The sequence below is a fragment of the Pyxicephalus adspersus genome, chromosome 9 (genome assembly GCF_032062135.1).
Source record: "Pyxicephalus adspersus chromosome 9, UCB_Pads_2.0, whole genome shotgun sequence".
Classification (NCBI taxonomy): Eukaryota; Metazoa; Chordata; class Amphibia; order Anura; family Pyxicephalidae; genus Pyxicephalus; species Pyxicephalus adspersus.
Window position 1 is genome coordinate 40,574,337 of NC_092866.1, and position 113,608 is coordinate 40,687,944.

General features: G+C 36.8%; 1 protein-coding gene across 3 annotated transcripts; it reads left to right on the forward strand.

Annotated features, from left to right (window-relative positions):
- Positions 1-25,917: 25,917 nt before the first annotated feature.
- EPS8L2 (EPS8 signaling adaptor L2) lies at positions 25,918-110,743 on the forward strand. Of its 3 annotated transcripts, XM_072421666.1 has the most exons (22): positions 25,918-26,076; positions 65,087-65,141; positions 66,049-66,086; positions 71,397-71,461; positions 82,631-82,792; positions 84,208-84,354; positions 88,834-88,913; positions 91,247-91,365; positions 92,272-92,351; positions 95,534-95,660; positions 97,454-97,542; positions 98,249-98,323; positions 98,779-98,927; positions 100,916-101,066; positions 101,742-101,777; positions 102,752-102,861; positions 104,005-104,113; positions 104,239-104,361; positions 105,052-105,184; positions 106,578-106,755; positions 108,279-108,411; positions 109,286-110,743. In XM_072421666.1, exons 2-22 carry the CDS (start codon positions 65,098-65,100, stop codon positions 109,355-109,357), a joined length of 2,220 nt encoding a protein of 739 aa, XP_072277767.1. In that variant the 5' UTR covers positions 25,918-26,076; positions 65,087-65,097; the 3' UTR covers positions 109,358-110,743. The 3 variants fall into 3 exon arrangements, with proteins under 3 accessions (XP_072277767.1, XP_072277769.1, XP_072277768.1); XM_072421668.1 differs by lacking the exon at positions 101,742-101,777 and having other exon boundaries at positions 25,919-26,076; XM_072421667.1 differs by lacking the exons at positions 25,918-26,076; positions 65,087-65,141; positions 66,049-66,086 and adding an exon at positions 71,151-71,282.
- Positions 110,744-113,608: the final 2,865 nt, after the last annotated feature.

Sequence of the window (113,608 nt, forward strand, 5' to 3'; positions counted from 1 at the left end):
GTAGTTTTCTTCTTTTTCAGGTATAAGTATGTAACTCGGTTTATATTCTGATCTTTTTAATTGGAATAAATATATATATATATATATATATATATATATATATATATATATAGCTTTTACCTACATTGTTGATTTTAAATTAAAACACATATATTTGTGCTGTATTGATGTTGTGCTAATGGTTTTTGTGTACATGCACATTAATGGAACACCAATGCCACCTTAACATTTGCTGAATTCTGTGTGCAAGTGTTAGGAAATGCTTTGTCCGGCGACTCCCTGCTGTGCACCATCGCAGTATAAAACCCTGTTTGTTCTGTCCAGCAATGTCATTTGCAGCAGCCAGTAGAACTAAGATAGCAGCATTCTCTGCTTGCCTTTAGTTGTGCAACCTGATGTATTTTTGGCATCCCCAGCATTGTTAGGCTGTGCACAGCTGAAGGGGATTCAAGAGTCTGGTCGGCTCCTGACTCGGTCCTGCGGTGCTATTGGCTGCTGGGACTTTAAAGCCTCTCTGCTCCCAGTCACCAGTGCCTGATATAGTGTCTGCTGGGCTTACCTGTGCTAGAGTGATTTTGTTCCTGACCTTTGCCTGTTACTGACATCCTGTTTGAACTCAGCCTGGACCGACCTTTGCTTTTGACCCCGACTCTGCTTGTGCCTTTTCCTTTGTACCTTGGTGGACTGATTTCCTGTGTTTTGACTTCGGCTTGTTTCTGGATTTCCTGATAATTCTCTACTCTGTGGGCTCCTGGTCAGCTGCCGGCCTATCCCCAGACACCATCCCTTGAACACGTGGGGGCAACCAAGTGCTGGGAGACCTAACCAGTCACCCGAGGCTGAGTGGGGGCTGCTATAGGTGGAGGACTGCGGCAATAGATTGGGGGACTGGTATCTGGAGAATACTGGTACTGACCAGGCCTTACAGCAAGGTATAACATGGAGTATGTCTTGCTGAATTGCAATGGCTTATCTTGGATGCACAGCAGCTGAGTACACAGCAGCAAAGCTGTTCTTAGGTTCACTGAATCTTCCTAGCAATGTCTGTTCAGCTCCATTTGCCATGTACTGTAGCAAACAGTCTGATGCAAACAAGACCCAGGTGCTGTACTTTCCCAGATGTATTTGTGCATTGGTTATGTGAGTAGTGCTTTCTGGTTATTCCTCTTATCAATAAAAGATCCCTCAAAAGGACAGCATGCAAAATGCATCCCATAAACTGTGAACAATGGGAGTAAGTATGAGGAGAGAGCAGTCAAATGACAAGTTTTTCTCTAGAATTTGATGGTATTTTGCTCATCTATTTTTTCCTTCTGTCCTGACAAGTTCCCCAGTCCCCACAACAGGACATTTCCACCTCCATGCTTTACTGTAGGTATGGTGTTATTAGTATAGTGAGCTATATTGGCCAATCGATTTGATTTTAATATAATCTAACCATAACACATTTTATCCTTTGGCCTCACAATCTTCAAGCTAATTTAAAACTTGATTTGGCCTTTTTTGATGGGTGCCCTTTTTTTCTTGCAACCCCCTTCCCCATACACACCGCATTTGTCACATGCACACAATGTCCACTCATTGCCAAAAATTCCTGTAATTGCTTCAAAGTTGTCATATGCCTGTTGGTAGCCTCCCTGACCAATTTCCTCCTCGCTCTTCCATTCAGTTTGAGTAGATTTCAGTTAGGGTCCTAATCAAACACTTTCAAGTTAGCTGGGGATTCATATAGTTTGATAAAACCTTTGAAATATTTTGTATCTGTCTACGGATGTGTCTACCCAAACCTTAATCCCTGGGATCTTTTAACAATGCCTTACAACCCATATTTGATTATTTGCTTTCAGTTGCACTACCAAGCACTGGGATGCTCCATGAATAGCTTTTTATGATGAATTAATCAAAATGAGTTTATTTGATCACAGGTTGAAGCCAATTATGTAGCTTGGAAACAAATAAAACAAACCATGTAGCTTGGTGTGCAATGGAGAGGACTTACACCTTATTGGGTATTTTCTAATGTAATTAATTCTATTATGTTGGATGCTATAAGTTGTACACAGGCAGAAAAATGATTTATTGTTTGTACCTCCATAAAAAGGCTAAAAAAAAAAACAATGTTGAGGTATGCTTATGCACTGACACTCCAACTTTCTTTTGACAGATCTCAATAAATCTTTCTACTTGTCAGAAGCTTTGTGACTGCAACAGATGTTTGGACAGCCATCACTTTCATTGATAAGGGCCACCCATTATACCCTTAATATATTGTCCCACCTTGTGTTCTACTCATAGTTCAGCAGCTTACTGTTTCCATGAACTTCTGGGAAATATTTAGAGGACAAATGCTGTTTAGGTTTGACCCGGTTGGGTTTACATCTGATATTTACCTTGTCAAAAGATAAAATTAAAATGGGTAGATTTACCCATTGGTATTGGTTTGTTGTAAAATATCTAAAAACTACTCACATGTAATAACAGTACTCCAATTACAATAACATAAGTCCAACTAGAAACATTTAGTAACAGTCCCATTACCTTTAATAATTTTTTTCCAAAGACCCAGATCTTTATTTTTAGTTTTGTATAGATCAGTGGAGGGTACAACCCCTTCAGGTTTTGACTACTATTAGGGAGAGTTATTATTTGTTTATATTGGGGCCACTGGCAAGTACACTGTAAGGGAAGGTAAAAGCCAACATTTTAAATTGGCAGAGTAGAAATTTTCCAATGATGACAAATGTCTTTTGGGGCATTTACCTTTATTTCGAGATATTTCCTCCCACTCACACTCTTAATTATTTGATACTTCCTCTGATAATTATTGAAGAACATCCTTGCTGTCAGCTTTTAGGACTTGACCAAAAATGTGAACACCCAGAACATTAGCTATTATTTAGCAATTTCAATTGCTAAAAATGTCAGATCCTGTTGAGTGCCAATATTATCCAAATTTATAGATAGTGTAGAGTGGTATTACCTTCCCAGTTATATGTATGCTCTGCATTAGCGTAATGTAATGAAGTATTTCTTTAGGAATTTTATACATGTACATTATATAGAAAAGAACCTGTGCAAACTACACATTTTTTTAAAAAAAATCTTTAATCACTGAGAAAACTTATAAAACCATGTATTGCACCCTTTAGTTCTTCTACCATGATAAATAAAAATGTTTAATGCCAATGATACAGGACATTGACTTGTACATGGTATGCTTCACACCCAACTAGGGAGTGAACAGCAAGCAGCAGAAAAATGAGTGTTGTCAGCCAAATGTCTATCAAAACAAGAACATGCAGTATGTGGCCCGAAACTGACTCACTGCCTGAACACTCCACCAGATTTAAAGAGCAAGCTATAAAATAAAAGCAAATTTGTGTTCTACTTCAAACATTCTGTTGTATAATATTTAATAATAACCAACAACATGGTGAGCAAGCACAATGCAGTTCTTAAAGTGCAGCAGACATACAATATCTATGTTTAAATGTAATTATGTATTGTACTAAAACCAGTCCAGGAAAACTAAATACAGAGATGTAGTACATACAAGGCAGCTGTTTTATCTTCTAAAGGATTTTTATTCTTGTCCATTTCATTCTAAGTATTACACAATTCTACCACACTCCCTGGCAGAGGAGGGACCAGATCTTTCTCTGCTAAAGTTTCTCTTTCCCTTACAGGTCTCCTCCCTTCCTTCACCCTGTGACTCGACAGCTAACGTAGAAACAGAAAATGAATGACCTTCTTTGTCTGTCACCCTGCTTTCTTCTGCTATTTGCATTCTCTGTGCTCTACAGCAGTGGTCCCCAACCTGTGTCCGAGAGAAAATTTTGGTGGTCCATGGCTCTGGCTGGTGCACCCCCCTGCGGGGTCAGAAGGACCCGGCTTGGGTGGGCGCATCGGCCAGAACTGAGGACCTTGTCTCCCGTACGCATCGCAGGCTCAGGGAGGTGGGTGGGTTGTGCCTCTTGACACAACCCGGTCTAAGCCTGCGATGGGAGAGTGGGCAGGTTTCTTCCTCTTTGAGTGTCACCCCGCTCATGTGCAGTCCGGGGTCTGTAAATTTAGTGGTCCATGGCGTCTAAAAGGTTGGGGACCACTCATCTACAGCACAGTTTATATGCTGCTTCTCCATACAGGCCATACAGGACCTTTAAGGCTAATATCAAGTCAAAATTAGGTACTTACACTTCATACATTAGTGATGAATTTATAAATATGGGGCTGCATTATTCTGTCTTTTATATATGCTAAGAGTTGGCTTTTATTGTGCTTTTAAGTAGTCCCCTGGTGCTTTTATTACTGTTTTGCAGTCCCCTTTGTAGGATGGAGCAGCACTGTAAACCAATCAGGCATTACTACAGTGTACAGTACACAAGGATCTGAATTCTAAAAGAAGAGAGCACAAGGCTGACGTTATCGGTGTCTTGCTGCTTCTTTGCTATCCTGTTACATGCTTAGACAGCCTTGGTTCAAGCTTTTTTACTATAACTGCAGTATAGAAATAGAACTTCTATATCCATATTTCTATATCCATATTATCCATATTGTCTCAAGAGGTAGCAGTGTATTGTCTGTTTGTGGTAGCTGTAAGGGTTTAGTGAGTGTTTGGTTTTTCTTTTCTTTATTCATTTAAAATGAATGTTGGAGTACAAACACATGTCATAAACTGTTCCCAACACATGTCATAGATTTTGTTCTTTGCTTCATCAGGGAAATATATAAAAGTCTTAGCAAAATATAGAAATATCAAGTTAAGATCAAAGATGAAGGTCCAGTAGTTGTGTTCACCATTAGGGATGAACAACCGATGGACACAGTAGGAGGGATCCAACCACTACTGTTGTTTTGATGGGTGCACTTCATGTATTATGAGTATATACCCTGGAGGTAATATACTAATGATATTCACTAATCAAAATTATTGCTTTAAGAATTCACATTTTCCAGTGCACAAACAGTATAAACATTAGTAAATGGATCTGGGCTTTTACATTTATTTGATATAGGTTCCGTTCTTTCATAGTAATATTTTCTTTCTTCTGGTATTATTTTCTGATACAAAATCCCTCGACTTTTACAAACATGAGCAGCCCGGAAATGAAAAAAGAGAAAATAATACAAAAAAATCCTTTTGATAGTTTATTCTGTATGGAACAATACTCATGTTGCTGTGTAACCTTCTGTGTGATGACAGACTAAATATAACAGGCATTCAGGAACAAAGTAAGACTGCTGTTCTAAGCTACACAACACGTCTTACCACTTATTAAGTCGTCTGGAAGCATTGTCAGTGCTCAGGCAGAAAATAAATTTGTACTGTTATGTATTTACGTAAGCAAGTCTTGTCACCTTTTGATAGGTATGGATGCTGATCTTTAGGTATCTGTTGTTTCTGTGTTGGTACTCTTATATTTGTTCGCCATGACATGTAGGCCCATAAACACTATAGGAGACCTTTATCAGCTGCAGTCCAACACAACTTAGGCTGCCCCTCTCTTTGCAAAGTCTATGCAACAATGCATTTGCAACTGTGCATCTGAATTCCTGCAATAGATTTGCAAGGTCTGCAACAGATTTTTATTCTAACAGGGACATATTTAGTACGAAGAAGCGAGTTTAAGTTGTTGCAATGCAACTTTAAAGCAGCCAAAAATAGAATGTGTAACCTTATAATAAGTAGTATGATCTGCATCACTGCTTCCATTAACATTGCTTTCCAGTGCAGCAGAAATGATTAATCTCATCCTTATATTTGCAAAATAATGTTACACATCCATTTAATATTTTTTTTTTCTAAAGTTAGAAACAGGTTTAGTGGGACATCTTTTCAGAGCAATATGTCTGAATACTGGGGGAACATTTGTGCATTGTGTACTCCTCCCATTGTTCAAGTACCTAACACTTTCTAAAAAGTTTTGATCAGTTGGCCATGTTCTCCTTTTGCTGTACTTGGTGCATACATGAAAGGTGTGCTGCATTAAATGAGTTTTGGGTAGAGAGAGATAGTCCCTTATTGATATGTCCCAGTACTGGCACTCTCATATACCAGAGCCATGTACTAGAGGAGGACCACATAGCACGGTGGTACCTTATCCTGATGTGTCTATCACATACAAAAGCAGATAAAGATACACAGCTTTTCAGGTTGAAAAAAAGACACATAGGGCCTGATTTATTAAAGCTCTCAAAGACTGGAGAAGATAGGCTACTGTGGGAGAACCTGGGTGTTACAGCAAACCTGAGTGGATTTACTCAAACTCATTTGCTATTAGTTGGCAATTTTTTCAATCCTGAATCAGTCCCATTCCAGGTTTGCTGGATGACCTATATTGGTCTGTTTTCTTCAATCTTGGAGAGCTTTAATAAATCAGGCCCATTGAGTTCAACCAAAAAAGGAAAAATTATTATATTTAAAAATGTAGCTGATCCAGAGGAAAGAAAGTATACTTCCCCCTAACACATGGTCCGGTTTGCTCCAGCAGGGGAATCAGTTCCTTCCTGAACTGCCCCAAGGCAATGACATGCTTCCTGGATCAACAATCTGCACTGCTATTACTCATAAATGTTTATTCTGTACATTTAGAAACACATCCAGCCACTTGCTTCAATAATCTACAGTTGGTTTCAACTACATTCTGTGAGTTACTAGTCTAGATTTTTACAACTTCTACTGTAAAGAAGGCTTTGCATATGCCAATGTTAAACAACTTTTTTCTTCGGATGTAAAGCGTGCCCTCTCGCCATTTGCAATAAGCTTGTATATATATATCCCAGGAACGTCTGCACTCCCATTCAGTCAATAAAAAGAAGGGCAGGAGCTTTAACTTTTCTTTTTTTAAAAACAAAACATTTAGGGGACAAAAATGCAAACTCAATTTTGCTTAATTTAAATGGGTTTTCTACCCTTTTATATGAAATAAAAATTTTGTTGATAGGTCAGCTTCAATGGGAGATGTGAAGAATAAGATAAGCAGAACCTCCCATTCCTTACCCCTAGGCCAAGCAAGTGATTAACTTTACTGCTGGAGAAAATGAGAGGACACATTTTTTTGTGCCTGCTGGAGATCAACTTTAAAACATGTACTGGCTTACTATGTGGAGCTGGAGTGCCCCTCCACTTATCCTGTGTGTTTGGGTCCTTGGCATGCAGATGTATAATGTAGGACTGCTGATCTTGCATTATACAGAAAGCCATTGCATGCAAGAAGTGACCTTCCATATCAGTGAGGTCCCAGGGTCCAACCATTCCTGATACAAACATGGCTGGTCATACCTTGGAGGTTGTCTTTCCTGGGCAAGTGAGCATGTCAGATTCACATGTTGGAATGTGATAAAATCAGTTCTAGAATAGACCTGAAAATTCAGCACTAGAATGTCACTAGTTGTTACTGGTTAAACAGTAGGAACAAGTGACATTGTGGTTTTTGTTAGTAGTGAGCAGATAGCTTCAGGCAAAACTGAAATATATACCCTAATAATAGGTAGTTTGTGTATAAGACTTCTATGTAATACATGGGAAGAGGTCACTTCTTGTGTAATATAATATTGTAGAAGAACAGAAAAAGCATTCTTCTTACACAATTATATATCTGTATACAGTAGTCATATACCAACCATTATACACATTCATCATACTGTACACATTCTCTTGGTTGATATATTCAGACCAAATAAATCATCAAATGTTTACAAGAATTACAGCCATGCACCCATTGAGCATCTGATATTCTGTGAGGAGTGCTCCCTAAACATCCACAGCCAATAGGAGTGTTCCATTTACTATTACAACCCACAAAGTTTGCTGCGTTGGTTTGGTATTGCTATGCTGGTTATTAAGGAGTGTTCTTGGCTTTATTACTTTAGACTGAAGCAGAGAGGTAATGGCAAGGGGCCTCATTCAACAAAGAATGGGCTTTCCTTGTTAATTTTTTCTGCAGAACAAAGTTCCACTGTGTGGTCAATGTGGCAGCTTGGAAAACCAACTAGCAATCAGCAAGCCCCCCTTGTCACATTATCTGACTCCAGGCCAACCATTTCCCCTCTATGTTCTATATCAGTGATTTTCAACCACTGTGCCACTGTGAACATCTCTCACCGTGAGAGATGTTCAAGTGTGCCGTGGGAAATTATCCAAGTCGGAGGCAGATCGCCATGGCTAAGCGAGTCGATCGTGGAGCCCTGGCTCAATTCTGGCTCCGCCCACTCATGTCCATATAATTCATGAGGATAATTTATGCATATGTGGTTTGCCTGTTTTGTTGTGTTATCATTTGCTTTTAATTTTTAATATTAAAGTTGTATTAAATTGTCAATGTTATTGGTATTGTTTAATTTTACAACAGTTAGTTACTCTGTAACATAGTCATATGTGTGTATAATATATATATATATATATATATATATATATATATATACTGGATTTAAAGTCCCTCACCTTTTCTTTTTCTATTATTTGTTAATTTCAGGATGTGGCAGGTGTAATTTTTTCTTTAAAGCCCTGTGTTACTCGTATGCACAGCTAGTGGAGTGATTAAGCTAATAACATATTTGAGCCAGGAGTTTGCACATGTTCATTTGTTTCATTTGAGTGAGTATAAATAAATTGAGAAACTATATTGTCATTATATATACTTTATTAAGCTACAGTGTGTCATTTTGTAACATTTTTGGTTTGTGGTGTGCCACAGGAATTTCTGTTCTATGTGCCAGTGCATATCTGAAGATGACAGATGGACCTTTTAAACACTTGCCAGGCCCAAGACAGGTGCCTATGTCACTTTGCGGGTGATCTGGCTATAGGTATGACCTGGGCCAATGTGCAGATAATCAGCAGGGTAAATAAGGGGAAGTATCCTGCATTAGGGATTTTCCACTTAATAGGGTTTGTTGTATATTACTATGTTTATTATTATTATTATTATTATTATTATTAATATTAATAAAGGTAACATATTACACTGCACTGTACATTAAATAGGAGTGTATATATATTTATCAGATAGCATAACAGCTCATACAGACTTTACACCAGAAAACTAGTGAATATTGGATTTCTTTATTCAGGCTATTTTACTACCTGTGAACTTTGTATCATTTCATTATAATTTAATTTAATTAGGGGTCAGAATTGGTAAATTCTTACCAACTCCAGGTACTCAAGAATTACTTTTAAAGCCATGACTCCATTTTCAGCCATGCATTTTTCCAAGTTTTGTCTCTGCAAATACAGAAGAAAAAACTCAGAAACCTGTCTGACTTTTCCCTTTGCTGAACAACTTTCCTCCAATGTTATGGAACTGAGTAAAGAAGCATGTCAGTAGCGCTGACAACACCACTTGGGATTTCAGTGCAGCAGAGGCAGAGTTGTCAGCTCAATGCAAATGTATATCTGGAAGGAATAAAAGCTACTATTTACTATTTACTGTACCTCTAAAGAACAAAAAACATTAAAATGTGCATGCCCTTCCGATGTACATATTTTTTTACGTCTTGCTGAATTAATGTCATCCTAGCCACACACTATCAGACATGTAGACATGTAGTCTACCGTTTGTATAAAGACTAGATGACCATGGCAAGGGGGCTGGGGCGAGCTGGAATGTAATCTTCCGCAACTCAAGAAGCTGGACTGGCCAACATTGTATTAAAATATTTAAGAGAGACATATTTGAAGAGGCTTATGTCAAGGCTCAGGTGTTACCTGCTGGAGTTAATCAGCTTCCTCTCTGAAGGTGTCCTCTCTAGTCTGTCATCACAAGCTGATTACAAAAGGCGATACCTCACCCCGCAAGGAAGGAAGGAGCACAAGTGCAGCCAACCATATAACATTCTATCTAGGGTTGCCTTCTATCTGTTTGTATCCAATCAGGAAGGTCCTTGTACTACATAATTGGTGTAGATCTAAAAGAGAATGTATACTCAGAGTATAGCATGTGTACTGCATAATTTATAATATATAAAACACAATCTTAAATCATTTGGGATTCTAGAATTCAAATTGTATGTATTTAGCTAAATCCCCTAAACAGTAACAACTAATTTGAAATTATCTGCAGTGATAAGGTGCTTACAATAAACGTAAATTGTAATTCCACTTTTGGTGAAAGAAAGCAATTCCCTCTGGGTAATCTATATACATAGCAAGAATTTAAACAAACATTGTTGCGGATTCCTACCCTTCATTGTTTTACAGATTCAAGTCTTTTCCTGCTACATCACAACACTACCTAATAAATCATATGTGGGGTCTGTTCTTCGGCATCTTATTACAGCGGGTAACAATATCCCTACCTGATGAAAAAATCCTAATCCACTTTCTGTTGGTTTATGGCGTCACAAGATCATGCTCATGGAGGACCTTACAGCTAGTGTTTGTGGAACATCTGAATGATGTAACTCCACATAAGAGACACCACAGTGCCATTTGGATCCTACCTCTTGCCTGCCCTTTAATTTAAGTATATAAATTTATTTAAAGCTCTTTTTATGCATTGTGTTTACTATAGTACTATACAGTATCATACACAATTATTTCTAAAATTTTATCTGACTGCAGTGTAAGAAGTCATACGACTACTTTACAGGTAAACCTCGACGTTATACATGTGAGTAGTGAGTAGTCAGTAACACCTTCACATACATTACATTTTTTTTCTGAGGCAGCAACAAAATATGTATCTGCTAGACACACCTCTGGCACTGGTAATTAAAGATTGCACACCTCATCTTGTTCTTTTGATGAAACATTAATTCCACGTGTTTAAGGCAGAAGACGTATTAAGATTCCCATGACTAGGATAGCACTGGAATTTGTAAGCATTGCTGTGCAGATATTTACAATGGAAAACCAGAGAGATTCTGCTGAGAAGACATATTGTATACCAACATGTTCATTATATCAGTGGTGACATGCATTCCATGAGTACAGAGCATTATAGATTTATATCAGTGTACAGTATACAGGAAAAACCCCCTTTAGCTACTAGATAAACAGGTTTTAATACAACACATTCCAGAATTATTTTCATTACAGTATTTAATAGTAAAATCCCCATTCAGATTCTAGATTATCAGGTTTGAAACTTTTTTGTATTCATTCCTTAAGCCATGGTACAGTGCAATGCAAAAAATTGTTCCATAGGTACAAAACTTACAACACTTTTTTTCTCCATTCCACAACCAGATGAACAGGTTTCAGGCTTTTGTAATTGCAACGTAATGTGAAGAGCAATGATGATGTGCAATCTACAGTATTGCTTAGTGAAGAACTAGAAATTGTTTCCTGGATGATCTTATTACAATTATCTAGGGTCCACTTGTTTCTCTGGATAGCTGCCCATTAGGCATCATTTTATTGACCACAGATCTTCCAACACAGGACTTGGTGGACTGGGTGATGATCTTATGGGGCACTTGTAGACAACACAGACCCATGTCCAAACCGATAGAGATCAGAAAAATAAATACACTGATTTTGTTTTTCCCTTAAAAGGCAGCTCTTGGAGTATCATCATCTCTATCCTTCCACTCCTCCTTATTGCACCCATTTCCTAAACAGTCACCCTATGAAAACATTGATAACCTTAGGTCAATCAGAGCATACCTATGTACATATCTGACATTCTGCTGTTGTCTATGGCCAGCTATAGGGCTTGCATCAACGAACTTTGGGCCTATGTCAATGGCATCAGTTTGAGGTGCATTTAAGGTCATTTAGAATTTATTCGCAAATGCATATACCCTGCATGTGACTTTCTTTAAGACCTAATTTTGACCTGTTTCAAGTTTTTGCATTCCTATATCCATATAGCACTGGATACAAACAAAAGCCCATCTGCACCAACCCCCACACTGCCTTCTTTATAAAGAACATTAGAATTAGGTTATGTGTGTGTACATTGGAATGCATGGTATCATCAATATGCATATATTTATTGCATTCCTTTTCATGTTGTGTTTTACATTGATTACTTCATTGGAGGAAATAGCCGTGATCAGTTTAATATTCATTACTGGAGTACAAAATAATAGGCAACGTTTATTGTTTCAAGGTGGAAGCCATTTGATTATTTCCTGGTTGCATGAAGATTGAATGCAAGCGCTTACAAAACATGATCATATTATAAATAAGACAGAATTTTTTAAAACCAGGTATATACCTTAGGGTTGTCATCATCCTTCAACCAAAAAAATTCAAAAAGTTTGAATTTCCATCCTGCATGTTTCCTGCACAATATTCACTTAATACAGAACACAGAATGTTAGCCCTAGAGCTTGCACATTTAAAAGCATGCCAACAATGATTCCTCCAATGTTACTGTTTACGCAAGTTTACTTTATCAACCCAACAGGTTCATAACAGTCTGTGATTTTTATTTAAAGTGGCTTCATTGCTGATTTAAAAAAGGAATTTCTAAGCCATACTTTATAAACTTGTGGAAGAATCTTCAATGTATGTCACACTAATTATGTCAAACACCCTTTCCTTCTTAGCACACTGTGCTTCCACCAGCCACTAAAACCAGTAGAGACATAGCGGGACAGCAAAGGACTTTATTTGTTTTCATTTATCAGAATGGGACATTTTATTGGAATTCTGTTTTGTTTTCCTACCTCTATTTTTTTCTGTTCTATACATATCCAGCAATACTGAGTGATAATGGTCGAATTGTTCACTGCTGTATTCCATACATGATCAAATATTTGAAGAATTGTCTATCTTGTCAGTCTTATTCTTGATGTCAGATACCTAGAACTAAAGTCACCTGGAATCCTTGAGAGCTAAAAAATGCCCTCAAGTTAGGGGCCATTTAAGGTCTTTTACATACTTTATTTTAATATTCCTTAACTTAACTACAATTGACTTTCTCTTTGAAATAGGTCTTGCTGGCAGAGTTGAATATCAGCAATGCTTAGTTTAAGTGTCCTCATTCAGAATTGTATTTCAGAACCCAAGTAGAATTGTAGATTAGTGGTAGATTACCAAATGCAATGAGCAATTTGGCTATATTCTGCTGTCTACTGAAAGTTGTGACTAGGAGAGTTTCTAGATTGCCACCATATGCCTAGTATGCATATATAAATCCAATATTGTCTCATGTGGGATTTTTAAGGTGCTTACCAATAAACAATTACGATGTTATAAAAGCATTTCTGTTCTACTTTAATAGGTTACACTTTTTCTTAAAAACAAATAAAAAGCTAATCGATAACAATGATTTCGCTATACATTACATGTGCAGACATTTAACAATTTCTTATCTGGCATTTTCCATACTAGCGTCCTTTTACCCAAAGCCTTCCTCAGAAGGACACAATATGGTAGCTGCATCAGTCTCATCTATATAATTTACTAAAACAAGCAGAAACCAAAATGAATAAATTTAGCCTTATTATCATAGCAATTTGGTTGTTTGTAAACCACAGAAACACAATTTGCACCTACTTTTAAATTTCCATAAAGCACATATCTTTCAAATGTAATCAGATCTTCTCAAACGATATATCCAGTGTGCGTGAGTTTCATTAACTCAGTAAGTACAACTGTAAGCAAGGTGACCCCTTTATTCTCCTAAAGGATTAACACCACTCAATTATTGTTATTGTTTTTCACCATTGTGCACTGTGTTTAATTCACACAGTCAGACCTGAGCTGTGAAGTTTCCTTTCTTTGGAAGTCAATGTGGCACAGGGCAACAATGTTACCCACCTGTAAATAATATTGTTTAAACAATTTTAGTCTTTGTCAAAATGTTTAATACATATAAAAAACTTTATCCTAATTCTGCATGGGGATCCCTTTTGATTTATTAGATTTCCCATAATTATGCATTTTGTATTTGAGAAGCACAATAAGAGGTTACTGTATATCCCATGTAGAACTCTATTGCCACCAATGTAATAACAAAAACATCCACCTTGTCTGGTGAACATTATAATAAAAAGTTTATGAAACCTACCTTAAAATTCTTATGATGAAATATCCAGGGTCACAATCTCTCACATATATTTTATCTAGAAATGTATCTATATCTATAAATTATTACCATCAGTTGCCAAATAGGTGCCAATGTTGATAGCATAGTTGATAGCAAAATCTGTAAAGTTGATAGCTGGGGAGAAACATAGCTTCTTTATGGTGGTGTGCAGGGATTAGTGTACTGTATGTAAGGGTATAGGGTTAGTTGATCACCAATACAAATGTTTATTAGTTATTAGTATTTATTCTTGATGTCAAAGCTCTCCCTTCTAAAGAAGTGAGAAAATAGCTATCCTGCTGTATGTATCACTGAACAATCTCCCAAAATACCATGAGCGCAGAAGTTGATGTTTGGCATAAAAAATGCAATCAGACTTAGGATCAAACATACCCCAGCAAAATAATGCATTCATTCTGATTGTCTACTGTCAAAAGCTGTCTCAATGAATGCACAAGTGTTCAAAAATCAGGCATAGCTCTTTTTCAGAAAATTTTGCTAAGATCAATAACTTTGTCAGTCTTCTTTGTAACAAATACATATTTTAAATATATTTAGCAAAGAAAGTAAGGAATTTTTTTAAGTGAGTAAAAATGTAAATTCTTTCCAATTTGTGAAATAGGACATTCCAGCCATGAGAGAGATGGCCCAGATTTCTCTTCTCACGTTGCATACAAAGGACTTACTGTTTCTATGCTCAATGTGTTTCTTCTACTATATCGGTTATTTTCCTTTAGCTTTGTCATTAGTGTTGTGTTTCCTGCTTGTGATACAAAGCTGCATTTATTATACAGTGCAAAAATATTCCATGCAGGTCTTTGTGCCTTTCATTTTGTGTCTTTCTTTTGCCAGCAGAAAAAGAGCTCATAACTGTTTGGCCCCGTTCACCTCTATAATCCCTGAAAACATTCACTAATGTTGTTTTCATTTATTATACTTTACAACATCTCCCCTGGCCCTCCTTCATTCTAGTTCAGATCTTAGATCAGAGTTTTAAAGGGCTAGGCATCCAATATTGATATTTTAACTACAAGTGGACCCTAGTGGGATTTTTCTTTAATACTCCAACAGCAAGATCTGTAAGTCACAACCTCCTGTTTGTAGACAATTATGTGGCCAATGATCCCGTGCTGTAGTTTACCACAGGATAAAGTGCCCTGTTTATTCTCTTTGATGGCAGCATCGCTTGCAGCAGCAGGTAGGATCAGGCAAATAACTGCTCTGCAGTCTGGGGTATCAATGGTGTATTTGGCTATGAATTGTATCCCCTGCTCTAGGACTGTGTGCATCTATAGGGGATTTAGAGTTGTACTGAGGCTAATGAGCAGAGTAGTTCCTTATCTCAGTCCTGCGCGGCCATAGGCTTCTGGAGCTTTATAGCCTCTCTGCTCCCAGTAACCTGTGCTTGTCATAGCCTTAAGCTTGACTGACTTGCTGCTGGTGTATGTATTTACTTGATTTAATGTTGTCGACTTTGCCTGTTCCTGACCATTGGATAGTACGCTGCCTGGGCTGACCTTTTGCCTGTGACCTGACTCTGCTTTGAGTTTCCCCTTGGATACCTCATCTGGTGGACTAAATACTTGTGTATGACTTTTGGCTTAGTACTCTGGGGTTGCCTTTGTAAGCATTATCTGTGGGCTCCTTTTCCTGTGCCAGGCCTTGCCCAGATGCTACCCCTTCCACATTAAGTCCTGCAGGCAACAATGTGCTGGGAGTCACAACCAGTCTCCCGAGTTGCTATAGGCGAAGAGTGCGGCATTAGATTGGGGGGACGGGGGACTGGCTTCTGGCGTCTGGCGAGTACTGCTGCTAGACCTGGGCCTTACACACCCTCCTTTGTTTTGCTCCCAGTTTGGGAGTTTTGGGGATTCCCACTTACCCTTTTCAGAAATTCCTATTACTTTCTACATATTGTGTATTCAGTAAAACACAGCGAATGATACTCCTGATAAAAGGCCATGGCAGATGTATGAACCCAGTAAGTTCTTACTAATGGAATCCTCAAGAGTTATGAGCATGATGTCAGGTAAACTCTCCATCTAATAAATCAACTAAACACTAAAATGTCAGTTTGAATTGAAAAGTGACTAACCCATTCTATATGAACAATATTTCTAGATATTGTTGCATTGGGATCGTGTTTATAATGCCATATAACCTCATAAATATAATAATGCTATATAACGTCATAATGCTTCTTCTTCAGATACAGTCCTTATTAGATAACAGTGTTGTACAGTATATGTAAATTTCAGCTTTGTTGTTGTTAGCACCTGTTCCCATCTTTTTTATTGCCATAAACTTTTCCTACCTATCCCAATAAAATACTTCAATATAGCTTAGATTATGTGTAGGTTTTAGAATGTTGTATCTGAGTGGTTTACCACCAATGATCTCTTTGATTATGTGTAAGGGTGACTTTCTTCCCAATGGCTAAAAAATGTAAGGAGCATTCTTCCTACTGACCACCACACCAACCTAGTGTGAACTGTGGATATAGTAAATATAGCACCCCCCCCCCTCAAAAAAAAATGAAAGTTGTTTTAATCTTAAAGGGCAGAAACACTGCTACAGATCATGGCTACTTTGTCTGGAAGTTCATGGATGGTCAGATTTCTACAACTCATACAAAAGGCAAGATGGCAGCACTCAATGTACCGAGTCTTGGGATAGCCAATGAAGCAGCAATTCCTGAGCATCAACAGACTGAAGTGACATGAATTATGTTTAGGACACTGTTAGGACCCCTTTATGGTATCTCTCTACATCTGAATCATGTACAAAGTCAGTAAATGCTTGATGTGCAAGTGTCAACCGGTCAACAACTTGATCACAATGTAATCACAGCTGACAGGCTTCCTAGACACTGCAATGCTACCTTAAGTGCTTTTATGGAACTAGAGTTTATAATTGGATAAAGAAAGTGTATTGCACTTCATCCAGAGTTACCATACAACTTATCTTGGTGATGCTGTACCAAAGATCAGCCACCCACCATTTACAGTTTGGGCATTACAAGAATAGTGAAGAGAAAATCTCTCCCACTGTAGTCAGACAAATAAAGAAATTTGGCTCAACTCAAAAAAAAAACATCTACAAAGAGAAAAGGATTTACCCAGTATGCAACTGTATCTGAAGAATCAAATATGCCATGGCGTTAGCCTATATTGCTAAGCAACTTATAAGGAGTTTATCCAAACAGTCATTAAACAGAGGCAGTAACACTGATCAACTATTGTAATCTTCAATCATACAAATGAGCTATTCAAGAGTGGAAAAGCACTGTTGGTTTATTTCATCATATATGCCATACAGCTTTTTATTAACTCATTTGGCTCATATATTGTTAAACAGCATACGTCTTTGTTTTTTTTTAAGAAAGAGCTTTTCAGAATTATAATAGAAAACATTAAAGAAACATCCAACTCCCACAATGCTAAAAGAATTAAAATAGCTGAGGGCTAAGGAAGCTAGTCATAGTCATTCAAAAGGAAAAGACTGAGCGACTTCACAAAAAAAAAACAAGAAAAGGGACGTAAGAGACGTAATAATCATAAGGCCAGTATTTACATCACATTTTAACATTTATTAATGTATCTATAAATCAACACCATGAAACAAGGATGTACAGTAAGTACAGTGAACATGCATGACCGCCAGTGGTGGCAGTGACTGATTCACCACCAGAGAGTGATGGCCAGGTGTGTCAGCTGTACTTACATCTCCAGTCTAGATTTATTAAACAGATTCAATTTAAACATATCACCAATAGGATGGAATGTACTTATGTTGACCACTGGATGCTTTATTCAAGAAGTTTCCTTATATTGATATCCCTTTGGATCACATTCATGGTGTAAAGTGATCTTTAGATGGTTTATACTTTTACATTCAATGTGGTGGGGCACCTGACTTTCACTGGTATGTTCCACCTATTTGCTCTCTTGTTGAAGTGGTCGACAATAAACTTGTTGATATAATGGCAGTGATTTGTTTTCCCTGTAAAGTGTTAATTTTAAAAGTTTTCTTTTATAGAGACAATAATTATTCGATTTCATGCCAAGTCAGGTGGTAACTTAGGTTGTACCATGATTTTGTTATTTTTACGTTGTTTTATTGATACATCAATAAATGTTGGCTTTATTTACATTTGAAAAGTTAAAACGCCTATAAAGTCCCATCTCTTGTTTCTTTATAGTAAGGTATTTCATAGTAAGGTAGTTCTTTCCAGGATTTTACATAGGAGTGTCACCTGTAGATGTTGGAAAGGCACCCCTAATATAATTTACCAGAACCCCTGGGTATGTTCTGATGAGAAAATTGGCAAGCTTTCTAATGTCAGGAGTAGCTGAAGCTAACATATGCCATAGTTGGTCACATCAGCCTCTATAGGTGAGCTCAACATACAAATACATACAAAAACACTGCTAAGCTCATTTGGTTCGAGATCAAACTGTGTTTAACTCTATTACAAGATTGGTGTGAGCACTTTCTGCTAGTTAAAACTGGAATGCAGTGTTTTTTCTTCAATAAGAGCTTAATTATAACTACAGGTTTATCACAGTCTAAGCTTAAAATGGGTTCAGATTGACATCCATCAAGGTTTATCAGTCATAGTTATACTGTATTAGGACTTTTGTGGAGTCATGGTTGTTAACCTCCCCATTGTTAGTCATGACAACCAGAACTACTAGAGTGTAACATCATTAACGAACAACCATATAGAGAGGCCAGTAGCCGTAAGAAATTAGGCGCAGGGCCTACATGACAGGGTGTGAGGCCTGGCCCAGGTGTGTTAAGGGTTAATAAATGTAGTAATGCTGGAAGGGGCTGTACTAGTGTGGAGCGTGGGCTAAGAGGGGATTGGGTAAAGGACGAGTTAAAAGGGGAAAGTGGGAGGCCCTCATTTTGGAAGAAAAAGTTTCCCACCCACCCCTTTTATTATTGATATAATTTCAAAGTTTGGTAAGCTTTAGCAGTTGGGATCTTGAAAGGCAAGAATCCAGTGCATGTTAAAGTGGTGGATTTTGGCAAGGGGATCCTCTTTGGTGGGGTCCCCCCCCTTTATGGTGAATGGATGAATATGGCTGGCAAAGCTAGGGGCCAAGGTGGAGATGTTGGAAGAGTTAAATTCATGTTGGGTGCGGATTTTGCCTTCTGAGACATGCAGCCTGGTTGTTTGGGTGTATAACTGAGTTCGGAATTTGATAACATTATGGATATTGTTGTTATGGTTATGTATTATTAAAAGAAGGGAATTAGGTTGTTAGTTAATTAGGTTATATTCAATGGGGTGTTATGTTATGTTAATGTATGCTTGCATTTCAAAGTGTAAAATTGATGTATTTATTTTGCCAGTTATTTATTATTAGATATTTGTTTGTTATTTACTTCAATGGTTAATTTATTTAATTTTGGTTTATAAACGTCTGCTTGCCAGCCAATTTATGTCCAAGATTGGTGTTTGTGTATTTATTGGTGGGGGAGTGGTTGGAAAGCAGGTGGGGGTCTGGGGGAGGTGGTGGTTCTGACGGTGGTGGTAAGGGATGGGCTAGAAGGTCCGAGCTACCCTGGTCATGCACAAACACAAATCTTTTTCAGGTAGAGGAACAACAGCCTGTTTTTGCTGTTTGTCATCTGTTTCAGGGATGTGACCAATACAAAAGATATGGTACTGTGTATTATCCATACATAATATCATTTCTAAGAATATAGAACAAAATAAATAACATATTAAGGACAAATACTGAAAACCTACACTCATCATACAGAAGAAGAGAAGAAGTACTTTGCCATGTTTAAATACAAAGAACAAAAACAGTGAATAATATCAATTGTGTATTTATAGAGAAATACTATGCACTGTCCATATATTAATGTCAGCGTAGGAACAGTAACCAAAACAGCAAAATACACATTTACTGAATTTTGGATGTATGGACATGTCTAGGCTGTCATAAACAAGGCACGAGGCACATCTCTGATAAATGAGAAAAATAAAAATCTGTACATTGTGCAGGGTGACAGGTTTAAGGGAGGGGAGAACAGAGTGACTTTTTTTGGGTGAGTTGCTGCCATGTTCCTTATTAACTAAACACATGGCCTAATATAAAAATGTGAATATAACATACACTTGTATGAATTACACTTTTATGAGTTTTTGAAGTTTCTGGAGAATTATTGAGATTGTCATTATGAAAAGCATCTTGTAGATGTGGCTGCACCCTGCCTATACCATGTATTACCAGCAGTAATAAAACTCAGCACAGGCCAATTTAAACCACTGTATTGAAAAATCAGGACCTATCCTATCCCTGGTTAATTGCTTCTTTACAACATCTGGCAGCATGATAAAAACTACAGAACTACAGCCATTCCAGTGTTCTGCTAACATTGCCTTTCTCAACAGCTTTAGATGCAGCAGCACCAAAATCCAATACAGAAAATAGTGATGATTTATGTTGACTGTGGTATAGCCCCAACAAGTGATACTGATGAACCCATAAATTATGAAATCTGCAGACTTGTAGGTTTAACTGGGGCAAATACCAATTCAGGTTCCCATGTGTGTGTCACTCTTGTTTGCAAATTTTTTAATGTTGCAAATAGCATCAACACATACATATATGACACTTGTACACAACCATATCACAAATGCACAAGACAGAAAAATGAATAGGGAATGGCTAAGCCACACACAGGTAGCCCCCAGGTTACATATGAGCTAGGGACTGACTGGTTTGTTGAAGTTGAATTTGTATGTAAGTCGGAACAGGTACATTATTTTAATAAATGCAATTATAATAATTAGGACAGATGTTTTTCTAAACTTATTATTAGACAGCGTGATGTCAGTTAATGTATAAAATCCTCACTGTAAGTTAATCACAAAAAAAAAAAAACATTATGGAGCCTAGACAAAGAGTTACAAGAATTTGCAGAACAGCAAAAGACTTCTTTTGCAAGTCATGACCCTTTCCCCCCATCAAGCCTCTGTCCTGCACAGGGACAAGCAGGGAAGCCCTGTTCGTATCGAGGAGTCATGCGTTTGTCAGATGTCCTTAACTCGGGCACTACCTGTATGTCTGATATCAAGGGATAACTGCTATTAACATTTGCTGCCGCAGACATCACCATTATTGCTCCTCCAACAACCTAGTTGCCACTGTCTCAGTCTGCCACAAATTCCAAATATAATGTCTGTAGTTAATAAATAATGTATATGGTGTGTTTTGTGGCGCCCTGTGGGAAGAAAAAATGGTCATTTTTTTCAAGCGTTATGATACATCACTAGCAAAACCAAATAAATAGGCTTCAATTGCACTGTTCACCTTAACACAATACCTTACTGCCTGGTTGAAAAAGTCTTAGGACTATACAAGTCCTTCAAAATTACTGAATACCAATCAACCTAATGGCATCTGGCAGCACATTTCACTTCTGCTCCTAATGGATGATTTACTAAGCAGTAGCTTTTTCACTTAAAGTAATAGGACTGTTGATTTCAAAGGCAGGGGAGGTACATTTAAAAACTAGGAACTCCTAGTCATTCCTAGAATGAAAGCCCCATAATGGTAATATATGACACCAAGGATGGATTTAGAACAACATTGGACAGTTTTACCAAAAATTGTGATAGAAGATTTTTGATTTTGGTTTTGCTGGAATTTTAATGATCTTTACAACAACCAAAGACCATCTCCAGGCAAACATTAACCAGACTAGATTACACAGCCACCGGTCAGAATGTCTAGGGATTAATCTGTGCATGCATTCTCCACACATAAAATCAAACTGATCTTCTTGAGTAAAAATTGTAAGCATGCAGGTTTATTATTGCAAGGACAGGCAATGTTTTCTGGTGATCATATTCAAATTTTAATCTGAACATATTAGGAAACTGTAATTAAACTGATGTCTTTTCGAATAATTCTGCATAAGGGTTGAATTTCCAGGTAATGATGTTTATTTTTTAGATGCTTTTATCACTGAATAAAGCAAATTCTAATTTAGGGCTCGTCTCGGACAAGGATCTGACATGTGTACAGCTGCCGTCTGACGTTGTTCATGGATCTGTGCTGGCAAATCCACGAATGATGAATGACCGCAATGGAAGTAAAGGGAGGAGAGCACAGCGGGGTGCTACTTGCTCATTTCCCCCCTTCCCCTTTCCATAGAGCAGAATGACACTGTATGTACAGTGCTTGTTCATTCATCTTTCGGTCTTATGTCCGGCAAAAATCTAATGTGTGTACAAAGCCTTATTTCCTAGACTTAAGCCGCATACACACGTGCAATTTTTGTCGTTGGAAACGATCTTTCACAATCCTTTCCAACAATAAAAACAGCAGGATGCATGAAAGAGTGTTGTACATACAGCACCGTTCTGTTCTATGGAGAGGGGAGAGGGAGAGCAACGGAGCGGCACCCTTCCCTTGCATTAGGATCGCTCGTCGTTCATCATCCGTGGATCTGCCAGGACGGATCCACGGACGATGAACGATGCGGGCTGTACACACGCCAGATTGTCGCCTGATATCCGCCCTGAGCCGATTATCAGGCGAGAAAAATTTGACGTGTGTACGTAGCTTTAGATTTTAGATAATAAATCATGTAAATGTCTGCTGATGACAGAGAAACCTCTTCCTCCAGCCTGCAGCAAACTAGTGACATGATCTTAACCTAGGCAAAGGTATTGCTATTATATGTTTATTTTTTATCTTTTTCAAATAAAAGGTATCCCTCTTTTTAAACTCCATTTACACGCAAAGTTCTTTGATGTAAAATTAAATAACCAGGCTTTTATATTTAGATTTAGAAAGTATCTCCATATATTTGCTAGTAAAAAATAATAAGCTAGGCCAAATGAGCATTAATGGGTGTGTATAGTATGCAGAATTATGAATGTTAACCTGTGTCTACATGTGAATAATTGCAGGTTTTATGCAGGTGTTATTTTTATCTTCTCCTAAATGACTTGTGTCTGTCCATGTACTACTGACCGTGCAGGTATGTTGGAGGAAACGACAGGGTGGCTGTGAACGTAAGCTAAAGTAAACTACTCTTCAAGTAACTTAGGTAAATTGATGTGTGATTAGTTCCAAATTACTAATTGCTAAGCTATACTAGGACTAAAAGTCAGCCGTCACACAGATAACATTCCAAAACAACTTACACAGGAATCTCCTGGGCTCTATAGAATAGTAATATTTGTATACCGGTATTAGTACTACTAATTATTATTATTATTATTATTATTAAACAGGATTTATATAGCGCCAACATATTACACAGCGCTGTACATTAGGGGTTGAAAATGACATACTATTACAGACAGTGATACAGGAGGAGAGGACCTTGGCCCAAAGAGCTTACAATCTAATAACAAACTATTGTCACCAAAAGTTCTAATTGGGGGGGCAAGCAATAGTATACAGTATTATATTTATATATATAACAGTGTTTGTTATGGAGCCCTTTTTTTTCTATTTTATGTGTTGTGAAAATTCTTCCTTATGTTGACACCAACTCCATCAATATGACTTTTTTATCAAGCTGGATTGAGATCTATTCATTATCAGGCACTTCTGTGGTAGACAATAATTTTTTTCCCTACATAAGCAGTTATTTTTGAACTATGCAAACGAGTGCTTCCACACTTTCCAATAAAAACTAGATTTATTATGTAGATCTCCAGTTTTGTCTGAATGACAGATTAGCCATGGCACTGTGGAGTAGAGTAGACTTTGTATAGTACATAAAATCAAGCAACTTGGATTGCATTCCTATTTTTTAGCATTTGCTTCCATTTGTGTCTGGATGAGGAAACATTTTTCATAAGGCATTTGCATAGGAATGTAAGGAAAAAACAATTCCCAACAACAAATGACTTCCATGTTTACATAACTGACATATTGGTTTTCTTCATCATCCAAACACAAATAATAACAGCAATAAAATTAAATAAATATGTGGACATACAGCATGCTATGATGAGTCAACTTATCTGCCAGCTTATCTCTCAGGTTGATGTCACACAAGTGACCTTGGAATCCGGGGACAACTCATCAGCATCAGGATTGCTAAGAGGCCATTCACCAATATTTCCAGAGGAAACCTTAAAAGAATGGGAAGAATGCCCCTTACAATGATGGGCAGAATCCCATCCTTACAGAAGGCTATGAACATCATTGGGGTTATGCCGCTAGCTGTGTTAAGTGGCAGTAGATCCAGCAGTCAGCAGACACCATCAGCCACAACTGAAGGAACCCAAAGAAACCTTTAAAGAAATCCTGGTTAAGAATGACAACTCTTTGCCATCTGTCCCATACAGCTCCCAGGGTTGCAACATCTGTCAGGTTCTCAATGACCCTCAATAACAATGTCTTCAACAGGGTAGCAATCCAGGAGACATCTCCAGAATGGGGACACAGACAACTAAAAAAAGGTTCTCACCCAGAAAGAAATTTTACTATACTAAACACCTTGAAAACACAAATGATATGCTTTCACTGAGGCTACCCTTGCACCACAAGGTTTGAATGCCCATTTATTTCAGGCAAACAGAAGAAGCCCTTCACTTACCTTCCCTGGGGGGACATATGGAGGTGAAACATGTACGAGTGCAAGAGGGTCTGGTACTCACCTCACCCACAAGGGACCTTAAGTCACTTCTGCACAGGAGTCTATATTTGTGGCTACGTCCGCCACCACTTACCCCCTCTCCTTTGGTGGTTGGCATGCTGAAACTGACAGTCTGGATTGTAGGTTTGCCAACTGTCCTCACTTCCAATCTAGGCACCCATATTGTAGCACATGAGATTGGTTTCAGTTTACAGTGAGGGTGGTGGTGTATCAGCTATGGAAGCGTGAGCATTGACTTGCGTGAGCAAGTAAAACTGTTTTTTTGATGTAACCCCTAAACATAAAAAACTATAAACCCTTGCAGTTTAGAGGTAGGCTAATTATGGCTGTTTCCTGGAGTTTTAAGTTTTGCTGCATGTTCTCGAAAAGTGAAAGTGGCAAATATTTATAGATGAACAAACTTTTAAAAAATGGTTAACATTTGACCAAATGAGTCTGCTCAGTATCTTTTATTTGACAGGTGGCAGGAGATGGCAGCATTGCTGTGCATTTTTTCAGGTTCTCAATGCAGTATCCAGGGAGGGTTCCCACCCGTTTCCCCCTTTAGACTTTATTTTGCAATCATTGTTAAACATTTGCAAGTGGTTTCTGTAGGTATTTTTTAATGCATTGAAAAAGTGGGGTTTCTTTCTCCAGTCCATAAACGGTTCCTTGGAATCTGGATTGGCAAAGAAAGAAGGGGCAAAAAGACTGTGTATCCCTTCTTGGCAAAACTCCTGCCTGCCACTTTTTATGGCAAGGGTCATCAGTGGTGGAAACCACAATGTGACTCCAGTGTTGTACAGGGGTCTGTGGGTGTGAAGCTGATTGGACTCCAGAATTCCCCTTTAATAAGGGGTTCACAGATGCCCTCTACTGAGGAGAATGAGTACAGGGGTGCATGGTATCCTTTACCTGTTGCCATAAAATTTTAAAGCAGCCCTAGACATGATAAAACAACACAGTAGGAAAATATATTTTAAAGATAATACAAGTGCATAAATATAATAATAATGTTGCTTATTACATTGTGCCAGCTGATCACCATCATCGTCATGCAATGTTACCTTATTATTACAGAAAGCGTGGGATATATATGGTTATATTTTTGTTAGGCTGAAAATTGCTATTGGTTTTATTACAGAGGGAAGTGGAAAATAAACAGTTGTGAGCACACACATTCTGTGTTGTCTAGTCACAGCGTACAGGGTTGAGCTGTCCTGCAGGTGTCCCCTCCCTGGATCACTAGACCTGTCCTTCTGGTTTAGCTCCACCTCTGTTTGTTCACAGTGAAACATTCACCTGCTGTCAGAACACTACACAAAGCAGTTTGGTGGCATCCAGGCAAAGTGACATCCAAGGGGCAATCCCTACACAGCAAGTGGTTTCCTTTATTGTGTCCTCTGGAATTACTAGAAGATTATACAAAAGGCTCGCTGTGCAAAACTCCTAGCAAGTTTAGACGGTGAGTACCTGTTGATCTGTTAAACATCTACTAGAATGAATTTGACTCCATATACTAATGAAAGGGGCTAACAATAGGCACATTGATGGAACAGAAAAAATTGATAAAATTAAACAATTACAAATAAATTGATGCTTTTATATAATGAATACACTGTATTAAAAAGTAGTATTTTAAATATGTAACCATTTGATATGAAATATAATTGATTACACTATGTGAAAAGAAATATTGTGTGCAAAGCTATTCTGACATTTGAATTATTAGGAGCAAAAAGGTCAGAAAACAGCATCAGCTCATCAAGTCCATAGGGCAATGACTAACCTAGGAAGACGCTAATCATGATGACAATGATGTGATCAATGCTTGTGGAAAGTGCCAGCAATACACCTGATGCTGTACAGAAGGGGGGAAGAGATGGTCACTTCCTCTCTCTCCTTCTGCGCCTTAATGGGCCCCTTGGCAAGGCAGCATGTAATATGAGAGAGGGGCTGGCACTACCCAAGGATGCTTCTTGTTGTGTTCATTACTGGAAGCTTTGGCAAGTGAAATAAGTGTAAATTCTGATATTAATGCTAGTCTTGTTTAGAGTGCTGCACAGAGTAGGAATTCCTTGTGCGTAGAGTAGTTTGGCCTTTGGCATGGTCTGCGGAGATGAGAAATAATTTAAATGTATTTATTAACTAACAATGATGTGCTGCAACCTACAGCAACTAGGTCAACTGAAAGTCAGCTTCCGATGGGTGCCATAGGTTACTTGTTAAATGCCCCCAGCTACCTGTATAGAGTTTTCTCTACCGAGTCCTGGAAAATAAACTATTGTACATGCTCCAAAGGCTGAATCATATTGCAAAAGAAAGCTAACGTTTTTCTTGAATAGTACAGTGAGATTTATACAACTAGTGCAATAAAACTATAAACTGCATCCTTTATAGTTTATTTGCTGATTGCCTGGTACCAAAAAGTTGTCTTTAAAAGCGGCTGAGGCATCAAGTCCTAACAAGGGCTAGATTTTATGTAGACATCATATCTGCAGAAGTTAAAAAATTTACACAGATTAAAGGGTTCTAAAATGTTTTAATATCGGATGTTTTTGAACTTTTGTTTTCTATTTAGCTAACGTGCTTTAAGCCTTCATGTTTTTAACATGACGCAAAATTAGGACAGGATAGCCCACCCTATTTCAAGTGGCTCTCAAGGGTTAAAAATTCTAGTACCTATTCAGAAAAAAATGCAGACTACTTTGACAATTGGAAGGTGGATAGTATCAGTATTTGTTGATTATGTCACACCTTAATTATAGAGATTTATGCAACTTCCCATAATGGCGTTCCTCTTCACATTGCTGAGCCTTTGTTGCACATCTATCAGGTATGCTGACATTTGTAGTAATGCATGACAAGAGACTGCCCAGTCCGTGGCTTAGCACATACACACTTGTAGATCTAGCTGGAATAGTCTGGTGTGCGTAGAGTAAAGCCAAGCAGCCAGGCTAGGGTGGTGAACTTGTGAGCAGTGATTCCTAAACTGATCCTTGTTGTAGCGAGTAATATCTGTTTTAGAACCATACTTTTAATTAATTGTTGATGGATTTAATTGAGTTGAGCTGCCTAAAAAGTCCCGCATAGGGTATTGCAATAAATTGCTGTTACATTTTTGGAATGTGGAAGTATTTATCATTTAAATATTTAGGAAGACATTTTTTCTTAGAACCATACTTGGCAAAGCACATTTGAAACTTTCAGCACCTTCAAACTAACTCAACACAAAGCCAGGGTCTGTTTTACCAGCAAACTAGGCAATCGCCCCTGGCCCTCTCCTTCCAGAGCCCCAAATGATAGAAGGGCAAGATGTGTAGAGACCTGGAATGATGTGCATTTGGGGACTTTACTTTATCTTTGCCCAGGACCCCATTTATTACCAGAACTAGCACTAAATACCCTTAGCAAAACCTTCTTTTTCCAATGCCATGTAACTTCTGTATTAGAGAAATCGCTGTGTTGCAGAGAGACTGCCAAGTTATATAAAGACTTCTGTCTCACAGAGAATAGGACACATTCTTCCAGTAGTTGCTATGGATTGCTTGAGGTGTTCTGATGTCTCTGTAGTTCTGGTTCCAACACCACTTTGGAGCCAGCAACCTACCACTGCCAATTCTGACCACCACTGTAAGATGAGTATTATTCCCAATGAACCCCAATAAATGATTTATACTAGAGGCTTCGTGAAAGCTGAACCTAATCCAAGGGTTCCTCTTAAATAAAAAGGTTGTACTAATGAATAGGTGTCAAAATGTCAAAACAGAAGTGGCTCAATAAAAGGCAGCAAGGAGCACTGTATGTTCTCTATGTGCTGACACAGGTCAATGTATACAGGACCTACAGCTCCATGGTGAAATGAGGTTTCCATGCATACACAAATCTGTATGACAAGCTTGGTTAAACATACACGTAATTATCTATCCTGCACCCAACGAGCTGTACCATAACATAAATGATATAAATACAATTAGGTTACACTTTTTGCTAATAAGAACACTTTCTCCCTTTTTCAAGATGTCCTAGGCACACATCATTGCACCCCACAATCTGATATTGTTTCCACCCTTGGATTTTGATAAATGAGATTATTTAGACTGACAGACTGTAGCCAATTCAACCACAGCATTTGCACAGGCCATGGTTTAGGTATTTTTGAAAGCATTGAAAATGATCACAAATGCATTTTTATTGGCACTTCTCACTGGGTTGGTTTTGAGTGTTTTCCAATTCAGTTTCAATTGTCAGGTCTCTCAAAATTGGGAAACAAACTAAATGGGTGTATGGAAGATTGCTGTGGATGAATGTTGATGGCAAACTTTCTGGTTATAACTATAAAACAGGAAAGCTGATATTACCTCATTCACTGGTGGGAATCTTTCAGGTCCATGTGTTTCATTGACAGTAATTGATTCCCACCAGGAAATGTTTGAGGGAACGTCAGAATTGCTGTTAAAAACAGAGCCCAAAGCATATGACTAGAAAACATTCATAGGGGAATCAGAGTAGAGAAACAGTTGTAAAAGGAACTAAACTAATAGGTATTAAAGTCATCCAGAGCATCTATAGCATTTACAAATTGTTTTAAATATACTAGGGAGACTGGTCATGTTAGTGAACATAATTGTATCAATGTAGATTATGTTTGAAAGCTTCGGTTCTATGATCTATGCCTATATGGGCAGACTGATTTTCCCAATTCATAGGCTGGCTTTGCTACCTTCTCAACAATGTAGCATGTTGATAACTAATCCTCTTTCTTAGTGCAAGTCTTTCTGTTTGTTCAAACTAATAAAAATGAGAATGAGAAAAAACGAGAAATGTATTAATAGAGCTGCCTTACCATGGCAATACCTACCTTTCAAAGACTACCTTTGGCAGGCTTGTGCTTTATAAATGTACTCTTGGCTTTGCTTGTTTATGGACCCTGAAACAGGTAAAGCCCCGATATTAGGGGGGGACTAATGCTTATGGTGGTCATTGGAGAGCCTTATCCAGAGAACACTCTGATGGATGTAGGTTCCCCTTTAGAGATTCTGAATGAGATTCCTAAAATTGTCCTTTGTATGTAAATAGCATGCACATTGCACAGACTTGAAAATGAGCAACTCAAACTCTGAAGCTCCACTTTGAGTCAGTACTATTTGCATACATTTTGTTTTTCATTTTATGTCATTAAGCATTGCTACTCACACAATGCTCTGTACTTTATGAATGACGCATTACGTACGGGCACAGTATGATGTACACTGTCGTGTCCTGCAGATGTTATAATTGAGCTTCCGGCTATTTGACATTTTCTCAGAAGTCATTTAATGCTGCACATATTTTCATACACATAAAGAGCAAACAGATAGAAAATGATGATGACTGCAGAATTTATGAATCAACCTGAAATACAATATTAAAAAAATATAAAATACAAAAAGTATAAAAAACAAAGGGTATGCTTATTTTTTTAGGCTAACATTACAAAAATACCTAAAAAAAGTTAGTTTAAGTACAGCATAACTTTCCTTTAACTGCCTAAAATTTTACCCAGGGCTTTCATTGGCCTGGAGCTTTGTTGTGACTTTTTCACAGGCTTGATATAGCTTTGCCAGGACATAATCTTGTGAACGTAATAATTCTATTTCCTGCTGCCAAATATAAGAGAAGCCTGTATAATGATGGGAAACATCTTATTTAATGCAAAGTTGTGACAATATAAACCATCAACGATCAAACACATGGAGATAAGACCAGATTAAAGTTATTGTTATCCTTATATTGTGTAGGTCCTATGTTGTGTGTTCCAGGGTAGGGCAATAACTAAAAATATTACTTTTAGGGGGAATGTACAGTTTAAACTCCCTTAATTGAATGCCCCCCTTTCCATAATGGGGCATATACAAACATAATAACGTTTAACCTGCTAATTTTTGCCCTCCCTGGTTTATCTCATAAACATGCCAATAACATTTTGTTGTGTGTTCCAGGGTAGGGCAATAACTAAAAATATTACTTTTAGGGGGAATGTACAGTTTAAACTCCCTTAATTGAATGCCCCCCTTTCCATAATGGGGCATATACAAACATAATAACGTTTAACCCGCTAATTTTTGCCCTCCCTGGTTTATCTCATAAACATGCCAATAACATTTTATTATAAAACCTTTTTGTGTTCATTAAATGCTTTGTTCTGGATTTAGAAATCTCATTACTGCGTCTCTGTGCTTTTTTAAGCAGACAAATCATGGCAGATGGGGGAAGGGGCTGCCATAAACAGGTTCCTCGTGGAACATTCCTATGCAGATGGCACACCACAATAGGTTATCCCCACTGATCTTCCATGATTAAAAGAACTTTAAACCAAAGAACCAAAAGTGCAGGTAATTGCAGTATAGCTAGGGAAAGATAATGCTGGATGCCCCCTAGCCAGGAAATCAGGCAGGCTCTATCTAACTTGCTGCAGCTTCTAATACTACTAAAAATATGTACTCAGTGAGGACAACTGCTCCTTGGAAAATAAAGATGGTCCGTTTTGCTTAAAAGAAAGCTAACAACTAATGTATGTCTGTGCATATAAGTATCTATATCTCTGCTCCCTCCTATCTTTTTGCTTGTCCAAGTAAACCAATGTCTACTTTTGTCCCCTTTTGACACAATGCTATGGATACAACTGGAAGTCTGTCTCTGATCAAAAAAGTCAAAAGGTCGGCTTGTTTAGGGATTGTGACCCTAAAGAGAACCTGTTGCTTTGTTCTGCATGGAAAAACACATTTAAACTTTAAGGTTTTGTTCATGCATTGATATACATAATATCTCATTTTACAAAGCAACTGAAAAATCATTGTTTTCCATATGACATGTTAACATGTGGGCATTGTGCTAGAGATCATCGTGAAAGGTCTGTTATGTGGGATTTGTTGAACAAGATTGCATTAGGTATCTCAAGTGTAAATTGGATTCCTCTATGCATCTTTAAAGCAGAACTAAATATAAAAAAATTGCATGCAGGCAGGCATGTTTGTTGCAGAAATGACAAGAAATATCTGTTTTGTAATAAAAATAAATTTACCAGTCTTATTACACAGCGCTGTACATTAAATAGGGGTTGCAAATGACAAACTAATACAGACAAAGACACTGGAGGAGAGGACCCTGCCCCAAAGAGATTACAATCTACTAGGTTCTGTGGATAAACTTCCCCAACTTGTTCAGGGAGATAAAGGCAAAGGCTTACTTGGGCAGGGACTTCCAAGTATTATGTTAAAGTATATCTAAAGACTTTGTTTTTTTCTTTTTACATGACTTTACCTTATCTCGTATTTGGTCATACTTTCTTATGGAACACAGTTGTATAATAGGATTTATCACCATTATACAACACTGACATTGATGTTCATTATCACAAAATGTTGTTACTGATTACTGTTGCTCATCACACATAATTCTAAACTATACCTTGTTGGCTAGTGGAAAATGAATGTTCATACGTGTGTCACGTGAATATCAGTATATGGTTTCCATAAATATGTATGTAGTATAATGTATCAGATGCTTTTGTTTCTTTCACAATGATCTACTATCACAACCTGCACAAAAATGCACTGAACAAACAAATGCTAGGAAGTCAATGCTAATTAGAGGTTTAATCATAGTAGGCTTCACATGTGAATGCTCAGGTCAAATTCCTGCTCCATTACTGAGAGCCCCTGACAGGACTGCTGAGTGTCCCAACTCAGGAATGTGAATGTGGCAATGGTAATGTCACTACACAACTGCTGCTTTGCCAGGCAGGGTCACATAAAATACACTCATCGGTTTAACCCTTTCACAGAACTTCCACCTACTTCTATTCTTTTTATTTGCCTGTGTGTTGGTCTATTGATTCATTTGTGTATGGGAGCCTGTCCAGGATTGTGTGTGTCTTTTTCAGAACATAGTACACATGCAAAAATGTGTCTATTTATATAAAGTTTGTATGTAATGTAATACTGGGGAATACGTAATGTAGTCCAGGTCAAACCAAGCCTGTCCATGACAAAGTAGGGCTTTAGCCAGCAAGGCTCTTGTTCACAAGTGCCAACTCAAGTTTTGCATACTTACAAACAATCATTTAGTACTAGGAACTTCTAACTTTCACTATCACATCTCTATGGGAAACTTTAGCATGGCAGGGGAAATTGGTATGCAAAAAGTATCATTCATCAAAGGCCCAGGTGCCTGGACATCGGTTTCTATCACTTGTCGAGCACTATTGGACCCAGAAACCTACTTAAGGCAACAGTAATGAGTTTCTGTGACTGTCATGTCTACACTATCCTCTCTCCTAGAGTTTGCTATTGGTCCATCACTGAGATAAGTGGGATCAGCAGCCAAGAAACAAGAGGAAGAAGGATGCAGCACATAGACAATGACCACAGACAAAGGCTTACAACAAAACCAGAGTGCAATTGTCAAAACTTTGGGCTTCTGGGGTGTTCTGGAAGAGATCCAGTGCATTTCTTTAATAATTAAATTTAAACAACCTCTTTTTATGTTGCATTGACAATTTTGCAGGCAAAATAGTCTGAAGCCATTGTTAAGATTCTGCAAACGCATTTTGGGAAGGAGTTTAAAGTTAAAATCTAACCCTGATATGTTTATAAGAATATACAGATTGTTTGTAATATACTGAGAAACTGGAGATCAAGGTAAAGCATTAAGGTAATAAAATTGCTTAAGGATCCTGTAAAAGCAGGATCTTTTAATGTGTGCATATGTAGTACAGCAGTGCCAATAGAAGAATGTGTGGGTTACCAAGATGTGTGCTGACAGTGGGTTGTTCTGTCCAAACACCACTGATCAATATGTTACTATGTGATAGATGCCAGTTGTTGTTCAGCTTACTTTTACCTTACAAAGCCTATTGGGTACAGCTTACCATTGTTCGTGGCTGTCAGATAAACACGCCAAGTGAATGACAGCCATTACCTGTATATAAATAGGTATTACAGAACTAAGGAAAAGCAAGAGGGGTTTTAGGCATAAGCGACATACTTTATATATCGTTATCCCAAAAATTTTGTATATTGGTGCAGTGTGCTCCCCAGCCCCGTTAAGCCGGGTGCACCACCCAGCACTTTTCAGTAACCACCCGGCTGTTTTTGGATAGTTACTGATGAGTTGGGTCACAATACAGGGACTGCCACCCGCCTAAAATTTCTTCCCACCAAGCTTAAAAAAATTTCTGGGTTGAGGACTGTGGTGCATTAGCAATATTATGTCTAGTGCTATACAAAGAGATACAGTGGCAGAGGAGCGGAGGGAAGGATGGATGAGTCTGGCTGCAGCATTCATGATAGATTGTAGAGGAGAGAGTCGGGTTAGTGGAATACCAGCGAGAAGGATGTTACAGTAGTCCAGACGGGAGATGATAAGAGCGTGTCACATATGCCTAAAAAGTCCCCTTTGCTTTTCTTTTGTTCTCTATATCCTATTTATTTCCAGAAGCATTCAATTCTGATCAGAATGGCTTTATTTATATGTAGACTGGAAAAATGTCTATAAGAAATTACCGGGAAGGTTAAACTGGCATTTAAAAAAGATGGATGCCATGATAATTGACATCAGTATATAAATTCTTGGGGCATATTTGTATATCATTAAATCTGACAGTAGCAAAACATTTATTACAGTTGAATCTTCCAGGTAAATGTTAATTTAATGGCATATAATGATTTAACAATAGTATTCATAACGTTTGCTATAGATTTTTGGTAATTATTATAGAAGAGACATAGGCTGTCCCCTCTGCAATAAACAGCCTGTCTGGTCTCGTTTTTTTTTTCTTTTAGTTTCACTTTAATTATTTAATAACACATATTCAGCAGTTCCCATATTCTGTGTATACACATCATAGAGCTCCACCGGGCTACTTTGTTTATATTCCGTGTGACTGAAGGTCAAGAGAAGTTTGCATGTTTTTCTCATGTCAACTTGTAAGCAAGCTTTTACAGGCCTTAGTAGTATTATCAGCTGGTCTTATTTGAGCCCAATGTCTACACTGATCACGATGTGTAAATAGTAGGTAGGAGCTTGGTATAGTCTGCGGGAAACCAGAGGATAAAAGCTCCAGATAATTTATCTTCGTTCATGTAATCCATAAGACGAGTAGCACAGGACCATTTACAAAAGTATAGCCAATAACAGCAACAGCATTATTGTATTCAGTAGCTGGTAGGTTTTATTCTGTGTTTGTTCATTAGAAAAGTTATGGAAAATATAAAAGATTTGTACAGCCTGTTTGTTAAAGCTCAACCCTTGACCCCTTCATGCATTTCATTTCATGAGTTTGAATTATACTACCTTCATTCGGGCCAATTTCTGTGAGGGTGGGTCATCAAGGGCATGCACCCTGGGGTTGCTTCAATAAAGCACACCTATCACCAGAATTTTTACTTTGCATAAAAGAGTATACAACCCTTTTATGTAAGGTAAAAATTACCTTCTCTTTTGTTGGAGGGTGGGTTAAAACCCTTTTTAAAAAAAAAAAGAGTGACGTCCCTCGCCTTCTTTCTTAATCGCCACAGCGATAAAGACAAAATGGGAGCAGACCCTCCTGGGAAACAAAAGTCAAGAATCCTAGGAGGCTTCTGGCTGCTTCTTCTGTGCATGCTTCATCTTGGGCCCAGAAGGAGCTTTTTCTTTAATAGGGGAAAAAATGCAGATTTCACGCATGCGCAGTGAGATAGGCACTCTCTTTTTCCCATTTACTACAGGCCATGTCACCCAAACTTGCCTGCGCAGTGCGAGATCAGGTGATGTAGGAATAAGCAGGAAGAAAAGGAAAGAAAATGGAGGCGTCCGGTGCTTACTCCGCACTGGAACGAAGGTGGAGAACCGAACAGGGCGGGACCCAATCTAGGAAGCTTCCACAAGGATTGAGGGGTCGGCAGTAGTAAAGGTGTGTGAATTTTAAGCTTTTTGGGGCTTGCAGAAGAATGATATGAAGTACAGTCATGTTATTGTTTACTGCATCATCAGGTACTGCACCCCAGAGCTCAGACATGAAGAATGTCTGGGTGTCACATGGTGTGCCAATAGTAGTAGAATTCTATATACAACGTTAAAGGGAATGTCTTTTAAATGTTTTTGCAAGCAAAATGTGTGAGCTGACTGTTAATGATATCTAAGGTTAATGTTTTGTTTTTAAGTAAAGTTTGTGTTTACAAGTAAATAGAACCAGGCAAATTTGTTCATTACACATGTAGTATTTGCATTACAGTGCTACGCCCATGTTTTTTTTAATGTATTTTTCTATATTACATTTTAGAATAAATACAGCAGGGGCATCACAGAATCTGCAAGGATAAGTAAAACATCATAGTCATGACAGAAACGCATTCCAGTATTAGCATGAGCAGTGGTTAATCTGCAGTTACAGTTTTCTTTTAGTTCTCCTGCAAAAGTCCCAAAAATAATAAATATTAGTGGTGATCCTGCCAGTAAAGTCATCTTAATGCAGCTTCATGTGATGGTGGCAACAATGCTGCACTGATTCTAAATTCAAAGCAGAGTTGCCACTCTCATGTAGGCTGTTTCTTTATACATTACACTAGTACCAAGTAAAATAATATTACAAGAGCTGTGGGACTATAAGTATTTTGACTACTAATTCAGATGCCTGTAGCTTCAAGAAATCATTGAACTATCACTGAGAAAGCAAAGATTATAAATAGTTGTCTGTCAAAATTAGGTACATTAAAATTAAAGCATGCCAAAATGATGGAACATGCAGAGACATTTGTAATCCCAGAGGGCCCTCTGCAGACTATGTTTATGACAAATAAAAAACATCTAAGCAATAAATGTCCAGGTGTATCTGTAAAGGTTATGAAAAAATGTATGACTTATTTCCTTGTTGCATTATTGAGACAGCTTGATAAGGGGGCAAAGATCACAATTAATTTACATGATTCACATGAGTACGTAAAGCGTTAATGCACCCACCCAGGGAGTGGTAAAGCTTTAGAGGACATTCTGGCATGCTCTATGCTCTTTGCTTTACTAATGTCACCATAAAACTATGAACCTTGATCTGTCAAACACAGCAGTAAATGCCTATTAAAGGAAGGGTCCTTATACTGCTTCCAGTCTGCCAGGACAGAAACTGGACTTTTAATGATGAGAATTAATGTTCTGCTGTATGTAAGAAGGAACATCATGAATATTAGAAACACATGAATGTATTAGTTGTAGAATAGATTTATTTTATTTGGTGATTGTGAATGCTAAATTTATCTTCACTTCACTGCCAAGCTGGTAGGATTATACAATGATGTATTACAACTGTGATTATTACTATCATAAAGATTGCTTTCATATTTCCTGCACCATTCTGGTCCTAGCTGTGTCTGAAATTGGGGATTCAAAAGTGCAATTCCAGGCAGATTTCTTTTTCATTTTGAATACGGTGGGAAACCAGGTGCTAATCAGACCAGGATAATGTTTTTTTGCTAATAAGTTAGATTCTAAAACATTCTAGGATAGTGAGGAATCATCATCTCTTGTTACTGGAAGTCATTGCTACATCTTAGTGATCCCTATTTAATGCACAGTGCTGCATAATATTTTGGCGCTATATAAATCCTGTTTAATAATAATTTTAGTTCTGTAACTGGCATGTATTGCTAGCAATACAATCACCAGTCAGCCATCAGCCCAAGGACCATGTGATTCTGCAAGTGGGACGTATTTCTGGAGATGGCCTTATCTCTCCTTATCTCTCTAATATTTTTCTTCTGCAACTTGTAGAAAGCCACATTCTAGTTAAGTACAATGCATGTCTATGCATCAAGAACTCCTTTTTGTGCCATGATCACTAGCAGTTGTATTTAATTACATAAGTCAATACTAATACTAGTTTGAAATGTAAAAAGTCATTAGCCCAACATCCAAGCTACAAATAATAACATTACCTCAAAGACCTCTCGTAGCTATAATTGACTTTTTAGCAGGAAAGAGAAATTAGAGAGCTACAAATGGCTGCTAGAACATGTCTTGTGTGGCATGTGCCAAAAACTGGCCATGGTGGTTTAGAGAATGGTTGGATATGTAGGCTTCCTCCAAAGCAACAAACCAGCAGCTCATGTGTTCCTGTTAATGTTATATGGCATTTAAGGAGATGCTTGGGTTTACCGGCAGCCTTGGCAGTTTGTTTTGGTTGAAACAATAGACATTATTATGCTAAATATTGAATGGGCAGCTTTATTGAATTATAATTCAATAAGACATCAGTTTGCATGGAACAGCCAGTTTTTTTTAATGAGCTCGAATGTAGTTGTTGTAATAATATAATTATTGGTTTAGGTGATAACATTTTTATGCTTTGATTACTATATCTGAAATTATTATAATTATCGTTTATTGCATAGCAGCAGAAATATCCAAAGTGGTTTACAATGGAGACAAATCACATACGCCATTATTAAAATACTGAAACATTATTGAATCTCCTAACCATTGATTTTTTCAATTATATGATTAATAAGAGCAGCATATGAAAATAGTAATTACTGCACACAAGCTCAGCACATTTTTCCATGCACAGTTGGAGACACAGACATGCTGGAAAATACATATATCTTTTACAATTTAAGAAGAATCTAATTAAAGTGTCCCTAGACAAAATGTTTTAATATTTTTTGTAAGGTTGGAACGTCTTACCCTCCCAGTTTGTTTTGTTTTACCAGGACATTATGTGACAATTAAGGCCAGGTTTAGACATGTGAAGCCCAGGTAGCACACGTGTGTTACAGATTGTCCCGCACATTGAATGATAAAGTACGTCCAGGGCTTAAATGCAGTGTGGTGGTCTACTGGTTAAAGTAGACTACCCAAAAGTTTTTTTTTGTTTTTAAAAGCAAAGAAAAATAAAGTAAGGGCCTCTTGCAACTTATAAAAACCTGTAGCAGTTTACTGCGCACTAAACCATACTCGATTTTGTGCTTTATTTTATACACTTGTTTGCATGCAGATGTATTGAGGTGGGTCATGGCACAGTTCCTGGAAGCAACAAATTGCTTTTGGCCATGTGGTTGGCCTTTCTCCTCTAGAGGAAGAACTGCACCACCACTGCAAACACAAGGGCATCACATGCAAAGCTTTTACCTGCCGCGCAGTTTACTGTTCCTGATCACCAAGCAGCAATTTGCTATGCATCCTGGAGTCGCTAACTGCGTAATGTTGGACATCAAGTCTGCAAGAGCACTTAGTGTCTCTGTTAGGATTTTATTGCTGTCTGTGTTACCAGCATTACCTACTCTGATGAATTGTGCCAGCTGGGACAGGAAATATTGGTATAATAACACAGACAGCAATAAAATATTTAGGTAGGTTAGAAAAGAAAACAATATCTGTTGTTTGTTTTCTGCATGTAACTCTTTTTAGGGGGATTTATTTACTTTCCTTACTGATACAACCAGACCAAGATAGACCAGAAGTGGGCTAAAATCTCAGCAGCAACAATGGAAGCCTGATGAAGGTTGTAACCTTTCCCACGCTTTGCAAAACTAGAGTAGTTCAGCTTTCTTCTTTAAACTCCTTTCAGCTGCTCTGTCTGATTAAAAAAAAATATTACGTTAAGAGTTTTTTTCACTACACTTTCTGAACCCAAAATGCCATGATACTCAGATTCACATGGTGTGTTACCAATATTAATTTCAGGAGGCGACTGTGTTGATCTTGTGGGTGGCAGAGACTAGGCCTCTCACGTGATAATCATGAGAACAGGGCTATATGAGGGAGCAGGAAATATTCACATCAGTGCCAACTATTACTAAACTACACTGGTTAAATTGGCCAGCCCATAGAAGGGGTCAGTAAAGTCATCACAAAAGGGTATTGTATTACGCTCTGCTGTAGTGTTTTGTTTGATGTAAATGGTCTGCCTAGATAATTTAAAAGGACTATCCATCATTTGGAGTCAAATTCTTCTTGCTCTCCTTTTCAGATTGCATATTACTGGACTAGGCATATTAAGGATTTACAGGTCCTTGTACATGCTCTTATCATTTCTCGTCTGGACTATATTTGTATACTGCAGCTCTAGAGTTTTTCCTTTATTGAAAAACTTTAATAATGAGGCTACTGAGAGGTTTGTTGGTAAAACAGCAGACTAAAAATAGTTGAAAAGAGCTTCTGTAACCCACAGGTGGCATTTAACTCCTACTGCACCTTCAAAACTACTGAAACCATTTTAACTTTGTGCTCGACTATCAACTCAAAATCAACCTCAGGGGTATGAAACTGATTGTTATATAGACAGTTAGTAAGTTTTTTTGCCTATACCAACAGCTGGACCCTAAAATTTATATAAATATTTTGTCTACCAACCAATAGATATGCTTTTCACATTTTTAAATTGCCTATATTGCAAACCATAGGGAGTTTGGTTACTGTGGATAACAGTTTTCTTTTGCCCAGTTTTTATAAATAAAATAAGCCACATAAGTTACAATGATGCAGATTTTTGTTATTAAAGCATTTCCTTTTCATCAGTCTGGCCAGATCTGAACTTGAGAAAATATTTTAAAGAAAAGCAAGCGGATCCTCATAATAACCAATCAGTTGTCATTTTTTTCCTATCCTCATTCATTACATAAACATGATTGCAATCCATAGCATTCTCTCTGAAAGGCCCACATTTTGCTGACTTTGTACTTAAAGAGGTCATATATAAAGCTTAATGCAGGAAGTGTTGCACTAAGATATTTGTCTTTTTTTGGGGATTTGACTTTTGTTTGTGCTTTTCAAATCTCAATCAAATCAGTTAAAAAGTACTGTTAAGTTTTTAAAAAAAAAAAACAATCTGTATCCTAATGTGTGAACTTTGTGAACTGTTCCTACAGTTTTTATCAGTTATAATTATGAGTAACAAGTTGTGAAATCTGCATCTTTGTCTTAAACATGCTCCAGGCACTGGCAGAGGGCATTTACTATGTCTAACTTTAAAATACTCACACACCTCTATAAAAACAATCTATTCACTAAAGAAGACAATACCAAAGGGTTTTTATAGCACTCATTCATACTCAAGATGTCAGGTTGTAGAATTTCACAAGGTAAAACAAACACACTTTGCTGTGAACATTCCTCTGGCATAGGTGTTTCCATCCATTCTATAAAATCCAGTCTTTAAGAGTTAAAGAACATACTGTGCAAATGCAGGACACGAAAAAGGAGGAATGATGTAACTAACTCATAGGATGTTACTAAGGGCAGCGGCAGACCAGCACATTCTATAGAAAGCTACTGTAGATGGCTATTACATTTAGATAACCTCAGAACAATCCACTGGTACACATCATGGCAAGCCCAACTAGCTGTAACATTGTGCTTGTATGGGAGAATTGTACCTTTCTAAAGATGAGGGAGCAATCATGGTGGCAGCTTGTAAAATCTTTATGACCACCTTCAAAATTCAGAACTTGAAATAATATGCACAAAGCAAAATATTGGTCTGTGTATCACTTGCCTTGCTAGCTACTACCCAACCTGGCTACCAAACAGCAGGAAACCACAGAAGTAAGGTGAGGGGGGGGCTTGGGAAATGAGCCCTGCGTTACTTATTCTAAAGGTGCGTACACACTTCCAATTTTTATCGTTCAAAACGAACGACGAACGATCGATTGGGCAAAAAATCGTTCGTAAAAAAGTAACCAACGACGCCGACGAACGAGGAAAGTCGTTGGAAACGAACGACCGGACCGGCGGATCGGATTGGACGACGATCATTGAACATCGTTCGTGTGTACGATCGTTAGTTGATGGTCCATGGTCTGAGCATGCGTAATGAACGAACGTTCGTTCACTTTCCTGTCGTGCACATAGTTCCTCTATCGCTCAAACGATCGTATCTATTGTGTGTACAATATCTACCAACGATCGTGTCGTTATCTCTATGTGCAGGATCGGTGCTATACGATCGTTCGTAGATATCGTGCAGGAACGTTCGTCGTTCGTTTTCCAACGATAATAATTGGAAGTGTGTACGTAGCTTAAGAGATGAAAAATATGTAAGTGGGCAAAGCTTATTATACTCACCTTCACATGAAAAGGTTACCTTTCTAGCTTGTTTCAGCACAAATTAAATAAAAAACAAACATCTCAGTCATTGTTTTGGAAACACTGTTATCTACCATCAGTTATATTATACATTCCTGTGCCACTGATTTCTTAAAATAAGTAAAACTTGTTCCCCAGCTGGTGCATTTGGCTACTTTTTTATATATATACAAATATCCCAGGTTTTTCTGACAGACAAAGCTCCTACAGAACTATCACTGTGAGATCACTATATAATCTTAGAAGATTTCCAGGAAGGTTTTGGGAGGCTTCAGCAAGTATCTTTAGGAACCTTTAGATTTCTGCACTTTCTATCTGCTTATCTCTTATTCCATCCGTTTACCAAAAATAAACACCTTTTATTACTGAAGGCCCAAAGTGCAATATAAGGTTTGGTACAACCTCTTAAATTATTGACTTAGTCCCATATTTTCAATTTCATAAAATGTTATTTTGAAATGATTGCTGTTTTGTATTGCCTTGCTTATGAATGTCCCTCTTTTGCAGGACTATCCTGCTTTCTTACTCAACTGTTCCTATTTTAGGTCTGATGTGAGGCCCTGCAATAACAGATGTTCTGTTCAAAGCATCCATGTCAGGTTAAGGGCTTTTTTATTCCCTTCAATGGGTTTTACATTCCCATGTAGGGTAAATGCAAACCTGGAGGCCAACTGCAGGTCACATGCACCTGTCCATGGGTTCTGAAACATCTAAGAAGTATCTCAAACCAGGTCACATACCAAGGATTCATCCCTTAAATTCTTCATCACTTCTGAGACCTGTAGTTGTGTAGGGATCCCAAAATGGAAATAGAGCACGAAGCAGAGACACAGAAACCCAACTCTTCCAGAAATAACAAAGGTCACACAATCCCAGGGCTTTTTCTAGCACCATCAACACACCTAGTTTTGTTCTTTGCCCTAAAAATTGTTTCTCTTTCCCATCTGATAAGAAGTAGATGAATGTTGTTTGATTTTTCTGCTATCTTTATAGTCTGGCAATCTTGGCATCAGGTTCTCTGCTATTGATTTTGCACAGTGGAGGTGCGATTTTAGCTTTGCTACCAGCATCTCCGAGCCATACTTGAGCTATTTCTATCTTATTTGCTTAAGACTGATAGTATAGCTGAAACTATCAGAAGTATGTTGGGCCTTCTGAACAACAGAAATGAAGGAAGGAAGAAAGTGTGTGCATATGTAGATAAAACGTGAGTACATGGAATGGTTACATATTGATATACTTCATTTAATTAAGATAACAAAAACATTGTTATTTCTGGGAAGAAAAATGAAACTAAAAGCTAACAAATTAGGATTGGGCATCTGCAAAATCATTTTTTTAGTTTTAATGAAAACCATATTAGGGTACTTTTGATGTTTGTTCAGTTGGGCAGATTTCCCTCCACTTCCTTTCCTGGAATCTCCCCATACTGAGTAGAATTCTAACTGTGGAATAACTTACTGTGGTGTTTGGTCCATCTTTTCTCCACCAGGACACATAGAGCATGTGTTAGATATGATGATTTGAAACCTAATATATAGAGGTCAGTGTTAGCAAAGATATGACATGGCTATATTAGGTAAATTTGTATACACAAATAATATCTTGATTTTTACTACTGTATGTAGCTATCCTTGTGTATAATACAGAAGCAACATGTGCCGGTTAGTTTTGCAAAGTGAATGACTGTGATTTGAAAGGTTTCTGGGCGTAGCTGATTCTTCTTCACTATAGGTGTTGTAAGTCAACTTTTCTAGCATGTCATTATTACCAGAGAAGATAAACTGGATCTATCTGACAGACAGCAGAGACTCAAACCTTAATTGCAGCTTCCAAACCGATGAATTAATGCTTTTCGGCCGGCACTGAAATCTGAAAAACTGATGGAAGAGCAATAGTTAAATATCATATAGGCTAAAGATAGCCAACCTCAAATTAGTATAACCTGTATTTCAAAACCATAAATAATTTTTAGGGATATTTTAAAATTCTTTTGCTGAGAAGCTGCCCATAGTAAAATTCTTATAGAGAATGGAGTACCTAGCAGGCGGCCCTGCCCTATTACCATAGCTATCCCTAGTGGCGAGTGCTTACCCCCTGAATAAATGAGAGAGTCTGAGGGGTCCTTAGTGGGTCTTTTTTTTATTACTTTTAATAACTTTTTGTTTCAATCTTTTTAATTACTTTTAATAAATTTTAAAAGTTCTATAAATTGTGTATTACATTCCATTGGCTTCCAAAGGAGGCTGAAAAAGAAATAAAACACAGCAGGGGAGAACCCAGTAACATGATTATATCTAGTCTAATCTCTAAATTCTCCCTGCTGCATGAAAGGAGCTCTGTGGGGGTACAATGGGCTTCACACTGTAGCCCACATTTTATGAAAGGGTCATGGTTTTTGTAACCTTGCAGAGTAAATTAAAGAGCACATATCTGGCCTTTGTATATAAATATGTTTCCTACAGTCAGTGGGAAATTATATTATAGGCAATCTGGGTTGCTGTCCTTTCCTATATGCATAAAGTATTATTAGTACTTACCATACCTAACACCATACTCCAGAAACCTTTGTACAACCCTTGTTTCGACTCGTCCCTTCTTGTCTTCCAATTACAGACGTGACAAGTAACAATACACAAAGGGCACCACAACAGACTGACACAATGCACAAACTAAACAGGTAAATTGTCCCTTTTTGTCCTCACATTGACATGCTAAGGTCACCCTGAGGACTTCTAAGTCCAGGCTGCTCATTTTACATTGTCGTTGATAAACCGGCATCCATGAGGCATTCTTCTCCATGGCAATCCAGCACACAGACAGGAGTGACCTGCAAAAATGTCACACGCCCACATGGCTTAACAGATGTCAGATATACACAAAGCTGCCGCATTCCAGTCTATGGAAAGTTATAAAAGAAAGATGACGTCTATTCAAACATCAAAGTGTTTAAAGATCATACCCTATAAAATGACATAAAAGCTGCAGTTTACATTGATGCCTGGAATCTTTAACCGCACTATTCATGTTCAGCAGGGGTCTCCAACCCCTGGTCCTTGGGCAGCATGCCCGGTCCGGAGTCTGTAAATTTAGTTTCCGTAGGCCTGAAAAGGTTGAAGACCACTGATGTACAGTGTTCAGCATTTTAAATGTATTGTCACAGCATTACCGATTGAAATATTTGATATGCTCCTATTAAGTATGAGGAAACTAAATGTGAACCTGAACTCCAGCCAAACATATAGTGCCTGACCAAAAAAAAGTCCCCAGGCCTGTCATGGCAATGTTATAATCTGGGTATATTTCAGTTGGTCAGGTCCACGTTCGGCAATGTTACGTGTCCAAAAAATTTGGTCAAATGATTACCCGAATATACTGAATGACCAGGTTTTTTCATTATTGGATTTTTTCTTTCCTGATGGCACAGGCATAGTCCAAGGTGACAATACCAGGATTCACCAGGCCCAAACTGTGAAAGATTAGTTCAGGGAGTACGAGACATTATTTTCATGTAGGAGTTGTCCAGTACTTACCCTACTGAAAATCTTTGTGATGTACTAGAGAAACCTCTGCAGGGGTCTGATTTAACCATCATCAATTTGAAATATTAAAAATATTCTATTAAACTGGTCCCCCGGTCTGCTGGTCACTACTTTACCACTTACATCACACATGTACCATGTGATCTGATAATCTATGGACCCGCATCCAAGTCCAAGAAGAAGACTCTGCTCATAATTATACTGTAACAAAGTTGCTGCCACATATTTGAGGCAGAACGGATGAATGCAGAATTGGGAAATAATTGTTACATCCTGGGAAAATAGTTTACAATCTGCAAATATCTGTTCATATATTTATAGACAAGCAAATTTTTAAGACAACAATATCAAGGTAAAAGTTCTGCTGTAAGAATAACACTAGTATGACCACCCTGCCTTATGCATTCTGAGGGTATAATAAAGGACAAGCAGCAGACTGATGGGGTTATCTCTGTGCTCTGCCCTCTTCTGTTTATGTCTCCTACATTAGACTGACAACACCTTGCCATGCGAAATAACCTGACTGGCTGACATTTTTGTTCAGTCTGATGCTGCTCTGTAGCGACTTCCAATACACATTTTATTACCCAAATATTTGGGGGCAGTTTAGTATTTAAGCCTTAATGTATCCAAAACTATCTTTGGGCAGATCTGATGGAAAAGTCTGCCAGATAAAAAATGCCTGTGCTCATTTTGTGATGCCATTGCTACATCTGTCCTGTGTTGGACCTCCAGATTTAGCTGAAAAAAGCAATATAGTATGCTTAGCTTTGAAAGCTTTTATGATTTTAACTCAATCTGGCTCTAACATTTACAAAGGGTTATTTTTCGATTTATGTTTTTTAATAAATTGATTTGATTTTGAAGCCTGCTACTAAAAAGTTTTTGGAGTAACTGCAAATAATAGGTACTAGTACAAATTCAACAACTTTACTGGACAAACATGCTTTTTCAGTTTAGGTGCTGGAATGGTGATGTGCAAAGAACTTAATCCTATTACAAACATATGGAGCTTATCTTTCAATGGACCTGGCTGTAGTTATCTGAAGTTTTGTTGGATGCTATCAAAAGCACATCACTTTTTATGATGTCTGATGGCATGATATATATTATATATGTACAGTACAGAAATAACAGCAAAAAATGCACATCATTATATCTCGTTATTAAAAGGGTCAACCCAAACGTAAGATTTGAGATATGGAAAGTCACTCCCTGGCCAAAGTCACACTATAATCTTTCATAGGGCTCCCAACATTTTATTTTATCCACGATTGCATTATTTTTTGACAAGATTTTGTTCTGATGACAGACTGCTGCAAGGGTTCTCAATGGGGTTAGGGTCTGGACTCTGTGATAGCCAATCCAAGTGATGTCTCATGCTCCTTGAACTACTCTTTTACAATTTGAGCCTGATGAATCCTGACATTGATATCTTGGAATATGCTTGTGGCATCAAGGAAGACAGAATTCACTGATGGAAAAAATTTGGTTATTCAGTATATTCAGGTAATCAGCTGATTTCATTTTTGGGTACATAACATTGCTGAACTTGGACCGGACCAACTGAAGTATCCTCGGATCATAACGCTATCTCGATATAGGATTTAAAGCCTTAAGTTTCAAACTTTCAGTAGACCTGTGGATAATATATTTGTACAGATCTAAAACATTTATTCTCTCTTCAGTATACACTGATGCATTTGTGTTTGTAAATTCATAAACTGTCACTATCTTGTGAATGACAAGTAAACCAGCAAATGAATGCTGTTCTGCTACTGTATACAATGTTAGTATATCCATATCTTGTAGAAATCCCCTAGCCAGCCAGCTATATGCTGCGGAAACCTTATACCCCTCCGCCTAATGTCTCCGGCAGAGGATCTTTGGCAGAGGAACAGAAGGACACCTGCATGCTATGAAATATTAACAGAATAGGGGGTGTGGGGCATACGGCAGAGAGCAGGCGCCTAGGTGTTCAGTTACTAGGCCTTTGTCATCCACACACGGGTGGCTCAGACTTTTTGTGAGTTCAGATGTCGTTCTTCTAGGAAGACATAATAATTTCTGTGTGAGGGTTTATTTTCAAATTGTAGTTACTAAACTGTATAATTTCCTAATAATATTTTAGTGGTCGTTTGCATATCATACCACAACATTTAAAGGAGAACAAAACCCTCGGCAGAATATATATGTATTTTCTGTACTTTTAAAAAAGCATGCTGGATTCTGTGCCTACTTTTTCCAACAGATTGAGGGCCTATGGAACACAGTTGTCACGCAAAACCAAGGGGGTGTTCTAGAAAGATGGGACAGAGGTGTAGGCTAAATGAAGATGTATACATTAAATTAAATTACATTTTGTTATTTCTCTTTACCAACACTTTATATTATTAACTATTTTATTTCTGTCTGTGTTGCTGTTGGTGAGTTTCCTTCACTTTCTATATGGTTGTCCCCGGGGTGATGAGTAGGTTCTAGATTATAGTTAAATCTAGCAGTTCCAAAAGGATGTAAAAGGTGAAATCTTGCCTCTGCATGTCTATTGTAGAATTCTATATCATTTTGTTTAGTTTATTTCTTTCTTGCACACCTACCTAAAATTTATATTCTTTCTAGCAATGCCCAATGGTTTTCATGGTTTTAGCTAAGATTAATTTGTAAGAGTCACTTGTGATAAAAATAAGCTTGCTTCAACAAAAACACAAAACTGGATTTTAGGATTATTGTGTATATTTCAGCCACCACTATATAAGTAGTAACAAATGCCTTGCTCCTTTCTAAATCAGTCCAGGGTTATGTAACATCACAAAGCCCTGAGAAATGGTTTATACATTCCTTTTCAACTTTTTCATAAATAAATCCCTGTGCAGACAGCAGTTGAAAAACAAACCTATTGGATGAATATATTTGATCTCATTTAGATGCATTTTTCACATTTTTGCAGGTTTTTGAGTTACCATTTTGCTGGGACTATATAAAATACTATGGCACATTTTTCAATAAAGTGGAGAAAAGAGTTAGACCATTTTTCCAAATATGTGTCTGTGTTTCATTGGTCCCATTGCAAACTGTCAATCTCTCTTTGTATACAGAGATAAAGAAAAAATCTTATTTTTAAAATAAAAGTTAAATATTGTAACACAGACTCTTGGTCCAGTGACAACTACTTTACAGGAAAGGAGTTTAGGGAAGTCTATCTAATCAAACACATAAAAAATAAATTTTTCTCCATTACCGACTTTATCCAAATAGTTATGACAAAAAGAGATACCATAGGTCGGCACATCATTTTTTTTTTTTTGTGGAAAGGATAACAGGAAGGCTTTTTGTGGCAATTATATTGTTTTCAAGTGATACAAAGTCAAACAAGGTTTTTACATAAACAACGTTAAAGGTCCATGAACCACTAGCTTAGTGGGATTTTATAGGCAGTTAGTTATATTTGAATATTCCTATCTCCAAGTTCATAGGAGTGAGTTTCTAATGAAGGGCTCAAAATATATAGTAGGAAAAGATTTTTTGGTCTCAATGATCCCAACACGTTTTGCCTTATTGGCTTCTTCAGGGGAGAGTGAGATACTGAAGATAGACGAATATGTTCTAATGTATGATTTCTGATAGGAATATGAATAGCAATTGAAATGATTTTTTGTGAGACAGGAAAGTCTTGCTGTCCACTTTTTGTATGCAGTCTATCATTTCTGAAAACATAGCCATTCCTGTTTCTATGTCTTTAAATATTGCCTATATTGTGGCCAAGCTGATGAAATTCAGGGGTATAGGGGCAGATTCCTTTCCATTTTTCTTTAAAAGGTGATTGGAATATATGTGAGCCGCTCTTCTTTGTATATGGATGAGAAATAGGTTAGAAGGAGAAAAGAGACGGGCTTCAGGCTCTTGTTTTAAGTTGTGTATTGTTTCAAAAAGCATTTTAACAGTCGGGTGTCATACACCAGTACAATAGTGTGTTACATCACAAAAGACCATTCCCCATTGTAGAATCATGGAGTGGTAGTTGGCTAGGCTGAACTCCAATTGACAGCAGCTTCTCTTCATTGTGCTTAACATAACTAAGAATGTTTCATGACATGAGAAGTGTGCGCAAGACAGAATACTTCAGCTTTTTTGCAGTCCTTTGTTGTGAAGGAGGGATGCAGCAGGTTGCTTCCTTGACCTTCCTTCTTCTGACTTCTTCATAGACCTGAATAATGTTTTCTCCACAACCTTCATTCATTCTACGGTTCATGGAAACTAACACAAAAATATTGTTTCTAGTGTAAGAAATTTGACGTCTGTACATAGCTTAAAAGGCTGCAAGGCAAATTCTGGTCTACCAAGTGACATGGGAAAGTGTTAAGTTGGCTATGTACTAACATGCGGCAGTTTATCAGGTGATGAATGTATTTTATGATTGTAGATACCACAACATTTAGGAGTGCTGGTCCCTTATTGGTATGTCCATTGGAGTAGGTAGCTTGCCCACCAGTGACCCGGCATTTAATACTAGCAAACACTATTTGCTTTGCTGCTGCCCTGATCTCTGCAAATAAAGTCATCACCTTTGGATTTTTTTAATTCCTGAGGCATGACAGCATGTTTGGAAAGTGTATGGTCTATATCACTACATAGATCTATATAAATGAATGGTGTACATTTGTTTGATATGTATTCATACAAATAAGAATTTGTATACAATTTATCAGGGGTAATGGTACTGAATAGTAGCTGAATTCCTCTTACTCTTCGACATTTCTTACTTGTGGTTCTTAATTTGTTGCATTGTAGTTTTTAAGTATCCATCTATCTTCTTGAAAAACATTGCTTACTCCACTGTACTCTAATCAGTTTAGCTTCTGACTGTGTTATTTTTTGATACTTCTTTCTCCTCCTGCGTTGCTAAACCGTTGTGACCATATCAGATAATGGGAGGTCCCAGATAGCAGTAAAAACTGATCAGGGGTTTTAAACCTTTCAATTCTATTTAAAACAAAAACCGTCTGATAAATATGTAGGGCTGTCATTTTGACAGCTTTAAAAAAATAAATTTTGGTTGCAGTGGCTTTTCTGCTCATTAGATTTTAAATTACATATCTGGAATGATTATGCATATTAGGGTTCAGACCTTGCTTATCTGCATATCTGTTTCAGTTAAATCACAAATTAGTATTCTAACTAGAGGATCAAATTTACAGCCAGATATTTGTCATTTTCATGTCAGTAATGGATACATAGATCTTCCATAGTAGTGCCCCTTAAGTACCCAAGATGAGCAAACTAGAATTTTAGAAAATAACATGTATGCCTACATGACATCACAAGGCACAGTCTGGGTGCCCTACCAAATAATTATTTACAGCATTGACTTTTAATACCTTTACTGTAAAAAACTCAGCTTCCTGACGTAGGAACATTACTTTTTGAACTTGTTTGCAAACAGTACTGCTTGTGGCATTTACAGTTTTATGTTTGTATTATTTGCTTGGAGAATATAATGTCATCAATCAGATCATAAAGTTTTTGAGTTTCTTAACAACCCACTGGAATAATTCCAATGTGATGGAAATCTGTCTATGAGTGAAGCCTGATTTATACTCCTCTATAGAAAATAATGAATCAGACATATAGGTGTGCATGTCCGTCGAGGATTTTAGTGCGTAGTAAATGTATGAACTTATGCGAAATTCAATAATTCACTGCTTACTTTTCTTAAGGAGATATCTACTAATTTTAAATTTAGTTTAAAAAACAGAGGATTTCTAGCTCCATACACAAAGCTTTACTAACCACTACTCTGCTCAAACACAGTCCCATAATCAAAGTCTAAAAAAACTTTCATATCTTGAAACTATAAAATGTGTGAGTATTTCTAGCAGTTTCTGGTTCCTGAACTGCTGACGTCACTAGACATGGCCAGATTAAGCTAAAATATGTATACATAAAGTCTGTTTGTTCTGCTTTACTTCTGTTTTCTTTTACCCTTCTTCATGGATATGGTTTTATAAAACATCTAGAATACAGTGCTGTTGAATGCAAAAAGTATAGATGGGTTTCATTTCTGTTGATTAGTTTACTTTTTGCCCAGGTAATAATACATTCATGAGAGACTAAAGTGGAAATAAAGTTTGCTTTAAAAAAAGTCCTGACTGATTTTTACATGGCAGAAAAGAATATAAAGTCTCTTCTGCCAGAGATCCCTCTGCCTGCTTGGTTGTCAGGACTGTTTTTCTGTTTGGATACACCAAGCGGCTTAGTGTACATGCTCAACAAGATGAAGTAACTCTCATGTACTGGTCATTGAAGATGCCTAAAGACTTCAAACCCTGATTTGAAGTCTTTTGATTTCAGCGGAAGCAGAAGTGACGAGGGACATAACAGCCATTGCAACACTGGAGGAGGGTTCTTTGGTAGCCAAATGCCCCATAATGTGCAAATATACTTAGCCTTACAGGAGGTACTACAAGGAGTCTGGCCGTACCTTTTCTGTGAAGCAGGGCAGGGTCTTACCTTTGTTATAACTCAGTAGTGCAGTCTCAGGGATATAATAAGAAAAGCTGCAGTCACTTTATATGTTGTGTGGATGGTCCTTGGACAGTACCTCCAAAATCAGAATCTCCAAAATAATTTGATTTATATACTGTGCAGATTTGGCAAAAAAACCCAGTAAGCCGAATACAAGCAGATTATTAAATCTATGGAGGCAGCCATTATACTGGCAGTGCATGAGAGAGAGAGAGAGAGAGACTGTTTTTAGAGAGTTTTCCTTTAGGTAAATCATCCCCTTAACATGTATTTTAAAGCAAACTATACAATATATTTACATTTATGACAGGAGCAGCTAGCAACTAGTGAAATATGTATCCAACATGCTCCTAAAGTGAATTAATAATTAACAGATGCTGCCATCTCTCAGTATTAATAATTAAAGGTAAATATACTCTATTTAAAGAAATGGTTTAGTTTCCCATTTATTCCTTGTGAAGTAAAACAAAAGCACATCTGCTATTCTATAAATAAAAAAGTGTATTTAGTGATGTGCATCAAGTAACATGGGTGTCATGTACAGTTGGGCCATTGCTGTTCAGACATGTTCAACAAATTTAACTCTCTACAATTTAATATTGCCTAATATGTAAGAGCGATACAAAATATTTATTAGGACAAGAGTACCCAACACATCAGTCCACTAAAAAATATAATGGGAATCTTCTTACAAATTCTTTTTTTTTTTTGCATAATATACAAACATATTAAAACATAACATCTATTAAGATGTTTTTTACTGTCAGCTCTCCTCCAAAACTTTATAGGGAAACGCCTACCGAAAATGCACAATGGAATTCCAAATGTTATAATAAAATATGCATTAGCATACTTTAAGTATTGAGCCTCATCTTACACTGTTGTTCTAATTGACATTGCTTGTAAGACAGAGTGAAATTCCTGGGGAGGCTTATTGAAAGTTTGCTATAGGGCCCCAAAAATTGTAGGTACTCCCCTGATCCTGCCTGAGACATTATAAATATATCTCAGGGCAGGAGTCCACCTGAAGTATACATACTGTGACCTTGTTGGTTGTGTGTAATCTCATTATAAAGATATGAAGAATATGATTAATTAGGGCTGTGATATGTCTAATCTAGAAGACAACAGATTACAGTCCCTGGGCCTAAGGTCTTACAAATATTTACTAAAAATGTCCAAACTTATAATGTGGCTCCTTGTGCTCCTTGTATTAGAGGAGAGATGCGGTACCCACATTGGTTGCTGGAGCAAGGTGCCAAGACATGAGGTGGGTCCAGGGGAACCCAGAATTCAGGTTCAATCAGTGTTACTTGTGGATGGGACAAAACTGACTGAGAGAAAAGTAGGAGGAATTCAGCTAGTGTTAGGGGGAGGAACATATTGCCCTGAGAAAAAATGTCTCTGGTGCTGCAACTTCACTTGTTTTCACTAATACCTTTATTCTGCACACTTGTTGGGCAGGTGTATCTATCTATATACAATGTGAATAAGGGAATGTACACGCCCAATAGTTGATTATATATCAATATATATCATATATATATATATGCACATCAACATCTCTAAGACAAATCAAAGACATAGAATAGAAAAGAATAGTTTAACCTGTAGAGAATAAGGTAAGCCAATCAACATAATAACATCATAAATATGTATTGCTGTTTTTGTGCCTTCCTCAGCTCATATAGGTACTTGAATTGTTTATTGTTACTAAGAGAAAATGGTCAAATGCTAATTGTTTGGTGGAACCGTAGACACAATCTGTGTGAGCATTAAATTCTGTTGTAGGTAATGTTTGACAGATGTCTCATGACATTAAGCCAATTGTTACTTGTATTTATTAGATTCAGTTATAGTCACAATATTGCTTCTAATTCATGGTTTGGAAAGTTGAGGTATCAACAGATAAATTAAAACCCAACAAATACAATAATTACCTATTTTTTAATGCTTGTTATCGCAGATACTCTCAAGTCAAAACATAGGTGTAGTCCAGAAAGACACTCTGTTAAAGTAGACAATAAACACATTCTCGGAATTCTGCAAACCCATAAACTATGCATGATGAAGGTCAATGTTCTGTTAAAGCAGTTATAAAAACCTTTATTTGCTTATGGAATCAACAGGCCTTACTACTGTCAAATGTATAGGATGTTTTCTATGTGCTTCTCAAGTGCTTATATAATTTAGGTGAAAGATTTCCTAATAAATAATAATATAGTTCATGCCATATTAATAACTCATTTTAAATAGGTAACTCCACACAATGAAGTTATGTTAGGTAAAGCCAAGCCTGCCATCATATGGGGAGATTTCACTTTAGATATACCTCTATCAACATTTTAGAAACCAAAACCACAACATTTCAAGATTCTAAATTCTGATAAAACGTAAACATATTTCATTCTAATACTACAAAAACATATTTCATTTTGATAAATGAAGTCTTTTTGGATGTCCAACATTTGTAACTTTTCCTCGGCAGTGTAGGACCGACCAATGAGTAGCAATTAGAGAGGTCAGCTTGTATGGCAGTGTTACTTTCTTTATTTATAACTGTTGTTTAATAAAGATGGAGATTAAAAGTATATGGGTTGGTTTGGCTCTGTAACAAAAATGTTAAAACCACAGAACATTGTGAGTTAAGAGCATTGGGTTATATGAAGGAGGAATTAAGGCACTTGTATTTGTGTGCCAAATGTTTTTTGATTAGAGGCCAGGCACTTGGTGGCTCTAATGAACAAATATACTTAAAACATCAATAAATATTGGTTCTCAGCAGTAGAGGCATCTCAGATCCCAATAAGGAAGCCAGAACTCCAAGTGCCAAAAGATAAAACTTTGATTAACTTCAATGGCATATTTTAAAAGCATGTTTTATGGCTTTGCAAGGACCCCTTTTAATTTGGTGGCCAAAAATGTACACACAACCCCTCAACTTGTATTGTTGTACTTTCTAACTGTACTGCGTGTTCCAGCTGGACATCTTCACCATTCTACTTTTACTAAAGACCACTGTAACTTATACAGAATATCATAATTTTTGAGTTGTATGAGAAAACGAGAGATGAGGGAAATATTCTAATAGGGACGTTTGTTGTAGAAACAACAAATGAGGAACGAGTAATTCTACTCACTTTGGGAGATTTCTGCTAATTTTCTGTTGTGTGTTTGGCAAAGGAAGTGTACCAATTTCACCAATGATACACAAATGGCAATAAAATAACCTAATCGGTTAACTTAAACTTCTTTGCTACTCTAAGTAAAAGTACAACACAAAAATGTAGTCTATACATATAATTTAATGCATCTATATAGTATACAGTCATTTTGCATGTGGAAAGTCTGCACTCTGAGAGCTGCAGTGCCTGTCCTGTCAGGGAAAGACATGACCTCATCAGTCTCCTGCTGCTCATTTGTTGTACAACCACAAATTGGGGTGAAGAGGTGTACTGTCCTTTTTTTCAAGGCTGAAAAAAATGTGAGGACTGGATGAACAAATTTAAAAATTCACAGGCTCTTTTTAATGTTGTAACTGCAAATATTTAGCTGTATAGCTTTAAACTGTTCTCATAAATAAAGATAACTTATAAAAGCTATATTTTTCCATTCTGTATTGTACAACACCCTTAGTAATTGTTTCAACAATATTACTGTCTTACAGACAACTAATTTATATTGCCTTTAGGCCAAATGTAGCCTCTCACTCCCTTTACCTGAACACACCTTCCAAAAGTTTAAAAAGCCTAAAAAAATAGCTAAAAAATAATTAGGTCATAGAAACCTTATTAATGCATTCTTTAACATTTACAGAACATGCTACACCTCTATATGTCAATTATCTATATGTCATCTTCAGGGAAAAAATGCACAATGACATCCAGTTTTTTTTACAAGGTTAAAACTCAGGTAAAATTTGTTCTTAAGAAATATTAAATGAGAAAGAAGCACAATATTTGTATCAAATTGTATAGAATGTTAGATAGAAAGCTCACTATCATTCATTAAATATACAGTCCTCCCAAACCTTACTTTGTAAGCCAGCGGTGGTGGACCGAATCAATTATTGTTTTTTTGTCTCTTGGGGATCCCAGTGACCTCCTATTTTGGCATTTCACTTCCCCCGTGTTGTATCACCACTAGCTATACAGTACTGTAAAATAGATAACCACCAATTTGAATTTTATAAAATTTTAAAAACAAGTTCAAATGTATATCTGAAGAAGTAACTGAACCTAACAGCTTTTCAAAATGGATTTCTCAGTGGAGAAGACATAGTACTGGTTGATATTCATTTTTAACTGGAAGGTATCAATATCCATACCATTCAGTCATTGCAGATCATACAGTTGCACTGTAACACAGCTGGGCAAATGACACAATTGTTTTTTATCTAGTACAAGAATATTTTTTTGACCCTTGTTAAATTCAAAAAAACTCTTAAAGCATGCCTGTGCTTTCCCATGAAGGCTAGATTTAATGCTTTCCTCTCCAGCTGTATATGTTTACCTTTCCATTGCTCACCCACCACTCCATTTAGCTGCCAACAGCTAAGAGGATAATAATTTCTTGGTATGGAGGATTATGCAACTCCTGCTCATTCATATGACAGTGCAGGACTTGGCACCAGCAGTTGCCCAAAGCCCTGTAAAGGATGCATTTTGATTTTTATAGATTAAATAATTTAATTTAGGGGTGGTAAAGGTGAGTATAAGCTATGAGTAAGGGTAATCAATGTGAAGCAATCTTTTAGCCCTTTAAAGAAAAAGAACAGGTTGACTTTTAGGACAAAGTCACAGTGTCTCTATAAAGGTAACCCCCAACCATATAATGCTCATCTCTCCAATGCTCACTTTCCACTCCTTCCTCTATTTTTGCTGCCATCAAAATACCCGGCATCTTCTGCCGATGGAGCTTGCAGGGAGCACTGACCACTAGGTCTGAGCACTGCATCTTAGCAGGGATGTCATATGCTTCTTCATTCCTAGTGCTTGTAATGGTAGCCACAATAGAAGATGTGGTGGGGGAGCAGTGACCGTCCCTTATACATATATATATAGGTTTGAGTGAATTTAACACCATTTCTGTCCTGTTTTTGTCTTAGTATACATATTCATTGTCCAAAATCCAATTTTATGGGCTTACTTGGTTGCTGCTGCTTTTAAGATGTACTATTGGTTTGATTCTTTAAAAAAAGGAAGTATTCTCAACATTCATGTATTTAAGCTGTTTTTATTCCTTTACACAAGGGCATTTATTTTAAAAAAAGTCAATCAACTCAAAAACAACACAAAAATCTTAAAAGGACAAAACCATACAGCATATGTACAGCATTTTTCCATGAAGCACTTCCATGCAGCACTTGACTCCGGAAGAGCAGTGTTTTCCATGTGCCCAACTCCTATGGTCATTCTATATTTTTCTCATCTACATAAAAATACAGCTGCTTCTGACCTCATGGAGTGTCACTATGTGAAACATGAACTAACTACATAATTGTGCAGTTTATGTCATTTTCAGAGGCAGAAGCTAACTTTATTAGCTATAAGAATACACATGATTCAGAGATGATTCAGGTAGTCTAATAAAAAATCAGAGGCTTTACTGTTAAATAAAAAATACCTGTGAAGAGACAATACCTGCCCAACCCTATTTACATGTAACATTGGCATTCTGGCCACTCAAATTTGCATTAACTTCTTGTAATACATTGGATTTACTGATTTACATAAAATATAACTGAAATAGTAAGATGTTTTATTACAGGTTACCTAAAATGGACAGCTATTTATATATGTAATAACGCATGCAGGATGAAGGTGTTACTACTTAGTGGAGTGGTTGAACCCTGCTGGGGAAAACGTCTCTCACCTCCTACTTTCATTATCACATAGAAAGTAAGGAGAACCTTCTCCATGAGGATACAGACAATAGTAAACACCATTCAAGGCTTCTGATTCTTTCCCACTCTATTAAAAAAATGTATTGCTATGTTAAAGAGATTTTGTATATTTCCTAAAAGGGGGACAAGAAGTGGGAGGATATCTTTTAATAGACTCAAAAAAGTTTTACTTTTTAGGCCACACAATAGTTTTTAGGCCTTCTAGAAGTAGGAAGAAGTTTTGAATCAAGTTGTACAATTTAATGGTAAACAATTTTTTGATATGTTTTACATGCTTCATAGACAATATATATATATATATATATATATATATTTGAGAGCCCTGCTATTGTTTTTAAAAGGTCTACTTGTTTAAAAGCATAAAAGCTTTACTAATTTCAACCTTTAGTCCCTTTTTGTGGTCATCTTGACCACAAATAGCAAAAATGATATAACTTCTGGTATAGATATGAAATGCAGGCACCTCCATTCTGATCATTGGAGCTCTCAAGAAATCAAGGTTGGCATCATCTGCGTGCAAAGCTTATCTCCTGCCTTGGTCTTCTCTTAGCTTCGCCAACTTGCACAGCCATCCGGGGCAGTTCTCTTGTTTCTTTTTGGTTTAATATTTCTGTACAAACAACATAGTTATTATTTTATTATTATTATTAATATTAATATTAATAACAATAATAATAAACAGTATTTATATAACGTCAACATATTAAGCAGCGCTGTAAATTAAATAGGGGTTCCAAATGACAGACAGATACAGACAGTGACAGAGAGACAGTGACAACTTTGTTAGGTGCAGGGGAAAAAAGAATTTAATGTACAGGAACCACAGTATGTAAATATATGATTGGGATCATGTATCCAATAGGAAAACAGACTGAGCAACCTTCATAGTCCCAAATCAGCCTATCATTACTCTCAGACAAATTATTACCTTTGAGAAAATCCATAATAGCCAGTCTAGATGTAGTAGATTTTTGTACGACTTTATAGCAGAAATGCACCTTTCCTCCCCAAAAAACAAATTATTGGAAATCTTTTATATCAAGATTTTTTTCATACATTAGTTCCACCTGTTCTGATTTTTGGTGTGTAGCTGGAATACTTTTTTTTTTATAACAGGTAAACATTTGTCAAACAACAGACACGTACCTGCAATATTTAGTATGGGGATTCTAAAAATTTGCATGTGTTTTACATACTGATTGCTTCAGAGTAATTCGTAATGTTTGGTTTCATTAGTTTATTTTGTATGATTCAAAGATTCACTGGATAGCACAAATACTTTAGAATCCTGTGCAGCATTAACATATACCTTGCTAAAAATCTTTAGTTACAAATTTTATAAAACATTTGTATACCATCCGAAATATAGATAAAGGTTGTGTATTCATCTGTAAATTCAGATATTCCAATTTGCAATGCTTTGGATGCGTGATTCTAATTAGACAGTATTTCAGTCTGCAAACAAACAGCTCATATCACTTGGTAAGTGGAACTTGGAAAATGTCCCATATCGTTTGATCTATAGTAGTACGTCAGAGAAGCATATAGGTATGGTTTATCTCCTAAGTACAAAGGGTTCAAGAAAGGAAGATTAACATTGCACAGTGAGCTTTCATGCCATCCATTCCAACATGTAATAAAACCTTGTTAAAGAACCTAAAGTAAAGGTACAAGTTTCATGGACTGCTGAGTTACTAATAATAGGGCATGATCCAAATTTGTGATGGCAGAACAAATAACTCATCTGAAAAGCATTGGGAGGCAATGACTTCCTCAGAATGATGTATTCATTTTATCCTGAGATGGGTGGTTCCACAAAAATATGTACTTCATAAAGATGGCAGCTACTGTCTATCATTCCTAGACACTGTTGTGGTGGATAAAAAATAACCCAATATATTATCATTAGGAGCTAGATGTGTACTGTCTGAGTATTTAATAAAGAAACTGGTTCCAAGACTCAGCAGAAAAGAAAACAACTGCTGTAACTCCCAACCATCCCTCATCTGGAGGGACTCTCATTCTTTTGGAATTCAACGCTTTGCTCCCCTCCTTCCTTTCAGTTGTCCCTCATTCTGGATTGATATATAGAACCTCAAAACAAAGCAAAGGGCCAAAAATGTTATACTGTACTAAACATTTTATCCAACCTCTAAAGCAGCCTTTCTCAACCTTTTGTACCCCTGAGGAACTCCTAAAATATTTTCAGGCCGTGGGGAACCCCTACGAAAACTAAGTATTTGGGGGTCAATGGGAAAAGGCCTCTTAAATTGGTGGCCAGTGGAAAGAATGTCATTCCCCCTAGAATGCTAGCTAGAAAATCACATTTATAGACTCCTAAAACTTCATCAGAATCGTGATGCTGAATTAAGAGGGTTTGCCTCCATAACAATACAGGTATCATTAAATAGGAGGTCAGTCAGGCACAGTTCAAGAACCTCTTACTATCTCTGGAAACCCTGGAGTTTAAGGGATCCCTGGCTGAAAATGGCCGATCTAAAGTATTGCATTTTTTGTTTAGAAAAACCAGTTTAGGGAAAATGTAGCAGTAAAAAACACCTCTGATTGGCTGGTTTAACCAATCATTTTTTTGCATATTAGTTATTTGTGGTATGTGTAGTTGGGGACATGGCATGGGTTCCTTTATTTATATACATTAAGCCAGAAGGTGTCCTTTTTACCTATCTCAGAAGAAATGCACAGTTAAAGTTATTTACAAGCATTTATATACAAAATGTATAAAAGTATATATGTAAAATAGTAAAAGTACATATTTTTGTTGCAGCAACTCAACAATTTTGTGATCTTCCACAAAAGTATCTCAGGGCTTTTATCAATGAATATGTCATATGCATCTCCCATTAAAATCATTAGGCAGAGATTTTTTATTAGGTAGAGAGTACAGAAACTGTCTGGCAGCAATTTAATACATTTTTCCAACCAAAACTTTTAGAATGTTGTTGAAGTAACTGATGGTGTATCTGTGTTTATGAAACATGTGCAAAGGAAGTGCAGGGATAAGTGGAGGATATGCTGAGTGTTTTGTCCACCATTAAATTTTACTACTAATCAACACATAAGTGAAACGGAAATGAAGAGTACTAGAATAACAAAAGAGTACTGTACTTATCTCCAGGTCCGGTGCTCTACCACAATGTTGAAACAGCTGGCTTGTTAGGAGATTACATTGATAATATGGTTTCATCAAATATTTGCATCACATAAGTAGCATAGGCACAGCATGACAACTGAAAAGACTGATAAATTGCAAACTGTTGTTATACACATTGACACCTTTTATAGAATAAACTGCAGTGTGCACATCGTGAATCTACTTATTTAATTACAATGTATTTAGTGGAAACAAGGGGCCACTGACTCCAGTGGTAACTGCATGGGCCATTCACATGACCTCATTGATAACAAAGGATAAGTAGACTTGAATGCAATACAATTGGTGTACTGTATATAGGGCCTTATCTTGAAGATAAGATCACCTTTTTATTGTTTGCTTTAGCCCACTCTACTGCTACTCTTTTATGCCTTCTAGCCGAAAAATAAATACATGCAACTGATTTACTGAGACAAGAAGGCACTGAAAGAAAGTCTAAACCAGTGTTTCTTGACTTTTTATACATAAGGGAACCCTCGAATTATTTATAATGTCTTTAGGAACCCCTACTATAATTACTATATCCACAACTCACAGTACATTAGTGTGAGGCCAGTGGGAAGAATGCCTCCTTTATTACTTTCCAGTGGGAAGAATGTCACCCTTAGTAAAAAGATTATTGATGTCAGTTAAACTAACTTGAGAGGCACAATTTGCTAATTGCTCAAAGAACCCCTAGAAACCTTAGGAGGAACCATGGTTAAGAAACACTGATCTAAATGTTCTATATTGGGCTGTATTAATCAGAGAAATTTAAGCATACAGTGCCAATTCATCATAGAAATGTTTTTGCGGTATATATGTAGTACAAAATGTACTGAATGGCTTTCCAAGATAATTTGAATAATTTAGGGATTGTATTTGAATGTTTTTAATGATCTTGCCACCGCTGGGAATATAAAAATAAGGACTGCTTATTTTTGCAGAATTCAGAATTGGGCACTATAATTCAAGAAAAAAAACTGGGCAAGGGCACTGGGGGATGTTTTTGTTATTTTTTATTACATACTATCATAAGATAAATTAATCATTTACATTATGGTTAGATATGTATTGGACTTTTACCAGCTTTCAAAACATTATTTGCCAATCTTGTGTATTAATTGTATGATATCATCATATTATTTTACTAGCTGGTAAGAAATTAGTAAATAAATGAGATGTACTTTCACCTCTTACAGAATTAGAGTTGTAGTGCTAAAAGGTGATATTGTCGGGTCTAGGAAGAACAATTCTTCCAATATTCCGAGTTGTCACCAGAACAGGAATAAAAAGATAACTTTTTAACGAGGACACGTTATGGTGACAGCCATCGGAGATGATTTCCCTCATTTTGGGTAAACCTCTTTTCACTTACAGTTGTGTCTACATAACATAAAAAAATCAGACAGGTATATTTACCATTCCCTACTGTGGCCATTACCAAACATGTCTTGCCTATAGATATACTCTAATGCCACTTAGGTTATTTGGGGTAACTTAACAAACATACATTTATCATATGCATAAACTTTACAATTTGAAATAGAAAAAAATAATACTAATCTATACTAAATGTTTACATTCCCACATCTTCAGTCTATGTGGTAAGAAATATCATATTGCAAACAATTAAGTCATAAATATGAAAATAGTTCAATCTATTCTGTGAACAGCTAACCAGTGAGGTCACTTGGCACTCTTACCGTGCGTTTAATATCACCAATTAAAGTTCACATGAGCTCACTTGCCTACAGTAAAAACAGGTCCAGCATATAATTCTTTTATACTAAGTTAAAAAAAAAGTAAAAAAAGATAAGGTTGTGTAAGAGAAAACATAGACGGTGCATCCCCAAAAGGAATAACATTGAATCAAGAAATGGATGTAAGTCCATATAGACCCTGGAAGTCTCCTTTAACCTTCTTCAATCAGAAAAATGATAAATAATAAAAATAATATTATGGGTTTTTTTTTAATCAATACAAAGTGAAGTGGTGTGTAAAACCTAACCTATTCTTTTGGTTTCCATATTTTTCACTGTATGGAAAATCAAGTATTGGATAAGTGTAAGATCACAGAATAGAATCCCAGTTGGCTGATCGGGTGCCCATTGCTTGCTATTTGTTAGAGGGCAGTAAGCCATTACCAGTAAATTCAACCATTGCATGCTATATGCAGTAGAAATCCAGCACCTAGCAGGTTAACACATTTTTTTGGCCAGTCAGATGATTTAAGGTTTGCAAAGTCTTACAGTTTGTTTCTTTAACATATAATTTCAGTAAAACACTTGCCCCTGACAGCATTTTGCATAATAGGACCCTTGCTTTTTAAAACAGTGATCTCTTTGCAAAGGTACAATAATTCCTTTGTGAGTCAGAGCCATAGCTCTCCAGTCAGCAGAAACTTTGCTGACTGCAGAACTATTGCTTTGACTTTGTAGTGGTCATTTGAGATAACTTATTTCCAGCAGGGAATAAGAGACCTGCTGTGCAGCTACTGGCAGGAATCGGGCTTTTCTGCTAAGCATGTGGCTGCTTTAGAAAGAAAAAAATAGGCCTTACGGAATCTGTATATCCCTTCTCACATCCTGTTACATCTTGAATATTGTAAAAGATAGAAATTGATTGTGCAGCTTGGATATAAAATGTCTTTCAATTCATAGAAGTAAAATGGTTATCCTTTATTATATCATATTTATTACTTTCATATAATTGGGCTCACATAAACAAATGTGATTGCCTTCAGATTAACTAGCAATGTACATGAAGCAAAGCAGTGCTTGGTAAATGGATTATGAACATATCCCTTGTTGCTAGTAGGTGATTTCTCACTCTCCAGATATATACATTTTGAGGAAAGAGCACAGGAAACACAGCAACCTTTATACAATTTTAGGTGGCAAATCCTTGGCATGTCACTATATAAGGCCATGTATTATCTCTGTTAAGTATGCAAGGAATGTGAAAATCAACGCTTTGCTCAAAGGTGAAAAAGTAAGAATGTTGAGACTTCAGTAGGCCAGCCCAGTGCTTCTCCCTGTGAGAATAGATGACAGATGTTACCATAATGTAAGAGGACCTGTACTGCATCAAAAAGACCATTAATGATCCAATATATCTTGTTCTGCACTCTGTGTCTGAGTGAAGGGGAATATTGTTGAACATTGAGTGACAATGGCAGAGAACAAAAGAGTGCAAGATGCCAGCAGTGACATCTATGTTTACCTCAGCATGTTTTTCTTATAATATCAATACAATAGTGTAACTGCACTCAGGGCCAAGTATGGTTCCCACTGACGTTGTGAACATTGCCATGTGTTTTTTTGTCATTATTACTGATTTGTTCAGTCTGTCATTTCTATCTTCATTATAGACCAGTTTCAAGAAAAAGGTTTAGGGCCTACAATATTATAGTGAAAGTTTAGGTAACCAGCTCTTGAACAACCCATAATGCTCCGTCTGATTTATTTCACAATGTAATAATAGATGCTTTGTTATGTGCCATCTGCTTCACTGTAAATATATGGCGTGATATAATATAAAGGGTGAAGGAGCTATAGTGTCCAGGGCTGCCACTGTGGGGGTGGGGGGCAAGGGGTACTTCTGTATCGGGCCCCAATCAAAAGAGCTTGACTTTTACAACGCTGAAACTTTTAGTCATGGTGGAGGGGGATTCCGGATGTTTATTGTTATTATTATTAATATTATTAATAATAATAAACAGGATTTATATAGCGCCAACATATTACACAGCTCTGTAAAATAAATAGGGGTAGCAAATGACAGACAGATACAGACAGTGACATGGGAGGTTGAGAGGACCCTGCCCTGAAGAGCTTACAATCTAGGGGATTTTTTTATATTTAAGGTCAGTCATCACTTATAGCTGTTCATTTATATGATACTACTTTTATTTTCTAAAATTTCCCTTAAAGAAAAAAGTTTAGGGTTTCCCTTAATTCATAACTGAAAAATTATTTAGACATGCAGCCTAGGTGGTCAAGAAATGGGGGGGGTCACAGGGCCTTTTCTCCACATTCAGTCTCCCAAAAAAAGATATAGAGGTTTGTTGGGGGTCGATAATTAAGACCTGATGTTTATGTACTTACTTTTCAAATACCAGAGGGGTTCCCTTCAATATTCTCAATATAGCCCAATGTTTATTCATTGGGCAGAGTGTTTTGCTTGTCTTTAAAGTTCCAGATACCAATATACTTAAAGTGGCCACCTATTGATAATTAATTTTCTGTTTTATTTACAGCTGATGCAGCGATGAGTCAGTCAGGATCTACTGGAAGCAAGCACGGGTCCTCCAAGTAAGCATAATACTGCTATCTCTCTATGTATATATGCAGAATACAATATAATGCATATCTAGAGGTAGATTTTGGTAACCTTATGGATAAAAGAAATGTTAACCTCACGTTACCATAATGTTGGGGACCGTGCACGCATGCAGTTTTCAGTTAGCCCCTGCTGGCCTGGGATGTAGAAAAATGGAAGTTGCCCGAGGTTGGCAGTGTTAGCACTGACATGGAAAGTCCCAGTCTTGGATAACAAATGGTCAGTACAGCTGTCAGTCAAGCAGCAGAGGATGTTCATTGCCACTTCACACAAGTAACGGACAATACTTCTTCGGCATTGGGAGCTGGCAGGATCAACAGATATTTGTTGAACTGTTACTCTTATTAAAACTTCCATGTCAATTCTTTTAAGTGTAATTACAATGTACAGTTTCACATATACAGTGTGAAAAGGAAGCAATTTATACATGTGTATGTGGGTTTATATACAGTTTAAATGTATTTCTAATGCAACTAGTGTATATATCTGAATAAAAATCAGTGTTAGCCTTTGAGTGATGGATGGGCAACAATTGGAGCCATTTAGGTTTTGCATTGCACATGTGCTGATAGTAACATACTGCCAACATAAGGTGGATGGGGCTGACTTCATCAATATGTTGCTGCTCTTTAACAATATATTCAAGTGACTCAGCAAAAAAAGTTACTTGTTTTTTTTTCTGTAGCAGACACAAGTCAGGTAATCAACCAGGCTGTGAACCTGAGGACTAGATGGACAAAAATACAAATCTATTGGTAGAAGATGCATCTCATATTTTTCCAAGTCTACCTAATTTTAAATGATCAAATGTTTTCCATGCTCTAATAAACAAGTAAAGGTAAAAGTAAGGTAAAATTTGTTTTCATCTCTTTTTTTCAGTGGAGGATCAGGCAAAATGAGTGCAAAGGACTTGTTTGGTGAGTTTCTTATGGTCATGCTCTGTTGATTGGTGTGTAGTTGAATGATCATATTAGGGTGCATTATATAGTATTTGCTTATCATGGGCATATGTCTGGCCTCACTGTGTGCTTAGTGCACACCTTAGAGCTTATAAAATGCATTCACAGCTGTACAGGAGGATGTGTATATTCACATATAAATATCAGAGCATGTTCTTCTATTAAACACAGTTCTTGACCTTAGCGAAGTAGTTCTTTAATTCTTTCCTCTCTGGTTATCACTTTGAAGGGAACTTTGTAATTTCCTTGTTAGTCACAAGGTGAAGCAGCAAAGGCTGATCTAGGTAAATGTATACAGATGATTAATTTCTGATGCTTTAAAGGTTTTTTTTTATCATTTCTAGTGACAGTAGAACAGATAAGCGATGTTCACACAGCACTATTCTGTTCTATGGGGAGCGGAATAAAATCAGGAGGCACTCTGCTGCATTTCCTTCTCCATGGGAATTGTCAGCAGTTGTACACACTTGGTCATTAAGAGATTCACCACAGAAGATCATTATGATCCTGCGGGCCTGCTGTATACATGCTAGATTTTTCCTAACAATCATGAATATTTGTCTTGGATGACAATCGTCAAGCATTTTTTACATAGCTTTAGTTATTTGTAAAAACAGCCCATAACAATAAATACACTGACAAGGAAAGATGAAGTATCATACTGACCCTAAGATGATGTGTAAACTAATTGTCAGGAGCAGAACTGAGATAAAAACCTGTAACACCACACTAATTTAACACTACTAAGCATGTACGTACTGCACACATTTCATTAAAAATACATTATTTGAAATGTATATCTAAAACAAGGCCACTTTTAGGTTGTTTTTCTACTTTTATTATTTTTATCTGCATCTTCCTAATTCTAATGCTAGCTTATTAAAAAATGAAAATGTTTATTATGTCAGCATGTTTTATATACTGAAATGCAGCTATCCAATTTGCAGTTTCTCTATTTGTGTTTATGTTCTGCTGTACCTAATAAAATGACCGCCATCATATTAGTCTTTTATGTATTGTTCATGTACAGTCCCTGTATTCATCATATTCCCAATGACTTTATTTATCAAGTACTACTTTAATCGACAGTCTCCCATTGGTACATTACATTTTTACCAGAATAGTTCATATATCAATTTCAGTGGAAATGTGTGACGGTAAAGGTTCTAAAATGGGACTGAAAAACAACTGAATTTTGTGTTGGAGAAAAAAATGTTTTCCTTATTGTTTTTTTTATTTGACTTGTGCACCGTTACACGCTTTCTTGTTAGCTACATAGAATCACATATGTGGTAGATGAATACACCAGCAGATAAAACCCAAGAGTGGGGATACTATTGCATACCCCCAACCTCTTAAAATAGGAATAGGGGGCAACGTTCCCATTTCAAAAAGGATATTTTAGGGGACCCTGTCACCACGTCTGGGGCTCTGTTTATAAAACAAGGAATCTAACATTTCCTCAAACTTTTCCTGGTAATCTTGGAGGTCCATGTGTTTCAATGGCAATAATTGATTCCCACCAGGGAATGTTTAAGGCAATGTCAGATTGTCTGTTTTATAGATAGAGCCTTTGAAGAAGAATGAAAGACACGGGAATTTGGATCCAAAAGAGAAGAGACACTTCAAATGAGACAGTTGATAGATGTGATTTTTTTCCCTCTTCCCCCTTCCTGGTTTCATTATAAGGGTGCATTTTTTTATTGCCAATAAAAAACCTTATATTCGGAGTATAAAATAAGTATACCAATAGCAGATACTATATATAGTTTTTCACTTATGATGAATATATTACCACTGTAATGTATTACCACATTATTATGATCCCTATTTTGATTTTTCTTTTCACCCACCACTGGACATTTATTGTTAAAATTTGCACAAACTATAGGGGAAGGTGGTTCTAGGGATATGGACAGAAGTCAAATAGCTATTTATAGTTCAGAATGTTCCATCTTTTAATATGTTCAGTTGTACAGTGGAAAATTAGTCCTGCATATGAAGGAAGCTACATCCAAAAATAGTACAATTTATTATTTTTATCCATCAACAGATGACTAAAGAGACCCCCTACATAAATCATGTTATACCTTTCTTATCATGCCCTAGGGAAAATCATTTGTTAAGAAAGATAATACAGAATTGGTTTACTAAATGGTTCTATTTTTAGGCATACACTTTCATTATCCTTGCTTCGGGCTATTCACTTACAGTGTTTTTTTAACAACATGTTTGTATTATACATTATTAATTTAAGGACCTATCTTTCTAAAGTAGAAAATGTTGCTATAATTTTAAAGCCCATTGTGTACCTTGATATGACTGTTTTAAAATACTAAATATATAATTTCTTTCATGCTATGGAGGAGACTTTAGGAAAGCTGATTCTTTTATGAGGGCAATGCGTAACACAAAGAAAAACATACGGGTTACCCTAATACAACTTGCTCTATGAGTGGTGTGTTGCTGACACACAGATGGTCTGTATGATAGAAGGCAACTCACAACACAACACAGGGGATTTGCTTTACATTGTAGTGCCCTGCTAAAAGCATCATGTACTTTTTTGGTACACTGAAGCCTTCTCTAACACGAGTTACTATATGTGCGTTAACATGGTGTGACTGGACATAAAAGTTGGGATAGGGATAGAGTGACCTTTGACAGGGGAGATTATAATTTATATGCCCTGTATATTAAATATCTATCATCCAACTAAGGGCTTGTTTGCATCTGAATGCATTATTAAGTCTATTTGAGTCTGTGAGAGATGAGGAGTACCAATGTCCACTGGTTGGAGGCACAGGAGTAAAGCTCCACTTGTAGGTTCTCTATGCACATTCAAGACTCCCACATGAACACATAGGTTAACCCCTAGTAATACATTTGTTGGTAGGATTAAAAAAAAATCAGCTTACTAAAACAAACTTCCCCCTTTACCTCCATTAGTTTAATAATCAAAGCTTAAACCTCCCTATCCGGATGCTTACTTCCTTGCCCTCTGCTTGGCCTCCACTGGGGTTTAAAGCCTTTTAGTCCCCAAAACCAAAATGTAAAATATTCTAGTTTATACATCCTTAGATGCACTAGTTTTATTCTTATCTATTCTCATTACGTGGACCAGTTGATTCTGCCGCTTACAAATTTCCAGTTCAGAAATGACACATCTTTCTGGATCAGGACAATAGACAATATTATAGAATTATAACTATCTGCTCCCCTGTGATTGTTCATAACATATTACATGGTTCTGTATTGTGCAGAATATGGCAAAAGCCTATCCATTTCTTAACGATTATATCCATTTGGGATCATTTAGAATTCAATGGTGAATCTGACTTGCATTGAACCTCCTTTCCTAAACTGCTTTATTCTGGAGGGAAAAAGCAGTTCTGGTGCAAACAAAAGCAGGTCAGCACCAACCCTTGTACTGCTGCTGTATATTGTGACATTTGCATGCAGACTTGGAAAAGTTCAGAAAAGTCCACCCCTAAACAGATAATGTTGTTTTTCCCAGGCACTGTAACTTTGCTGTCTCATAGGGCTTGATTTATTAAAGCTCTCCAAGGCTTGGGATAGTGAGGTGTTTGAGTGGGGTGGTTGTGCATGTAGCATCCATTGCACAAACTCATAAGGGGCAGTGTCATCAACCACTTGAAATTTAGACCTTATCCAACAACATATCTTGCCCAGGGTTCATTTCTGCAACTAGGTGGGGGGGGGGGGGGGCAGCTAGGTAGCATGGAAGCATGAGTATGTTGTATTAGGGGTTGGGCAGGAGGCCATTTTTCCCTGTATATGTAGCTAACACAGTTACGGTTTATTAGTTAATCCCTAGGATATTGACCGAAACAGGAATAAAAATTTAAAGGATAGGGAATAAATACCCTTAGAACTTGTTTAGCAGCATTTGTTTGGATATGGGCTGTTTTACTACCTAATATAAATTAATGTTAGTCTAAATATAACTGGAAGCAACTCAGAAATATGGTTTAAACTATCAGATTGTACTGTACATAGAGGCAATAAAACACACTCTAGATAATTGTCACAGGAGAGGAACTGGTAAGATCATCTTGGATGAAAATCTAGTGTGTCTACAGTGCCCCCCCACTTTGTAGTGATCAAATCTCTAAACAACTGAAGGGGGTCAAACGCTGTAATTTCCTATGATGGAGGCACAGAATGTTACCACCTGCTCCCCTATCCATAGAAGTGAACAGCTCTGTGAGAACAGAGATTATTTGTTCTACTGTCACTGGAAATGATAATGAAAAATGTTTCCTGCGTCAGAAATCGTACATACCTTAACTTAGCATAGGTCCTTAGCAGATCCTATTGCAAAGAATGCAAATAAGCTCTTCTTTCTATCATTACTATTTCTTATTTGTGAATGTCAGTAAAGGATTGTTACATGGAAAACTCCGCTACTAGTTATGCATCACCATCATGCAGAAGACCCTCCACTAGGCTCTCTCCCTAACTCCAAACAGTGGAGAATCTCAGTTGCAAGTGATGGACCAGCAATGTCCCCGGCCTTGCTAGCAAGCAAACAATTCCATAGAGACTGAAGTGAGGTCTCTTAGCAATCCTGAGGCTGTTATTAAATCGCCGGCATCAGTATCACCTGTGTTATGCGCTTTCTGAATCCCTGTGCACTAATGATAATTTCAAACTATCCACCATCCTTTGTTCTTAAAGTCCTCATTAGTTTTTCTAAGGTCTAAAAATACATCAAAAATGCTTTATTTAATAGACAGAAGATAAAAACCCGAGTTCTTGTACCTTGAACCACTGTAAAACTGCCATGCCCAACCTAGCTTGGAGCCTGCTATAATAACCTCCCGCAAAGGGCCATAAAACATAATGGTAAACTAAAGGAAATTGCTTCAAAGAGGTTCTCTAATACCTGTCCTCTCCCCATCAGGGTGTAGCTGCAACGTTAGGGTTAATGGGGAGGGGTGACAGGTAAAAGTGGGCATGTTCTTACATCATTAGGATGTTGCTTTCTGAAACTGAGATAGTTGGAGAAAAAACTGTCACTGCTCGGATCTGTGTATTCCTATTACTGTAGTGAGAGAGACAAATCTGTAATACCCATGAAACCATATAACAGTTTTAACAACTACCCCTGGGATGCCCCTGCACCCCCTGGTAAGTACAATGTATTCTATAGCCTTCAATATACAGTATGTTAAAAATGATTTTGTTTAATTTATTTAAAAGTCATATTTACATTATCTCTTATATATATGTTTTATCTTACAGAACAGAGGAAAAAATATTCCAACTCAAATGTCATCATGCATGAGACATCTCAGTATAATGTAGAGGTAAGTTTTTATAGCTATGATACTTGGGAGATGCACAGGTGACAGCAAAGTGATTGTATAATGGATTCTGCTGGTGTATTGGAGACTTCATGGGACCTCATGGAGTCTAAAAAAATGGGTGTGGACGCTGGATAGTTCTGTCACTGTATGGTATTATCGCACATATCTTTATCAGATGGTATATGGCAACATGTACGTACAGGTGATTTCCTTATAAACCTGTCTGTAGAATCTATTCTTTTACAAGGTTGCTAATATACAAAAAGACAATGTTTATGGTGGCAACTTTGTGATGTATATTGTGTGATGTGGATTGGGTCAGCAGTGTCACTTGCAGTGTCCATGGGACTAATATGTAGAATTTAAGGCAATCGCTATACAATTTTCGACTGACATTGTTTTTGATCAATGTAGCATTCAACATACAAATATTGTCTTCTACCACAACTTTTCAATGCACCATCACATAACCAATCTGTCTTACCGTGGTTCAGTATGATTTTTAACCCAATGATAAAAAAAAGACCTTGCCCGTTCACTTTTTGATCAGTATTGATAAGTAAATTATTTTTGATTGGAAACTATTGCATTGTGTTTTACCAGAATATTAGACATAGTAAGGCTTTATAGAGTGCAACAATGAGCAATAGCAAACAATGCTACCGAGTTTACTGTATTCGTATGTGTGTAAGATGTATTGGGACTGGTTGACACATGCGATATTGAATGTTACATTTTCCTTGTGGCAGTCTTAGAAAAGGCTAGCATGTATCTTTGGCAGTGACAAAGGACTGTTCTGTGTGACAGTGGCTCTGGTGTATATAGGCAAAAGCATAATAAAGAAGTAAAAAAAGTGTCTAGTGAGCTTAGAGACATGAAATGCGATGTCTACAAAAGAAAGTTAATTTGTAGTAACTTCTATATAAAAACATACAAAGGAAATGGATGGGGGGACTAAGGGGTCTATTTAAAAAGCAGTAAATCTAATATTCACCAAACATTCTTTGCCGCGGAATTAATCACTGCCATTTAAATCACATGTAGCTGAAAAAGAAGTTGTAATTATCTGAATAATTTGCCTATTACAGTTTAGGGTTTTGATCCTGTATGTTTATTACATTTTAAACTATTGCTTTACACAAGAATTGTCTTTTTCATATGGGCATGGGTATACATGACTTTTAAAGACGCCCATAATATTAAATTACAGACTCAAGAATTGAGGTTATTGTAATTTATTTCACAGCAAAGGACTCCTTTGGCCCCTTCATGTCTCAGTCAATGGCAGATATGTATAGACTGAAACTCCTAGAAGGTTCCCGTTTCTCTCCTGAGATTATAAACCAAAATTTCTGTTCCTGAATTTAACAATTGCTCACCTGTTACATCCATTTTCAACTCATTTAGGCTAATTTTTGCTATTAATTTCAAATGTGTTTACTTTACGGAGAATGTCGCTGTTGGGGTAATGGGTAATTCCATGAATTCTAGAGAATGTTTGAGGGAATTTCTGATTCCCAATTTTAAAAATAAAGCCCTTAGTGGCTCATTCAGTGGATCATGCTTCTGTATGACTGTTGAGGAACTAGCTACACAGGCTGGCTGATCTGCTAAAGGAGACGAGGCTGTTCACTTGGCAAAAAAAAACTCCACTATACAAAGCGATTGTTTTTAAATAAAGTATATTTAATTTTCAAATAATGTACAAGGTAAAAAGGAAAAGTATTATATATTTTGCTAGCAAATGATTGGTTGATGTCAACACAGCTTTATTATATTTGCTAACATACACATGAAAAGTACATTATCATGGTGGTTGATTTACTAAAAGACTAAAGCTATGTACACACACTAGATTTCTATCACTAAAATCAATGACCATTTAAGATCATTTCCAGTGGCAGTAGAATAAACAATCACTGTACACACAATATTGTTCAATTCTGTGAGGAGGGAAGTGGGGAAGAAATAGGATGATCTGTCTCTAGGATCTCTAAATTATGGGATCGCTAAATGAACTCTGAGGATTGCTGTACATATGACTTTTCCTCTGAGGTGACAAGTTTTTACATTTTACATGTGTATGCAGCTAAGGGCTCCTTGCAAAGCAAGAAAATGTTAGTTAATAAAGTAAAGCTGTGTTCCTTTTTTAATATCCACTAGTGTGCTAGCAAATATCATATTTTATTAACTTTGCACATGCTTGGGTATTTTAAGAGAACATGACTTCCTCTTGACAATGACTTCCTCTCTCATAACCTTATCACAAACACGGCTCCAAGACTTTTCTAAAGCTGCCCTGACTCTCTGGAATGGCCTCCCACTTCCTATTCGGCTTGCTCCTACTTTCTGCTCATTTTAAATAGCACTCAAAACCCATCTTTTCAAACTTTCCTACCTTAGTTCTTCCTTCTCCTAAAACCCTTACCACTCACTCACCATTCCATATCCCCCCTCCTATTGTGTGATACTTCCTCCACCTCCTAGATTGTAAGCTCCTCGGGACAGAGTCCCTTCCTCCTCCTGTGTTACTATCTGTATCTGTCCGTCATTTTCAACCTCTGTTTAATATACAGCGCTGCGAAATATGTTAGCGCTTTATAAATCCTGTTTAATAATTCCAAGAGAACATAGGTTCACCTAATTCACTAACATTCAATTTGCTTTATGAACAGCCTTTATTCTTTTTATAGTTCAGCCTCTAAGATTAGCATTGCTAGAAATAGAGGTATGTCATGGGAAATCCATGGGAAATCATTGCATGAAGAGCCCGAGCATGTAAGAAGCAAATCTTGCTGTCCCTATGTACAAATATCATTGCAAATAATACAAAAAATGGTTTTAAAAATCACACTGATAGGATTATTCATATTGCATGTAACCATATGTAAAAACACTGTGCTTTGTATATCTACAAACTAATACTGTTATATGTTGTCTATGAATAAGCACTATAATGTTGTTTGTCAGGGTCAGTCGCACATCCAGAAGGTCAGTGGTGAGCATACAGGAAACAGCTAAGCGTCTCTGCGCGGCAGGGTGTGCTCAGCATTCTCAGCGACACAGACACACAGGTTAGACTCAAAGTTCAGAAGCTTCGCAACCAAGCCACTCCTTTAAATGACACTGAATTGTTTAAAGGTGACATGAAGAGGTGACTTGTGTAACAAGTGACAAACAAGGCCACATCAGACAGATTGTCTGATAGCAAATATTCATTTAACATTTTCTCCTTGAAAAAAAAAAAAGAAATGAAGTAGCTATTCAATAACAGATATGATGTAAACAGCCAATGTTTGCATCAGCTTGGTTTACAGATTACCATCTTTCTTAGTTATAGGCTTAGTGGAGCTCTATGCCAATTTTCACAAACCCTCCTATCCACAAACTAATAGAAATAAAACTAGCATTGCAATGCCTATTTTAGTCACTTAAACCCTAGTTTAGGTGACCCTTTGCTCCCCATACTATTTCCCTACGGTCTAAAAGAGGAGCGATCATTCTTCAGGTGTCCATGTCAATGTTGTGTGTGATATGGACATATATCCTCAATGGCTTAAAAAAAAACATGTAGATGGGTTATATGGTTTAGGTTGGTCAGAAATAGGCTTTAAATGTGCACAAGCTCCATGATTAACTGGTTAATATACCTATCATCAGTTCTTGCTAAAATGTAAACCGAATTGACAAGGCTTTGATACTATCCTCTAAGACACTGCTTTGGAGGATAGTACTGAAACTGAACTTTTTGACTTGAGGTCAAACAGTGATAAAAAAAAATCAATAGTATGGTGCACATTTAGAAATATTAATTGTGATTAGAGGATTTCTGCATGTTAAAAAAAAAGTGCACTTATCCTTTTTAGCCCATTTTACCTGACATAACCTCAACACAACACATTGGGCCTGATTTATTAAAGCTCTCCATGACTGGAGAAGATAGATTATATGGGAGAATCTGGGAGTTCCAGCAAACCTAGATACCCATAGTGAGAAGATATCTTTCTTTTGTAAAGAAAATCCCCTCTTAAGCTATGCAGACATGCTAGAATATTGTAGCCCAAGATGAATGATTGTAATTGTCCAAGGTGCAAATCTTGTGTGTATGTATGTATGTAAACAATGGTTGGGAACCACCACTGTCCAATCCCATGGAGGAGGATGCAGTATTGAGAACTCTAACTTGTCCTTCTCCATCTCACTTCATAGAACTGAGCAATGCTTTGTTCTGTTTACTCTACTGTCACTGGAAATTAATTAGAAAGATTGTTTCCAACAACAGAAATTTACTGTCTTTTTGCAGCTTTAGACAGTTTCCATCTGCAATCAGAATGAACATGAGGTAAAATCCAAAAAAAAGTTGTGGTAGTCACCAGAACAGAAATGAAGGAGGAATCTTGAAATGGGAAAACTGTCAATGAGGGGTATTGCTTTAGAAATACTTTTGGAAATAACCTGAAAATATACTTTTTGCCTTGAATTCCTTCTGAAAAATAGTCTTTCACTTCCGGGTATGAGATTCTTCTTAGGGACACTTAGGGTGAACGTCATGAGTTTCGTTTCTCTTGTATTTGGCAGTGACAGCTTATTTCATTGGGGTTGATTTACTAAGGAGTTTAGGCCGGGCCTCTAACAAGTGAATGATCACTCTGCAATGGATATTTCATTTAGCTTAGTAAATGCGGTGAAATTTAAGTTTGCAAAGAATACCCAATCACATGCAAGGAAATCTAAAAAAAAAACTAAAATTTTACTAGTAATTATTTGGATGGTTGAAGTCAGCAGAGATTCCTCTCGTTCACTAATCCCTTGTATCCCTTTCAAAGAGATAAAGATTTTGCAAAGTGAACAGCCTATATTCTTTTAGTAAATTAGCACAAATAATCTATTTCTCTAACACTAAGGTATTTAGCAGGTTTGCGGTACTCCTAGTGTGCATTGTTGTGTTTAACCTTTTTGTAACTTTAATTAGATTGGGGTCTTAATCATGCTATTGCTCTATGTTGGCACATGCACATTATCCTGCACCATAACACACATTTTCTTGAGGCACCCTATCTATATTTACATAACATTTATTTGTGACAGGGGAATTATAATCTCAGATTCCAGCAATACAAGCAATTTATTAAACCGAGAAGAATATCTCGGAATAGTAGAAAGTCAATTTTTCTACAGACACAACAAAAGCAAGTGTCAAACCAGATATAGCCTCATATACCTAAATCTACCACCTTCAGAATGGACTTCCAGTTCCTGTGATTCCCATTCCCAATATAAAAAAATATCCCCTACTTTGTATTCCCATTTTAACTTTAATATATTGCATATATTTAGTATAAAACATAGAAAATGAAACTAATAAAAAAGGGATAATGGGAGAAATTGGAAGGAAAGTCATATCTGAGAGAAAACAGTAGACAAGAAGAACGAAAAAAGGTGGGGAAAGATGAGGCTTGAGTAAGGTTGAAATCAAATGTTGTGATGAGAGTATTTAGGATTCCATAACCCCAAAGCTCAGCTACATTGAAATATTTGAAAAACAGATCAATAAGTCGGGTCAGGGTGGTGCTTTTATTCTGAAGAGTTCAACAATTCCATTTAGTCCCTTGGACTCATTGAAGGCCGGGAGCTGACTAACACAAAAAATCTCCAATAATCACCATATAGTATTTTTGGCAGCATAAGGCACCATATATTTAAGTATTGTTCTGCAGATTACTGAAAGGTGCATTGGGGTGCCGTTTAGAAACAGATGGTGTTAACAAGCCCTTTCGCTTTACCCAGGTTTAGTAGCAAAGCCAAACACCAACATATGTATGTTAGTAACCCTGTAATTCAGCCAATGCTGAAACATTATACTGCCTATACAGGTGTATTATCAGAATAAACAAAGAGTGTTTCCTGACAACCATTTACATCAACATGCTAAAACACAGTCTTATCACTAAGGATGCTGAACCACAATACCAACAACCTGGCAGATTTTTATGCTCTAGGATTGCTGTATATATTATAAATGTACACTTTCCTGTTCACATATTTACTGCCTTCAGTCTTATAACTATAGATCTACCTTAACTATTTAATGTACCATTTAACTAACAAGTTAATAAATACCCATTGTTTATCAGCCCATCTGAAATATCACTGAAATTTGGGCACCAATACAAAGTAACAGAAAATATAGCTATTTAAATAATTAGTTCCCAGTGGATTTCTGGCCTGATAAATGAATACAGAAGAGATAAAAGAACGCCCAACTTTAGCCAATTTATATTTAGTTTTGAAAAGGTCAAGGAAGAAGTGTATCCTCTATCAGGTTTCTTTTGATTCCTTCTCACTTTTTATCAGGACTCAACAAGCATGCAGACATTTTCATCATAGAATATTGTCTATGCCTCATTGGGACAAGCAAATATCCCTCCCCCATTTTTTTAATTTTAGAATTAGTTAAAATCTTCCCAGTTAGGTTACAGACATATAAACAGAAATTTTTCCTAAAATAGAAAAAAATGTTTGTTGGGAGTTAGGCCTGTACAGCTGTTTTTCTAGCAAAACTTAAAAAATGCAAAAAAAAAAGCAACTGTTTGCTTGCATTATTTGATTCATTCTGCATCTTCCCCTGCTTCTGATTTTTTCGTATACGTAGCTTTTTTGTTTTTATATATAGTGGTTTTGCCCAAACATGGCTGCATTCACGGTGTGTATATGTCAGGTTCACTTTAAATTAATTTACCTGATTATAAAAAAATCAACAAATAACTCGGTTATTGTTAAGTCTAATATTGCCATAGTATAGACTGGTTATGTTGATGTTGTAAAGCTGTAAGTATACCTTTATACACGTACTGTTAGCTTGAGCATGGCGTTTAGACATGTATAGGCTTTGTATATGTAAATACCTGGTAAGAATATATTTTATGACTATGGGACTGCTTTGGAACTGATTTACCTAATGTGATTTGCAAGAAGATTTACAGGATTGATGGTTTGGAATACATTTTAAAAAAGCCCAAAAGATCAGTCAAACTTTGCCTTTGCTTGTCAAGAAGATTGAAGTATTGTCTGCACATAGGGGTGTCAGCCCCATTTTGGCACAGTCATTTCCAGAACCAATAACTGTTATTAAACACATTTTTACTAATTTAATATTGAATCTAATGCTTTACATATCTTATCCTGCATTTGTTTAATGCACTCAACAAATTAGGTTGTGAAATCCAAGTAATGAAAGTTTTTGGTAACATACCCTTAACCTCAGCCCAAAACCTTAGTATAATCCCTAGACCCCTCTCCTTACCCACAAATCTAAAGCTTAACATCCTGACCAGTGTTGCTTCAGTTGAACCTTGGGGTTCTTCCAGTGGTTGCTAGGGGTTCCTTGAGCAATGAGCAAATTGTGCCTTTCAGGTCAGTTTAAGTGACACCAATGATATTTTTGGATATCTGTAAGGGTGAGCCTCTCCTCAATGGCCAGCAATATATTGTGAGAAGATACATTCTTCTCACTGATCACCACACCAATGTACTGTGAGCTGTGGATATAGAAGGTATAGCAGGGGTTTACTGAAAACCTGAAAGTTATTTCAAGGGTTCCTCATGTAAAAAAGGTTGAGAAAGGCTGATCTAGACCCCAAGACCAGTTCTTGCAGAGACTTACCTGGCAGTGTCAATACATCCTACTAAAATATACAGCTGCCATTGAGCTACATTTAGGACACAAAGGCATTGCCATGAATTATGTACAATGTGGTTACAAGCAGGATTTAGACTTAGAAAAGGTTGTGATGTTAGTTTCCTTTGTACTCCACTGCTGGTATAAAGGTCAGCATGCATGTATTGTCTCATGTTGTGGGTGATTTCAATGCAGTTGCATAATAAAATGGCAGTGAAACAGTAAACATGATTATATCTGATCAATAGACACTGGGAAATGACTGGACAAGTTGGCAAATTTCAGATAAACTTTTATTTCACTGATTGATTAGAGATAAACCGTAGATGATTGACTTCAAGCTTGTTCCTAGTCCTTAAAGTTTTTTTTTATGTATGGATTTTTCACTTCAATCTCCAACTTCTACAGTTTCCCTAACCTACGATATCCAATTTTCTAAAAAGCTCTAAACTACTACAATACAGACTTCATATATTTGATTTTTTATATAGACCAAGTTGTATCATGTGCTGGCTTACTATATTTCCTGGGGAAGTGTATTATAGGTTAGTGTAGATCAGGGGTAATAATGCCAGAAACCCCAAACGACTCTGCAATTTTAACAAAGTAGAACTATAGAACTTTAGGCTTGTTCCAGTAGTTCCATCCCTGGAGGATGGAGCAGACCTTTTCATTGTTAAAACTTACCCCAAAATGGAGCTTAGTACTTAGAGTTGTCATCCTCCAACTTCCCCTCTCAATGCTTTTTCACCTGACTGTCATACAGAACATCAATCTTCAACTTTTGTGAGACAAAATACCCTTTTTAGGTTTAATGTAATTGGTTTCAGTGCGTTGACTAAATCAGTTTGAAAACTTAAAATTGATATCTGCAGCTCAAGCTTTTTGCTGAAGCCATCAGAAGACAAAATTAAGGGTTTGTTAAGGTTTTTAATCAACTGGAACGTAATTACTGGAGCCATTCCAGAATCAACAAACATCTAGCATTGCCAACCTTAGGAGATTGTTTATAATACTTTATCATGCATTGTTATCGGAAATGCATGTTATGTTTGTAAATTAAAGCCATGAAGATATGGAACTTTCCAGGGATAAAGGTGCAGGAGGCTTTTTCCTTTTTGCAGTTAAAAAAGTGCAGCAAAAGAGGACAGGAGATAAAGTTGTAATAGTTAAAGCAGGCTGCCATTGGTTACTATTGTGAAGATCATTCTTTCCTTGTCTAAAAAAAGAATTGGACACAAATTCAATGACTAGTGTTGACTAGAACAATTGTATGTGGGAAGAAAAAATTTTGAAAAAGTTCCTAAGATTAAACGGTATTTATAGTGCAATATGGGTATAAGAACCTTCTTTATTTCATCCGAAAGTGGACCTGGGAGATTATGTGAGCTGCCATTGCTGAACTCTTTCCAAAGAATGCCAATTGCCTGGATCTAAAGCTGATATTTTTCTTTCAGTAGTTTCAGTATGAAACCTTGTATTTAATAAAAGATTTTATTGGTTTTAAACTATAAACCTGAAATAATCGGCCTTAAAAGTCCCATACTTTTGGATCTCTACCTATATTCTATTTGTCCTAATTGGGGATGTGGCCCTGGAATTATTTACCTAGAGGGATCTCAACATTTTCTTAGTTTCAGTTTCATACTGATACAAGCATGCAGAGAACTGTGGATCTAGTTGTGTGGCAATTAGCTGAACACTTGAACTGTATAGGCTTTCTGGGTCAAGAATTCAGAAGGTTTTAAAGGCATAGAATCATAACGCCAACCAGATAAGCTGTATTTTTTAGAACCGGGTCCGAGTTAGAACTGAGAATTTTTTAGAACCGTGTCCATGTTAGGACCATAGCTAACTGAATATAAAGATGTAATTAATTAAAGGCTCTAAACGGACAGTATAAGGAAAAAAAGGTCAGGTTTTGGGTGTCTTCACAACACATTTCACAAGAGCAATGGTTCCGGAGGCTTCTGTGGATGGAGGATAGTTTATGAAAAGATGTGACAATGGAGAAGTACACAAGTTTATATCAGTGCACACATGAGGCATGGTTTCCACAACATTGGAATTCCACCTTAAGTTAGAAAATATCTAATTGAAGTCATATACTTTGGTAGCAAATCTGAAAAAAATAAAAATCAAGGTTGAAAATCCTGTAAAACTATATATTCTGCTTAATTTCTGAGGTCAACCTCAACTTTATTTTAAACACTTGTATGGCCAATACCTACCTTCTTCAATTTGAATCCCATCCATAGGTGCTGATGACACATTAGGCCTGATATTATTAAAGCTCTCCAAGGCAGGAGAGAATACACTTTCATCAGTGAAGCTGGGTGATCCATCAAACCTGAAATGGATCTAGTCCAGGACTCAAAACATTTGCGAAAAGCAAATTACGTTTAAAAAATCCATTTCAGGTTTACTGGATCACCCAGCTTCACTAATGAAAGTGTATCATCTCCAGCATTGGAGAGCTTTAATAAATCAGGCCCAATGAATTTCCTTCAAAATATTTGTTACCAAAGCACAGGTACAATATATTCTACATTTTGTAATTATGCCCAAAATTAATCTCAGATTTTCTGCCAATGCTCACTTTCCAGATGGTTAATTTTTTATTCATTATGCTTCTGGGAACATAGCTGTCTAAAATAAACAATGTAACTTTTTTGTATAATGAATGTAATCTATTGTGCCTCTTTGGTATATTCTCTTCTTTGAGTATAGTGTGCTTACTGCTATATAAAAGAATTGGAAACTGTTGCAGAACTGTTAAGGTTGCATCTAACTTGATGCAAATGGTTATATAAGAATGTAGGTAAACCTAGGGAAGAGGTCACCCCAAAGCTGACTGTGCATTACAAAGTCGTACTTGGAACTTTAGTTTTGTTCTTGATACTAGGGCTATGTCATTCTGCCAACTACTCTGCTTTATCTCTGGAAGCAATTTACAAATCTGTCCTGATGAATAGTGGCTGCCAATATTAATCTCATAGCCATTTCCGACCGCCATGCTAATCCAATAGTATCAGTAATTTATGAGTCACTGACTTGAAACTGCTATACAGCTCTGAATGCTAGTTCCAGGCTAGTGTTTTACAATGTACTGAAACAGAAGAGAGCCAGGCAACTAGCATTTTCAGTGAGAAAAGCATCCCCCTTAATTTTTTTATTCCAGCACAGTCCTTGTTACTGAATGTTCAGCTATGTTTCTGAATTAGTGTATGGGACCAGATATGTCTAGTTATTTTTCAGTATGGTAAAATGATGAAAACTATGGCTGGGCTGTCAGTTTGCCTATTTTTGAAGAGCACCTAACGTTTTACACAGATGTATGTACGTACATCAGCATGATTACATTCAGCTGGATTTTTCATTACAGAAAGAATTTAAACAAAAAAAGAAGAATAATATAGGCCAATTGCTAACACGTGATTTGCCAAGCTAAAATATAGGATTCAGAAAAAAATATTTTTTATGTCTTCTAGCATCTGGCTACATTTTTGATGGATAAAAGTGATTCTCTGGGCACAGTGGATGAAGCCATCAAACGACTGATGCACCTGGAATCCAAGGATAAAATCTGGGCCCAGGAAATGGTTCTCCAGGTTATGAGCAACTCCATCAGCCTTCTGGACTCTGGTACCCAGGTATAGTGTAATTTAATATATGACATTAATTTACCTTAAAAACCATAGCTTCTATTTCCATAACTTAAACTGGGCTCTGACTCAAGCTGACGGATAAAGATCCATTTGTTATAGGGGGCCTTAAAGTGCCTGCATGTGTGTGTGGGTATGTATATATATATATAAGTTGGCATATCTGCAGCAGAAGGTACGGTTAGTGAAAGTGTCTGTACATACAAATCATTATTATTTATAAATGATAAACAGCATTTATATAGCATTAAAATAAGTCGGACAAGCTCCCAAGAAAGTGGGAAAGAACTGTGGAGGGATTTAAAGGCATAGTACAGGAATTTGAAGGTGAAATGGAAGCCAGTGTAGAGAGTTGCAAAGAAATGCAGCAGAAGAGGAATGGTGGGAAGGATGGATGAGTCTGGCTGCAGCATTGATATTAGATTGTAGAGGAGAGAGTCAGGTTAGTGGAATACCAGAGAGGAGGATGTTACAGTAGTCCAGACGAGAGATGATAAGAGCATGTACAAGGAGTTTGGTGGTCTCTGGGGACAGGTAGGGACAGATTTTGGAGATATTGTACAAGTGAAAGTGACAGGACCTGGAAATGTTCTGAATATGGGGGGTAAATGGGAGGGAGGAATCTAAGGTGATGTCAAGACAACGTGCCTAAGAGAAGGGATGAATAACAGAAATATGTCGGGGAGATTAGGAATTTGAGGGGGATGATGATGAGTTCTGTTTTAACCAGGTTGAGTTTCAGGTATCGGTCACACATCCATGATGAGATGGCTGACAGGCAGCGTGAAACCTTATCCAGGACTGAGGGAGACAGGTCAGGGGTGGACAGATAGATCTGAGTGTCATCAACATACAGATGGTACTGTAAACCAAAGGAGGATATGAGACTACTAAGTAGGAAGGTGTACAGAGAACCGGTCCAAGGACTGACCCTTGAGGGAACACCAACAGGGAGGAGAGTAGAAGAGGAGGAATTACCATTAAAAGAAACTTGAAAGGAGCAGTCAGACAGGGAGCTGTTTCAGTGGAATGAGCAGCACGAAATCCAGATATATGGCATTGATATAGCTTCATCCCTACAGCTAGTGTTGCCAAAACTTTAACCTGGCCCTCAATCAAGCTGAAGGTGGCTCAAGCACCCATCGCATTGGGATGACTGAAAATGTTTGTAGATGTGTGCACTCTAAGGCACAAAAGCAGAACATGCATGGTGATACAACTATCGTGGAAGTAGTAGTTTATTTGTTGCCTGAAGATAGCAAAATGCATGGCTATATACCAAGGGCTAAGATTGCGTACAGGTCATAGGGGTGAAGTTAATATGTACACTACAAAGGAGAGAGATCAATACTACAATGTATATTAATACACACCCATTGATAATTATTTCTTTTCTACATTAGGAAGAGTTGGAGAATTTACCTTTGTCCATCGTCCATCACTGCCAGAGTGTACAAGGTCCACCTCGTTATCCACAAATCCTCCTTCTAGTATGTCAGGAGCCAGAGCAGAACAAGCCTGACATTCACTTCTTTAACTGTGAAATGGAAGTAAGTATTATAAGCTTTTTATCCTAACTTTTCTTGACAGTATCACTAAATATTATGTATTGCAGCTCAATAGGGTTAATTTACTAAAGGAATAAAGAATGTTCACATAGCAAATTAAATTATCGTTTTATCCTATTGTCTTGCAAGGGATATTTTGTTTAACTAGTAAACGAGATAAAGCTCTGCTGTCTCCAACCATTCAATCATGTGCAAGGAAAAATCTATTTTTTTATTTTCTTGCACATGATAGGGTACTCTTTGCACGATGAGCTATCACCACATTCACCAAGCTAAGGTAATTATTCCTTGCAAAGTGATATTTATTTTAGTACGTCAGCCCCATATATGTGAAGAAACCTTGACACACAAAAAAGCCACTGCTCTAATTTTTTACACTTTAACATAGTAAACACTTTACTTTGACATTTTTACATTGTGGTGCTACAGTACATACCATATAAGTGTGCGTTGATTTTCAATTAACAAAGAAAGGAAACACATCATATTGCCCATTGTGCATTGAATGAAATACCTTGGTAACAAATTAGAGTTGCTGCAAGACTGAAAACCTAACCACAAATCCATCATTCTACCCGCTATTTATTTTGTCTTCTCGTGAACTACAATTTGACACGGATCATGAGAATTTAATAATATAAAAAAAAAAAGGAAGTGCTACATTTTCAATACTTTCTCTTTTCAAATAGTAACTCATGAAGTTTTAGCAGCTCTATAGTCTTGTTCCATATTTAACATGCAATAAAAGTTTATTTTTGTACTAATGTGTCAACCTTTGATGCCGATAATGATTATTCTATATAGATAACAATATTATGAAACTTTATTGTTTTATTATTCAGACATGATTTAATGAACAACCCAATTTCTGACAAAGGGAGGAGTCAATGCTGAGAATGTGAGAGGAAGAAAAAAAACGGGTTGTTCAGATATGTTTTGCCTGAGCAGTATTGTTAGGTTAACCAGTGCTTTATGCATGACAAAACCTGTTTATCTTTAAACAAAGTTACAATGTCTTTGCAAAGAGCGTCCCCCAACCCACTTACCTGTCCTTCCAAAAAGCTCATTGCTCCTCAACTGTTGGAGAGAACAATTGGGTATTTGGGTGCAATTAGGTATAGGGGGCATGTGACCTGTTTTCTAGAAATGGTGCCCAGGCTTTGCAGCCAATCACAAGGCAAAAGAACGATTACATGAACGGAGGAGTAATGTCACCTTGCCTTTCAGTTGCTTACACAGCCAAAGAAGCATATAATAGAAACATAAAGAAGGAAGCTTTTAAGGCATCATATAATACCCACAATTCACAAACATAACATAATGCCAGCAATACTTTGTTTCAATTTAAAAGTTAAAATCACATATCTACAAACATATATATCTCAGCAAATGTCTTCCCAAAAAAGAAAATGTAGCTATTCATTTGCAATCTCAATATAATGATTTATCTACGCGTTTCACAGATTCTTAGTCCGCTTCATCAGGAGTCACAATAAGATCTATGATTCCAAATACAAATTCACAGCATAGTATAAAAATATCAACAAAATTTTTTTACTAAAAGTTATATTTTTTCTTAAATCAAACTTACTAAAATTGCAAAATGTTAAAAAAAAGTTAAAGATCATAAATTTAGGGCAGACCTTAGGGTCTAGCTACGCTTAGATCTGTGCGTTTCCAGTGAAGCCATTGTTAATAAAAGATTAAATACCTTCACTCTCAATCTTTTGGACATTACTCAATATTAATTATATTATTAAAAGTGAACCTGTGCTTTGCCTGTTTAAGGAAAAGTAATCAGTTTGTTTATTACCCAAGCACCCCTGACTTTCCCAGGTCCCACCAGCCATCCTGACTGCACTTGAATGCTAGAATACCTAATGCTAGAATAGGAGTGAGGGTAAAGTCCTTGTGTAGTCTTCAAGCAAGAGAAAAGTATGGGCAAATAACAGTTTTGCTTTCTGAAATATGACATGACTTATGAATAGTATCAATTTTTTTAATACGTTTAATATCCACAGGCACAAGAGAACAATTGAAGGTCTGTGGGACCATAACCTACAGACTAAGGCAGTAAACCCTTTCTTTTTTTTTTTTTTTTTTTTATTTTTTATTAGCAACCAATAAAAACAGACAATTACAGAACTCAAACCAGTATACACAGATGGGGGGGGGGGGGGACTCAAAGCACCCCCAGTAAAAAGGTACAGACTCCTAGAGCACATGTAAAAACTCAGGTTCAGTTCTATGATCTACATATTATTGAGTTATCACATCTTAAAAGCAGAGAATATAACATAGCACCTTTTCCAATAAATAGCAAAAGCAAAATGTCACTTGGCAATGGGATGCCTGCAAATCTGACCACTGAAATGCCTAATAAATAGGTCAGATGTCCCTGATAAATGTGAAACTAATATAGCCACTTTATAAATGTTAACAAATTGCTTTTAACAAAAAGCAAATGAATGAAAACCATTCTGTAAAGTACTGTATATAAAATGTAAATATAATAAAACATCAGTCAAAATTAACTACACAATCTATGTTATTTAGTTAATTATTACGCTTAATTATTATTATTATTTCTTTAGCTACAAGTGTATGATTTTAAATGATTGTTTAACAGCAGGATCCATGAAGTCTGTACAGCTTATTGGCACCACCATCTGGTTCTTTGTGGTGGTACAAATGTGATTCAAGTAGTTTTAAAAGGAAAAGCTGTCACAAGAGACATGTTGGGTGATCATTGCTGACCTATATATTATCATTCTTCCATTGAATAACTTTGTTCCTACTGAACTATAGGTTGTATATGGAGGTTCTTCACTATTCTGTTGGCAGGGGTGTAGCTACAGATCATGGGGCCCCACAACAAACAATTTATTTTTTTTATGCCCGAAGCAACCTCTCTCTTTAGAATGAGGCTGTTTCAACTGTCACAATACTGCCTTAGGGTATACCTACAACAGGATGTGTAGCAACAGAGCTGTCATCATAACCTGTAACCTACTAGGAACCAGTTCTACAAATATAGGTTATCGGAGGAGGGTAAAGAAGATCAGCAGTGCAGGAAATCAACTAATAACCTTCACTCTCCAACTAGCAACTCTGTCCTCAGTCCCATACCCGAGTATTATATAGTATTATACTAGGAGTCAGTAAAGAAACTAAAAAAAAAGACAAGTATTAGTAGAAATATTTCTTTTTTTTATGTTTTCAGCTAAGGAATTAAGATAAGTAATTACAGTCTGATAAAGACTGGATTAGGTTACAGGGTTGTTTTAGGTAAAGGCAATAGGCCATATTTATCAAAAATCTCCAAGACTGGAGAAGATAGACTATAATGGGGAAACCTGTGGGATCAAGGAATACATTTTTTAAAAATCATGTGCTCTTCATTTTGGGTTTGCTGGATCACCTAGTTTCTCCCATGATAGTCCATTTACTCCAGTGTTGAAGAGCTTTATTAAGTCTTTACCTACCTCCATCCTACATAACAGGCATGTGGGCTTCTTTGGAAGTTGCTATTGCCACTGCGTATTGTGCATTTTATAGCTACCTGTCAAAACCTGCAATTACAATGTCTGTCCGAAGGAAATCTTCTAAATTAAGACATTTTTTTTTTACCTCTGAGATGTGAATAAATGCAGAGGGTTGCAAGGGAATTTGATGCTGAAAACTATAAAAAGCCATGTCCCAATAAATAATAAATAAATAAATGTCCTTTTACACACATTATATCATGCCCACCAGTAATTGGAGTACCATAGCACACTCTTATGGTAAAGACGTGGTTTATGCAAACCATGGAAACCATTCAAAGGACTAGAGGGTTTTGCCACCTAGACCAAAGGTCTTCATTTTTCCTGTTTAGGTCCAACAAATGGTGAGTTTTGTTAACTGGTAATGACTGAAGCACAGGGTTGGCATTAGTGCACCCTATCCCTTTACCATGTGCGGTAATCACTTGCCAACCATATTCAATACAAAGATTTTCTTTTTAAATAAGCCCATACTGAAGGAAATACATGAAGGAGTTGACATGTTGGATAAATGTTAGTTGCTTGTCTATTACAGTAATCCAGTGGTATTAGTACTTCCTAAATCACTACCTGCAGTTCTGGAATTCTGAACTCTTCCTTTTCACTCGGTGCATGCTCTGTCTGAATCAATGTTTGATCAACAATTATCCACCATGTTTGGAGCAAGGACAGCGGTGGCAGCTTCAATGTTACCTGGATTACAAACTTTAAACTATGAATTATTAAATGACAGTAATTTTTTGACAAGCAATCAGAATTGTCCCTGTACTTGTTTGAGCTTTTTAGAGTAACCTTTATTTTGAGTTCCTGTTTAGGAAATAATAATTAATAATAGGAACATTGTACTGTATATGGCTGCATGTCATACCTTGTTAGGTTGTAGAAAAGTAATTATTGTGATCCATTTTTTTCACAGGCTGATATGGTCAATGCAGATATTGAAAGTGCACGGGCTGACATAAAACATGGGAACAAAATGAGACCCCAGACACTCAAGTGAGTATATATAAAATTATATTTGTGAATACAGAACACTGATGGTCAGATTTCTGCCTATATTAGAGTGTCAAGTTTTATATTTTCATGCCAGCGATTGACTATTGGGGATTCTAGTTCTTTCATGACCATAATCCAGATCATGTTTTCTCTATGGCTGTTGTAAAAAAAAAAGAGAAATGTATTTTATAGTGATCACCCTTTAGTTTTAATGTGGTCAGTTACTACACATAAATTATTTTTTTTGTGTAAATGTTGAGCAGCACCTTAGTAACAAATGTAAGGCATACTTTACAAGCACAATCTGATTGGTCTGAATTCTCAGCCAACACAGTCCATCGCACAAACAGCACTACATCTGAATAAATCACTGGTACTATTTTTTCATGGTGTGGGATAAATACCCGGGACCTCAGGGAGACAATTTGGGAACCAAAAATAAATATCCAAATAAGGACAACATCTAAATGAGGTCATTGTCATAGGTACTGGAAATAAAAAAAACAACGGTGTGGTTATACGGTATTATTTAAAAAAAATAAAATTCAGTGCATTATTACGAGTCTCTACTTGAATAAATCTATTTGACTATTAAGCTATGTGACATCAATCGTTTATCAATAAATTGATGGTACATTAAATGATAGAAATCAATGACAAGAATCAAGTCAATGTTTATATTAATTGATCTATGCCTAGCATAGGATGAGCATATCTTTCACATGTCCCTATGCCAGTTTTAGAGCTGCTTTGTCATTCCATCTTTGTTGGTGAAAGTTGTAAGTTGTATTGTAAGTGAAAGCAAAATACTTAAATTGATAACACAGTTATAAAATGCAGGCACAGTGATTGTCACAAGGTACAAGGTTGGTATTTATTACACCCACTTGTAGGAAAACATATTTCTGCTGCACAGTTCCTCCTTTCTCTGCAGTGTGTGTAGTGTCATGTAGTTCATCTTAATTTTACATCTTTCCACATCCCTGGTGGATTATATTTGTATTTACACAGGGCACGCCATTACAGGGATATGTACAATGTATGTTTTTATAGGGCAACCTTACAGCAAAATAAACTGACAATCTGTTTGGAGCAGCTCCCTGTATTAGGCAACTTTAGTGCAGGATCCTACTTAGTAATTTGTCCATTTTAGAACATGGATATGTATAAAAAACTACGGTCTTATCTTCATTAATATATTTCTAATTGGCAAAAACACACCTGTGAGGTAACACATAATAAATAGTAAAAGTACAGAAAGCAAAGAGATTTTTTTTTTAAGTTGGCAACTTGATATGTATTAGTTGCATACATGTACATATAGGCATCACACAAAAAAGTCATAGAACAAATGTAATATACGGTTCCACACAGAGCTAATAATCACATTTTTTTTTTGTTTTTTGTAGTTTTGTGTGTTAAAGAGAATAAAATGTTTGCTGACTTACTTTAGGTGATTAGGTTAATCCTAGCCCTACCGAGTTCTCTTGGTATAATATCAGCAGGAGCTAGTTGAATCCTAATAGGGAAATCTGCCAAAAGACTCGACAGGCAAGATACATCAACGCACAATCCTACTACCCCTTACAGGCTGTCAGCAGAAATCCTACCTATTTCCCCTTATTTGCTCCATTAACCTGTTATACAAAAATATCTAGGTATGGAACAAACACCTATCCTCCCACAACCTACGATACCATTTTCAGACCTGAGAGAGGTCCTAAGAGTCCTCCTAGGTAGCTTGAGCATAGTTACTTATATCAGAGCAATAGAAGCAGGTCAGGGTACTCCCATAGATCCCCCAGATCAAGTAAACATTGTATATACCCAAATATAAAGCAAGGTACCTATTAAGGTAAAATACCGGAAAATACTTTGATTCAAGTGTCCTCCTATAAAGTTTGTAACAAACTCATCTCTCATGGCGATACAGCACTACCTGCTGGTGTGAGCTCAGTATAAACCGAGATTTTTTTTCTAATGGCAATTTACGGGAAAAAATATATACAGTATCTCATTTATGGGTACTTTAAGGTTCTAAACATGAGGTGACATTGGAATTTCCTGTGGAGCCTAAAGCATAAGTGGTGTAAAACAAACAGGGGCCAGAAATGCAATACATGACTTCCTATTGCTGTTAGAGGAACATCCAGCTCTATAAGTATATTTATGTTCGTATCACCTGACTAGTTCTTTTAGAGGCATGCTATCAAAATTCAGATTTTTGTCCCCCTATGTAGACTCAGAATAAATATCTTTTTCTTTTTTTTTATGGTTCTGTGAAACAGCATTACCTCTTTTTGACCATAATGAATGTGTTTTTTCAATTGTAGGATTAACCAGGAGAGAATCAAGCAAAGAGAATCAATCCTTCCACCTGCAACTGCCCCTAAACCAGCCTACATGGATAACAAAAATCGTGTTATGTCACCACCTGTAGCCAACGATATTGGTATGGCATCATTTACAACATTTTACTCTAGGCAGCACTTGAAATTTGCATTAAATTGCACAACATTTCTTTTATTGCAATTTATATAATTCTTGGAATATGACTTGATTACAGCCTTTTGTAATCCTCTCTACGCAGTATTTGTACTTGGGTGTCTGTTATATACTTTGCGTCTGACATCCACCCATACTGACAGGGAGCAGGCTGACTGTAGAAGAGCGAGAACATGTGGCCTTAAAAGTCTTTTGTTGCTCTTTTACTGTCCTCTTGCTTGCTACGGTAGAGAGGTGCCCAAACTGTGTGTAATAATACAACAGAGAAACGATAGGACTGGTTGTGCATCTTTGGGACTATATAAATCTCAGGCTTAAATGCTAAGAAATAAAAATCCCTTTGCAAGCAAACAGCCCTCATACATATTTCATGCAGATATATCTGTTGACCTGGAGTTCAGCTTCATCCCGCCCACACATTTTGCAATTCAATTTTACAGCCGTAATGTAGTGCAGTGACCTATCTATGTAGGTTCAAACCAAATGCATTGTACAGGTAGGTCCTAATAATACATAGTTGTTACCAAATCAAAATTAGTTTGTACAGAGATTGTATAAATAGATTGTAATAATTGTGAGTTGCTGCATTGAGTAATTCAACAAAAGTCCAAAGGGCACATTTAAAATGCCAAAATCAAACTATTAGGTTTTACTTTACGGAAGTCAGATAACTAAAAGGTGAATTCTGACTTTTTGCCATACGGAACATGCTTGATCATTTTTTTATGGTCAAATTTTATTATTTTTGTTCTGTTGTGATTTAATAAATTATCTTCTTCATATGATAAATATCTGCAGCTTTTGTTTTCTCCTGATAATAACATATATTTTTCTTGTACATTTAATTTGTCAGAATTTGATCCAAGAAGTAACATCTCCCAAGAGCAAGAAGAATCGAGGGAAGCGCTGGCAAAAAAAATTGAACGAGAAACAGTACGAAAACTATATTTTGGTGTTGATTATTAGATAACACTGCACAACAACAATTTTGCTTACTGGGAATAACACGTGATTTACATGATATTGAGTTTGCTGATTCCAAATCTGCAAATCTGAACTCAGAATTTGCCGATCATGTACAGATTTTAAGTTATAGGGGTGCTATAGCGGTTCAAATGGTCGGTAATTGGGTAATGTATTTTTACATGGGAACATTCTAACAGTTGCAGCTACCACTATACCTGCTGCCGCCTCAGCTGAATCACTCCCCCTGGTGGCATGCATGTTCAAAGAGCGGCTGGGCATGTCAGGGCAAGTCAGTGAGCTCACATGAGAAATAGGTCGTTAGTGTGAAACCATCTTATTGGATAGTTCAGCTAGGCCATAGTGGGTCTGTTTTGAACTAAAGATGAGTAGGCGCAGCTGTGTTAATAAACCCGGACAATTTTAGCTATATTTGTGCCAATATACCCCGTGTGATCAACGCAAGAACCTAACCAAGAGGGTGAGATTTGCATACAAGTATTACTCTGGATGTGAAATTGGAGATCAGAATAAAAGCTGGGCACCTCATATCTGCTGTCAGGTGTGTTATGTTGGCCTAACACAATGGTTGAATGGGAAAAGGAATAAAATGACTTTTGCTGTGCCTATTGTTTGGCGTGAACCAAAAGACCATCACTCGGACTGCTACTTGTGTATGAATAAAATTGCTGGGTTTTCCAAGAAGACTATGTCAAAAATTGTCTATCCTGATTGTGAATCTGCTCTAAAGCCAGTGCCACATGATGCAGAGAATCCAGGGCCAGTCCCTCCTACATCTGTTGTTACTGACAATGACATGTGATGAGGAACAGGAGGATGATGTGGATGTTAGTGAATGTTATGAACCCCAAATTGAAGAGGTTAAGCCACATTTTATAAGCCAATCAGATTTAGATGATCCAGTAAGGGACCTGTCTTTGTCAAAGGAGAAGTCTGAACTGTTAGCCTCCAGATTAAAGGAGTGGAATTTGCTACAGAAGGGAACGCCAACTTCACATTTTCGTGATCATCACACAAAGTTCACAGGTTATTACAAGCTGGAAAACAACATTTTCTTCTGTACCAATGTGAGTGGTCTGATGATGGAGTTAGGTTGCGAATACATACCAGAGCAGTGGAGATTGTTCTTAGACTCAAGCAAAGCAAGTTTGAAAGCCGTATTGCTGCATAAAGGTAACGAAAAACCTTCTGCTTCTCTTGCTCATGCCCGAGGGAATGAAAGACATACGAATCCATGGAGATCATTTTGAAATTGATTACCTATTCAGAATACAAGTGGAACGTTTTTGGTGACCTGAAGGTTGTGACACTCCTTCTTGGCCTGCAATTAATATATACAAAATATATGTGCTTTCTGTGTCTGTGGAACAGTTGTGATGACAGCAACCATTACAAAGTGAAAGAATGGCCACCAAGGCCTGAACACACTGTTGGCCAGTACAACACGAAGCATAAATCATTCATTGATTGAATGATTCATTCATTGATCACATAAATCATTCATTGATCACAGAAAGTTTACCTTCTGCCACTTCATAATAAACTTGGAATAATGAAAAATGGTGTTGTTGCAATGGATCGTGATGGTATGGGTTTTCAGTATCTGAAGGACAAGTTTGGAAAAGTCATAACAGATGCTAAACTGAAAGCAGGCATTTTTGTTGGTCCCCAAATTTGCAATTTGATGCATGATTCCACATTCAGAGACAAACGCAACCCACTTGAACTTGCTGCTTCCGATTCATTAATGCTAGTTGCACAAAACTTTCTGGCCAACCAGCGAGCTGAAAACCATGCTGAACTCGTGAACAACATGCTAACGGCATACCATCAACTTGGCTGCCGAATGTCACCTAAAATTAATTTCTTACCTTCCCAACTGGACTTCTTCCCACAAATTTTGGGTGATGTGAGTGATGAACAAGGGGAGAGGTTCAACCAGGACATTTCTGTCATGGAAACAAGATATTAGGGCCAATGCAACCCCAACATGGCGACCACTGCTGGTTTCTGCAACGGGAGACAGTGGAGAGCCACAAACGCAAAAGCAAGTGCATGAAACACTTCTGAAGTGTACATGTGTGTTGAACAAGGACTTTAGTCAGACAAGGTGAATTATGTGTAATTGTAAATGTTGTTGCAACATAAAACAATGTTTTTGTAATGTCATGGAACTATGAGGCAAAAGTTAGCTATGTATAGAGATTAAATAGTAACTGCGGAATGAGGGAATAAAGCTAATCGTGTCTATATGCATAATTAACTTAGGATCCTAACGTCCTAGGCAGAATTGGACTTCAGATTTGGATTCAGCACTCTTAATTTAGTATAGGACACATGGTTTAGACCAAGTAGCAAAAAATATTTATTTTTTTCCATTGCAGTGAATATTAAAAATTAGATGCTACTGGGCGTTACAGTCACATTTTCCTTTTATTGGGGCACAGTTAAAAGGCAGTGGAAGGTCTCACTGTTAAAAAACAAAATACCATTCATCTATAAAGCACATTGGTGTACTTTACAAATGTTTTTCATTCCTGACTTGATTTGGAAGTCTTTAACAAAGCCCAATCAAATGACTAGGCTCTCATCCAATTATAGTTTACTCTCTACAGCGTTGTGCAGAGCGTAGCACTCCATTTGACGCTGATAGCTCCACAATGCTACCTAAAATTTATGAATCCTAGTTAAATATATGTATGAAAAAAATATTTGGTATTTTATTTAATTACAAAGTAAAATAATAAATATAACACCTCCCCTAGACACCTGGGTACATTGTTCACACACAGAGTGATTTTTCTTTTGATGGACTGGATATAAAGGAACAAGCTGACCAAGGTGGTTACCTGTATGATGTCACTCTGATTCAGAACCCTTATCCCTTTTTAGCCAATTTTTATTGGTTGATAGTATTTGTTGGATGTCTTAAAGTTGGCAGTTGATGTTTTGACATTGATGGATTGTGGTCATAAGTGAGGAGGTCGATATTTAATGAAGTTGCCACTGAAAGAATAATTTGATAGTTTGGGAACAAAGATTGTAATTGCTTTCAAAGATGAAATTTTCTAAGAAATCATAAAATTTTGTTGCATAATGTATTTTGTAATGAAATTGCTTCTCTATTACAGCAATGCTTAAACTGCACATTGGACGACATAGAATTTTTTGTGGCAAAACTCCAGAAAGCAGCTCAAGCCTTTAAGGACCTGAACCAAAGAAAGAAGGGTAAAAAGAATAAAAAGAAAGGACCAGCAGGTAATCCTCTATTTAGTGTTGTGTCACTGCCCTGTTCTAGACACTGTTTCTAGTTTTCACATCAACAGGTTACAAAACTGGAATGAAACCAATTGGGGGATGTTGTTTGCTTTTTTTGACCTCTTGTTTTTGTGTTTAAAAGGGACATCTGTCACAAATCTAGAATTTTAAAGCTGAGTTTTAGACAGATAAAAGTTTTTAGGTAAATATTTTTTATAAAAGTAGCAGCATGTGATTTAGTAAAAGTCACTTGCAGGGGCTGGGGTGTATGAGGACGATGCAGCAAAAGGAACTAATCAGTTCAGGTGCTAATCATAAAATGTGGGCATTTAACAAGACAAAGCAAAGTGAAAGAGTGATGAGCTTGTCATAGTGGTGCATTTCCTTTCACTGTCCAGTAGCGGTCTAAAATGGGACCAGAATGATGTAGGATTGTAGGAAGTGGGTTCAATTATGTTGGCCATTAGACAAAACACATCTAGCTCAGTGGGATGCTCAGTGAGACCTTCCATCTCAATAAAAACTTGTAGGGAATTTTTGGGGTGTGTTAGGTAGAGCCAAGTTTTACCCTTATAGAAAAAGTCAATATTTGCAGATGAGTTTTCTGTGGATTTTCTGACCTCTAAAATGTAAACCTCCCATTAGAGGGTATTCCTAGTTTATGTTTTTTGTATTTATTTATATGCTCAAATTGCAAGGCTTTTGATTTTATTTGGAATTTACTACACATGTGCACATAGCACACTAACTTTCTTCTAACACACCACCCCATATCTCTAAAACATGGGAGTAATACCATTACTAGTAAAGGTTGGGGCACCTAAATAATCATGATGGTCTGATTCTGTTACTAATATGCAATCTCATACATGTACCTAGTAGTCTAATATATATGCCCTGCTGGCAACCATTTTGGGATTGTGAAACACCTTCACGCACAATGGCATTCATTTGCTAAAGAAGGATTTTTGACCTTTGGTACCGTGAACTCATGTTCGTTTTAACAAAGTCATATACTGACTGCAAAAAAGAAAACTAACTTCTCCTCTAATAGGGTATCAAAGTAAACACAGGCGTACTTCATTAAAAGATAAAATAATTCCTTTAACATGTTTGCTTTAAAAGTATAAACTGCAGAGATCTAATGATTGTATAAACTATATTGTTGTTTAAACCAGAAGTCTTAAAGCCTGGGTAGCTCTAAAATACAAATTATGACTCTAGTTTCTAATGTCACATTTACCCCCCATTGATTTTGGCCCATCAATATCATAGGCAGACCTACTGACTAATAGTGAGGTTCAAGATGGGGTTTCTTGTTGATAATATAAGATGGGGCAGAACCAATCCCAACTTCTAGGACTAGTTGTTTCAGTAGTTGTTTTACTTTTGAAGCGCACACAATTTTGGGGATACAAGTGTGCTCTATAGCGGTGGTCGCCAACCTTTTCAGACCTACGGACCACTAAATGCCCGGACCCTGGACCTGGAGGAAACTTCCCCCAGAGTGAAGTCATGATGCCAGAACCTGCCCACTCTTCCATCGCAGGCTCAGACCTGCAATGGAAAACACAACCTGACCACCACCCTGAGCCTACCATACGGGAGATGTCGGAGCCGCGGACCAACAACATTTCCGACCGCTGCTCTACCGACCGCTACTCAACTATGTCAACATAAAAGTTATCCATAAAAGTTTTCGACAATCATATATTTGCATATTACATTAAGTGGTTTACAACTTGGATATGTGTAAATAAATTAACAACCTTTTTTGCTTTTCCAAATCACAGAGGGGGTCTTAACATTACGGTCTCGGCCACCTACTGAGTTGGAGTTCATTGACTGTTATCAAAAGATCAAGCTGGCTATCAACCTCTTGGTAAAATACATTATATATATTATTATTATTATTATTATTATTATTATTAATAAACAGGATTTGTTTAGCACCAACATTTTAAGTACTGTACAATAAATAGGGGTAGGAAATGACAGACAGATACAGACAGTGACATAGGAAGAGGAGAGGACCCTGCCTAAAAGAGCTTACAATCTAGGAGATATATATAGATATCAATAATGGAATGCTTATCTATCATCTGTAAATTCTAAAGGAAAAAGATACCGGTTATTTTTACTTCTAGGCCAGAGAAAAGTGATCCGGGGAAATTCATGCAGAATCTCCTAATTTCTTATTATAGTTGCAGGGAGCTTATGTGGCCTTCAGCATACATTTAAAGCCCATTGTACCTTTTTGTCAGACAAATAAAAACTTTCAATTGTGTTCATCTTTGTACACCCAAAAAAGTTTTCAAAAAAAGTTTGTGTGTATATAAATTTATATATATATATATATATATATATATACATATATACAAATTGAGCTTTACAGGGAGCCTTAAAGGGGACATCTGTGCCAGATACCACACCACTAATCGCCCCTTCATGTGAACATGTGGCACTTTTGCTTCAAAATTTTAGTCAGAATTCTTGTTCTTACCAATCTTTGATTTTCATTGCTCAGTTGGACCTAAATATATCCTTTGATTTTTATTTTCACTTGTTTGCATAATGTTCCTTTACAGGCAAAGTTGAAAAAACATATACAGAATCCTAGTGCTGCAGAGCTAATTCATTTTCTCTTTGGGCCACTGGAGCTGGTAAGCTATCAAAATATACTTTTTGCCTCGTACATTTATAAAATCGTGAGCATCAGAGTTATTTAAGAAAAGGGGTTTAGCCAGCTTACTCTGTAAGGGATAATACGCTTAGTTTAGTGAAGGTGGTGAAAATTCACTTTTCAAAGATCACTCAATTACTTAATATTTGCTTGAACATGGTTGGATGGATGAAGTCAGCAAAGCTTCTACTCATTCATTTAGCTAAGTGAATTGTTTCTTTTCTGATAATTCGATTGGTTAAGTGAACAATCTTAGTTCCTTTACTAAAATAAACCTCATGGTGTTACCATATCAAATTAGAATGAAAATAATGTTGCTTTGGGCTGGGAAAGAATGTAGATGATTTAAAAATAAAACATATTAGCAGTATTTTTCACCATACATAGATCTGCTTGTGTATGCATTGTACAGACTGTTTATATTATCTCTTAAAGATAATTCAGAGCTCAGGAGGTCCAGAATTGGGAAGATCCATCACCTGTCCACTACTATCAAAAGATGCCACAGATTTTCTGAGAGGGCATCTCACCCCAAAAGAAATGCATATATGGGAAGCTCTGGGAGAACGGTGGACCAAATCAAGGTACATAAAAAGAAAATGAAATTTTAATACAGGTGGTCCCCTGATTACATACAAGATAGGGACTGTAGGTTTGTTCTTAAGTTGAATTTGTATGTAAGTTGGAGTAGGTACATTATTTTAATAAATGCAATTAGGACAGATGTTTGTCTCAACATTTTATTAGACAGCGTGGTGTCAGTTACTGTATAAAAACCTCCTTGTGAGTTAATCACAAACAAAGCAAAAAAACAAAGCAAAAAAAAACTTTATGGAGCCTAGACATTCATTACCTTCTTTAGCAAGCTGTGCTTTAACTTTCCCAGCGGTAACCCCGAGTGTGGTAAAAAAAAAACTGCTGAAAGTGGTAACCTTGGGGTAGCTAAAACATGGAAAAACAATGATAAATACTTCGTTACCTGGTCCGCCAGCTTACTTCTTTGTAATCCCCGCCCTCTCGCATTCTCTGACCAGCGTCCTCTGCATCTGATGAGTCACCCGGGAGTTCCTGGTGATGTCAGTGCGAGCGGCCGTTGTGTTGGACAAGTGGCAGGAATTTCTAAATATTTTGTATTGCATTCAATACAAAATAACTGTATTGAATGCAATTCAGTGGATTTATAAATCTAAAAGCTGTACATTGTCTTTCATGAAAATTAATTTTACAGTATAATATATATATATCACAAAAATTCATGTCAAAATAATAAATTAAATACATTAATTAGTTTATTATTAAATTTATTATTAAATTTTTTTTGTGTTTTAAACTTTATTACACTTTATATTATACTGCAAAATAAATTTTCATGAAAAATAATGTACCGCTTTTAGACATTTAAATCCGGACAGAAATGAACTGCTCAGGAGGTTAATATGCAAAAAGAAACAACTGCAAAGTTTTTCTTGGTCATTAAAGAGTTACAAGATGTTTCTCAGCTGTGTTTAGCAAAAGATTTAATCTTCAAATCATGCAGTCCTGCACATGAACCAGCAGGGAAGCCCCAATTGTATCTAGGAGTCGTCTGTATGTCAGATGTCCTTAACTCGGGAACTACCTGTACCTGGTAAATCTTTTTATTTACAAGGGCTTCTCCAGTAGGTTATATCTCTTTAAAAAAGAGCTCAAAGATGCCACTAGGGTTATATAATATAACTGGGATGAATCCCAGGTATAAACCCTAACATGTTACAGGTGGATTTATTTAATTTTATTAATCAGCAGCTGCACAGACCCAATACATAGTCCCCAGCGTACTGCTTGTACATACACTGGATATTTCCTTTAGATTTCACTGGACGCATTAGGAATTATTTACATTTCAACCAATAGAAGTTCACGCTACTTGATTATTGTGGGTCACTTTTTTTTTTTTAAATCATACCTATTGGCTGATGTAACCCTTTTGTCCTATTGCACATTGACTACATTGTTCGGGATGTCATGAACAGAAACATTGCTATAACAAATACATATTTATAACAAATTGTATATTTTTTTAAGGGAACAATACATTTGCTCATCTGATATGGGTTATTTATAGTTAGCTGGACAAGCAGCGGGCTTCTTTATTTTTTTTTTTTCCTCTATTCATTACTTGTATAGGGTTCCAAGTCAATTTCAGTGTTCTTTGGGTCTTAAAGGTATCTGATGTCTACCAAGAACCTGCAAGCACAGTTTTTTTGCAACTTTTTGGAGTTACACATCACCGATTGTATAAGTGTTATTTAAAACTTGATGGATAATTGGATTGCCCTCATGTCACACAGTGCTAATAGCCCCACATCGGACTATTTATACCTTGATCTAAAACCATACATGTCAGTTAAACACTGTCTACAGATGACAATAATGTATAACTGGAAACGAAAGGACGGAGAATGTAACCTTCAGCAGATGACAATGGCAATCGTGGAATAATGCAGCACTATAAAGATATATCCAATGTATCCTCTAACTTGGGTTGTAAGACGTCCTAGGCAACTAACATAAAAAACAATTTTCATTTCAGGGCAGAATGGCCAAGAGAGCCTCTGATTCCTCAGTACATTCCAAGGTTTAACAATGGCTGGGTACCTCCTCTAGACATCTTCCAGGGAGCTCCTTGGGAGCTGGACTTGGGCCATCCACCAGAATCTTTTAAAGCTAAGATGCAGGAAGAGGTAAGCACTGCTCTACATAAAGCTTGACTTATCAAGGACATAAATCAGGGTGGTGTATGAATATAATACCACATCGACATATTATGTTATAAATTTAGGGAGATATGATATAGGTAGAGGGGAAAAGGAGCCTTTTCATAAAACGTCTAAAAGATCAAATGTAAATTTATAGGAAAATAAGGCTTTCAATAAGAAAAATGGTTAACATGCAACAAAATAATTACACAATTACACCTGTAAATGATATTCCTGTTTGAATATTTTGGGGTACAAAATTCATACGATAAAATTAATCAATTATAAATTGTCATTTGTACACTATGATGATTTGAGCCTATTTTTTGTATTGAAGTATTTTTAGGGTTGTTCAGCTCACTGACGAATCTCATACCCATTACTGATCTTGAATGCCAATACATTTCCTGTTAATAATATACTGGCAAGATACGCCTGCTGTTACCTGCACTGATGCAATCCTTTGTACAATCCAAGCCTAATCCACCCTAACTAACCCCACCCTACCTATGTCTATAATGTGAACAGACTGGCAGATCTTCTTTTTTTACCCTGTGCACCTTGTCTTTTGGATCTATATGTCACTATTGATGTATAATCACTTGTCAGATTTTCTAAAAATACTAATAATACTAACAACAATTAATAACTGTATTGCAGCCACCCAAGCCAATAGAAAACCTTGGACCTAGAAATGTAAGTGGCATTTTCTGTGTCCTTTCAAATCTTAGTGTTTCTTTTTCTAGTTTTGTTTATGGGAAATGCTATTTATTATGTATCCTCATTGGTTCTGCCTATAAATGAAGAATGTTTATGCTCATGTCCCTTATGTGCAGTATGTTTTAACACCATCTAATAACCGTCCTGTACTGACATACTGCTATACCAAATGTAAAAGAGTTGTTAGGACCTCTGACCATGTGGACCATTAATAAAATAGTAACAGATTTGGATTAATTTGCCAAAACTGCTATTTTATTTTTGCATTAGGTATGGCAGAATTTTCAGAGTTGTATTGCTTAAAATTTCAATTTCTATGCTTACTGGTCATCACAGTAAGTACATCAGGTAGGTTGGATTAGAGGGTCAAAGAACAGCAATATTCAGGAAAGGTAGGGGAAACAACAGAACATATTTGAAACAATTGTCTGAGATTCCAGTTCATTACAGAAGAGATTTCAAGAACAAAGATTTCTTTTAGGATCAATATAACTTTTCTGTACTTAGTAGCAAATTCACTTAGCCTTAGAAAGGAAATCTAATGCAGCCATTGCATCTAAGAGCTGGTAAGCTGCAATACATAAAATATTTTTGTTCTGGGTTTTAACTATACTTCATCCATATATGTTCTTCATCATAAGTTCCTGTGGCTTCCAAATCACTGAGTGTGAATCTCTTTTATGAATAATGAACACAAGCAACAAATGCTTTGGTGTTTAATAGTTATTATCATACAGCTATATACATATTGAATGTATATTGAATAAGGCTAATGTAAAATCTTCATTATCCTTTAAATGTCAGTCTTAACAATAAAAGAAGACTGTTGCTTGGTAGATGGCTTATTTTCCTTTTGAATATATGTTTGGAATTACGTTTAGCTATAGACCTATATAAAGTGAAAACTGGCACACTGAATTTGATTTACCTGCCTATTTTATGTCTTCCAGGCTTCCCCTCCAAATGGAAATCCATATCGGACTCCATCTTTCAGACAGCAACCTTCACCAGGTCAACCTGAAATTAAATCAGAATACAACACAGGTCCTAAAAATTCCAGGTGAGTACTGGCAATGTTAGAATAATTAAAGTCCTGACATCATGAAATCTTTCTCACAAAGTCATGTGCAATGCAGGATTGTCTACAAAAGCCTGATTTGTGCAGCTGCTTCCCTCTGGATTTTTGTTTAAGAACACATGCTTATTTACAGATAACAAAAGGCATTTTGTTGTACTAAAATCATTATTTCATGGTTTCTAAATTAGATTTAGGGATTTTAGCACCAGGACTTTGTTTTCCTTCTTTCCTATACAGCACAGTTCATAAAGAAAATTAGATTAAAGGTTTTATACGGTGCTAAGATAATGTTTAGTTTAGTATCTTACACCTAGTCTCAGACACTGCTATAACTCACATTAAAAAGTGTTTTATTCTACAGTATTGTGAGAACTTCTTACTTTAGGGTTCTCAGATTTGGTAGGCAAAGGCATCCAGCACAGGAATACCTGTTTTTAAATGGCACTGGGCATTCAGAGTGGTATCGAATGCATTAAATATAGACGATAGTGTGAACATCTGGCATTTTTTTACCAGGGTTCTGTGAAACTCTAATATTTCTCAACAGTTTTCTGGAAGTTCCTTTACTTGTTTTTAAGTCATCTCCCATTTATGCTGCCTGCTTAGTTCCAAGGCCAATAGAACTTGGCAGAGCCAGCTGCAAAACACCAATGGTTGTTATAGGTATCTGTAAGGGTTGTTTTCTGACCACCATTGTAATGTGGGGGAAAATCATCCCACTCATTTAAGTAGAAGCATTTTCCCAGGTATTCTTTAAAATTATTTTTAGGGTTTCTTTGGGAAGGAAAGTTTGAAAAAATCTAGTGTACAGTATTTAGCCAAACATCTCTAAATGTGTTGACAGCACAATCTGCTTTTATTAATGCACATCTCTGTCCATTGAAATTTTACACATATGGAAATAGAAAAGTACAGTGTTTTGAAAGCATTATTTAGACATTCTAAGAAGTTAGGCTGCGTGTTCTCTAATAAACAACCAGTGACCTTGCAGGTTTCTATGTTTAAAGTATAGTTCCACTTTAAGTATGATTTGCTATCATTTAAAAGTTTTTATAAGTCACCTATAACTTACAGCATTCTCAAGAAAGTTATTTTTGTTCATCTTTCCTTTTCTTTCCTGGACAGCTATGAAGCACCACTGCCTGCACAGCCACAAAAATGCGCCAAAATCCGTTATGATTTTACTGCCAGAAATGCCAATGAACTGTCAGTAATGAAAGATGAAGTTCTGGAGGTAACATTGTTTTGTGAATTTTAAAATTTTCTTCAAATCAAAAAATATACTTAGCCAACTACAGGTCAAGTTTTTTACTTTTACTTTATATTTAAAATGTTGTATTTGGTCTTGTTTTTTTGCAGATACTAGAAGATAACAAACAGTGGTGGAAGCTAAGAAATAGATATGGACAAGAGGGCTATGTCCCATATAACTTACTCGATGTAGTGTCAACGGAAGACCAGATGGATGGACCATATGGCAAGGTAATAATATATTTCAAAGGAAAATTACAGTGGTTGTCCTTTGAGTAATAATACAAATGCCCCTCTACACCAGCCTTAAGCAGGACTTTCTGTGCCCATGGAAAACATTTTTGATTGTTTTAGGCTATAATCTAGCGTCAGTAGAGCTGTCCCCCAAGGTTGTCAATGCCAGACTAATAAAAGTAAACATAAACAGCTGCTGTTGAGTTGAAATGGGATGGGCAAACTGGGGTGCATTCTGAACATCCTCCTCCTGCCCTGACAATTCAACAAAACAGTCCTGTTTGTACCATTAGTTTGTTCTACTGTCTTTGGAAGCTATCAATAACAATAATTTCCAGGAACAGTTATTGAAAGTGTACTAAGCTTTAGGTTATATGGGATAGGAGATCCCATGTCCGCTGGGACCGAGTCTCTGACCTGAATAAAGCAGCTGACCAGCTGCTGTTCTGAGTTAAAGGTTGACTGGTTTGGATAAAAAACCTTTCATAATTATCATTGTTCTCATCATAAGTTTAGCCATTTTTGTTATATGTTTTGTTTGGTTCTGAACATTTCTAAAAGCTGCATAAGTTGTTTAAAACATTTTGAAAAAAGTAGAGCAGTAAATCATGGCCACTCAATATTGTGTTCATGAATATGTATTAGGCATGCCTTGGTTGTAAAATATATGTGCGTCTGTTGTTTTAGGCTGCAAACAAATACAGAGAAGGTCACCCAAGAAGTCCCATTAGCCCTGGATTCAAGCTTCCAAGTAGTTATGCTGGAGATAAATGGGGAAGTGAAATGGCTGGATGGTCAACCAGTCAGAACACCAAAGAACGTAAGTTGGGTTGTGGTTCCACCTGCACCTTGCCTAACATTTACATCTTGTACTTATACTGGTTTTCCTACCTGTAACCTAATTTTGATCCACAACCTTAACATTCAACAGTGAGCTTATATTCACAACCTACCAGAAATCTCTTTTGGCCCCTGACATTCATTAAAAGATGTTGTTGTGTTTGTTTGGGACTACTGAGTTACAGAAAGACTGCTAACACATGTTTGTTACAGAGAGACTGCTTCATACAGAGAGAGAGACTTCAGTATTTAGAGAGGCAGAGACTGCTTCATAGAAAAAGATTGCTTAGTGACTGTCAGAGACAATGGCACCATGTGCAATGACTGTTCAGAGATACTATACCATACAAACAAAACTATAAAAAGAGATGGTATCATATGGATAGACATGTGCCAAATACACAGCCTTGTATAGGGAGGAACCATACAGTAGTACTGTTAGAGAGAGAAAATACCATACAGACTGCTCTTTACAGAAAGATGGCACCATGTGGAGCGAATAGGCTTAAGCTTATAGACTGCCTTATACAGACAAATAGCACTATATTGAGGGATGATCGGACAGGCTGTTGCATACAGTCAGACTACCAAAGACTATACCACAATGGCTACATGAAATGGGGTCACAATGTATGTAAGAGAGATTTACAGAGACTAGGCCATCTAGGATGTTAGACATAGTACAGACCACCAAAGATACTGCCAGTGACTGTGACAGAGTGCCAACGATAAAAAGAGGGTCGCCCAAACACTAAATATGAAGGTAAAGAACACATCCCTGCCAAACCTCCAATTATTTGGGAAACAAAGAAATGTGAAGAAATATAATAATATAAAGTGCCTATCCTCATCACTACTTACCTTTTTTTAAAATAACAATGCAATAACTGCACATAATAATCACAATAATATGTTACATTAAATGTTTTTGTTGTATTACAACATTATTATTGATTTTTATTAGAGAGATACAGACAAATGAATGATTGACAACTCAAAAGTAAGGAGATTCGGTCCTGAAAACGGAACAATCCCTCCAGTGATAGTTGGGAGCTACCAGTAGGCATTGCTACTTTTATCTGAATGTTATATATGTATCAGGAAGCACACTTAGAATATGAATTTAGTCTGAAAAAATAAATAAGTCAGCCATACACACTTCACAGCCATCATAACACCCAGTTAGCCAATCAATAAAAGGCTGGATTCCATTTTCTGCTCCATATGGCAGATCACATCACTGGAGCAGTTAAAATATATATTGGTTCTTATTCAGGTGCATTACTTTTAGCCTCTAATATATTTTGAGGCAATGCTCCCCTTTGTTGGTGCATTATAGTCAGTTCTTGATGTTCTTTTTTTTATTTCTTCAGAGTTAATTCACCACATGGATGAAGTAAATGATGAGCTCATAAAGAGAATCACAACTAATCAGTCTTCCAAACCAAATTTTATAGTACCAAAAGTTCAGCAAGTACATGTCCCATTAACCTTCCAGTCTGATCCAGAGGAAGTGAAGGCCTGGCTTGAAGCTAAAGGTTTTAGTAAACCGTAAGTTACGTCATTTTGTATGTAATATTATTATTATTATTGATATGTATCCTCATCCCCTTGCTGGGGGGATCTTGGTTACCGAGAGTATAACTGGAGATGATATCACCTTCTGCTGTAACTCATCTTGTCACCTCTACCCATGTACCTCATCAATCCCACACAACATGAACTGCTTCTATCATGTAAAACATGGCTACAAGCTGTACAGACTTCACTAGACAGACACACAACTCCACAAGTGATAGATGAGATTTACTTCTATAATGATTTTTTAGTAATAAAAAAAATAAATGCTTCTTAGAGGAGTAATAGAAGCTGATTTTCACTAAGTTGAGTAAATTGTCCCATTCAATGGGATAACTGAAGTTGCAAAGTAAACAGCCTCTATCCCTTTAGTAAACCAACCCCATTTGTTTAATCCTGTATATACCCCCACTGGAGAAATCTCCTATCACATTGCGCCTCAGTAATCACCATCTTTAGACAAGAAGTGGTGGAAATTGTTCCCAACAGGGAACCATGAGATTGCCCAAAGTATTTGTTGCCTTTAAAGGGGCCTGGTAATGCAAAGCCATTTTGAACAATTGTATTTCCAGCCTTGTGGTTACAGGTTGTGGAGGCACGTTCTCGTTCAAGTATAAATATGCTTTGGAAAATCTATTGTGAGTCCAGGACTTGTCCAATATTAGTACCTGACCTTACAAATGATTTTTAGGTAAATGGGCACACATTGCCCTAAATCTTGTGAATAAAAGCTTTAGAAGAGTGAAGGTGGATATTGCATCCAAGGGAAAGCTATACACGCTTGCATTGGGCTGAATAAAGTTCATCAAGACTGGAAAAATGTTAGGAGAACATTGATGATCCATCAACCCTGTAATGTTTTTGTTTTTCAGCTTTCACTGTTCTTACTGCAGATGCATACATACAACTGTAACTGCACAACTGTCATTTTATTATACTTTCAATAATTTCCACTATTTTCTGATCTGACCTAGTCATGGATTAAAAACATTTGCTACCTAATATCAAATTATTTTAAGAAAAAACGTTTGAGGTTTGCTAGATCAGTTTGGTTCGCCCATGATGGTCTATCTTCCCCAGCCTTGGAGAACTTTTGTAAATCAGGCCCAGATTTTTACGACTCCTTTTAAGATTGTGTCCGCCTGAAAGATGTGTTGTTTCTACCGGTGGTTTTGCAGCAATGGGTAGACTTTCCCAAAATGGTATCTCTGTCATTTCTAAAAAAAATAGATACCTTTACACTGTCAATCAAGCGACCCACTATTTCTTTATATATATATATATATATATATATATATATATATATATATATGATGAAAAACATAACCAGTGCTCCCTACTCTTTGAATAAAAGGGCATAAACAGGAGGAGACAGTGATGGCACTCCCCCTCAATCTATATATATATATTGTTATTTTTTTTGTATGTATCTGAGTTTATGTTTTTATGTTATGTCTTCTATACAAACTAAGGCCTTATTTTTTTTTCTTTACCAGGACATCAGGGCAACTGGGCATTTTAAATGGGGCACAGATTTTCTCGCTAAACAAAGATGAGTTACTGAAGGTTTGTGGAGACGAAGGTAGAAGAGTATTCAGTCAGCTTACAGTGCAAAAGTCACAGTTAGAGGTAAGTGCCTACCTTCACGAGTTTATCCTGAGATGGAGACACAACAGATTTATATATTTAATAGGAAAAGTAAATGTGGTGACACTAATTTTCATTTTCTGATGGGAAACCAGTGCTGTATGTCTTGTTTTCCTTGCACAAGAGAATACACTGGACCAATGATTCTTGGTCATATGTTAGCTTGTTGTGACATATAGTATTATTGTACAATATCTTCTTAGGAACTGAAGCTTCTATCGGGTAGGTCAGAGACCATATACCAGACTCTGAATTCTAGGTTCAGGTGAAGATCTAATGGTTTTAGTGTCTAACGGGTGTTGTAAGCAACAAAGCAAAAAGGGAGACGTTCAACTTAGGTATAAAAAAAAAAGAACAAGAACGAGTAGTGAAGGATGGCATGGGATGGGGTCCTAGAGGATGGTGCTAGATGTGAGAAAAAACAAAGCTGCTAACACTTCCCCACTTAATCACAAATTTTAGACTTTTGAAATAATTTGGAGTTGTGCTTATTTATTATTCATATAAAATCGAAAACCCACCAGCCAAGTCACAATGAATTCCATATAGTCCAAATTAGTATTAATAGTGTTTTTCACGCTGTCCTATGCTGCCCATATATCTAGTAATTTTACTACTAGGCAGTTTTGGAGCTTTCTGTCAAATTCAGGGAACAATAGTCCTAAATCAATGTTTTGCAGACCTGTAGTCTTGCTGGGGAGGAACAACACATCTCATGCTGAGTGACATTTGCAATTTTTGTACATTTTTTTATTGCTGCATAATGCCTATAAGCCATGATTTTCAGAAAGAACCGGGGTATTGGATCTGTGGGGAGTAATGATATCTTATTAATGAAAATATCTTTCTTTTCTAGAAAAGTCAAGGTGGAAATGAACTCACTGAAATCATGAAAAGGCGTCAAGAGAAGATTGATGGTGATAACTAGTACAATGTCCCCTTCTCACTTTCTCTGTCCTATGCAACGATCCACATAGCCTTGCAGAATCACTCGCTGCTGTGTACGCCTTTGGCTGCAAAAGGATTTTGGATGTACCCCTGTGAATTGTTAAAGCAAGGGACAAGCAATATGGACCTCAGCAGTATATATATAGTATATATAAAAATGTATACATAAATATGCAGCAAGTTCTTTTCTTTCCCCTCCCCAGTCGGCCATGTGGTGCATTGCAGAGTATTTTCAACCATCAATGCCTCTAAGCATTTATCATGCCTGCAGCACAAAGCAAAGTCAGCACAGTACATCTGCATGTATGTATAGATATATATATAGTATTCACATATTTATGTTTGTATATCTTATGGACTTTACCATTTTTATTCTCTCTATACTTTTCTTTCTTTGCTGCCTATGAGGCCTGCTGTTCTTTTAGCAGTTTGAAGGGTAAAAAGGGGTACAATCTATAAGTATTGCATGAAAGTATTATTTTTATATGTATATTCCTTTATTTTATAAACTGATTTTGTGCAAAGACATCTAGAGCCAGGCAGAGCTTTGACAGCAGTCTGTACATGGCAAATGCAAACATTTCCATCTTTAATATTCAAAAGTTGGCAATGAAGGGGTTACCCTACACCCAGACCATTATGATATAATTTTGCAGTTGGTATTGGGAGTGAACAGTGTAGACCCTGTGTCCTTCTGCTTTGTAAAATTTGTGTTTGCAATCACATACAATACAGAAAAATGCTTTATCAGAACTGATTACAGTTCATTGTAAAAATAATGATTCTTTTCGATAATGAAGGACATCTAAAATGAAATGCCCTGTGTTCTGTCTGTGCTGCTTCACTTTTATAGGCAGCTGTATAGCTGTCTGTTCATTGATCAGACATAGTGAAGGATGCTTGTACAATAAGAACAATTAAAAACCGATTGTCACACAAAAGACAAAAGACAGTCATGCAACCCGTCTATCTCTAATACCTATGACTATAGCAATTTGGAAAATTCAAGTCAATTTACTTTTGTTGATGATTCAGCAAACATAAGACAATGTCACCTGGGACTGCCAGAAATCTCATAAGACACTGTTGTTAGAATTTGGGTAAGATCTGATCATCCGCAAGGTGAACATTCAAGTGAGCTTATGTATGACTTACTTTAGGAGTATTGCAGAAGTTACCACTTCTATAGATTGAACAATATTTGTCATTATAATAGGACACAACAGAGAATTAAAAATCCTTGGATTGTTAGTCAAATGTATACATTAATTACTGGAAGTGGTGGGTGATAGACAACTCAATGACTGGCTCATTTGCAAAAACAAGAAAAAAAAAACTAAAATAAAAAAAATCTAAAAAAAGAAAATACTTTCTCTATGGTAAGTTCAGGCTGCACATACACAACAGCCATCCTCACTCATGGTACACAATGTAAGAGCTGTGTTTTGACTTTGTTTTATTATCGCATTATTAAAAAAATAAATGCAATCTTTAATATGTGAACTTTCATCAAGAATGAAAAAAGTCTTACATTTTAGGTTGCCACCAAAAGAGGAATACCCTTTGATACATTTATAAAATTTGGGGAAAGTTATCATTCAGTGTCTGAACATCTTATGCTTTTGATGGAGGAACCATTAGGTGTACCCAGCTGAACAGGATTTCACCTAACTCGCCTGACATTTTTTCTTCAGGAACAAGACAAGATTTTTGTTATCATACAAGCAATCACGCACCAGGTCTTTTTATTTCTAAAATACCTTTTTTCATTTAAGATATGTCTTAATGTTATAGAAAAGTAACAAACACAATGTAAGGTAAATTATTTAATACCAATTAAAATGTAAAGTACAAAACACTCGCCTATTGACCATCACAGTGAAAACCTGGAATATTGTGATCACTGGAAATAAAATGTTATAATCAAATATTTATGGTGTAACGATTCCATTTTCTCTTGGTTACCTGGGATGCCTAAAAATTACAACATCAAGAAACAACTGATTTATTGAGCCCATGGATATTTATTCTTGGCGCAGATCTAAAAAACACAAATGAATTGTAACTTTTAATACATCAATACATACATTTTATTAAGAATGTTAATAAGAATGGCAGAGAATAACTCAATTATGCCTGGGGTTGTCCAGGACAAGCTGAGCGAAAAGGAAATGGGTTGAATGGTGCTGGTCATCAAAATGAAGAAGTACAATAAAACTGCTGCTCAGAGTACTTTGAATGAAATGAAAAATGAATATTGCAGCAAAATCAGTTTTGTTTCTTTGCTAGAGAAAGTAAGGTAAAATCTTGCCTTTTATTGGCATAGCAAAAACAAGCTGGTTTAGCCAGCTGGCCTGAGAACAAGAAAGTTATCTTTATGAACAGTCCTTGAGAAGTTGACACCAACAAATTCACCCAATTTATTTATTTTTGTCAGCAATTTGGAAGGTGATTTGTTTTCTATTAATTGTATTGGAGTGGGGTCATTGGGACTGAGCTCTCCAAGACTGAAGATAGACTATTATAGGAGAACCTGGATGAACCTGGATGACCTAGCAAAGGATGACCTAGCAAACGAAATGAATCTGGTGCAGCATTAAAAACATTTGTCTTTTAGTAATAAATGATTTTTACGAAGTTCCAGATATGTTGGATCATCTAAGTTCTCCCATGATAGTCTTTTTTCTCTAGTATTGCAGGGCTTTCATGAATCAGACCCACTATGTGAGGGTGCCATGCTAAAAAAACATTGGATAGAAACAAATTATTCTTGTATGTCTTTTATGTACATTTTTGGTGCATATTAAGTTTTTCTTTCAATAGGGAAAAAGTTGGAGCACAAATAACAAAATGCAAAGAGCAAAAAGCTTACAAAGCTTTTTACATTTTCACATTTTTATCAAATTTCACCAGGGGGGTAGCATTACTGTATCACAGGGAAGCCAAGAGAAGGGAGGTAACTGTGTCTCAAACCTCACCCCAGGGTAGAATTACTGTGTCATAGGGCAGCCAGAGGGGAGCAAGGGAAGAAGCTGTTCTCATACTTCATTCTGGGTAAAATTACTATATAGTGCAGCTAGGGGAAATGGACATATCACCACATTTTGTAGAAGGGTTGCTAACACTTTAAAAAAGTGTTGTTGTTTTTCTGTATTTACTGCCTTGGAAGTAAGGACTAATGGGAAACCTGCAGTATCTTGGGATACCTATGTAACATATCCCAGGAGGCTGTGAGCTGCTCCTTCTATGCATGCCCAGAAGAGGCTTTCCTGGAATGTAACATAAAGGTGCCAATTTTACACATGCACAGCGATCAGTACATTTTTTTTTTACTTTTTCAAAAAGCCTGTCACCAGATCTCACACCTGCGCAGGGTGAGATCAGGTGACATTTGATGAAGAACCTGGAAAAAGACAAAAGAAGATGGCAGTGCCCACTGTCCAATCCTCACTGGAAAGAAGAAAAGACCGGACAGTGTGAGACCTATAGGATTAGGTTGTGCTAAAAACCATTGGAAGTATTCATATTTTATTAAGAATTTTTGTCTGCTTCAAGTCAATATATTTACTCAATAAGGACAAGTAGATTTTTAATTGCATGAGTGAATTGATTCACTTTTGTGACTGATGTCCTCCAGACCTCTTTCAAACTCACTACTGCTAGTAAGCAGCACACGTACCTGGTCTCATGTGAAATATAACAATGTTGAGTGGCAGTGCCAGATTTAGCACCAGGCACAGCAGGCACTCACCTTGAGGTTCCAGTGACTACAGATTGGGCTGGATAGCACAGAGAGTCTGACCACAAACATGATGCTTTTCTGGCCTGGCTCTGCACCCCCTGATGATCTGCGCCCCAATCTTGCTGATGCTTCAATACCGGCAGCTAGTCCCAGACCTAACGCCTTCTTTGGAAGGTAAAATAAATTTCCAAAATGAGCATACAGACAAACAAAACTGCAATCTGACAACATATCCTGGCAAATCTGTGATGTAAGTGTGTCCATATGTTACCATAAAACAACAAGGTGTGCAGACACAGAACTGCGCCCTATAACAAGACAGTCTAAGTGTGACTAACTAAGGCTGGGTCTACATGGACGTTTTGTAAAAAGGCATGTAAACGTTCCTACTGAGTTTATAAGCGTTTTTATGCACTTATTTTAACGTTTTAAAACTTTTTTTAAATGCTGGAAAAAGCTGAAAAACGTCTATGCCGCGTTTATCCGTGT

Coding starts and splice junctions, on each gene's coding strand:
- EPS8L2 (XM_072421666.1), top strand. CDS start 65,098: ATGAGTCAGTCAGGATCTACTGGAAGCAAGCACGGGTCCTCCAA. Junction 101,778..102,751: donor AAAACCTTGGACCTAGAAAT/GTAAGTGGCATT, acceptor TATGTCTTCCAG/GCTTCCCCTCCAAATGGAAA. Junction 104,114..104,238: donor TGAAAGATGAAGTTCTGGAG/GTAACATTGTTT, acceptor GTTTTTTTGCAG/ATACTAGAAGATAACAAACA.